General features: G+C 37.9%; 4 protein-coding genes and 1 long non-coding RNA gene across 6 annotated transcripts; 1 reads left to right on the top strand and 4 right to left on the bottom strand.

Annotated features, from left to right (window-relative positions):
• Positions 1 to 11481: 11481 nt before the first annotated feature.
• LOC139118658 (uncharacterized) lies at positions 11482 to 18959 on the bottom strand. The gene is made up of 3 exons (XR_011548773.1): positions 18831 to 18959; positions 17910 to 18079; positions 11482 to 14033 (listed from the first exon to the last, which is right to left on the bottom strand). It is a non-coding gene; the product is annotated as an uncharacterized lncRNA (long non-coding RNA).
• A 1612-nt stretch (positions 18960 to 20571) lies between these two features.
• On the bottom strand, positions 20572 to 22812 carry LOC139118243 (uncharacterized). The gene is made up of 3 exons (XM_070681521.1): positions 22634 to 22812; positions 21723 to 21896; positions 20572 to 20846 (listed from the first exon to the last, which is right to left on the bottom strand). Exons 1-3 carry the CDS (start codon positions 22785 to 22787, stop codon positions 20671 to 20673), a joined length of 504 nt encoding a protein of 167 aa, XP_070537622.1. The 5' UTR covers positions 22788 to 22812; the 3' UTR covers positions 20572 to 20670.
• A 4620-nt stretch (positions 22813 to 27432) lies between these two features.
• LOC139118244 (uncharacterized) lies at positions 27433 to 39908 on the top strand. Of its 2 annotated transcripts, XM_070681522.1 has the most exons (5): positions 27433 to 27627; positions 34784 to 34983; positions 36122 to 36251; positions 36881 to 37088; positions 38045 to 39908. In XM_070681522.1, exons 2-5 carry the CDS (start codon positions 34791 to 34793, stop codon positions 38321 to 38323), a joined length of 810 nt encoding a protein of 269 aa, XP_070537623.1. In that variant the 5' UTR covers positions 27433 to 27627; positions 34784 to 34790; the 3' UTR covers positions 38324 to 39908. The 2 variants fall into 2 exon arrangements, with proteins under 2 accessions (XP_070537623.1, XP_070537624.1); XM_070681523.1 differs by lacking the exon at positions 27433 to 27627 and having other exon boundaries at positions 34552 to 34983.
• Positions 39909 to 52074: 12166 nt separating this feature from the next.
• LOC139118040 (atrial natriuretic peptide receptor 1-like) lies at positions 52075 to 69474 on the bottom strand. The gene is made up of 19 exons (XM_070681336.1): positions 68925 to 69474; positions 67310 to 67497; positions 66615 to 66728; positions 64844 to 64963; positions 63907 to 64095; positions 63262 to 63287; positions 61980 to 62079; positions 61369 to 61437; positions 60086 to 60190; positions 59378 to 59449; positions 58433 to 58595; positions 57614 to 57769; positions 57135 to 57312; positions 56519 to 56662; positions 56229 to 56421; positions 55214 to 55388; positions 54954 to 55052; positions 53256 to 53347; positions 52075 to 52128 (listed from the first exon to the last, which is right to left on the bottom strand). Exons 1-19 carry the CDS (start codon positions 69472 to 69474, stop codon positions 52075 to 52077), a joined length of 2787 nt encoding a protein of 928 aa, XP_070537437.1.
• Positions 69475 to 108495: 39021 nt separating this feature from the next.
• Positions 108496 to 116662, bottom strand: LOC139118246 (uncharacterized). The gene is made up of 5 exons (XM_070681524.1): positions 116585 to 116662; positions 113625 to 113809; positions 110682 to 110800; positions 110123 to 110184; positions 108496 to 109664 (listed from the first exon to the last, which is right to left on the bottom strand). Exons 2-4 carry the CDS (start codon positions 113762 to 113764, stop codon positions 110123 to 110125), a joined length of 321 nt encoding a protein of 106 aa, XP_070537625.1. The 5' UTR covers positions 113765 to 113809; positions 116585 to 116662; the 3' UTR covers positions 108496 to 109664.
• Positions 116663 to 144179: the final 27517 nt, after the last annotated feature.

Consider the following 144179-nt stretch of genomic DNA (forward strand, 5'->3'; position numbering starts at 1 on the left):
ATTTAGGGGGCTATTCAGCTATCCAGCAATCCGGCACCCCACCCGGTCAGCAGGGCTGTGGTGGGAGGCCTTTAGCCGGCAAGGGGTGGACCATTGGGGAGTGGAAAATTTTCGAAAAAAAAAATTCCCCACAAATTTCAATAAAAATAATCAGCCAAAGACACTTGAGAAGAACAGATGACGCACTTAGGTAAAAGAAAAAAAAATCCGTGAAAAATTACTTTCTGAAACACATTTTTATTTTAGTCTGCATCAGATATACTATGATTCTTTGGCCAAGAGGGGGGGAGGGGAGATCTGAAGGGTATAATCGTGGCCAGTAAATGAAGTAACTTTTTTATTTTATAACTTTTTGTTCTGTTTATCAAATTTTTTCTTTCACTGAAGTTTGGCATCGTAAAGTAATTCAAGATATAAGATAATATAAAAATCATATCTGTGATATCGATTGTTAACAACTGTATTGTGGGTATTTACACTATGATTAATTAACAAGAATTCAACAATTTAGGCAGCTTGCATAGGTACATAAAATGGGAAATATTCACCAACCATATGACAAACAATCAGTTTCCCACCACAGCCCTGCTGACCGCCATAGGCAAAACCAACCACTGGTTGCAACGCGCAGTTTCTCCTCCGAAAACAATCGGTTTTTGTCACCCAAAATCATGATCGATCTCCTATTTTGAGCACGCTCAACTTGTCTAGATGCACATTGAGCTAAGCTGTGCTTTTGAACTTACACAAAGCCCACGTGCACTTTCATCTCTCTATGCGATGGGACCATATCCGTATCAGACGCCATATAGTAAATCTCGGTCTTTCACGATAAGCCTCCCACGCACGGTGCACCATAGACAAAACTGCTGATTGCAGCGCGCAGTTTCTTTTCCAAAAACAGCCAATTTTTAATTCAAAATCGTGATCAATCCTAGTTTTCGAGCACGCTCATCTTGTTTAGATACACAATGTGCTAAGCTGCGTTTTTAGACTTGTGCAAAGTTCGCATTTCTCTCTCTGTGCGAGGGGACCATTTCGCATCCGCCATTTTGAATCTTGTTCGATAGCCTGTAACACTGCCCTGCTCCGCAGAGCTAAGGTTTAGAATGGGATGTTGAGTTGTGAAATAGGATTTGGAATGGCATGATGTGTTGTCAAATGAAATTCGGAAGAGCATGTTGAGTTGTGAAATAGGATTTGGAATGGCATGATGTGTTGTCAAATGAAATTCGGAAGAGCATGTTGAGTTGTGAAATAGGATTTGGAATGGCATGTTGTGTTGTCAAATGAAATTCGGAAGAGCATGTTGTGTTGTCAAATGAAATTCAGAAGAGCATGTTGAATTGTAAAATAGAATTCGGAATGGCATGTTGTGTTGTGAAATGAAATTCAGAAGAGCATGTTGAATTGTAAAATAGAATTCGGAATGGCATGTTGTGTTGTGAAATAGCATGTTGAATTGTAAAATAGAATTCGGAATGGCATGTTGTGTTGTGAAATAGCATGTTGAATTGTAAAATAGAATTCGGAATGGCATGTTGTGTTGTGAAATAGCATGTTGAATTGTAAAATAGAATTCGGAATGGCATGTTGTGTTGTGAAATAGCATGTTGAATTGTAAAATAGAATTCGGAATGGCATGTTGTGTTGTAAAATCAAAGTAGTAATTTTGGCATGGATTTGACACCATATACATACAACACGATGACGCCATGCCGGCAGTCGGCAAAGCGTCAACCAGCGAAACACAAACAAACAATGAACAAACAAATATCCATACGCCACCAATAGAATACCTGTTAGCTATGCTAACAATTATTCTGTAAAACAACACATTCAAATTTAACTACGAATTCTACAAACAAACGTGAGTGTGCAATGGGTTTGCCATCGTCACCTGAGATTGCCGACATCACGTTTCACGAATTAGAACTGAAAATCATACATGAACACACAACGAAAATATCACTGTGGTATAGATTCAGCGGCGATATTTCCTAATCTTTATTGGAACAGAACACGAAATCCACAAATTGATAACTGTAATTAACAAAATGCATCCTACTCTCACATTTTCATATAAAAGTTCTTCACACGAAATAACACATCTTGACCTAGTCATTTACAAAGGTCAACGATACAACAACGAAAACATACTAGACACTACAACGCACACAAAACCGACAGATACATTCCAGTTCTTACACAGAGAATCATGTCATCCAAAATCAACCTTCAAGGGCCTTATCAAAGGCGAAACATTAAGGTACATAAGGACATGCAACAACGAAGAGGACTTTAAAGGCGCCCTTCTCAATCCCTGGTTCTCGCATTAGCAAATATGTCAACAGCCCACTAACAGTTCGTCATTCTTTTGTTTTCCATAGAATATTTTATCAAGAAAATAATATTTATGTGAGATAAATCTGATAATTGAGTGGAGGCTTTAACAACAAAGTCAAAACATTTAATGAAAAATTTACTACAACGAGGATAAAATATCGAAGATTAATGCGGAAACAAATTACGCAACACTAAGAACACATTTAAATCACAAATAAACACACAATAATAATAATAGGCTGAGCCTGCCTCGCTACTCGCTACACAGAAGGTTGGGACCTCAATGCAAATCAACAGCATGAACACCAACACTGAACGTTGTGACTGCCATTAAAATGCACTTGTCTACAACACGGAACGTCGGGACCGCAATGCAAATCGACAGTAACTTAAAACGTAAATGGGACCGTGATTAAAATGCACTACAACCACAACACGGAAGGTTGGGACCACGATGCAAATCAGCTGCATGAACAGCAACACTGAATGTTGAGACTACCATTAAAACGAACAACAACACGGAACGTAGAGATCGCGATACAAATCATGGAGGTAGAGTCCTCCTTGATACAAATCGACAGCAACACGGAACGCGTCGTTGGGACGGCAATTAAATTGAAGAACAACGGGGAATACCGGACCACGAGGACCGCGATGCAAATCGACCGCAACATGGAATGTTGAAGACCGTGATTAAAATGCACAACACAGAACATCTAGACCGCAATGTAAATCAACTGCAACACCGAACCTTGTTGCCTCGATTAAAATGCGTATGTCTGCTATGTATAGCAAAAGTTTCAATTCTCGCGAGCGAGCGTTCCTATGCCCGCTGTACACTAGACAAAATGATGTCAAATTTATCGCGAGGGCTCGATTGCGTGTGTCTAAGTTTCAATTCTCGCGAGAGCCATTTATGCATGCTGTACACTAGACTAAATGACGTCAAATCTCTCGCGAGACTTGGCTCGATTGCAAATACGTACGACGGAAAGAACGCAATAATACGGAAGTAGACAGTTTTTGCGAATCGCCGAGAGAGAAGCGCAGATTAAACAAAAGACTAAAAAACCCACGTTTTTTCTTTATTTTACCATATTTTTAAACAAAAATCAGTTTCGCCGCTGTGGCAAATTAGGATCGATTTTTTTTCGCCACTTCGGATTTCGATTCGCATTGGCGAACGTGGCAAATGGGCAGCGCGAACAGTGTTTTGTTAGCGGATACCGGGCAGAGATAAGGCGGCGTTGGACCGCTATTCGATGTAAATGAACACACCTGTGACGTCACAGACGGCCAACCATTATCCCCGCTATGGGCGTGACCTGAGTGTCGCAAAATGACCCCATGAAAGCCGCGCATAGAAATATCAAAAAAATTAACACTTGCGCGTACTTTTAGGTTGCAATTCTGTTGCGAGTGTAATAGTATTGACCCCCTGGAAGATATTCAGTCACACGAACGGGACCATTTCACCAGACCTTTAAATACCGGTATAATAGTCGCGCCAGCGGCTTACTGACTACGCATGCGCTTATTCATAATATACTATGCGAGTAACCGGAAGTGTACCCTTCTTTCTCATGATGGGCGCCGCCATGTTTTTTTTTTTTGAGTACTCGTAAATAAACAAATACGAAACAAATTACTATGATATAACATGCCTTTTATAAAATATACCTCTTTTATTAGCCAGTAAATGTTATTATACACCTTGTCGCTGATACAAAGTATCGTTGATATAGATAAACGGAGAAAACTGTCGTGCATATGAACGGGGCATACGCAAAGAATGCTGGGATTGAATTATAGAAGAGCGCCCCCTGTGTCAATAATTAGATTCAAAAATTGCAAGTTTTTAGACGGAACGCTATAGTTTTCAGCTTTCAAGTGGAAGGTGGGCAGTGCGGTTACCATTGCAATGATAATTATTGCATAATACGTCCCTTGTTTAACGCCATAGGCTGTTATCATTGTAAAAATTGCCAATTTTTGTCCAAAATTTTTACACGCTACAGAAAATCTATACCTGCCCTGCTGCAGGGTTTGACGTCGTGTAAGTACGTGAACTGCTTTCATCAGAGGGAAACTGGGCATAGTTTTCATATAAACGTTTATGAAGTAACAATTACAGTTTATCATGAATCAATACAAATAACATTGCCAATCTTAACCCCTGGCGCGACACCAAGGGCTGAGCCCTATATAATATTATATGTACATGGACTACGGGTTAGCCTTCCAGTTCTGGCTATCCCTGATACGCCAACATGAGTATCGAATTTCATATGCAAGCAGGGACAGCGTTAGTACGAAATGTCAAAAAGACCTATGGATCACGTACTGACCTGACGAAGTCAGGTCCCGCGAGGAGTACGGTGCCCAGAGTACAGTGATTCGAGGTCAACGACTTGACGGTTACCTATATGTACCGTACACCTACCATCCTATGCCGTACGCGTACGGAAGAGTTTTCTATCCTCGCTGTCACCGAGAACTGTGCAGACGAATTTTACATTTGGCTATGAGACCCAGGGGGCGAGGTTTCACACACAGTATCATGAGGTTCAAGATTCCCGTCAACTTTAGCTGATCACTGCGTCTCCCAGATCCCGTGACCAGACAAGCAGCACGTAGACGAAGACACCCTGTACACCGGCAAACCGCCATTTTGAAGGTGGTCTCCCGGAAGTTGTTAATTGCGCATGTCCGCACACAGTGAATCCTTTTTTCTCGCGTGCTTTTTAGTCTAGTCTGGTAACTGCGAATATTTCAAACTTGTAAGTATGGTTATTAAATACTTGGTTAAATTCTAGCCACGTTCGCATCATGCAACTCTCTGATATTTTTAGCTTTACTTCCAAGTAAAATTGAACATCCAATGAAAGCGCCCTATGGTTCAACCAATCAGATTTCGTATGCTTTTTTCCATATTTACCCGCCTCATTGGGCTTGTCACTGAGGCGGGGACCAGCCAACAGGCAACTTGAACAAGGAATACGCGGCACAGCGCTGACAGTGAACGTGTCTGTACTTTCTTTAAAATGAAAACATGACATCCACAAATCCTGAAAAATATGATGAACGGAGAACATCGTAGAGGTCACTACGGTCATTATCTCTTCTTCTTCGAATTCGGAGACGTGTCTCGCAGTATTAGGGACGGACCATTAGATCTTGGGAGGGGGGGTGGTCAAAAACAGAAAAAAAAATTTCAGAGCAGAAAGTTAGGGAAAAAAAAATCTTCAAACTAGTTTGCAAAATAAAAAATAAATAAATAAGAAGACAAAGGCGTAAAAAAAAATCTGCAAAAGTCTTTAAAATTTTGAATTTTTTTAGATTTTACCGACAGAAAGCAACTTTCTGTATTTTTTAGTACATCCTCCCGGCACATTTTAAATTTTAATTTATACATTTAGAGTGACTGTATCCCTTATACTGGAAGTTGTGATTATCTTATCTTTTCAGGACTTTTGTATTCTGATCACTTGAAAATTACGAAATTATAGAACCTGTTTTCTACTTGTTTCCTGCGTACAAACCAAGCAGGTACACTAGGTAAAACATTGAAACTATGGTATGGTTGTCAAGACAGAAAGTTGTATTTGCCTTTTAAGATCAAGGTAAACAGATGCAGGCCACATCAGTTTCATTTTTTCACAGCATTTTATTGCAATGATGAATGCAAGAATGGGTGAACAAGTAGAAACACGTCAATAATGATAAAACAACATATCAAGTCATTATGTATTATTTTGCTTTTAAAAAGGCATTTTCGATTCTTTTTCTCAAAAAACAGCCTCAAAAAACAACAGCAACACATGTTTTAACATTCAACAATACACTACGTAGAATGCCATCTATCCAACAAATCCCAACACAAAAACACACAAAGAGTTGAACTTTGAAAGTTTCTCGATAGCAAATACTGAATAAATCTGCATGAATAATCGTTTTTGTGTAGCAAATTTCAAAGAAATTGGACAAGCCCTTTCAGAGAATACAGATTTTTGACCATGAATGGCATAAATTGCCCTAAAAAGACAAATATTGAAATTTTACCACATCTATACACATCCAATCAATTTGGACATGCTGCTATAGAGAAATAGATGTTTGATCAAAAAAGGGCAACAATTGCTCTAAAAACACAAATATGCTAATTTAACTATATTATTTAGCTTATTTTAGCTTCTCAGCTTGTCAAAATCAATTGTAAATCATGAGATATGCATGATGCTTGGTGGGGTAAATGTAGGCATTTCACCACGCAGTAGAAAGGGAAGCCAGGAAACCAAAATAGTCAATTTTCAAAACTATAGGAAGCTACTGAGGAGCAAGAAGACCATGTTTCAGAGGAAGATGTGTAATCCGAAAAAAATGTTCCCAAAGTGCCACCAAATAACACCATTTTTATCTCTATTTTTCAAAAGCTCCAACAGCAGGAGGGGGGACACCCTCCTCCTGACCTCCCCCCGCAAAAATACTCCCCAAGTGCCACCAAATAACACCATTTTAATCTCTATTTTTCAAAAGCTCCAACGGCAGGAGGGGGACACCCCTCCTGACCACCCCCCACAAAAATACTCCCCAAGTGCCACCAAATAACACCATTTTAATCTCTATTTTTCAAAAGCTCCAACGGCAGGAGGGGGACACCCCCTCCTGACCACCCCCCACAAAAATACTCCCCAAGTGCCACCAAAAAACACCATTTTAATCTCTATTTTTCAAAAGCTCCAACGGCAGGAGGGGGACACCCCCTCCTGACCTCCCCCCGCAAAAATACTCCCCAAGTGCCACCAAATAACACCATTGTAATCTCTATTTTTCAAAAGCTCCAACAGCAGCAGGGGGACACCCCTCTCCTGACCCCCCCCCCCCCCCCCCGTGACCGCTTGTGTGGCCGCTTGTGGTGCTTGGCACCACATCTTTGCCCTCTTTATCTTCAGACAGCGACGAACTAAAAAAAAATTATAAATCTGAAAATTTACTCTGAAAAAAAAATTTGCACAGCTAATCTCAATTGGAAAAAAAAATTTCAGAAATTTACAATAGTAAAAAAAAAAATTTCACAATTTCATTGTGACCACCCCCCCTCCCAAGGTCTAATGGTCCATCCCTTAGGCCTACATGTAATTTACTGGCCATCAGAGCAAAATATCCTTGGACAGCCCACAGTCACTCGTGATCTATTCAGCTCTGGGACTATTCGCCCCATAGACGTGAGACACAGTTTTGCAGCCAGTTGACACCTAGACAATTGCCTCCTCCCACTCTGACTTAAACTTTGTTATACGTCAGTTTACCCAATTTCTTTACTTTCACTACAATCTTCATGAAAACTCTTCGCCCATCAATTTTCTTGATCAAACAAAAAAGTCATAGAAATAGCTTTCATGTGATATAGGCCTATAATACTTGGGTAGAAATACACAACTTGCTGGCAAAATTCACGTTTGAAAAGAGGTCATCGCAAAGGTGGAAAACTACCGCGCCCCTGCTCAAGTTCAACGGTAGGAGCGCCGCCACTGTTTGGAGTGTGGCGTTTGGTGTTCATTCGATTCCACTTATGGAGTTCGCGCGCACCAGGAGACTGTCATATGGGAAAATTTTGACAGGTCACGTATATGCACTTCCGCATTGCGACGCAGGCCCTCTGTATGCTCTCTGTACTTACGTATCGTTTATAATCAAACCGGCGTGAAGCAATAAATAGGAAATCATGGAAATCAGGCTATGTGAAATGTAAATTTTGTTTAGAAACGAGCATTTAAACGTAGGGTTTGTGCGAGGTCGTCGGCGATTGAAATACGCAGTGAAAGAGTGTCGAGGAGTTCAATTTTTCGAGAGAGAGGGCCGCGGTAATGCCGGTTACCGGGTTAGCCAGATCATGGTCGACAAAACAGTGATGCAAAAATATTTTATACAGCGTTGTCTGAGCCCCCTTTTACTGCAAAATGTTACCATAGAAATGCATGTGTTTCATATATATAAATATATATATATATATATATATATATATATATATATATATATATATATATATATATATAATAATAGATTATATATATATATATATATATATATATATATATATATATATATATATATATATATATATATATATATATATATATATATATAACACGAATTACTTCAAATACAAAGTAATTATATCTGTTACAATATTATATCTGTTACTTAAGTTTCTTGCATACTTATTGCCATAAGGTTTATCTGATATTATTTTGTACTTGAAGTAATTTATAAAGCTCTGCTTCAACATTGAGCACTGTAATTTCTAAAGAGTGTATGTATGTATGTATGTATGTGTATGTGTATCTGTTTCTGTGTACATATGTGTGTGTTTAAAGTTGTGACCAAAGTTTTCTATGGTAGTCGTTCTAAAAGGCCGCTGCATAATGACGAAAATCATGTATTGTAGGCCTGATTGTTGATGACCCAACCCATCGCTTGTATATGAAGAACCTTTTTAATGTGGCCGATATCTGTCTTTTACAGAGAGCTGGCTAGGCTCTTTCGTCATCATATTACAGTGGAATTTGATCGAGTGTCCGTTTTGCCTTGCAGAGCTCGACAAGTCTACATGTTGCTTATCATTAGAAAAGTAAACATTTGCAACAAATTGAGTATTTGGTGTTAGATTACAGCGCACGCGGCGAACGTTTCCCAGACACTGTCTCGTCTACAATAATGACAGTCGTTTCAGCATAGGGGATTCAATCTCCGATGATGACGATGATGATGATTAAATATTTAAAAATGAAGATAAATAAACATATATTTGGACTCAGTAAATTTGTTGTTATTGTTGTTGTTATTGTTGTTGTCGTTGTTGATACTATTTGCAGAAAAGAACAAAGTATGCGCTGCAAATTTCAACACAGCCTAACTATACATGTGCGTCGCAAATTCAATACAGCCTAACTATACATGTGCGTTGCAAATTCAATACAGCCTAACTATACATGTGCGTTGCAAATTCAATACAGCCTGAATTTGCAACGCACATGTATAGTTAGGCTGCAACGCACATGTATAGTTAGGCTGTATTGAATTTGCAACGCACATGTATAGTTAGGCTGTATTGAATTTGCGACGCACATGTATAGTTAGGCTTGTTGAAATTTGCAGCGCATACTTTGTTCTTTTCTGCAAATAGTATCAACAACGACAACAACAATAACAACAACAATAACAACAAATTTACTGAGTCCAAATATATGTTTATTTATCTTCATTTTTAAAATTTAATCATCATCATCGTCATCATCGGAGATTGAATCCCCTATGGTTTCAGCATGCCACTCATGCACAACAAGCTTGACACCGCACTATAGCTATAGCACATCATCAAAGTTTTCTTTCAGCTACAGCTTTGTGTACTTTGATTTGGGAAATATAACTCAGACAAAACTCACTGGCATATTTTCGAGTGTCGGATCTATATCTCGAGGAAAGTCCTCAACATCAACCGGACTGACTCTCGGCGTTTTATTACAGTGAAACATTGTATTTTTTCAGCAAGGAAAAGAATATTTTGAAGGCAGAGAGATATCATCGTCCCCTCCATGCTAACCCGTTGCCGTGTATGATGCCGTCCGGGAAATTAAGTGCCAAAATACGGTGAATTATTTCAGAAACACTTGGTGTGTTATTCAATGGCGCCGGCACAAAATGTACCGTGTTGATTGAATTGCACTTGCCTGTGCAAAATCAACACTTTTCTTCAAGTCTATTTTGTAGCTCAGAGAAGTGTCAATTCAGAGAGAAGTGTCAATTGAGAAAGTTTCATTTAGCTGAGACAAAAGAGAAAGCGGGATTAAAGTTTCATTTAGGAGTGTTTAGCATTTTCTGGTTGACAATATTCAGTGTTGTATCGTGTCAAACTTGTTGATAGAGTAGACTGCACTCGCAATGCTACAGACTGCATGCTGAAGGAACTGTTGTCGTGATTGCTGACATCGAGAGGAGAAGAAAGGTTTTTTTTTAAAGAATTTACTTGTTTCTTCATAAAGTTCCCAATTTAAAGTAAACACCTAAAAGAAAACTGATGGTGTGCATGTAGTGCAGTGTTATGCTTGTTGTCAGTGACATGCTGAAACGACTGCAGTGATCGTGACGAGACAGTGTATGGAAACGTTTGCCGCGCGCTGTAATCTAACACCAACCAAAGACGAAGACTCAATTTGTTGCAAATGTTTACTTTTCTAATGATAAGCAACATGTAGACTCGTCGAGCTCTGCAAGGCAAACCGGACACTCAATCAAATTCCACTGTGTTCAACTTGTAACTCAATTTGTAATGCGTTGACCAAGGCAAGTGATGATGTATTCAATTAAAGAAAACCAAAAGCACTATCATTCAATACCGGGTTGGAGTGATGTTGTCAAAGAAGCATATACAGCAGCTTGTACAATGTTTCATCCAGGATGGCATAATCAGGGGGATTCCCCCTTTACCAGAACATTTACAGGGGTGATTTCACCAGTTCATGTGTTCTACTTGTATCTCTAAGGTGTAACTAGCACCATTTCATTGGGAGGGCCTCGCTCCCCTGACAAATGCCAACATGTCAACAGAGGGGGAATCCCTCTGTCTGGATGAAACACTGCAGGCCCTGCTTTACACTACATGGAGATCAGCTGGTAAATCAGGATTGGCCCGATTGTACAGCAAATGCGTAGTATATCTTTTACCCCTTCATCAGGAGTTAAAAGTCTGAGAAAGTTAGTATGTGGTCTTGTCCGTAAACTGTAATATACTGACAAAAGTTGTGCCTATTTTGTTACATCTATGTCTCATTGATGGACATCAGCCATATTTGTTTCACATTCTCATTGTATCTTTAACAAGGAATCATCCTCCATACTATTCGCTATTTATTTGATAATTTTACTTGTGTGTTACAGAAACCGACAGTTGGCAGTTCGATAGCTGATACACAAATATACTATTAATAGAATACTGATGGTAGTGATTTATCAATTGGTCAAATCACCCGAAAATGAATTACAGAATGTGAAAGAAGTCATAATCCTTTACGTATGATATCATGATTTATGTATGATTGACAAATAACACTGGAATTATGACAACACACAATATGATACCTTTCATAAATTTTATTATTTTGAATAATGTAACAATACTCAATGTATTTTTCACTCATAAAAAATTGTAAGTTAAAAAGTTAACGTGGAACAAGCAGTGGTAAAAAAGTTTTCACCTAATCAAAGCGAAATAAAATGTAAAGAGTTTCCATGCTTTCAATGGCAATTTAAAAGCACACTTTCAGAATGCAACATACCACTTCACAATATATCACTTTTGATGCTTATGTCAGTTGAAATTGTATGCGAATAATCAATTGTCAATGACTTTCAGGACAAAATTACTATTTTAATGAACTTTATGGGAAGCTTCAACATTATAATATTGTTTAGGACTTTCCATGAGTGTTATGGACCCTGCATAGTACCAATGTATTCTATTTGTCAGAATTGTGTGGCTGTATTTATATAAAGTCTTACAAATATCCTACATTAAAAAAGGCGGGTATTTGCTGGTACTGATTGACTACTGCATGGTAAATTTGCATAATTCACTTGTAACATGATGTGCTTAAACTTCAATCACATGAATTTTGTTCAGTTCATAACGAGTTTAGCTTCCTGTTGTGCTACTCATACACTCAATCTTACTAATATTGATGGTTACAATAATAGTTACAATAAATCAAATAGTTAATTCAGAGAAAATGATTTTTTGAGCAAAAATGCAAAAAAAACCCCCAAAAATACAAATATAAAAATTTTACCACAATTAGAACATATCTTACAAAGGCGAACCCCGGGATCATGCGTACCAAGTTTAAAAGCAATTTGATGAACACCTTACCGTATGATGAGAAGATTTTGACCCAAAAAAGGGAAAATTTATCGCAAAGACAATTTTCAAAACTTTAACCACAAGTTGAACAAATGTAACTAGAATCACCATAAAGAACCTGCATACAAATTTTCAACAAAATCTGGTACGTGGTTACAGAGTTTTAGCAATTTGCTTGAGTTTCCCTTTTTAATCATTTACAGCCTAGATGATAATTACACCTGACATTGTTGGCAACTCCTCAATTACACAGCTTGCCTGTTTCCTGTTCTGCTAACAGTTCAGTGCAACCAATGCTCTTTCCACAAGTTTCATGAAGATCAATCACTTGTTCTCTTTAGAACTGAACTTTGTGTTTCACATTTATGTCACTTCTTGTTTCTAATCGTGTTCCCATTTTGTAAATACATACTGTAGTGTTCTGGACGTAGCTATGTCAATCACGCATTTGAAGCAGAGCATGTGAAATACTTCATAGCTAAATATTTTGAGTCAGAGTGTACTACGTCTGAGCTATTTGAAAATACTGGACCACATAGGTAATACAACATGGTCATGGCTTACCATGCAAGAGTTTTCAGGTTGTATTCATTTTGTCTAAATACAGTGATGTACAAACAGACTAGAACTACCGTTACACAAGGAGAACAATGAAACATAGGGTCAAAGTCCCTGTAGCTACTTTAGGCATGGACAGTATAGAGGACGTACATAGCATAACACCAAATATATACTGAGTGCAGAGGTCCCTTGGCAATACAATGTAATGTTATGACAGAAGAATGTTTCATTACAGATCCATATTTACACAGACATTCATCAGTAGCAAGCATAGAAAACTGTCATTTATACCTACAGTGTCTTTGCCATCTGTCTCTGACACTAGGTGGACACTTATACAGGCAGTTTGACAAAAATGCTATCAGATGAGTAACTTTTGCAAAACAAAGTTATTGACAAAAAATGGTAAAACTTGTGTCAAAATACAAAATAGAAGATTTCATCACAATGTCAATATATCACACTAGGATGACCTATAGGAACCTGTATACCAAATATCAAAGCTATCAGACAAGCAGGTTTTAGAAACACACTTTTTGACCAAAAATGGCAAATATTGCTCCAATATTATAAAATTGTACATTTCATCATATTTTGAATATATTAAATGTTGATAACTTCTTTGAACCTGTATACTAAATATCAAAGCTATGACAATTATTTTTTTATGAAAAATATTTTTGACCAAAAATGACAAAAAATACCTTAAAAATACAAAATGCTTTTCAGCTAACTATTTCTTCATGTGGGGGAAGAGATGAAAGTCTGAGGGTGCTAGGTCAGGAGAGTATGGTGGGCACGTAGAATGAGTTTGAAGCCGCAGTCATGCACTGTTGCCATGTCAATGACTGACTTGTGAGGTGGAGCATTGTCCAGATGGAACAAGACACCTTTTCTCAACTTTCCCTCGTCGTATTTTTGTCAGCCTCCCGAAACTCCCTCAACTGGTTAGAATAGTACTCTCCATTGATAGTTTGTCCCTTTTCTAGGTTGTCATCTGAAGAGTTGAAATATATTCAAAGCAAGCTTCATTGATCTGGCATTGCTCCTTCATAGTTAGGCTCAAAACTTTTCACCCAACCCTCATATGTGCAAAATCTCTATTACTATACAAAGCTAATGTCTGCATCTTCAGGCTTATGCCTTTCCTTCTTGACACAAGACAACTGCTTCTTTGCAAAGTATCTCGTCTACATAGTCAACAGCCAATCTGAGTACAAAAAAGAAAAACATAGCAAGACAACTTAATATACCTGTGTAGTGTTTTGCAACAATGAAAATCTGATGTTTTGACGGGGGATGGTAAGAGGTGTTAAAGTGTATGATAAAATGCATTATTAACTTTCTCAAATCAATGTCTCTTCAAAATACTCTTACAACACATCAGCTGTACAGGAAATATGTTTTGTGAGTGCATAGTTACATCATCATTATTTCTCATTGCTCACAGAAATTGACTGAATGTTAAAATTCCCATTATCTTGATATCTACATGATTGCTGTGAGTATTGTTACAAGAGATTCATGCACTGTTTGTGAAAGTTTTGGTATAAGTGACAAGGATGATGGTCATTATGAGGTTTTATGTGGTATGAGAGAGACTCCATTCCCACGTGACAGGTGTATGACTCCGACTGGGCCAAATAGCAATACAGATATCCAATGTCATTGCTCAAACTGGTTCAGAATAGATCACACACTACAATCTTAGATTGATGAAGAACATGAATAAGTCACACCACTGTAGTGGATGGAGATGTGTTGAACGTCTCCATTCAAATGTGACAGGTGTGTGACTCCCAATGCTTCAAATGTAAGTTGATAGAATAAATTCCCATGTCATTGCTCAAACATGTACAGAATGTGTCATCAAGAAATAAAATGAAGGAGAACATTGGTAAGTCACACCATTATAGTGGCTGGAGATGCGTGGAGAGTCTCTCCATTCCCATGTGACAGGTGTGACTCCGAATGCTTCAAATGTAAGTAGATAGGATAAGATTCCCATATCATTCCTCAAACTTATTCAGAATAGCTCACTAAGAAATAAATTAAAAGAGAACATTTATAAGTCAAACGAATACAGTGACTGGAGATGTGTTGAGAGTCTCCATTCCCACATGACAGGTGTGTGACTCCGAATGCTTCAAATGTAAATTGATAGAATATAGTTCCCATGTCATTGCTCAAACTGGTTGAAAATAGCTAACTTAAAAATAAAATGAAGGAGAACATTTGTACGTCACACCAATATAGTAGTTTTAGATGTCTTGCGAGTCTCCATATCCACATGACAGGTGTGTGACTCCGACAGCTCCAAATGTCAATAGATAACTAAAATTCCAAAATGATTATTGAAACTGGTTCAGAATAGCTCACAAAAACATAAATGTAGGATATCAAGAATAAGTCACAGCATTATAGTAAGTGGCTGGAGATATGTTGAGACTCTCCATTCCCACGTGACAGGTGTGTGACTCTGAATGCTCCAAATGTCAATTGATACAACAAAATTCCAATGTCAATGCTCAAACGGTTTCAGAATAGGTCACCAAGAAAGAAAATGAGAAAAACATGATATGCATAAGTAATGCATAGTGGTTGGAGATATGATGTGAGTCTCTCCATTCCAATGTGACAGGTGTGTGACTCCAAAAGCTCTAAATTTCAATCGATACAACAAAATTCAAATGTAATTATAAAAAGTGGTTCAAAATACATCAGGAAACCATAAAATAATAGAAGATGTTATAAGACACACAAATATGGTGGTTAGAGCTGTGTTGAGAGACTCTCCATTCCCAAACGACAGGTGTGTGACTCCAAATGCTCCAAATGTCAATCAATACAACAAAATTCCCATGTCAATGCTCAAAATGATTCACACTATGTCACCAGGAAAGAACATGAAGTTCAACATTGACAGATAATGCCATACCAGTGATTAAAGAAGTTTTGCGAGACTCTTCATTCCCACGTGACAGGTGTGTGACTCCGAAAGGTCTAAACTACAATGGTTACAACAAAATTCAAATGTAGTAATTTGAAGGGGTTCAGAATAGGTTAGGAAAACTTAAAAGATAGGAGAAGATGTGTCAAACACAAAATATTGTGGTTGGAGCTGTGTTGAGAAACTCTCCATTCCCACGTGACAGGTGTGTGACTCCCAAAGGTCTAAATGAGAAAGATGCAACAAAATGAAAATGTGATAATTAGCAGGGTTCAGAATAGGTCAGGAAAACTTAAAAGATAGGAGAAGATGTGTAAGACACATGATATTGTGGTTGGAGCTGTGTTGAGAAACTCTCCATTCCCACGTGACAGGTGTGTGACTCCCAAAGGTCTAAATTACAAGTTAAACAACAAAATTTAAATGTGATAATTTAAAGGGATAGGTGACAAAAACTTAAAAGATAGGAAAGATGTGTCAGACACAAAATATTGTGGTTGGAACTGTGTTGAGAAACTCTCCATTCCCACGTGACAGGTGTGTGACTCCCAAAGGTCTAAATTACAAGTCATAAAACAAAATTCAAATGTGATAATTTAAAGGGGTTCAGAATAGGTGAGGAAAACTTAAAAGATAGGAAAGATGTGTCAAACACAAAATATTGTGGTTGGAGCTGTGTTGAGAAACTCTTCATTCCCACATGACAGGTGAGTGACTCCCAAAGGTCTAAATTACAATGGTTACAACAAAATTCACATGCAATAATTAAAAAGGGTTGAGAATAGGTCAGGAAACATAAAAGATATGAGAAGATGTGTCAGACACAAAATATTGTGGTTGGAGCTGTGTTGAGAAACTCTCCATTTCCACGTTACAGGTATGTGACTCCCAAAGGTCTAAATTACAAGTGATACAACAAAATTCAAGTGCAATAATTAAAAAGGGTTCAGAATAGGTCAGGAAAACTTAAAAGATAGGAAAGATGTGTCGGACACAAAATATTGTGGTTGGAGCTGTGTTGAGAAACTCTCCATTCCCACGTGACAGGTATGTGACTCCCAAAGGTCTAAATTACAAGTGATACAACAAAATTCAAGTGCAATTATTAAAAAGGGTTCAGAATAGGTCAGGAAAACTTAAAAGATCGGAGAAGATGTGTAAAACACAAAATACGGGGTTGGAGCTGTGTTGAGAAACTCTCCATTCCCACGTGACAGGTGTGTGACTCCCAAAGGACTAAATTACAAGTGATACAACAAAATGAAAATGTAATAGGTCAGCAAACATTAAAAGATAGGAGAAGATGTGTAAGACACAAAATATGGGGGTTGGAGCTGTGTTGAGAAACACTCTTTTCCCACATGACAGACAGCCACATGAAGATTGTGACTCCTATTGATCTCTATATCAATTGAGAGACAAAAGTCCCATGTCATTTATGAAATTGCCTGGTACGGTACAGCTTTGACTGCAGTATCATGACAAGTTAGACATTGAGGAATTCCAGCCTTATATTGGAAGTAGATGTGAGGAAAATCTTAGTATAAGTACTAGAGGTACTTTGGTGACTCCAAATGCTGTTAATTTGAATTGATGAATGAAATTATTAGAGGAAACTGGTTTGTAAAAACAATGATGGTTGAAAAATTTGGGCCGACTCGCAGCGATTTCGAAGCTGTTATCCAATTGGGTGGCTGAATCTTACCAATATAATGAAAACAATACAAATAGACTCCCTAAGTGGCTGTGAATAGTGACAATCGACCAATCAGATATAACGTACCTTGCAAACACGCTGCGAGTCAGCCGAAAAATTTAGACACCCCTTCCAATACTTAATTAGTATGTTTACGACTAAGATATAATGAGGGAAAATATAAGCATAATATGATATAAACTTTTCAAAACAGCAATTGATTTACATTGTTAAGGAGCATCCTTCACTGTGTAAGAAGAGTTTGGAACATGCAAGTTTGTGGACTGAAAATGACAAAAATTTGCTTGAATCGGCAATTTACCAATCCTTTTTGACTGCTAGTAAAAATAAGAAACATTTACACAACATTTTTGTAAAAGACTTTCCACAGCAAAGAACATTGACAATAAAGAGAAACACATGTACATTTAGCTGCCTACCTCCACATGGTATCGATGGATTTATATGGGCTGATATGTGTTTTTTTATTCTCCATGGGTTAGCAGTAGGTTGGAACATCCTTTGCGGGCAAATGGTGCAGAACATTTCGCCCTGTCCAGAGCTCATTATGCTATCAGCATTATTCCTCTTTGTTATTGAAGTATGCATCCTAAAGTGAGACAAAATATTTGAATATAAAATGATGCCTTTCTTTACCTTGATTAGCCAACATTCATGAATGAATTATGCAGCAGTCAATGTGATCCCCTGGGAAACCCACCTCGGGCTACAAGGGACAAATTCAGGAGATTAGACCGCATTTGCCATGAAACTGTGCCAGAGCAGGTGGGACAATTGCCTCATATTGATCCCCATAGTCACTTACATGGACTTGCACACAATTTAAAAATGCCCCTCCCATTGAGTGGAGAATTTACTTGTATTACGTGGGGATTTTCCATATTGTCTTGCCCCAGGGTTGGGATATTTGACAAATTTCATAAGACTATTTCCAAAGCCCCACTATGCCCCAAGATAGGGAGGGTGGAGGTTGACGTTGACTGCCACATTACCTTTTGTTTTGTTAACTTCAATTTAGATGTCTTTGAGACACAGCCCCCAAAATGTGAAAGGCATATATGCATGAACCTTTCTCGATCCATGGATTACGCCAAGCACAGCTCGTACCTGTAAATTGCACTCCGTCCATGGTTCACTGACGATGGTCGTACAGTGAGCACAATAACTCCTTTTTTCCCTATCTCCAGCCGGCGATCAAGTAGTAAATCAGTAAGTACATACGCATACACTGCCCTCGCACGATTTGCTATGAGTCGGTTTAGCGTGCTGCAACAGTTGTTGCGTGTTATTCCCTTCTGTTACAAGTCTATCACAAATGACTGATAAAAAATGATACTCACTTTGTGCTCATGCACTTTCTCTACCAACAAATACGGTGGTTTGAACCGGCTTCGAACTCACAACACAACAACAGTCGGATGCAGCATTCGAGATGTACGAACAGCGATTATTTGAGGGATACGCTTGCGCAAAAGCCTGGCCTATGACCTTTGATGTCATATTCAGTGACTAAACGTGAGCATTCCCACATGACACATTCCATTTCCCAGGTGACAGGCTCCCTGTCGCGCGCATTAACCCTATCACTGTGTCTGCTGTGTATACATGTGGTCAGCCGCCAGCTCGTAGCTGAGGACAACCACAATCGGACCGCAGCCGCAGTGCTGTAACTCGAGGTTTTGCCTGGGTATGTTTGTCGGACGGAATTTGGTTTTGCCGTCCCACTAACATACGTACCCAGTCGGACTCAGTCACTTGTGATCTATTCCGCTCTCGGACTATGCGCCCCATAGGCGTGTGTACATATATATGCCTGAGAAAAAGAAGGTCAGAAATCAAATGGCTATTTCGTATAGGGATTATGCCACCATGTCATCTTCGACGTTCGATTTTACTGTGAAAAGTAGCATCTATCATCTAACCGTCGATCGTTCCCAATCATTCTCAAAAATCATACCTGGTACTGAATTTGCTTCAAAAACGCTCGATTCGTTTGATTTTCGGCCGAATTTCTCAAGCATATGTACACACGTTTATGGGCGCATAGTCCGAGAGCGGACTATATCACAGGGGACTGTGACTCGGGCAAGAAACCTCGAGCTACAGCACTGCAGTCGACAACCAGGACTATTCTCGGAAAGTTCAGGGCCATAATAAATAACGGTACCCCCGGGGAAGATACAATTTTTTTTATCAGAATGCCATGCCTTGAACATGTCATTGCTCTGAGGACTCTGTTGGAGTACTGCCATAAGAAGTCCCTTCACGAGGGGTGTATAATAACACTGCATGCAAATAACTTGTGTTTTTCCAATGTTTTATTTCACGAGCGCGGCCTTTAAATTGTTTCTCGGTGGTGGAAAGTGATGATGATGATGATGATGGTGGTGGTGGTGGTGGTGGTATGTGTGAAGGGTGTTGTTGGTTCTAATTTGCGATATTTGCTGTAGTTTTGGGCAGTGAAAAGTCATAATTTCTTCTCATAATTCTCCTTATCCCCTTACGTACGCCATTTTCACGAAACATTAACTGGGCAGTGAATTTAATGAATGTACGGTAATAGATCTGAAACATTATCGCGATGACTTTCAATTGCCTTAGCGAAAACATTTGATAATGTTACATTTATAAGTCCTAACTTCAGAATAAAATGCCATGAATTTTACTTACAGTACTAAAATTTCACTGTGCTATCACTCAGGCTGCATTAATATTTTCATGTTACCACAATATTGTTCACTAACTACAGAACAAGACGATTCTATGATCTTAGGCCTATACATGATGGCGATCATATCCCTATTTACTCATAGGCCTACACGCATATGCTTGAGTGAAATTTGCTGTTATTGGGAAAAAAATAAACGTGATTATATATTTTATCATTCATTGGCCAACGGAAATCAATCGGAGCTGCATGATGGCATAGGCTGTCAATTGTGAAACTCGGCAGTACCCGAAACTCTGTGTAAACCAAGTTTCATGTAGTTTCTAAAATCACATTTGAAAAACAAAGCATGACATGAAATATACCCGGTTTCAATCAACTATTTCATTTATTTTATAAATTTTCACAGCCTTGAATTGCAAGATTTCGGACTTTTTTACACTGGTATCAAAGTTCTAAGACTAATGGGCTTATTACAATTCACAGTCTTTTCCAACTCGTCCCTGTTAGTTTTAGCCATGTTTACTGAAGCAGGGTTGAGTTTCCGTCAAGTCATCGATGATAATACGCGCACATTTTGAAATTTTCTTCAATCTGTAGATGCGTTCGTCCAGTGCTTCCAGATATTCTGGCGACGTATCAACCTTGAAGAACGACCGTTGTTCGGTTGATGGTAGCTCAGCGGCATCTGAAACAAGAAGTTTGGGAATCTTTTTCTGTATTTTGGGTAAACACAAGAATGACAACGCAACTCATTGCGGGCGAGAGTGGCTAGACGAAAGGTCTGTTTCGATTATCGTACGCTAATTCACACTAACAATATTTCACGGTCAAAGTCATTTGACGTGATTGAGACTAAATCACCGCCCAGATTTGTTTTGTACATGTGCAAAACGTGCTTTTAGCAAGAGAAACCTCAAGCAACCCGTTTCTGCAAGTAATCGCGTTTTGGGAAACTCAAGTCATAGTTCAAGTTCGTTGTCGTATTTTCACATTGCTTGCAATCTTTCGTTCAGGGGATGAGGTTAAGGACAGACGCACTTAGTTTCGTATGCCATGCATACTGGGCTGCAAAAGTTACATTTTTGAAAAGAATAAGAAAAAGAATAAGTAAAGAGAGAACAACGAACAATAAGAGTTGTGTTTCCGATATGGAAATAGGAAAAGCGGGGACGTCTACGTGCAGCGGTATTCCCGAGACGCAAAGAAAAGTACTATGATAATATTTTTCTTTTGAGAACTGCATACACGTAATTCTACATTATCTGTCGTGTGTTGCAAGCGAACGTAGAGAAAAAATGGGCTCACGTGGCTAGTCTATATCGACCTACTCGCGGATGAGAAACTGGATGTGTTTTTCTTTTTTTGCCTCATCAAATTCCTTTATAAATCGTTCTCAAGACCCATTGAATCAAGAGCCCAACAGATGTCTCTACTCTAATTAGATTGCCATCGAAGGATTTGTAAAGCTCGCCAACTGAGGGCGCACCGATTCTGTATTTGCATAGCCTAAGGTATCGTGAAAATTATGAATTATAACCTTTTTGTAAATAACGTACCACACCTTTTGATAGATCAATCAAAGGTTTTTGGGCTGTACGATTATTTGTTCCATTTATGATATTGGCTGCACATTGTCTGATAATCCGAAGAGACTCAACGCTAAGTTTTCCGGGGTTGAAGAAGGGTGCTGAAACATTTTCGTCTGGGGCCAGAGGCGGTTGCAGTATCGGTGAATCTGAAAGGGATTCAAAGTATGCATTCCGTCATCACACGCTCTATGACGTCAACGATGTCAATCAGGAGATGCGATGATCAAAGCGGGACATATCTCCCTAGATTACCATTATCACAGATTACCATGGTGATATAGTTGATCTACACAATGACACTTTTCACAGAGTCTTCAAGTCATTTCTAACTTCCAGATTTGCAGAGAGCACGAAAGCACTTTATTAAATGCCTTGTATATCGAACGTCGCGCAATAGGATTCGATGGTAACTTGCTGATGACGTCGGGGCGACATAGTAATCGTACCTCGTTTGACTGAAGGTCAACCGGCACAACTAGTATTTTCAAGTTGACAATTCGGGATTTAAAAATGATCAAATTATATGTTTTACATAGGAAATACTGTTTTTACAACATTATGCATAGAAATGCCATCACCACACATCAGTGATTCAATGAGCCATTCGATGATGAAAATAGTTGTATTTTTTCAACAGGTTTTCGTTTATCACGGAAGTTAAGCATACGGTTGTCATTTTTATGTAAACCAAAAAAAATGGAGTGAAAACTATGTAAGAGTGGCATGTAATAAAAACATCATATCCCAAATAAGGTACTGTATACCCTCGAGACAGGAGACCGTTTGCCCGATGTCAGGAGGGCAAATGGTCATTTACAATACAGAAAGGCAGTGGTACAGGGGATCTGTGTGATTGTCAGACAAAGTAACATCAGCGGCTTACCTTGTGCGTTGAGTTTCGTTATTCCCATCCTGATGTGACGTTGTCGTTTCATCGGTGGGCTGACGACAAATCTGTTCAAGTTATCCCCCAAGTCTCGTGAAGCGTACGCAATTGATGTCGAGTAATCTGGTAGCTTTGGCCTCACTTTTACCATAGTTGGGAGATTTGGATTTCGCAGTTGGTTTTCTAGAAGAATTAAAAGAAGAAAAATACAAGATGCCACAGCATATACGTTTGAAGAAACAATCAAACACATAATCAAACAAAAACAAAACGAGCAAAGATTGTCAAACAAATAAATAGGAAAATAAAACAAATAGAGACAACACTAAATATTGCGTGAATTTCATTCTTTCAGTTCTTACTTTCTGACAAACATACCTGAATTGCCTCTATTAATTTATAAGGTTTAGGCCCTAAAGGGTTAATATTCTTAATTTCAAGCAACTCTTTGTGCACATGCGCCATTCAAGTCCCCAAAATACCGTCTTATCTGGTAGGAAGTTTGGCAGCAAGGCATTGCAAACCTGTCTGTCTTCAAGACAGAGGGGAAGGTAGAAGTTGTCTGCTTCCAGAAATGAAACCGAAAAAAAAATACCAGCAAATCTGTAAGCGACATTAATTTGTGTTGTTGGAAAGTGAGAGTAACATTAAGACAGGCAACTCATCACTCGACTAAAGAATCTTAAATCATCATGATACAAACCAGCATTAGTTCTTCGTTTGTTGCGTTTTAGAAGTTCCGGTTTAAGGTACATGTTAGAGCCATCGGGACGTCCACTTGTCTGTGACTTCATAGATTTAGGTCCTCCAACCAACACAAAGTGGCCGAGATAGATGATACCGTGACGACGGGGTTGTAGTTTTGCTGACGCTTGTGAGATAAATAAAAATCAAATATTAATTGTTGTATATGCACCGTGATAGACACTTGTCTATTTTGCTTATTGAAATCATACCAAGCTAAGTGTATTGACTTCAAACAGGCTACACGATTGCCTACAATCCATGTTAGATAATTTCCACAAGTCTGGATAACTTTTAAAGGCCGGAAGCTGTAACTTTTGACGATTTCTTTTTGCTCTAATTCTGTTTTTAAGATCAACCACAGTTTCTTTTTCTTAAGTCACACCACATTAGCTTGTCTGGCTCTAAGTAAATGTCCAAGTTTGTTATCCATTTGATTAATTTGCATTGCCATTGTTGACCACTAGTGAATTCTGGTCCGGACCAGGATTCAAATGCATTGACGCTGTGTTTGCAAGCTAAATTTTAGGACAAAAGCCATCAATGGACACTGGAACCAAAAATAATGAAACAAAATCAACTTTTCTATCAAATGATGTCATATCCGGTCATGTACATATTAAAGTTTCCAGCTGACGGGTAGTGTGTGCGTACCGCGTGCACTGCAGACGACGACGTTGTTTTGCCCGTGACTTGGTAACGAAATGTCGTGGGGCACATGCGTAGATCACGTGATTGATATTGAAGAAATCTGAGAAAGCAGCAACTGGCCCTTTAATCACTGGACGTCTTATCAGGGCAAAACGAAACAACATACTCGGGAATAGTATTCTTGGCTAAATGACAAAATACACGCTGCTTTCATATGGAAATATGATTAAAAAATGTACACACACACACCACACACACACACACACACACACTAATATATATATATATATATATATATATAGAGAGAGAGAGAGAGAGAGAGAGAGAGAGATAGATAGATAGATAGATAGATAGATAGATAGATATGTGTGTGTGTATAATGTGTTAATAATACAAAAACATAAAGAATGAATAAACAAAAATAATAATACACACCAACAAACACAGAGCTGTATTTTATTTGCTGTACGATACAACGGCTATGAAGATAAGTATTTCCAATTGACCGGAACATATGTCACATTTTGTTCTAACACTTTTAATTTCTAGTACAGCGCAGAGAAGGTTTTTGGATACTGTGCATAGAATAAACTGGCGAGATTTAATTTGTAGTTTAGTTTGCTTTATACACAGCCATTGCCAGTTATGAATAAACTAGTGCTATTTTCCTGCAAGTTGATATTGCCCCATATACCTGTTTCCCTTCGAGGAGATCTCGTTCTACTTTTTACAGAAGTCCAGGTATTTATTAAAGTTTTTCTGGTGTCCTGTGGGATGTCGTGTAAATGGAAATTTTGGTTGGGCCGTGCAGCTTCGCCGTCGTCGCTTTTCCTTGGTTCTGTTCTTTCGTCGCTTCCATCATGCTGATCCCAGATCCACTCGAAGAACAATAATGAAATGTCTGCCAATAGCAAACCGGGTAGCAGAGAGGGATGACTTAACGAACAGATGCTCACAACAGCTAACACACAGCGAAACACCGATAGTCTATCCATCCAGTGTGTAAACTATGGCGACAAATAAGTCTTTGGACATGGTGCCTTGGCTGCGATGAAATTGAATCATGTAGTGACATCCGGTTTTCAGCCTTTTATCTTTCTTCTTTCATTTTTTCATCATTTTTCCAGCCCTACAAATCGCGCGTCAGGTTATTTTTCTCGGGCCTCGAACGTCACGAGCAGAAAGCTTCTCGAACGCGTTAGTTACCACAGCGCTAGGCCTGGCGCGTTGTAACCAAGTAGGCTTAAATTTTCTGAAAAAACTTATGACATTGGATGCCTATTCTTTGAAAGAGAGTATAATAGTCTAGAAAATGCAAAATAATGTTTCAAACAAATGGGTCAAACTCGAAATTCGAATGGACAACAGTACAAATAAAAACGTAGATCATATAGTGTAGCCAAAGCAAGGGACGATGTACCTATGGGGCAGGAGACCATTTGCCCTCCTGACCTTTGGCAAATGATCACCTACCTTCAGGTATAGTCCCTTGTGTTTGCTATAATTTTTTTATTACATACCTTTCTTACATAATTTCCACTCTAAATTATTGGTATAAATGCAAAGGGTAATCATATTTCTTTCCCCGATAGATGAAAGTCCGTATATTTATAGAAATATTTTCATCATCAAATGGCGCATGAATATATTCGAATCACTGTTATGGGGTTTACAGATATTCATCCACAATATTGCTAAGCCCGGGTTTTTCCTAAAACATATAGTTCACTCATGTGTAACACATGGAGTTTGCTCATTTTAAAGCCGGAATTTGTCAAACTGAAAACAGTTCCTGTCGCTTTCAGTCACAAAGAATTACTTGAAATACTTTATCTTCTAGTGCTATTACTAAATACTTCTTGTAATGAACAATGTAGAACAGGATTTATGGACAATTTGTTCAATTGTACTTATTTTTATTTTGATAATTAAACATGATAAAGGTTTTCCTAATTCATTTTTTAAAATTTTAATTTAAAAATTGGTGTAAGTTTGCAGACTTAGCATTAGCGCCAGTATGTTTCATACAACTATTCTCATTTATAGTTATTTGCGTAAATTTCGGCTCCATACATTAAGATCGAAGAAATTAGTTGACCAAGAAGTTTAACTTAGTGATACGGATATTTTTTGTTAATCAGAATAGTGAAAAAAGATGAGAATAAAGCTTTGAGTGCTTTATATATGGTGGTATGGTTCATTTTGAATTTTGGTTAAAAATGTTACGATTTCAGACGCGAAGTTGAGACGATTGTTCAGTAGTCTCGGCAGCATAAACGTTACAAGAACGTGTCAGTAAAAACTTGAAAAAATTATTTGAAAAACGCTCAACAAGAAATTGAAAAATAGTTGTTGTTGTTCGATCGCCGTCGCTGCCTGTAGAAGCTCTTCATCGGTGAGTTCATCGAGCTGAATCTGACTAAAATTTAAGAATCGAAATCAAAGTAGACCAGTCAAACCTGATTGGGAGTTCAGCTCTCAAGCTGGTATTTCGAAATTAGCCTAGCTTCCAAATGTTGCGCAGGTCTTCTTGTTGATAATATAAACCCTGGCTCCAGCCAATCAGATGGCAAGATTAGATGCCATGGAAATCTGTGCAATATGAAAGATAAGTGTCTTTGATTGACACATGAGAGGGGGTGCTATCCTGGGAAGTGCTGCATGGGGCTTTTGGTCACTTTTGCTCGGGTATGGAAAACTGGTGGGACGGGGTCATTTTCAGAAACTTGGTAAAATGAGAAAAGTCCGACAACCCATACGTACAGTTTTTTAAAATGACTGATTCAGTGAAGTGCTGAACCCCTGGACCACACAAGAAGCAAATTTGATCCGACTCGCACCGATTCCAGCAGTCCAGACATTCTTTCAGCACTTCAATCAGATCATGTATATTTCAATGGTTAAAGGCTCAACAGACGACGATTAGCTCGCATTTATGTACCATGTCCAGAATAATATGCGAAACATAGTGTTCTATCATTAATTACATCATACATGGCGCAAGTTCTGTGATCTGATTGGTTGAGACCCGAAAACTAACCATCCTATAGCACGCTTGGACCAGGCAAGGCCTCAGGCTCTCAGGTTGAGAAAAATTCCCTTTTTGACGTTTCACAGCTGAATTTCAATTTACTAGTAATATTGTGATAGCAATAAACCACACCAGCAACGGGTATACACTCGATTTTGACTCGCTATCGCTCGTGCACATGTCGTTAACTGGTCAAAATCTCGTTGTGTACTGTCGCTGAGTGTGGTTTATTGCGTAAATATATGTTTTGAAGACGATGTAGCAGGTCCTGGACGATATTACGTATCCTATGTCGAACAAAGGTGAAAGTGAAAGTGACTATCACATTATCTGAATCCGAAACTGAAGAGAAAGACAAATCAGACAAAACAGGCACTGTGAACATTCTGAACAAATGTTCTGCATCTGTGCATTACCCTTTGTGCCTCACATCATCGAGCTGTGCGCTAGAAGAAGTCTGGCGAACAGGCGCAGGCGGACAAGGCCGTTTGATACGTCTGTGCAGCGTTTATTGTCTCAGCGAGAGAAGATAGCAGACTGTTTGTATAGAATCGTCCAATCATAAGTATGTTTTCATTTTTGTTTTACATTTGTCGCGAATTATTTGCCACTGAGACAGATATGTTTTGCATGAAAGAGAAAGCGTTTAACCTTATCGGTCGAGAATCGTGAGGGGAGTAATGGTCTACTGATTCATGATGTCAGGTAAATAAACTTGTCGGTAAAATGGCGCGAAAACAATATAAGACGGGAAACACATCATCTACAGATCGACGATTCGCCATGCAAAGCATTTTTTTGACGCAATTCTATAAAAACCGTATGTATACAATGGTATAGCGAAACAGTTGTTTTTGGTCGATCGTTATGTACCTGAAGTATCACTTGCCTCGAACTCAACGTTGCCCACCCCTATAGCGAATAGTTCTTTTACCGGTTCCATGATGCAGTGCGCGCCAGGGTATACTGAGCGTACGTTAGTCATAGAACTGTGTTAAGCCGTGGGGTATACGAAGGGTATGTTACTCCATGGAGCGAAAAACGGATGGTTACTCATAGAACACTATGGCAAGTTACACCCTGACCTATATTTTCATTGCCGATGAATATAAAATACACGTGGCATTTTTTAGCATTGCATATTTGTGGCATTGTTTTAAAACAATTCATTGTACAACACAAAATCAGTATATTTTTGTTGGTTTGAATGCCATATGGTATGATAGCCACAGCAATGCATTTTGGGATAACCGGGAAAAGGTCTATTGAGAAACAGTGACACAAATTTAAAAAATTGCCTTACGCCACAATGTTGCATAATTTGATATAAACCATGTAAACCCTATTCCTGCAACTCTGCTGACTCAAATATTCACAGTAGGAAAGACAAAAATTACGTCTCCATGTCTAGAAAGGTCGCTTTCAACACACCGCTTGTAAGGAAAGGGCCAGGCAGTAAACAAGCGGCGTATAACGCGTGAGCTTATCACCAGGTATCAGCATTACACAGACGGGCGCGAGCTGTATGGGGAAAGCGTTTCACAGTTTCAGAGGTTGACACGGGTCAAAGCATCCCGGGTTGTTTTCTGAAGGAGAATCATATTTCAATGGAAGCAGGGCCGTAGCCTGACCGAATCGCCAAGGGGCAAAACCTACTTTAGCGAGGATTTGGATAATGTACATAAACACGAATATATTGACACTACGAAAAAATCCAGGAGGAGCTTCCAAGCTAGCCCTCGAATTCAACGTCCCTTGGAAGACATGTCAGGTTCCCCCTATGAATCGTCTGCTATTTATTTCATCAGACTAAGTGCCTAAGATTAAAGCTAACGCTAAAACAAAGGTCGAAACCTATACATATCCATGCAAAATTTATTCTGATATGATTCCTTAGATTTTTGTCCCAAATTAAATTTCTTCTAGGTGTTGGGCTGAAAGACGTCTTGCCTGTTGAAGTGAGTTGGAATATCCTTTACACATTTATGACATATCCGTTCTACCTTTAACACCGATTCAAGTGCCCATAAAAACTCATGAATTTCTGCAGACTTCGAAAAAAAAATCCTAAAGGGCAGACTAAGTAATGGGAGTAAGTCGAAGATCATAATCGGAGATGTAACATACAAAATATACTTGGAGCCCTTGGTCAGTAGCAAATTTTTAGAAAGGACGCCGATGTGAATCAAAGTAAAACTTGAGTTGCCCACTCGGCAATAGCTGAAAAATGCAAGATTAATTGAATAATAGAATTTGTCACCATAGAAATTTACAAAAAATAGGATTTGCGTTCCTATGATATAAAAACAAGCATGGGGTCTCTGAAGTTACACGGGCTTATATAAATAATGGAAGACCAAAATATTTCCATTGACAATGATTACATGACACATGAGTATTAATAACTGTTTTACTAGAGTAAATGAAGCAAGACAATTAGTTTTAAAATGACAAACAATATGCATTTTTCAAGTTACACTATACAATGACAAAGAACAAACTCAGGAATATAAACAACTACAATAAAGTTAGATAAATTTAAAGTTTTGAAGTGCAACTTTGGAGTTGTGACATGAATTATTCTAGATGGGTTGTTTTGTTGGACTGTAATGCATTGCAAATTGTGTGGGAGCAATGACATGATATATATGCAAATGAACTGATTATGATATGGGAAACTCATTAAGCTTTCAAAAATGTATTCAAAAATATTGCAAAATATAAGTATGACGACTCATAGCATGCTCATTAAGCAAAAACATATGTGTTATACGAAACTTGGATCAAATCCACTCCACTAAGTTTTGCTCATGGCCTAATTACGAAAAGGCATTAAATGTGTAAATGAGCTAATTATAACATGAGATACTCATAAACTTCAAGCATGACTTAAAGTAAGTATTATTGCAATATTGCATCACATTGTTGCACCAAAATCGATCCGATGCTAGAATCTGCATGCCGAATTTGTATAATGTAAATATAGCAAGCAACTTACTATTTTGCGACATTGTCAATTCCCCCTGTTGGGCGTACCGTAGCGGTCAAATTCCCAGCTGCCCGAATACGATGTTGGATCAATTTCTCCGCTCTTCCGCCCGTGGAAAACACTGATAAGTGGATAACAAGGAATAAAAAAAAATCGCGGTAAAACCTCGCTTTCATTTCATATACCAGCGGGAATAGAAGCACAGAACTATTGGTTCAAACATCATGAAGATTGGCTCATGATACAAAGTCTTTAACAGTCATGCGTTAAAACAAATTCTGTTTCCGATGATGTTTGCATGGTTACGTTGTACAACTTTAGAGTCATCAGGCTTCATGAAAAATACGAAACAATAAAAAATATTACGAACAGCTATCAACAATTTCACAATCTTGCACGAAAATTAAGACATACGTCTGGTCACTGGGGCAATATATGACACCGTTCGGGCCTTCGGCCCATGCATTTTGTCGAAAAGTATCGATCCGCTACAGAGTTGTTGTTCATTCGTAAATGTTCATGTCCCCGGACCGTTATCCGTGTTTTGATGCATTCAGTAATGATTGACAGATAACTGTATCAAAGTTAACAAATTTTACAAATTTCACGTAGCTGACAAATCCTGTGATTGATAGCTTTTAGATAATAGTTTGGCCGGGTTCTCGGAGTTCAGTCTGCTTTACTCACAAAACAAACCGCTAGTCTCCATAGTTACGATGTAAATTTTGGCCTTGAAGTGATCTTCCAATTCCATTTGATGTCTTCCAGCGAGAATAGCTAGCGAGCCGCAAAGATGTTCAAAATGTTCATGTTCAAAATGACAGAGACGATGAACTTTTCTTGTTTAAAACATCAGGAAAGCGTGTGATTGAAAATTGGAAGGCAAGTCAAATATTAAATGCCAGGGAGCGAATAAACTTTCTCTCTCTACCCGAGCAATTTTAAAATTACGGAGAGAGTGTTGATTTTGCGCAATCGTGGTTTTGCTGTCGTGTGAAACATTGCAACTACTCAATAGTGGAATTTCACTTGCAGAATGGACGTCTTTCATACGTTTATGATTACGGCTTCTTGGATGGTTTAGTATTGCTGTTTATTTTATTTTACATTGTTGTTTATTTTATTTTACGCACGAGGTTATTAGTTTGGCTGTAAGTTTCATCGGGAAAAAACGAAAGTGGTTACAGAGTTCCTCTCGGCCTCTGCATTTCACAAAAATGTTAGTATCGACGTTTTCATATTTTTTACTGTTGTCGCTCTTTTGATTTCGACTACACAAGTATTAAACTTGTCACTAGGAATTTGTTTTGGCGTACGCGGTTGCTGTTATGATGTAGCTGGTTTGCCAATGTGAGTTTCGCGTTCATCACACGTCCTGTAGACGATATACTGCCAAAGTATATTGCTTGAATTTCACTATCACTTCACCATCAATGCTTTCATCTAACGTTTATCCTTCGATTCACGCTATTATAAGACCGCAGACATTTAGCAACATACGTTCTGCGTGTATGATATGAAACACAGCAGGAATAAGAAATCAAATTACGAAGGTCGAGCGTAAAGAGGTGAACACGAAATGGTACATGTCACAGCCCCTCGTGAAGGGACTATGTTTATGTCGACAAAATAAAATAAAATAACACCACTGAAAGTGGTATGCTGGACGAGAGAGAGAGAGAGAGAGAGAGAGAGAGAGAGAGAGAGAGAGAGAGAGAGAGAGATGAACTGGTAACTGCTCTACCGTATCTTTCTTACATTCTACAAAGATGCGACAAAAAAGCCGATTGACTTTTTCCCTCTAAACACTGGAACGTAAACATTCAAATGAAATAACACAAATTCACTTTTATTTTTGGAGCCTTTGGCAATCTATAAAGCACTATAAGACTAGATCTGTATTGAGAAAGGGGTGCTGTATAGAGATACTTTAGGTCGAGCGAAACGTCAATTCGGAAAGGGCAACGCGTGTAGCGAGCGGGTGGCAAAAGTTATCGGAGCTATCTATGCTTACTTTATTTGCAGTCCTGTGATCAGACACGACATCTCACACTCTGAAAAAGCCATAAAATAACCTACCTGCTGTATGTCCACAACATATCACTGAATGGCTCCCAAAGAAAGCTACGTTAAATACTTTACACTGTAACAGCCCTACCGATCACTATTATTTTAGCAGGTAACCATGTCGGCCTTGGATCAATGATGTTGACTGTATGCGCTTGCGCACTTGATGTTGCACATGATCTAGGGCTGGACCGTTTTGTACTAAAAGGTGGGGTTTTTAATACTCTATAACTTTTGTCTCCATAGGACCTTGCCACCAATTTTTTTGTTTTTCAAAAAACGATTCATCAGCCTGTTACACAGTGCTTGAGATTTCCCATAATTCATCATGATTGGTACACACTGAAACTCCTCAGTGGTCTACTGCGTCCCCATGTGTATATAAATTCACAGACTAGTTTTTAAAAGTCTGAAAACGTACATTTATGGACACCATTCTTCTCAATTCCTATTTCAAATGATTAGAAAAATATGCTTCATTAAGAAAGGATATTGATTCATTCCAAAAAGAAAAAGAAATTTACATGCTGACTTTTCACAGAGAATGACCCCTTCAGTTTGTCATAACTTGCTACCCAAAAGTCTGGCATTTGTAGTACCTGCAGAATATGACTTGTATGATTATTTAATGGTTTCTTTCAAATTTATACTGAAATATCTAAACATACTTTTAATAGATATAATTAATCAATTATCTAGAGGTTTTATATTACTTCTTTCAGGTAGAACTGAAAAAAGTTATAAACATTTTAACGTCGTGTGTACAAATCAAACTGAATTGTGGATAATTTATTGTACCGTTAGTTAATGCTACCTTAAGGTAGTATAGGTAGACTACCTAGAGGCTATGCAAAATTACCTATGTCATAGGTTTGCATGCAGAAATGTTCGAAAACATACTAGGAATATTGTCAATTTTCTGAAATTTCCACAAATGATTCATTGAAAGATGCTTTTATTGAAAAATATAAAACCATGTCACCATGCTTTATTTTAGAGAACATCATAATTTTAGGTTTTCCTTTGAGAAGCCACGGATGCAAAAGTGCTGACTTGGCACTTTTTCATAACTTTTAATAAATTAAATAGGTGGCATCTTTGTTATTGGATCAGTAACTTCATACCTGTTGTTTATATTGAAAATACTACATGTAGAAGACATGTATTTCACTACTTAGGACTAACTGTAGTAATGCAACATACATGGCATTTTGTCATTTTTGGTCAAGTCTATACTGATATATATTCCTTAGTAGGAAAGTCTCTTAAATACGTTAATTAGTTATTAGTTATGCAAAAATGCTCAACCACTTAGACTAATGTTATTTTTGTAACAAGTTTTGTCAACTTTGGTCAGGTCAATCCAGATATATATCTGTGATGATACATACACAAACAAACAGTGTCATTTTTTGTCATAATTCTTAGACAAACAAACAAACAAACAAACAGACAGACAAACACAAAGAGATACATACACAGATAATTTAAAACATCAGTACCACAATAGCTCATTCGAATGAACACACAAGCTAAAAACCCTAGTCACAGTAATACTATTTCCAAGTCCTCTGTGCCCACTCCTCATAATTTAGTGCATCCTCCCTTGCTATGTAAATGCACAAAAATGAGCAGAAATAAGTAAAAATTAATTTCTGCTTAACTATGCAACCGACATCCCCCAACACCTAAGCAAATCTAGTTTTCATCCGAAAGATTCTGTGTACCTAATTACGTGACATTTGATTAAGTTTTAGAGATATCGACGACACAAATTCATAACACACACACACGCACACACAGAGACTGACTGACAGACATATTACAGACGCACATACAGACTAACACACGCCAAACTATGACATAGACCCACTTAGGTGGGCTACGCCCACCGCGTGGGCCAAAAATGACACCCTCTGGCACAAAATCCGTCATTAATTTCATATAGGAAACCAGAGTAGCCTTGAGCTAATTTTACCTATTTGAAAACATTCATTGGCACAAATCTTCTGAAAAGAAGAAGGACACCAGACACCAGACACCTGGCTGGGTCCATTTTTCTGAAATTTTCACAATATGTTCTTTAAATGCTATATAACAAAATAGCTAATACGAGGCATTTTAATTTTGTTTATCATGTTTTTAATCACTTTTTGAGTGCCAGTCTTTCAATGCACAATCCATGCCATTTTAGAATGAAGATATATAATGCAAAATAAAAAGGTGATTTTTTTTTCTAGCTATATTCTTGTTTCAAGTGAAATGTTAATTTCAGAAAATAGTATCAAGTTTTTGACTTAAATTAATTTATATCGTTAATACCAAAATCGAGTATTTTTTACCCTAAATATACACGCCCTTCATCCTTCGAGTAAACTGTTGCTACCATACTAAACTTTAGAGTCTCTGCTTTTTGAAAATACTGTATGAGTGGGTTTCCTTATCATTTTAGATGAAAAATATCGATTTAAAAAAAACTGTGTAATATATAACACAAAAACTTAACTTAAAAACTTAAGTAATATCTAAAACATCAAAGTTGGTCAGATGAAGACAGGAAACCGTTAAGAAGTGAGTATACTGATAGACTGCAGACGCATAGCACGACGCATAAGCTTTACGCACCCTTCACAACAATACTACTTTCTTGGTTTTGTTTCTTCAGGCTAATAATGATCACTGGACGTTTCGCGAGTTTGGTGTTTACCAACAGAAATTTCATCGCGAACTTCACTGGTGTCCTTCTTCTTGTTGCCGCAGAAGAAATCTTTGAAACAATGGTTTTTGACTGTCCAAAATGCTCCTATCGCTTGGTATACGGTATTTTGTATTATATGTGCCCAGCATTTATCCTGTTTGTTTTAGGTGAGTATCACGTGAATACTTTGAGGGCAATTGCTACTATGGTGGTCAATATCTTAACGACTGACTTGAATATATGGTATGTACCGCATACATGGAGATATTTTACAGCATTTTCTTATAAAAAAGAACTTGGTTAAAATAGCGGTTTAACTACCTTCAAAGCTCCACTGACTGTCAGTATCAATGTATTTCACAGAATCCTACCTATGCCTTTAAAATACAGTTTCGTTTTTTTCCTCCTGAAAACACGTCAAGACGTTTTATGTAAAATGTGTCAATGATACCTATATACGTGTCATATCGAATGTTGCTTTTGTTTCAGAGCAAAGTTTTCGTCCGAACGAGAAATCATTTGACAACGATTACAATTGCATATTACACAATAATTTATTGTGCTGATAAGGTTTATATCTGTTAATTCAACGTTATGGTAAACGGAGACGTATAAAGATCCATTTATATGACAGAACATAATGGCGAAAATCTTGTTATTTAATGCTAATCCTCCTTAAATTGTTGCATATAATCAACAGTTTCTAATTCCAATAGTCTGAAAAACAGAATATTATTCTCGGAAAAATATTATTCTTGGGAACGCTGATCAAATATGTATCAAAAAGTACGATTGCTGATAACTATATGCTTTATTAATTGAATGTGAAAATTCTCGACTTTGTGTGCTGCAATGTGCCATTGAATGCTGCTCTCAACTTTATGAGGGTGAGAGTTTATTCAAGATGACAAGATGATCATGTAACTGAAGCGAAATATAACATTATTTATTTAAGGTTGTATGTGCCTCTTTTGCTCAAGTTTCCTAAATAAAACTTTCAATAATTTTCTTGACAAATCACCAATAAAAATCGGGGATCACCGTGCAAAGTTTAGAATCAGCGAAACAAGTTACGCAACTTTTGTGATATTTGAAATTCAAAATGGCCGCCATCAGTTTGTTAACTCTATGGTGAAACATTAAATTTTGGATTTTCGAAAAACTAAGACGGTGAAATAAGTTTTTCTTTCTCCAAGAGCTTGAAAATGAGTCCCCACATGTGGTTGATCTGAAAAGGATTGTAGAAATTTGAGAGTCCGAATATCTGTCCCCGAGGCACGTTCTACCTTAATTTTCTCGGTTTAGGTGTCTATCTCATTGGAATGATGGATGACGCAATTTATACTGAACTGTGCTCAGAGAAGGCCATGAAGACGCTGGGAAAGTGTTGCATTTTTCCTATTGTGTGGGGGATACTAGTTACTTTAGATGGAAGGTAATAAGCAGTCTCATCATCTATGCTGATAAACGAGAATTGTTTTTACACCCATGCCATAACTTGATCATTGCACAAATGGAAGAAGCCTGTCAAATGATGCGACCGTTTAATTTGCATTAGCTGTGCATTTTGGATGATTTGCCGAAATTCGTGTCATTTCACGTACAGAGACTTGACAACAACCCTTACATCAAATTTGAATGAAAGGTATACTGTCACCTGTTCCAATTTTGCCACAGTTACCATGAAAAGAGAAAATCTAAGCAATCACAGATTTTAAGCGGGTGGCCTCTTTTTAAAAACAGCGCCCTCACATGGGCATTTTGAATACAAAGGAACGCCCCTTTGACCACATATGGGCATATTTAGATTACAGGTGACTGTATACCTTTAAATTGCATTATCTTCTTGGTACAGTCATTACGTTTAAAGCAGTGTTTGTCGAAACGTACGCTAAAATATGGAGTGAGATTACAACATGGCGTCTATGTCGGGACAGCATAGCCAAGTACTCTGGTGATTGTGCTTACTGTACTTGATATTGAGATGGAAAGAATGCTGACTTCAATGACTAATAGTTCGACAGATTTTTAGAAATATCTAAAGCAAACCTGATTTTTTTACAGTTGTATAGACTGCATGACTGAGAAATGTTCTGACGATAAAACCCATCCGAGTGAAGAAAAGACGATAGCTCAGATTGTTGGTATGGTGCTCACCATTGTAGCTATGATCCTTGTATTAGTTTACAACTGTCATGCGAACCACGGTAGAGATTTTGAAGACTTAATCCAAGAAGAAGTAAGATCGGCTATCAGACTAGAAAAAACCAAAGTAAGCAAATATTCGGCAAGTTTGAGTCACATGGTCCACGTATTATATGTTTACATGTTTATATGTTTTCTTTTGAAAATTTTTACAATGACGGTTTCCGGTACCAATTTCCCAGTATTGTGATTCCTGTGAAGTGAACAGCGCCTTCAAGGCAACTCGGTCTCCAATATATTGGTTTGTGCAGGGATTTAGTCCGTTTGCCAAGGAGGTCCACCGTGCACTCCCTATTCCCAACTTTATGGTAGTTTTTGTTCCCTGTAGTCTGCTAAACAAGAAAAACGATGTTAACATTGAATCTTTTGGGAATGCACAATCTGTCTGAGTCAATTTTGACTTGCGCGTATTGCTCCACATATCGGTGATCAATTTTTCAGACTGCAACCCCTCCACACGCTGTAGAGTCTGTCCGTGAAGCACTCGCACATATATACTCCTTATCACACGTTATCGCACAAAAATGTTATCAAAGCAAAGGATACATCGCTTAACAGGGCGAAAGACAGAACTAAAATGTTCAAATGACACTTTCTCTTTTAAACTAAGCGAAATCAATGACCCCATGCACAGAACAAAATCTTGTGATGATATATTGCGTGTGGACAAGATATGACCACTACTTTCGGACACATTCATCATAACACTTTTTTATCAGACTAAAATCCATATATCTCCCTTACTACTTTGACAATAAATCATTATGTGTATTTTGTTTATGGTGCATGTAATTCTTAAACAAGTAAATACATTGGTGTTATCTGAACATGGGCACATTGACAGTCTGGTTCCCTGCCCCTTTCTACCGCTGGCTGCGCTGTGCTAATGAATTTCGTCAGTGTAGCGCCAGCAGCGTTAGAAAGGGGGTAGGGAACTAGACAAGGCACAATGAATACATTTGTTGGCATACTGTCACGAGTAATCATTCCACTGATTCGTATACATGCCTTCTCTCGCCGTAGGAAGAAAAAGCTGTTAGAGCGATACGAGAGATATTTTTTGGTGAAAATGCAATTAACGAGTTGGACGTCGCAGCGCTGGTCCGGGAAGATTTTGAGAATAATCGAGAGTATGGGCGTTACTACAACCTAGCGAACCAACTTAATGCAGTAGAGCAAGTGGGAGGGGATGCACAGATACACCCACAGCGGGACACTGACGCACCCCAAGCTTCTGGTGTAGAAAGAGTACCCCTGGGAGAGATAACCGGGACAGAATCAAGCAACTCACAGAATGTATAGAGGTCTGCTAAGAACTTGATTTTCATGAGATCAAACAGTCATTAATGTCGTTTTCTATCGAACTCAATTTCTGGTCGAATATTTACTATTTGCGTCTTGTTAAATGATATTGGAAGACGAAATTCTTATAGACGCAACCAGAAGTTTACGTCAAAGCCAACAGAACAGTTAAGAGACAATTTTCAAGAAACATATGGTTCACTGAACACAGTCAAGTTAGTGAAATAAACAAAAAAATCAAACTGTTAATGCTAATACGGTATTAATATTGATATTTCATACAAACATTACTTGGTAGGACACACAGCAACAAACATATAAACGCACACACACATATGTGTGTGTTTGTGTGTGGTATTATAGATTATAGGTTTCGCCATAGTTTACTCAGATATATGATCACATATCTATCATGATATTTCTCAATGAAATGATAAGTTCCCGATTAAATATTAATTAAAGTGGGATTTATAAAATGATAAAATCATGACATACACTAGTCGAAATCCAAATAATTGACTTGTGAAAAGAGTGTGGGAGAAATTACACTTCGAGAAAATCCTGATATTTCCATAAGTTTATTTAAATATACTTCTACCTTACCAAGCAAAAACTCAGACAAAATAATAGCAATAACGTAGCCCAACCATCATTATTGACTCAAGTAAACTCTGTATACTGCATAATGTCCTCGGCTTCGCCTCGCAGATTATGTCGTGCAAAGTTTGTATCCGAATTTCCAGTATTGTGGCCCCAGATGGATGCATCAACATCTACGTATAAATTCACTGGTATTGACAAAGCTTTAAATCTAATTATGATTAATGTACGATTCGATTATTAATTATGATTTATAATGATAACATTTGTAATATTTTTTAATATTTATTTATTTATAATATGTATAATATTTAGTTATAATATTTACGATTAATGATTCATTATAATTTAATGAATTCTTCTTGTAAAGTTACACCTTGACAGAACTCACTTTCACCTATGTATAAGATGGCACTCTAAAACAGACGATTTACTTTCAAAGGTAGCTGTTGTTATTTTATCCGACTTAGACACTGCATATTTGACGCCTTCGTTTTCTGTAAACTGTAAATTGCATGATTGGTAATAAGCGAAAAAAATCAGGACCAGGTAGTATCGGGGAATACTATAGGGTTTCCACAATGCCTGTCAAGTATACGTAGCTGATGAAAAGGTTAAATTCATTGAAATAAATGCCAAAGCAGAGCGTTAAACATTGACCTGAATTACTTTAAGTACAAATCAATAATACCTGTTACTTAATTTTCATGCATCTGGCGATCGTCAGTTAGCAACTGCTGCAACATTTTTTCCAGGATTGTCTATAAAAATCTAAGTCAGTCCTTGGTACTTTAAAAATTATACAAATATTATTTGTTTTGGTATCTTGACGCCTATGGAGTAATTAAATGAGTTTGTTTCAGAACATGAACAAGAGACAAACCACACAAAAATATTGTAAACGTGTGATTTGATGTCACGTCCAAAGAAAATCACTTTCACAATTTATTTGTATTGTAATACTTAATGTAACCCCTTTGTATATGGGCCGGTGGCCTTGGAACGCAATAAAACTATTCTATTCAGTATCTATTGTACTCATCGATTTTGTCTTTCCTACGTTATTCATTGCAAGACAAAGCAACAATATACTAGCTTAGATTTAAATATGTTCATGGAATAATACACGCACGCAAAATGGAAGATCAACAATACAAAATTCACTATGACGCCCGTTGTCTCACGTACAATACTGTACATGTTATATAGTTTACTAAGTTGTTGCTTTTAAAAGACAACGTAACTTTTGCACCTTCGTTTCAATCGAGCACTTACTTGATTATTAAATTTAATGTTTTCGATGAAACTTCGGCAATTTGTTGTATCCCGAGTCAATATTTATGTCACATTGACAATGTCAATGCGCAATCAGTAACACAAGATGACTGTACAGCGTTGATGATTTCCAGTGTCATCTATCCTTAGATAACTTGCAGTGCATAGCAGATTACTTTGACATGGAAAGGGATTCGAGAGATGAAGTGGTCCATGCAGCTGGGATTGCTCTATTGAAGTTTGTAAGTGCTTTGAGATACACATTGTTAAGGTTACGTCACCAAACGCGCCTCGAAGACAGATATTTGGGCTTTCTTATTTTATCAATGTTATTCTGATTTACCTCTTGTGAGGGTTCATTTTAAAGCTCTTGGTGTAAGAAAACTTTTCACCGTCTTAGTTTTTCAAAAATCAAAATTTTTGTTTTTGTCCATAGAGTTAACACAAGATGGCTGCCATTTTGAATTTCAAATATCGTTAAATCTTGTGTAATTTGTTTCCCTAGTACAACAATTAGCACGGTGACCCCAGATTTTTATTTTTCATTTTGAAAGACAATGGGTGAGCGTTTCACTTAGGAAAGTTCGAGCAAAAGTTTAAGTCTTTCATTTTCGAGGCGCATATCACCTTAACGGTAGAGTGTTTGATGACACCGCGACAGCTGGCAATATAAAATGTGTGACAGCTGGTGGTTGCAGTGTGATCGATTACATTATTGTGTCATCTGAGTTGTTTAATCCATGATTGTACACCGCAGCCGTAAAACCAACTTCCATGTTTTCTCTGAATACGATCACACTTGTCGGGAGCAATTTAAAATTCTTCTTTCATTTTAGCAAGCGTTGACGCACAATTGTCACTGGCGATAAACCTATCAACCATAGCTGATTGTGTGATGTGGTTGGAAAGACAATCTACAAAAGAAGCGATGTAGCTCCGCTGTAATCTGCCCCGCTCCTCTCCATTGTGTATTGAATAAGCGCAACATTATTGACCGTGGAGACTACACGTGATTTCTCACACTGTAACTGAAGAAAAATCTAGTGATCCTTTAGCACCTATAAATCAAAATGAGGCCAATGAAAGCAGCCATTTTGATGATTTTGTGAGAAATGATTTCAGACTGACTTTTTAAATAAAATCAAAATGAAGTCATCTGTTGGATCATGCATGCCCAAGTTGAATTAGTTATAATTCGGCAATATGGTTTCACAGAAATTTCGACATGAGATTATTGTTTGGAAGGTTTGCATGTCAGTGTTAAGCCTTGACTTCAGTGCGCCATCTTTTTGCCTAGCAGTCGATCAAGATCTGACCGAATACCACCAGGATTCGAACGAATTTCAGTTTGCATGTTCGAGTCGACCAGGTGTGCCGTCCGTCACCCTCTAAACGGAAGGAACTATTGGTAATTTTGTGACTAGATTCAGAAGTACGACGGTATGAATCCGATGCTGTAAAGTTTGGCTTAATATTAGGGATTGAGGACTTGGGTATAAGTCTATGGCGATAAAGGAAAATCACTACTTTCATTTTCAACAGATGGAATGTACTCATCCTTAGGTATTCTTTACAGGAAGGTTGACAGGCCGCACATCAAGTTTGACAATATTTGGAGAAACTATCCACACGCTAATTTCTCAAAAGTTTAGATGCATCATGGATAAAACTCTCCTCTTATGTTCTCCCCTTAGGGTGTTCTAACAGTTTTACGTAGTATAAAAACAAATTGAAAACTTATCTGAGGTTGCACCATACTAAACTATTGCACACATCAATACAGGGAACATTCCCTCTGACACTTCCCCCTTAGTCCATTGCGTGTTCTCACTCAATACTTTCAAATTCAGCACTGTCTGATATCCTAGTGGAACCCCTGTCATGATACCTATCATCCGAATTAATACCATATGGCTGGATAGTGGTTATAACATAAGCTTTTACGTGTATATTTTGTTGTGACTTTGAATTTCGTTTCGTTGGTTTCACCTTTTTCAACCGTCATGAAATAATCCTTGATAATCTAACAGGGTACACCAGGATTTGAAAGGCATTTACTATTGCTGTAGTTTTCTAAATTTACAAATACATGTATTGATATTAAACGTTTGTAATTGTCTAGGGGCGGAGGGGTCAATCAAAATTCCTGTGTTACGGGGGTGGGGGATGGGGTAACTCAAATTCATAATAGTTGGCAGGTGGCTACTCGAAATTTCAAAGTTTCCGATGAAATTCATTTCAGACCCCGACCCGGGCCGTAAACAATGACGGCTCCCTTACAGCGTGCGTATGTATGTATGTATGTATGTATGTATGTATGTATGTATGTATGTATGTATGTATGTATGTATGTATGTATGTATGTATGTATGTACGTACGTACGTACGTACGTACGTATAAGCTTACGTACGTAGGTACGTAAGCTTACGTACGTACATACGTACTTACGTACCCAAGAGCGAGTCAGGGTGCGATGATAAATGCATCTGAGTAGCAAACGGTAATAATTTCCCCGGTCTTTAATCAACCAAAATGATAATAAAATCATTTTATTGTGCAAATCGGTATTCGAAATTTTTTGTGGCTCACTAGCCTCCAAAAACCTCGAAACAACATAGGAATGATCACATGTCAGTCTCAGTGTAGTTACGTTCTGTCTGTAACTCCTCAAGCCGACAGCTGCCTACCAACAAAAATGATTACTTTTGAAAAATGAGATGGGGAGAGTGAGAAACATACTCCTCATTGCTTGAGTTCTTCATTTGACCCTAATCCTTGAGTACCATGGTTGTAGAGCTGAACGTGCCGATTTCCAATCAACGTGGGCTTATGCAACTGAAACCGCTAGTTTTTTTCCCTACATAGCGACTGACAAAGTGCAGCTCAAAAAATGCCCTCCCTGAGGTACTGAGGGTTAGTCTACACCGTTACTAGTTAGGAATCATTCAGTTATTATGGCCAAAGGTGGGCGGGCAACATCCATCCGTGGGAGTAATCGTAAACAAGGCGCCCTTCTTAATCCCTGGTTCTCGCATCAGTTGAGTTTGTTATTTTTAATTGTAATTTGTATTAACAAAATAAATTCCCTGTGAGATAAAAACGATAATTAAACTGGGCCTTTAAATGGAAAAACCGTTACTGCGAAAGGGAAGGTGTAATTTTATTTCACTTGGCAGAGGGGTATGGGGTTCATTGATTTTCAAACCTGTACACTCAGTCAAACACCGATAACCACTGTGTATTTGCCATGATTTTGTCGAGGTACAGTAACTGCAGACTCGTCTATCTCGGTCCAACTGTCCCTTTTTCACATCTACTGTACATTCTAAGGGCTGCACTCGCTACTCGATACACGCAAACCGAAGTTGAACGGCAACATTGCTTGCTTACACTGCAGTATGCATTTTGCATCGCACACCGTGAATATATCAATTTTGACAATATTCCGTAGTTATAGAAATCAGAGAAAAGGAGACACCTATTGCAAATAATTTGTCAGATTTAGAGACTCATCTGCCAGCTCTGTCATCATAAACATGATTATCTTGTATAGATTCTCATTATTATGAACTCTTCTCATCAATCTATAATAAACCTTTGGCATAAAGGCTGAGTAGCAGGTGTGAGTGTTTCCGGTGTTTGCGTGTTTTGTAACTTAGCCGCCGAGATTCGTGAGCGTCTATGTTTACTCACACCTATTGCTTATCTTCTGCCCGCACTGCATTTTGTATTGGGTGTTGGCTACTGCTATCATGTGCACTCTGACATATCCAGTTCACTCAGAACCGGAACGACTTACAAAACTCAATAACAACCATCATGAAAATTACCATAATTACTAGCAATGAACTCCCAGTAAAGTGATGGATATACTTTAGCTGAATAAAACACATTAACACTGATTTGAGAAAGTTAAATAACGCTCACTTGCATAATACGATGAGAATAGCTTTAAATTTTTATTTAATATGAAGTCCAAGCTATAAAATTATAACAAATATTTGTTCTGACAGCTAAATGGCTCGACGAATTCAGTTACCGATATTCAAATGTTCCCCTAATTTAGCTTCACTAGCTGTCGACATCAAGGCTCAATACGATCACACGTGTGTGGCCATCCTTTGGGGACCGGACACTCAGGGTTCAGAAAACGCCAGCCTTTGTAATAAAGCCTTCGCATAATGGGAATATTTTCAAGCCAGTCAGACTTTTAATAAAGTCCCAATTAAATCGCCAACGAGCTGTGGTTATTTTTGCTCAGAAGTTGGTCACCTCGATAAGCCAATTTCCAATGGAAGCGGTCAAAGGTCAATACATGTGGAGGCAACTAACATTACGATATCATGTTGATGTCACGGAGCTATCTGCATGTTTACATATAACAGGAAATGGGTCAAAATGGCCAAACGGTAAAATTCTGAGGTGAGTAACGACAGTGTGCTTCGACGAGTCCATTGTCATTATTTCTCATTGATTCGTCTTGAATTAATTGCCAACATACTATGGGCCTATCAGTTTGAGACCTCTTCACAAATAATAGTACAGTCCAGGAGACATTTGACAAGATCGCCTACAGCATGGAAAGCCGTAGCTGTTTTAAGTGAAGTAAAATGATGATTTGATGCGCATTCGTTATATGGTAGTGAGCATTCGTTATGTTGTGATTTGCGTTTTCTATATTGTGATGGCCAAGACCAACCCTGTCTCCAAGGACGACATTGCGGATGCTGTGCTGGACGCCACGGTTCTTCCTTCATCCGGGGACCGTAAATGAAAATCCAACCACAGCTCCTTTACACATTCCGTTGGAAAACGTTTTCGTTTAATGGAGGTGTATCTTGCCCATGTTGTGCTATAGTCCTGATTTTTAGAAGTAGACTCATAGGAAAAACAAAATCGCTGCAAAAGTTTGTTATTGCTTGGATGTTTCGCCGTTTAATATCTTGCTTCCAGTAATTTCTAATGTGATTACCATATGAAGACTAAGGCCAACCCAACATCAAAAGTATAATCGTTAGCTTTCGCGTTCGCAAACGCCAGTTTATGTCGTCCAGTGTTTCTATATTTCCGTCCGCCTATCTGTCACATCGTGGACATAATTTCAAAAGACCCTGTTTATCAGGTTCAACTGAAATTTTGTTCTTAGATCTAGCTACTGAAAGGGGCAGTCTTCAATCCCTGGTTCTCACACGTGGTTCTCCTTTGAAATTTGTGCACGGTTAGTAAATTTGCTCAGAGATAACGGTGATAAAAAACCTGCCCCTTTTAGAACTGAAACTTAGGACTTGAGTCGAAGACGCTCGCATACTAGAATTAGCATTAATTGGCATTTTACTAATGACATGCGTGACTATCTTGACAATGGCTGTCCCCGCTAGTGCCACTATAACACATTTGGCAGTTTACTATTTGTTGACGAGAAACTTGCCTATTCAATGAAGAATTGCATAAAGGTTTGTTAAACTACTGGCCCAATAGTGCTGATATTTGATAAATATACATCTAGGAACAAATGAGGGTGTATTTGTCAATGAAAGCATTGTTCCATAACACGTGTTACCGGTTCTCCCCGTCACATGGTCAGATTTGATCAAGTGGTGGCGCGCCGATTTATTACGCCGCCTAACATGGGTATTTAGCAGCATGTGCCAATTATTATGGTAAATATTTGCCCCTAAGATTACGATTTTCGAGAAAGCGTTGGTTTCGCTCAAATTCCAAATGTGATGAAGAATGTTTCGTATTTCTTATTGTAAGTTCGCCTTAAAGTGTTGATCTACGGCAATGAAAATGCCTTGGTGCAAGCTGAATTATCTAGAATTCACAATGTTTTGAAAGAGTAAGATTATAGACACGATTTGACCACTTGAATGCGTAAAATCAATGCCATAGTACCCGTAATCGCCACGCATGGTCCCGGATCTATGTTACGTTGTCGACGATATAGCCAGCGGCAAAATCCATCACTTGCTCACAAACTTAACTAAGTTCAGCATTCGACCAGCAGATATACAGTCATAGAATACATCAAATCGAACGCATTGTAAATTTATTCACAGTGAAATGACATTTATTTTGTATCATTTACTGAAAAGTGCAAAAATATCCACGGCAATTACATAAATATTTGAAACGGTGGCAATGAATCAGATTTCTAGAAATAAGTTCAATTCTAACAAATATAGGCAGTATTGCTGAAGGCAATGAGTACTTGGGCCGTGATAGAGTAATTTTGAGGACAATATATACTACTATTCAAATATGGTCTTGAATTTCCTCCTGTCAATTAGGCATTTGATTAACTGGTTATTAAACGAAGCAATGGCATGACAACGGCAAAATATGTCTAGCAACTTTTGTGGAGTTTGAGGCAGGGGTTCTTTATTTATAGTGAAAATTGCTTAAACTCCTTAAATATTCAAATTACAGCAAATTTCTTTTGTTCTCGATGGTAGATGTCTAATATTTAGATGGGCATATTTAGATTTCTACCCTATAGTTATTCCTATATACCAAAAATCGGACATCCAGCTCTATTGGCTTGCTCAGAATTAGATATGCGCATAATTAATGAGGTACAATATGTGGTGTCATAATGTGTCCCATCATACCAAATATGAAGGGTGTAGCACTTGTGGTTACTGAGTTGTGGACAAATATATCTATTTGAGGTCAAAGGTCATTGAGGTCACGTGACATTTTGTCAAAATAATTGTATTGCTAAGTTATTCCTATATACCAAAAATCAGACCTCTAGCTCTATTGGCTCGCTCGCTTGCAAACAATCTCATAAACCTGGCCATATGGGCAACTGTGTATGGGCAGCTGGATACTTGACTTCCCGGAGAAGGCGAGCTGTCACGTTCAAGCTCAGGATTATTTGTCGATCAAATTTCAGTAAATTTACCTTACCTAGATGAAATTTTGTCTATAGGCTGAAATTTCGCCGAATTTTGACGAAATTGCATCGATTTTTCAGGTTCATATCCGACATTTTTGAGTTTTGAGTGCAGACAGAAATAAGTTTTGAGGCAACATGGCTGCGACCCCCATGTTGACCCCGGTATCTGCTAAAGTGCGGGTTGCGGGCTGCGGGTTTTTAGAATTATGGCTAGATTTCTAATATATGTAATATGGCATTTAGTATATAAGAAATAAAACCTTTATAATGTGTCTATTATCAATAATGATGATCAGGTCTATCGTACAGTATCCCTTTTCCTGCGAAGTCCATATTTCACCATCAGGTCAAGATGGTTAAAATTAATGAAACACTACTATATGGTGTATTTTAACGTAATACTGTATATTTGAAGGCTGTTGAAACATAACAATGCTGTAAACTTGATTTTTTGGACTAAAGATGCTATAACAGACCAAACCAAATGGGTGAAAATACGTCATGTTTCTGAAAAAAATCAAAATCAAAATCTGCCAGGCAGCTCAGAATAAATATTATTCCGAGCTGCCTGGCCATTACAAATAATTAGGATCTGAATCACTTTTCTTTCTTGCCATGGATGTGAGTGAGAAATATACGTAATACCAGACTGACAAAAAAAATCGCGCCTCGGAATGTCGCCACTTATCGCGGAATGAAAATTGTTACATTTCTAGTATCAGGCCATAGGAAGTAAATTCTCTGCAATGCATCCATTCACAATTCGGTTCCAGGGCAACTCATACAGAAATTAAACAATGCCTAGTTAAATGCAATGAATAAGGAAAGATGTGACTTAAAAAAGCGTAGAAGTGATGTGTATTGTAAATGCCGTGTATTTTTCATGAAATCTTTAAAAAGAAAAAGACGTACAACAAAGGACTTAGTTTACTTTGCCGTTTCGGTTCAAGCGAGGTCGCGACCTCAGAGAACGACATTCTGCTAACATTTTACGCGAGAATTTCAGTGGGAAAAACACGCCGGTGCGTTGCCTTATTTTCAGGAATCGATCTAATAGGAATATTTTTGGATGAGTTTGTGTTCTGCAGCTCTCAATAATTTATCTCCTAATATCATGAACGTATGACTTGCACCTGCAGTATGATAGTCGCTCCATGCCGGTATGCCCCCTTCAAGCATTTGATCCAGCGTGACTTTGAAAAGTTTCCTAGGACTATAATCGTGTTCACCACAATAAAATTATTTGAAACGGCGTTGAAAACGATTTTGAAATTGTGCTTTTATCGGCGGTTGAACTAATCTGAAGTGTGAGAAGGGCGAAAATGATATCAAAAAACACACATTTTTTCATGCCCGCAACCCGCAGCCCGCAACCCGCAAAATAGCGCATCCGGTTGACCCTGCCTAGCCCTGCGTACGATGCTATGTGCAACAGCTAACACGCATCGTACGCAGGGCTAGCGAGAGAGTTGCCGACATCGACGGTTATTTACGAGAAGTGAATAAAAGACTCTCATTTTTGGAAGCGACCGAGTAGCTGAGGTAGGCTGGGATACGACTTGGGCCCAAGAACGCTGAATTTCGGCAGTAATTTGGCTTTTTACGTGAAGTCCCAAAATGGATTTGAAGTCACCGATCCTACGTACGGGTCTTTGCAGGGCTGTGCCAGTGAGCGGGCGATTAGCTGTAGCGGAACACACAGCATCGTACGCAGGGCTAGTTGACCCCAAGTGAAAATGTGTTCGCGATCAAATCTCCTATTTTTTTCAGATTTTCGACAAAATCATTGCTTCTTAAATCTTTTGTAAAATATAAAATACTAAAATAAAAATGCGATGTGCCATGTCTCCAGATTTCTAAAACACATCGTTCGTTGACCGTTCGACGGAATACTCATTTCGCAAACTTGTGACGCAGTTGAAATTCAATACTGACCGCCAAATAATCTTAATGAGACGAGATCATTCTAGACCCCGGTTCTAGACATCCTCCAAATTATCCAACCATTCGCGTTAGAGTTCAGCTCGCTTAGAGTATCATAACATTCTTCGGCCTTCGTTTAGATCGACCCTAATCTCTCCCATTTAGGAAATACTAGTAAATACACAAGCTACCTCGACAAAACTTCGTGCACCATCCAGGACCAAACGCACTACAAATCTGTCTTGACGTCATCATCTCCTTACATGGTAATCGGCATACCGTATTTTTTAGCAAAGGAGACACAGAATACGTCGGAGTATTCAGTTTCAAAACGTATTACATTGTGTGATGTTGTCAAAAAAAGGTAATGTTACTGCAGTGGTATAAATTACAAAACACAAAAGTTCAAATCAGTTTATTTTGGACTGGCTTTACCCAACATTTCATATTGTTTCTTATGCCAGATTTGACCACGTACTTACTGGCGACCCCTTTACATGCAAATTTTGTGTCAAATGGTGTGTTCTCCTGGAAAAACAAACGTACGATTTCTATATGAAGGAGGCGAAATTTGCCCTCAAAACTCGAAACCACCCCTTTATGGGTGTACCTAGCTATTTTCGAACGAGCTTCTCGAATCTGCAGCTCTATTTCGAAATGATGGTCTGGTTTTCTCAGCTCAAGGATAAGTGTTCTCCATCGCTGTGGGCATTACTATTCTCAACTGGGGGTACAGTTTCCAGTCGTAATGTTTTTCATTGTGTCCGGGATATAAAACCTTTCCTTTTCAAACTTTCACTTTGATTAACACTAGTCCACATCTTGTCAGTGATTAAACATGTTTCAAGTTTAAATGTTAAATTCTGGTCTCGAGCCCTCCTGTTCGACCAAACTGAAATTACCCCTCCCACTTTGGCTCGTCCAGTGGGTGTAGCAAGGGTCGTGCCATCGCTTAGGAAACGGAGGGTGCATATTGTTGCATTTCGATGCACATTTTGATTATATTCAGAAGATTTTGTGGCAAAAACTCAGATAGAGAAGCATTTATATTCACATCTCACTTATTCATGACTGGCTGAGAGCAGCACTTCCATTAAGTTAGCATCATTACGCCATTTATTATGCCAAGAAAGATGAAGCCAAGACATTTTGCCCTCCATGGTCTCAGCAAGAAATGGTTATACCTTACAGAGTTTTTCCACGGAATGAAAACAAATGTACTTGGGCTGAGGCCCAAGTACAACAAATATAGACAAACTGTCTCACGGAAAATAATAAGTCTCGCTGTGCATGCAGCTTTCAAACACTATGGTGCCCAGAAATTGGTTTCAGTATCCTACCTCGCCAAACTTAAAGACAACATGTTACTTTCCTCTTGAAGACAGTGTGCCCCTCAAAATTGAAAGATCTAAAATTTTGCTCAAATTTCCGTTAAGGAAAATCTCAACCATTCCCTATCGAAATTAAGAATGAAAATTACGGGCCACTTTGCAAAATGTAGTACTAGAGAAATGACAATTGAAATTCGAAATGCCCGCAATCTCTGAAATTTTCAATTTATATACAAAAATACTGGTATTGTGAAAATTTGAGAGTCCGAATACCTGTCTCCGAGGCGGATTCCACCTTAATAATGGTTCAGGTATGGCAAATTTCGGGTTGGTCATACCGCTTAGATCGGGAATCCTTCATGACCACGGTACGGTGTGAACGTTCAAAAGCACAGTGATTGCATATTTAATTAAGCAGTATTAACATGCTCAATGCCTCGTATGTCCAACGTATATGTGTTTTCACATTAAACCCACAAAAAATAACTTGTATCATAATACATACCGGACATGGGATCCGATGGAATAGCACTTGTGTCAGGCGGCACCTGTCCTGCCTTAAGCAAATAAAATCTCATATCTATCGCAAAGCTAGCAAGTCAATTTATCTAAATAGGTAAACGTACAAAAATAAGGGGATGAATTCACACACCCATGTAACTGCACAACCTCAAGTAGGATAAGCTAAATACAGTGCTATAGTGTCATAAAATATCTACAAAATGATTTTCAGCTGCGCACGAGCAGCTGATGACCTAAGCGCTCTAAAAGAACAAGCTAGCTTTTGTTTGTAACCGTGTAGAGACGTATTCTTTCAAAGACTGCACATTATCGGGGTACAGCTCGAGTAAAATAATGTACGCTTACGGTGCAAACGATAAAATGCTTGCGTTTTAGACAGGTCTATTTCAAGCAAACGCACATGAGGCCAAGAAAAATAAAACTTTGTTTCTCATCCTCTCGCGCGTCAATTCAGACCCGCCGCGTCAACATTCAACCTTTACGGTGCAAACGATAAAATGCTTGCGTTTTAAATTTAGACAGGTCTATTTCAAGCAAACGCACGTAAGGCCAAGAAAAATAAAACTTTGTTTCTCATCCTCTCGCGCGTCAATTCAGACCCGCCGCGTCAACATTCAACCTTTTTTCTGCTCATTAGGAAATAAAACGAAAAAAAAATCGCAAAAATACACGACGATAGTGCATAATACATATTAAACAGAACTGTAAACAAAATAACTGAAACTAACATTCCATTCAGTACTGTACACATATGTCACTGTTATATTAGGCTGTCAAAACTGTGCATTGCTGCACTAAAAGTCAAACCACAGAACTGTTGCTATACAAAAATACTAAAGCAACACTGTAGTGCATTTACATCTGTGCGTGCATTCCTATGTTGTTGTCATGTTTTTTGGGCGTTCTTATTGGTTGAAGAATAAAAAAATTGAGAAGCAAAAAAATCCGCGTCACCACATCATTTTTGCAATAAGTCTAGGATGAGAAACAAACTTTTTATTTTTCTTGGCCTAAGCAAACTCTGATAATGATCTATGAAATTCCCGTCTGATCCAGACACATCAAACTATCAAGCTATAAACGTTATGACAGTGTGATTATTCGCAACGGCACGTGTACTATAAACGACCGAAAAATGCAAGATTTCAGTGTGACAGACAAAGTACTGAAACTTGGCACCTATCCTCCATATTTTCATTTATTCCGAAGAAGTTTCCTCAAGCAACCAGTACGTTGTAACGGCACCCTTTCCCTGCAAACAAAAACACGAATGCTATTTAAAATTTCACGTACAAAAGACAGTCAACAAGAAATCGAGCATAATTATTTACTTCACTTGATAAGACAACACCATCATCTGCTTAGAAAAAAGTCACACAGTTTGTGACTTTGGATAATAAAACTACTGGCCGTACTGTACTGGCTTATCAAAGGTATACAGTCTCCTGTTCCAATTTTGCCACAGTTACCATGGAAAGAGAAAATCTAACCACTTACAGATTTTAAGCGGATGGCCGCCTTTAAACCTTTAAAAAAAACAGCGCCCTCACATGGGCATTTGAATACCAAGGAATGCCCCTTTGACCAATTATGGGCATATTTAGATTACAGGTGACTGTATACCTTTAAGGTTTTAAGACGTATCCTTTTTCCATGGCGTCAAAATTACAACTCAACAATGCGACATTGGAATCCACTCAGTGCACACTGAACTATATATATGGCAATAGACATGTCAAAATTAGAATTATAATTATTTCAGCACTTTGCTTCAGATTACTTGTAACTATACACACTTTTCATGGTCAAGGATATGAGGTCACCCTGAAAATGTTAAAATTGGACAATTTACAAAAAAAAAGAAAAAAAAAGAAACTTATTTGAAATTGTAACTGACTGATTTCTTTGGTCCCATTATGTGAATTAATAAAGTTTATATTTCAAAGTTTATTTTTTCTCATCGGGTCTAAACGAGTCAACGGAAGCTGTTAATAGGAAAGTGGTGTAAGGTGAATTTGGAGATTGGAACTTCATTTGCAAGGCCAATTCTAACTTTAAACATCACGTTTATTTACACGAGTTCATAATATGAAAATGTTTATCACGCCAATATGGCCAATTTGACTTTCTCGGTCATGAAAGTGTGACAGTCTGTCATAACCTTTCTGTAGGCAGATTTCGACGGCTCAAATTTGCTTGTTTTATGATGTGTCATAGTACTTATAAGTACCGTTGCGTTTCAAAATCATGCCATCTAAAGTAAACACAGCTTTTGGTGCACCCGCAATTTTTGGAAAATATTTCTACACTGTAGCAGGGCCCTATTTTTTCAATTGACACACAAGTAGATGACCATCCACTAATATTTATGGAGTTTACCTTGAGTTCTATTGTTCCACGAGCCTCGACTCGGAATCCTCGGATATGGCTGAGAATTTCCACAGTCTGGGCACTGACGTGTATCCTTGAAGCTGGCAAAGCAGGAACGTACATGTATTTTAGAAAATAATCAATAATCGCTCCCTATTTCTAGGCATGCGCGCCATTAGATTTTGATAAGGGCGGTCAGACTGAGGATTTATGCAACACTATGCCTTTCAAGTCTCGACACAACTTCATTGTTGCATGGATACTTTCCAGTTGTATGACTACTTTTTAAAAAAAACATAATGGCCGGCATTGCGGAGTCTCATTTCATATATTTTTATGGAAATGAATTATACTGGAAACAGCTACTGAAGGAGGAAAATTAGCACACTTTTAATCACAGTCCCTCCACACACGTAAACACACACACGTGTGTGGAGGGACTGTGTTTTAATCAATGGAATAGCCATATGTACACTTTGCTACATTGACATACATGACGTCACAGTGCTACAATTGTACGTGTGGTAGTCATAGACACGAAATAGCTAGCGCGCAGCTTTCTTTTGCCAAAATGCATGTACATGCCCACCGGTTTATAAGACGTCCTGGGTAACACAATGTCACTTGTCACTTGTCATATTGAACTTCAAATACAACCGTTGTCAATCTGATGCGATATGCATTTTGTTCGACAACAGTCACGTGTTTGACATGTTGCATTTCAGTTGGAACTTACATCAAGGTTACATTTATGGTTCCTTAAAGAGGCACTCCCACTTGGTAACATTTTTAAAACACATTTTTTTAATGCCAACGGTCGATATTTGACGTGGCGACTCCGCGCGGATCGCGAGATATCGATAAAAACATGTCATTTCCCGAGCGTATTTTTCAAATCCCGAAGTTTTACGATCGTTTCTGGTTATGACCCGAAATCCCCCGAAAGTGTGTTGTTGTGCTGATTGACGATATTCTAAGGAGTCCAAAAACGTTCGAATGACGCAATTAATTTACCTCCTACTGCTATGACTTTATATACATCATTATCAATGCCTTTACCTCTGGTAATTTCTATTTTAAAGCTTCTCCTTAGTTTTTGTTGTTTTCATTATTCTCAATCAGTTGTATTAAATTTTTAAACAATACCACATAGATATCAGTTTTTACGTGTAAAATATCAGTTGCCTCTGATGACTACATTTTGTCGTCTGCCACACAGTTACGCGTGGTTCGATACATAGCGGCCGCTGCGTGTGGTATGCGCGCATACCACGCGGCGGCCACTATGCATACTATGTATCAACCGCACCTATCTGTGCTAGTCACCTATGCGAATTCTGGTGGAATCAGCAAACTTTGTTTTTCGTTTTTTTGCCGAGTCAGTAGGACTCGGCTTTCTCCCGTGGGACATGACCGCTCACCGACGCGAGTGGTACTGCTGTGGCGTACAGCAGCGTCAGCGTAGACTCGTACTCCATAGCTTAGTTGACAATGGCCCCAGTGCCGAACGTTCTATGTTCGGAAGCTGAATTCAGGTGGGCCACCGGAATTCAAACTTTAACTCTTTTGAGGACATGTTTTTATCGATATCTCGCGATCCGCGCGCAGTCGCCATGTCAAATATCGACCGTTGGCATTAAAAAAATGTGTTTTAAAATGTTACCAAGTGGGAGTGCCTCTTTAATATATAAATTAAGTCATACTTGCCAGCTCCGTTTGATTCCATCCTTGAGGCTGTGTTGACTGTGTCACCGAACAGACAATAGCGTGGCATTTTCAGTCCCACCACGCCAGCTACCACCGGACCTATCATGTATATTAATAGCACAGACATTTCTGTGTTAACAGTAAATAGACATATTCAGAAACTATATTCCATTGTACATGGTAATTGACTTGATCTATACCGACGATATAAAATACAACATGCAGATGGTTACGGAATTGATTGACATGACTGAAGCTACCTGAATGAATCCCAATGCGAAGATTCAGTTTGTCGTTCGGCCTATGACGTATTTCAAACGTGTGCACAGCTTTAAGTAACGTCAATGCCATTCGCGCGATTTCTCTGGCGTGTCGATCGCCATTTCTGATTGGTAGACCAGACACAACCATGTACGCGTCTCCTATCGTCTCGACCTGAAACCAATTTGTGTGCAACAAAGTAAGAATAATCCAGGCAATGCATAATTAATCACAACTGATGTACATTTTGCATATGAATCGAAAATATATATGTGTCATAGAACGAATAGTATTCATTGGAAAGTATAAAATTATCCCTCTCTGGCAATAGTGACATTAGCATTTCATAACAAATGGCGCTTTAGATTAAACGGATCAAATAAGCGCTTTAGATCGCGGTTACAGTTTTTTTACCAAATATAGCTGCACACGAGATATATAACACTGCTGCTCGAAAAGCTGAGACATTTTGTCAGTGTTGCTTGAATGGCTGTTGTTGCCGTTTGTATTCTGAGCCGTAAAAATATCTCGTTGTAATAATAAAAGTCGCCTTCTAAATTGAGTTTTCCTCGCTACTGAATGCGAAATGTCCAAAGGTGTAATCAAAAAATGTGGACAAATATTTATTTTTGCACATTAATGAGAAACTAACGACGTCATCTGCGAACATCCTTATTGAATAAATTATAAAAATGGATTATTAGGAGAAAACGCGATATCAGACGAAATAATGAGTTGTAAATCAATTTTTACCGTAAACTTGTAATGAGCTGAAGGCACTCCGCATCGTCGTAAACCATATGTCCCTTCCCGACAACAGCTTGGCGTTACCTAAAGATTGATTTTGAGATGGTTCGCGGAGCAGAAATCATGCAGTGGCTCGCGAGAATGACGCTCTGATCCCAGTGCTCAGTGCAAACAGTACGTTTTATCTACAGCTTATCCGTGCCCGTCACATACATACTGATAAAAATGCAATACAAGAAGTAGTTGTTTTTTACTTAGCTTTCTCACCTTATACACATCAAAATTGTCGATGATAGCGTCGAAACAGGTGTACAAATCATTCAACAACGCCACGACTTGTAGAGGTGTGCTGGCCGCCGACAGGGCAGTGAAACCAACAATATCACTGAAGAAAATTGTCACACTGTCAAACGCCTCAGCGTCCACTGCCTTGCCAAGTTTCAACTGCTCTGCGACCGGTCTGAAACAATTCGAAATCAAACCCTCATAATTTATTCACCATCAGTTTCTGACGAATAATTCTTTACTTGCCGGGGCTTTAAAGATGAGACGGTTACCTTGGTAACAGCTGTTCCAGCAGATGTTCCGACTTCTTCTTCTCTTCCACAAGTTGTCGGGTTCTTTCAGCCACGATGCCTTCGAGATTCGAGGCATACTGTTCCATTCTTGCTAGCAAGTTGTCCAAAATATTAGCCGAGTTCCTGTAGGACAAAATGTTACATGGAACATATCATAATTTACACTGTCATGTATGTTTTTTGGGACATTCAAAATTACGTGTATCAAACGCCGATTGCATATATCAAATACTACCTTGTCTTTTAGAGGGGAATCGTACAAAATTATTGCTCAAATACTACAATGTGCACTTAAAGAGACCGATAAGTAAATAAACAAAACATCTTTAGACGACACACATAGAACGCTGCTGGCGCTGAGTGATTCGCTCATGGTTTACACAGCACTGGAAGCACATGAAGTTGATAATCATCCTTAGTTAATAATTACAGACAATTCATAGATTTTTCTCCTAGATCACGGGGCAAATGAAAGCGAAAGCCTCACCGGAATTTTAATTCAATTCACTTTCAAAGTGAGCAAAGCTACACGTTTTAATCAAATATGCACTGCAACACTTATGTAGAGATACATGAATGAATGCAACTGACTCACCCTCTGCGAGCATTCATGTCTCGTACAATATCCCTAATTTTGACAAAGTCCGGTCTGTCATCCGGGTTCTCTGACCAACACAGCGTTGTCAGGTTAACGACGTCATCGGGCCCATCTGACGCGGACACTTGCGGACGGAAAAGTGGCTCCGCACCTTCTTTAATACGATCAATGATATCTTGCGAAAAGGTAGAAAAGACAAGTTACATGATAATCTATTTAAAGAAAACATCCTTTCTCGTTTTACATACACTTGTGTGTTCAGAAAGAGAAATGCTACTTTTTTGGAGATTGCATGCATGAAATAAAAATAATGTTTTACTTTAAACCTTTTCAAGCCTACATTTAAAGTGAACATAATAATAATCCTCTTCATCATAAACCCTTCTCGCTTCTCTCTGATTTCATTTAACTAACTTTACGAACATATCTCCCAAATGGATTTCTCTTTTTACACAACGGCCAGGGCCGTATCATACCCTCAGGTGACATGTACTCCTGAAGTCGATTTTCGTATGGTCCTCTCCTCGTCATCATTTCTTGCAGTATTACACCAAAACTGTATACGTCACCTTTCTGTGTTCCATGTCCATCAATCTCGCCACGTAGCAGTTCAGGTGCTCTCCAAAACAAATCTAAACGATATCAATTTAAACATTGGATCATTCACTTGTCGCTACAGGGAAAATCGATCATTTCTTTCCCTTGTCTCTAGCTCTACCAGCCTTAAGAATTTTGTCAGACATACGTATGGTCACAGGTTAAAATCATCACTTCAGTCTTAAAAGTCTGGCACTGTATTCTGAATAAATGTTTGAATTATGACTGATAAATAAGTGATTGTCGGAAATAATGTGTATGCATTGCCAATTTGTTGTGAACGCCGTGATGTTTGGTGAAAAATAAATAAATAAATAAATAAATAAATAAATAAATAAATAAAAAAATAAATAGATAGATAAATAAATAAATAAATAAATAAATAAATAAATAAATAAATAAACAAACAATAATTTTAGTGTATTCCATTATTTGTTATTTCTGTCTTGGTGACGGGAAAGTCAGAAGTTAAATTATTTACATCGAACCTGAACTTTAATGATATATGTTTTGGTACGATAGGTTAAACTTCAAATATTTCGAAAGATTTTAAGAACACATCGGTGACCATAATTGGCGGTAGTTGTCTCACAGTAAGTTGTCTGGCTTATTGCTCGGGTCCAATCACTTAATTCATTACCTTTGGCTGTAAATTTTGTCAGACTACCCTACACATCTAGCTTTGAAAACCTACTAACCATAGTTTTCAGATTGTGTAGCGCCATCAACGTCCACATAGTCACGCCACTCTCTGAGGCCAAAATCGGTTACTTTCACTACGAAACGACTGTCCACGACGCAGTTTGATGATTTCAGGTTACCATGGAACTTGATGAATGAACCATGTAAGAAGTGCATTCCCTGCAAGATAAAATCAGCATATGCCTATAATTGATAGTTATATATGTTAGAAATTTCGGCATAGCTATTAGCCTTTCAAGACATTCGCAACACTAGTAATGTCTATATGTTGGAATTGGATCTCGAAATTTTTGAATGTTTGCCGTAACATAAGAACCTTAATTAATATGAATATGCTCATTTAATAACGAATTAGCGCTGCACATATACCGCCACACACCAGATTGCCAGCAATACTCAGTGTAGTTTCATAATAGACACTCGAAAAGACGCTCGGAATTGTTTTCCACTGTCCAACTGTTTTTAGTGGTTTCCTTTTTAATATAGAATTATAAAGTTCAGCTGGATGTATTGAGTCAAGGTTACTGCTGAAAATTTTTCTCAATCGTGATTTCCTGACACAATCTTGCCATAGAGGGCGCTGGCAAAGCATTTTGTACTTCATAATCTGTGTCAACTTCAGACGAGTACCGCGCGTCAGAATAATAACGGAGGGATGTACGGAAACGAAATTTAACGAAGGCGCCCCGAAATGAAGTGTCTTTACCGTAAAAATATGGTTTCAAAGACGTTATTGTATCTTGAAAGTTTCTGGCACAGAACGGGGCGCCATCTGTATCAATTTTATGAATTAAGTATGAGGCGTATTGTGACAAAGTATGCTGGTTTCCTTTCACAAGATTACGCTGACTAAACGGAAGAGGGATGGAATGAACACTGTGATTCGGAATATAAATATATTTATACACAATGAAGAAGCCTGAAATTGATCAAACCCTTACCTTAACAATATCAAATGTCATCGAATAGCGGAACATCCAGTCAAGTTTAATAGATTCGTTGCCAAGAATATCCTGAAATATGAGTACATATAATGGCCGATATAATGTAACACTTGAACACTGTGTCTATCTTCCACAAAGGATCTTGGTGACCAAAACATGGAAGGAACATTGTGTGATAAAAATATCAGTACATACAATAGCCGATGTAATGTAACACTTGAACACTGTGTGTGTCTATCTTCCACAAAGGATCTTGGTTACCCAAAACAGGGAAGGGACATTGTGTGATAAAAATATCAATGACAGATAGAGAGTGAGCTGCTTGAATCCAATGGAGGGAGCGACTTAGATGCATAGAGAGACGACGGTTGGTGGGATTGATAGATGGGCGGATGGATGGATAGATGTATGGACGGACGGGACGACGGATTGATTTGTGGCTGACAGGGTGGTAGGCGGGTTATTGTTTTCGGTAGTTCGTGGACAATAGATGGTCGAGGTGGTAGATGGTCAGGTAGTTGGAAGCCAACTGGGAGAATCATGTTGGATTGGTCAAGTTGGTTAGACGAGTAGAATGATAGAAAGATGGATGGACGGACAGGATGAATTATTGAGTGAACAGGAAAACCTGCAGTCATGGATGATTAGACGGGTCAATATTTGCGCAGACACAATAGTACTGACAAAGAAGCCATTCAAAATTACCTGTAAACTCCCCTTGGTGCAGTAGTCTGTCAAAAAGCACGCCTTTCGTTGATCGATGCAAGCGCCAACGAAACGGGTCAAGTTTGGATGGTTTAACTCACGCAGCTTGAACGAGATATAATGATGAAAGAGAGCAGGCAGTTTATTATCGCTGTGCGTTGTTAGTTTTTTAATAAACACAGTTTAACTTGCTGATGCGGTCAAGGGATGGTTACACAAGTTGAGTTCGATATCGGGATGTGACGCCTATACACTTTGAACTTGAATCGGAAATATGATAACACACATCTAGAAAACTCTGCATGCACCAGAGCTGACAGACAACATCATGGTGTAATGATAACCACTATGGTAGTTCACATGATATCTACGTATTTGGCATCTCGTAATTAAGATAAAGTCTCAGACGCGAGTAGGAGTTCTTGAGCGACTGATGTATAATTTCTGCACCCTTGTCAATATCTTGCCTTATTTTTGAGATCATGATTGTCAACACACAAAATAACATTTTCTTCTGATTTGAGTCCCAAACATAACCTTCACTTTCTGTGGTTTGAGCATGGCACGCCGCTAGATATATTCACTGTAAATGTCAATCAAGAACGTGTTTCACGTGTTTCAATTTTACATATAAACTAACTTATAAAAGTCTTTGTGCAGATTTCTTCCAAACTAATATCCTAAAACAACAAAGGTATCATGACTGGAAATTGAACACACTACTAGACATACTTTGTTCAGTTCGACTTGAATGCGTTGTGTTACAAGTATATATATTACATAGAACATACTAAAGACACACTTACTTTATTTAGTTCGACTTGAATGGGTTGTGTTAGAACTATTTTGCGGGCATCAATAGGTCGTGCAGCATATCTGTTTCCCTGAAATTATCAACATTATCAATGATATTTATTTCGGAATCTTAACTGCTGAATATCCATCGGTTAGGGGTCACGTGGTTTCTTTGCTGACTCTGAAACTGTCGCAAATGGAACATGGTTCCTAGATTGACTCAATAGTAAGATCTTGTGTGTACTGTATTTAGCAGTGACCAGTGGTGGAAAACGTTCATTCATTCACCCATTTTTGGTTTTATTTATTCATTCAATTAATTTTTAAAGAGCAAATTGGAAGTTATTTGATTGAAATAATAGCCATCTTGTCTTGATGATTTGGCAGTGATCACGATTTCTGAAGTTCCGCTTCACGAATTTATGCAAATTTTCTCCTGATGATACAATGACATAACGGCGGATTATCACGATGACTCGGCGGGTTACCTTGTAGAAAGCCACCTTTGTGAAAACTTTTTCTTCTGTAGGATCAGCCTTCAACGATGGATAAGAAATCTATGAAAGAGGGCAGAGAAATCTCGCGCTGAAGACTGACAACGGATATTATCACGTGACATATCAGTATTATATATATATATATATATATATATATATATATATATATATATATATATATCGTTACTGCGTTAAGAGAAAACAGAATTAAAAGTAAATGCTAAATTTTGTTTGATGAGAAAAGACCCTGGACAAATTCAAGATGGGCTTTACTTCCGTGACATCCAGCTTCGCGTGGTAAATTTCATAAATATAATCGTCAACGTAAGTTTTTGTATGGTCTAGGAAACTTATGCTACTGTAAATCATAAATGGCTCTTATTGCTATTATCCCAGTGGATCTTATTACTATTATCTCGATGAGCTCCGTCATATAAACGATTTCAAAGCCCCCAATTAGTAAACAGAAACCAGCCATTAAAAAGGGACATTGCTATAATATATCACACCTAAATGGTTTCAATTGCTGTCACTGTAATTAAAATGATTTCACCTGTATGGTTAAAAATAGTGTTATGGAAGCTCAAACGTTCTCTACTTACCATGGAGGTCGTGCTACTGAGACCCTTTGTTTCAAAGATGATGTCATTGGGATCGATTTTCCACAACATCAGGGTAATTTCCTTTTGTAACTTGAATCGACTGAAACAGAGAAATGTACTTCAAACGGGATATGCAGCCCACATTAAGAATATTACGGACCTTGAATCCTTACAAACCCTAAATCAAATATCGTATTAGAACGGAACCAAGCATTTGGTATAACATGTGATACAATACATAGCCTTTGATTTAATTTCCACTAAATTAGACAATACATGAACATGTCTTTGTGGGAAATATTTGCTGACTTATAGACAGCTGATTTTTACCATACTGCTTTCAAACCCATTGCAACACTAATTTACTGATTCGGCGATTATTTTGGGGGCAAGAAAGCTGTAACGGAGATTTTTAGAAGCAATGTGTACTATTGGCACTCGGAGGCACCGGACAGGATATAGTAGGGACTTCTTTAATTTGCTCGTTTCGTGTGATGTAACAAAAGGCAAATTTAATTGAGCATACACACACATATCTATATATCTATCTATCCATAATATATATATATATATATATATATATATATATATATATATATATATATATATATATATATATATATATTTATATTTATATAACTGTCGTGTAGTATACGCGGCGACACCGAGGGTAAAGTATGAGTGTACTTTACCTAAGGTCAATCAAAAAATAATAGGACCTACGACAGTTTGTGCATTGGTTTCTTATGACGTGTTTGCTTCTAACACATGTACCGATGCCCTTCACTATTTTTAATGGTTTCGTGCAAGATTGCAAAGTTATTTCAAGGTCGCCATCGATCAACGGGAGGACGTGACATTTTGGGTTCAAATCAATGGATGGGATAAACGTTGTCAATTGATTGCACGACCTGCCGTTTATATAGGCAAAGTGGGAAGACCTGTTGTTGATTAACTACAGGGATTTCCTTTGTGATCAATGAAACACGTTATTAAGATTTCGAATTGAAAGGTCAAAATATGCTCCGGTGCCGATGCTTATGCGCTTTTGTCGATAGATGATATTTGTTACAGTCGGTTGAAAAAACATGTCTTTTATTCATACTGGACGAGCGGACTCACCGGTACAAAAGTGTAGATACAACGATTAAGATGATCAAAATGGCGCAAATAAGTGACGATAGAACAAGCAATATGTCTGAGACACCTAAGAAAGAACGGAAAAGAAAGAGACAATATATCGTATGTCATTCTTCACCATCCAGAGATTGTATCGAGTTACAGAATGGAGATAAACGTGATGTCCAACTGTTAGGAAATGAATAGAGATTGGTTAAAAGAATGGATTCGACAGACAGTATTAATATAACCTACCGATTGGTGTCACAATATTTAGATTCTTTGCAAGAAGCATGATCATTCGTATTGAACAAATATTTCTTTAGGTAAACCCTGTTTGTGCCATAGGCAATAAGAATATACAACAGTATTCGTTCACCGTTGTGTGGTTGCTAGGCATTTACCATAACTACTGTGTATGGTCTTATTTTCTTAAATGTGAGGCCCACTATTCTCATGATCTATAATAAATTGCTGAATATTCCAGGAGACAGAATAGATTGTTTCTTGTCCGAGTGGGATTTTCATGGGGGAAGTAACGTTTAAATTCGATCATGTGAGGCACAGCTGACCTTTAAGAGAAAGTAATATTTGTGAGGAAAAGATAAAACACCATCGGCCGTCATGTGGAATTTGCCGCGATCCCTAGTTTTGTTGCCCGCTACTGCGATGGTCATGCCTGCATCTTTAAGCTTTGAGATGATTTGTACTGGTGTCTAAAACATCAGTCCGTTACAAAAACAGATTCTTACAAAAGCAAAACATACATTATTTGTGCACACATAAACACTGCAAACTTTTCCCTCACCTGAGCCCCAATAATGAAATCAGAATGCCTGAGTTTGTACATACCTTCTTCAATGCAAAGTTCCCCTTCGAAGCCGCAGGGAGGCGTGTCTAGCGGTGGGCCGTCAGTACTTCCCGGCCAATGAATTTCGACTCCCGGGATGAATTCCAACTCCTTGCTGTGGCCATAATATTCCCCTACAGTCACCATCTGGGCAAAATGAAACACATGAGCGAGCACCTCATCAGCAAAATCTAAATATGTACATCTTTAATAACAGCTGTATTGCTGTTGACCAAGTTGCTTAGTCTACGTCACATTTTCGACAACCAATCTATTGTCTTTAATCGTCTTATATACAATATCAGTAAATCTTTGTGATTATATTTGGCGGTAGAGAACGACTATTTAATTGGTTGCTTTGCACATCAACGATTTTCTTGTGAAGTTGAAGTTTGAGGGGGTTGCATTGGTCAAGACTTCAAAATGGTTGCGACGAAATAGCCCTCTGATGAGCACGCTCTTTCTATCACTAACCACGCCTGAAAGCGCAAATCATCTGTCTTTCATAGAATTAGTGAAATGTCAAAGCATCTATTTGCAGACATGTGGTGTTGTCGCTTTTTCAGTTTTTTCCCTCAAATCCTCAAAACCTGAAGACATGTGGCGTTGTCGCTTTTTCAGTTTTTTTTCCTCAAATCACCTGTATTTGAGAAAGTAAATTTAGATGAACCAGCACTGGATCTTATCTCAATGTATCATTATGGCACATTTCACGCTAAACTGCTGTAGTCAACGTCACGCAATCAACATTTGCTCTCTATGTGGTTGACACTCTTCCGTGGAGCAGTTAGGCATGCCGGTACAGAAAGTATAAACGGGTTTTCTCAAAGGCAGAAGGTTTGTATAAAAAATCCAGGCTCTCTCGTTTGTCCGGACCTAGATGAAATTTACCAACCTCGTAATCTGCGTCATCGGGAAATCGGACATCAACCAACATGAAGCTCGTTTCAGCGTCACCGTTGTCGTCTATTGTCATGTCCAGAATACCTAACAAGGAGACAACTCTCATTTCAATCTTTGCCAAATCATTACACAGGTGTCACAGGAAATGGAACAATTGCAATTCAGGAATTTCTTGTAAACTGACATACGGAGATTATATATTGCGATCTTCATTACAATAATTCAATTATCAAATTTCGGTAGCTTTGGTTCCCCTTTTTTCCTTTTTTGTATTCTACACCCGTTTAATCAATGCCTCCGACACTTATCAAATCTAACAGTTTCCATTCTCCTTTGTTTATGTGTTTGTGAAGGACAAATGATAGCCATCATGACAGTAGGGCTACTATATTGCCTGCTCTCTATAACATGTAAAAGACCTTCGATCGATATAAGGGTGGCTTTTGCTTTGCCATGTTAGTTTAAAGGTTCAGATTCGTAGAACATTGTGATCATGAAACATTTCTTCACTACATCATCTCGTTTTACAGATGGACAAGTGCATTCGCAAGCTTCAAACAGATGAAAGGAGAAAAAGTCGGTGCATATATTGCAATGTAGCGGTTGAGGGTTTGTGTGGATGATAGCTGCTATGCAACACATAACAAGAGTGATATGGTAAAGTTGAAATTAATTCTTTACAAGTACCTGACATTTTTGTAATAATAAACAGAAAAGTGGAACGATTGTAATTGCATCCATGTGTATATGCCAAACGTTTTGTAAAGCAAACGACGTACATAACAGACGTATTGTATATTGTTGACAATGTCAGCGTTTTAAAGTTCTTTCGCAATTGTTTAACATTACCCAGAATTCGCAATGATATACACATATACACTTGACACCCCCAAAAAAACTATTGCATCTTTCTTACCTGGTAGATGTTTCCGGCCGTACAGTCTCTTGGCTATTCTCTGACCATCATAGGCACTGCCATTCTCACTCAGTGTTTCGTTCAGTGAAAATGCATACAGATAGATCGCCTCATAATTTAAGGCTGACGGTAGAGGAATCTATCAAATTCAAATATATATATATATATATATATATATATATATATATATATATATATATATATATATATATATATATATATATATATAGACACACACACACGCACACACATACAGCAAGCCTGAAGAACAGTGGATCCAGTAAACAATAGTATAAACATAACTTCTAACTTAGGGGGTTAACTGACACTCATGCGACAGCATACATACATACATACATACATACATACATACATACATACATACATACATACATACATACATACATACATACATACATACATACATACATACATACATACATACATACATACATACATACATACATACATACATACATACATACATACATACATACATACATACATACATACATACATACATACATACATACATTTCTTAAAAAGTTTGGGTATCGGCTTAAATCATTTTTCGTACATATCTCAAATTTACCATAACCATGCAGAACAGTATAAGTCAACGACACTAACAGAATGTGCGACAAGTCATGTGCGTGACTGCAAACTTTCTCGGGGTCTATGTATGTCACATTATTTCGCAAACGGTTGATTGCTTGCATACATAGCGTGCTACATTCAATGCATATTCGTTGCCACGAAACGTGTTTAACTTAGCAACACCGCATTCCGAGTTACACGCAGTCCACAATAGACATGAATCGTGCAAACTTAACATTTCCATAGTTACCAGGATATCTTTGGCACTGACACCTAGTTCAGCAGCCGTCCGTTTTTGCACTTCGGCGGTGAAATTGCGAAAGTCGTCCGTTTCAGGCACAAGTCTGGTTAAAAAGAAAAGAGCCTGCCCAAGATAGAAAAGGAAAAAAAGATAAAAACAGATGAGTAGCAAGTATCATTTTCGAACTTAGCTTCCAACTGTTACATACTGTTGCCACGTTTTAATGACCTACTTTACCGCGGTTGAAATAGTTGGAGATGTTTATTACTAAAGGGCTAATGGATTGGCGGTATACTCTACATGAGTATGAAGCATACATTTATAACGTGTACACATTCCTCAAGCTTTGATGAGGTTTGGACATTGTGCACCGACAATGGAACCATTTTGAGTGTGTTTAACAGCGCGGTATATTTGCTCTCATGGTGAGCCCGTCGGGTTTCCTAATTCTAATAAAAGCAAACCGCCTGTATGTTGTTCATTGTTAAGGAAGAAAATGAAAACCCAAACGATGATACATATGAAGTGTATCGAAAGTTTGTTTATTGAAACCAGAAAATTTGATGACATGTTTCGAACGACGTTCTTGCAAAATCAAGATACTTCACATCACTTTGGAAGCCTTAGGAAGATGCACTGGGTGAAGTATTACCGAATCTTGCGATAAGGTCGCGAAAGGTCACTCAAGACGGCGAACGACCCACCTCATATGCCTGCTTGGCTAATGCATCCTCCGCTTCGTTTTCCCCCAGCCTCCAATTCAAGGCCGGCCAGCCCCCTTGTCCTTCGGCTACGGCAGAGAAGAAAGCATACTCCCCGTTCACCAGGCCCATTTGGTGTGCCATAACCATCAACGAGCGCACCCACGGGGCAGTTGTGGTGAATACGATAACTGAAGAACATACAGGAACGCGCCATTATTGAACTCAAAGGAAGTTGTAGCGGCTGCAACGTGTATGTATATTATTCAAAATGCATAATCAACCGTCAATTTATGACGTGACGTCCTCTTTCTCAGACACAAATGAACTCATTTCATCTTCGTAGTTCGATTTAAAAACCTCAAAAGGAAACCTTGAAGACAATTATAAAATGCTCTAAGCGCAGAATACTAAAGCAAATCTTAAACATACATACATATATTACGTGTATTGTATTTTATCACACACCATCAGAGTACATTTTATTGCCGGTTATATTTTGTGTATGTTCCTTCACAGAACATCCAATCATCGATGGGTATATGAACGGGTAAGAGATTAGTTTAAAATCGATAAATATAGAATTTACTGTGAAGTAATAAACATCATAGCATATTCCATTTACACCGTCACATTTAAATTGTAACAAGCAAACTTGCAATTTTCTCATGTGCGTAGAGAGTACATGATTATGCTGTCCTATATTCTCATAGACACATTTCCTTCATTTTTGCAAATATTATAGTATATTTTTTATATTCTGTTATGTCTTAGGCTTAGGGTTCAACTAGAGAGATATGACCAGACTACAAAATCGAAAACCTGAACAACTGTTGGTCGATACCACTGAAACTAGATTTTAGCGTGGGTTGTTAAAGTCTGAAATGCATAGATGGTAATGTTTTATACAGTCTTTATATGTAACTTACAGGGAACATTATCCAAGTTGGATAGTTGTATATGTAACGTTTACTCTTTTTGTGCAGCACGCAAAAATTTTGTTGGTAACTCTGTAGATAAAAAGAACCGGCTCCTCTGAGTGTTTGGATAGAGCTCACAACGGAGGTGCCGAACTACTTATGAAGTTGATGAAATCTAATCAAAGACTAAACTTAATTAGCACGACACTCTGCAGACGGAAGCCATTCTGTTGTTGTTATTGGTTTTTTTTTATAATGACACAAGGATAAACAATGTGAGAAATGAATGGATTCAGTCACTCATACGTTACATACAAAGTCTTTTTTGTGCAAATGTTATAAACCATAACTGTAACAGAATAAAAACTTGTATTTTTATAGACACTTTGATCTGACACAACATACATTGTATTCTGTTTTGTGAACCAGAGAATATTGTCATAACTAAGTTCAATATCTGTTTAGAGCTCATCAACTTGATAAGTAATTCGTCAACTTGTGAGCCAAACACTCGGATGAGTAAGATCTCTTTAGTTACTATGTTATCTACACAACTTGCGTGTGCTGCACGAAAAAATAATTTTAAAGTAATATGTTGGCAATTATCTAACTTTGATGATCTTCCCTGTAAGTTACACATAGTCCCTCATTTCTTAGTCTCACTAACAGGCTAAATTTATCGAAATGCCCTCACTTACTTCTCGAGGTTCGGGCAACTTCTTTAAGAGCAGCTTCGAAGGTCGTATAAGAATCACCAACGGTCAGGTAGGCCACAACAGTGATGTTAGCCTGCTCGGCCGCCAGCTTGATGCCGTCTGCGAAGACGGTCAGATACGAATCGGAAGAGATGATGCTTATTCTGCGCCAGTTGAAAGCCTCGCACACCGACTTGAAGAAGCCTCCGAGTTTGTACTGAGAACCGTAGGTTCGAATCAAAGTGGTGAAGTCTCCCTTGTCCAGCATCTCGTTGCCAGTACATGCACCTGTGAAAGTCGGTAGATTGTAGTAAACGGCGAGTCTGGCAGTGTGACGGCAGACGCTTGAACACCCTGGCCCAATGAACGCCGCGTAGTCCCGCTGCTTCATCATGTCGACCACCTTCCCGAGAGCGTGAGTCGCGTCGCACAACGTGTTCAGGTGATCAAAAGTGACATTGTGTCCGCTCAGCAGATTCGGGTCTCTGTTCACCCTTTCAACGGCTAAGTGCAACGAAGGAACTAAAGTCGCACTCATGAATGTTGGTGTCATTGCGAGCAAGTGAATAGTTTCCCCATGAACATAAAAATTGAGAGAGGGAAACACGATTACCAGTATAATAAATCTAATCGATATCTTCATGTTTTCATCAACGTGGCTTATCTTCAGTATCTCTAGAGGATTTATAAGAAGTTAGGGAAGATGTTCTGCACAGAGAAGTATCATTCGACATCTGCCTGATCACATGTTACTTGTCCGCCTTATAATTACCTGCGCGGAGGGATTGGGACTGCGCATACCGCGCTACAATTTCTGAGTAAACGACAGGAAAACCAGAGAAGTCGTTCATTGTCTTTGACTAAAATGTCGGTCAGGAAACATCAGTCTGTTATTATAAAAAAACTGTTAAGGACGCACCCTGAAATTTGTATAGACGAGAACATTATCAGCACTCCCAGGGTGATATCTGGTGATTATATCAACGTGGGGTTCTTATTATCCAACGTGATTTTCATCGTAAAATTATTATCTGCATAGCGGAGATTTCTCGGTAGAACTTCTTAGAACACTGTTAAACGCAAAAGACAGTCTTCAATGATTGAATTACGTCATCTTTGGCGAAATAATGATCGATTCACTTTCAAAACTACTCTTGACACTAAACAGTGTGGTAATGTACCGACTCTTGACTTGTTAGACAGGTTTACGCCATTTCATCTCGTCGTACTGTTAAGGTAGAACGCGCTTCGAAAATTTCAACTATTCTTTCACCAGATCAAAAATACAAATCGGGTCTCCGTGCAAAGCTTGGTACTAGAGAAACAAATTATCTGGTATTTACTGATGTTTAAAATTCAAATTGCCTCCATCCCTGTGTTTACTCCAAGGGGAACAGAGATTTTTCGAGTTTTTGAAAAACTAAGAAGGTGAAAATTATTCTTACTACAAGAGTTTTAAAATGAGACCCCTCAAGATTGTGGAATTTTGAAAGCCCGAATATCTGTCCCAAAGGCATATTCTACCTTCAACAAAGAGCATATTACAGTGTGCATAAGATTTTTAAAGCTTTTACAACATTCTTCTTGCGATCATCACGTGTGTCAAATCGCCCAGTCATTTCCTACTTTTCTATAACATGTTCATCATTCTTTCGATGTAGTCTTGTGCGCACATCTCCGTGCGCACCTCTCCCTCTTTTCCTTTGCGTGACAACCAAATATTGCAATTCACATTTCGACAAACTGTCTGCGCTAGTCTCATGATGTAAAAAGAAACAAAGGATTGGACCGGCACGATTATCACATTTCGAAGTTATGATTAAACATTATTATACCCGTGGTTCGCGTTTCTTGGTCTTCAAAACCCACTTTTGAATATTTCATCTTGCGTTCGACGCCAATTCCACTTCCCGGATTTCGAATGGAGCAAAAACAAAACCCTCTGTGTAAACTAGTACAAACTTGTGCCTGTTCATAACCTTGTTTGTGCACGTTCTTTTCTTTTTACATCCATCAAGGGATGTCTTTTTGCACGGTCTCCAAGGCGATCAATTCAATAACCAGTGTTCATCATTTTCTATTCCGAAGCAGGCTTGTTTACAACTTTCTGATATCCTAGCAGAGAGCTGAAATAGAAGGACATCAACACTACTGTACGTTATTATATATGCCTTATAGCGTAGAACTATTAGCTCATTACCCTAATCTATGTACCACTGGGCATGGGTAGCATAGCATCGGTATTGCAGATTGCGCATGTGCAGTGCGTCTCAATGATATCTGTTTAATAACATAGACTATGAAGGACAGGTTAAACAATTTACAGACACTCTATGAACTCTATCTGGCTGTTGGATCTACAAAATGATTTGAATGTGTCAGAACATTTTAAATATATTCTTTTTAAAAAATATCAATTTGAATTGTTTTCCGTATTAAAACCAACTTACATATTTTTGGTTTGAAATTGTGACTCATCTCACTGTACGAATTTTATTTATTTTGTAGTAAATGAAATGAAAAGTGACCCGTGCGGGACTCGAACCCTCATCCCCCGAAAACATTTCGGATGGTCTACCAACTGAGCTAATGGATCAGTCGGAATACATGATAACTGTGGTCGGTCCTGTCACTTAGATTGGGCTCTTCATTTCATGGGCGTGTATAGTGAGTTTTTGGCTAAACTCATTACCTAATCTTTCTGCCTAAGGATCCTATGGATTCAACAGGGACTCGCACAGAAGTCACCAACTTGAGAATTGATTTTTAGCAATGAGGATCAGTCATACGAACGATGCAAAGCCAGAGAAGTGTAAAATTTTGGGTTTGAAATTGTGACTCGTCTTTCTGCCTTAGGCACGCACGGGTCACTTTTCATTTCATTTACTACAGAACATATATGTAGGCTACCGTCATGAGCAAGATGGTGCATATTAGTGTATTATCAAAAATTTGGTGATCGTCCTTGTTTGAATCGTGGGTAAATATTACAATAAGAATGGGAATTATCTGTCGACAACCATGAACAGTAACGGTATAATCTATTTCACCACTGTCATAGGACATACAAAAAATACTTGACATAATCCTCTGTGTTCTAGGATGTCTTATATCACTAGGCTTGACATACCATATAATTAAATAGTCAATTTTAATATAGCTTGGAATGAATCAAATGTGCTTCGGTCTTTGAAGTTGCAAACTGCACATGATGCAAACTTTTAGTCTAAAAGACTAACACATAGCATAATTTACAATTTTTACTGTAACCAAGTATATCCATAACTAACTAACTGACTGACTGACTGACTGACTGACTGATATACTAACTAACTAACTAATAAACAAGCTAACTAACTAATAAACAAACTTGCTAGCTAGCTAGCTAACCTACTAACTAACTGACTGACTGACTGACTGACTGACCCACCCATCCACCCACTCACTCACTAAACAAGTAAACACAATTAACTAACTAAACAGCCTACCCAACCAAATAAATGAATAACTGTAAATGCATAACCGTTAGTTGCTCTAAAGTGTTGCACGACGGATCGATGAAATATACGAATTATTTCGGTATTTTGGCTTCATCAGGGTTCCTGTAATACTGAAAATGGGCATATTTCCTGAAGTAGACATTGAACACACTTGTATACCATCGATCACACTCAATTTTACAATTAACGAAATTTTATTGATGTGCCCAGAAAATTTGAAGTCTGTCCTTGTACACTCACTTTTATAAATAGAAACACGTCCCATCAATGTGCAGTGTACTTGGACAGCATTTCCACATATAAAAGGAGTTTAACAGTTATGGTTAAGAGCTGTGAATACGTCCTCTACCCTATTGATTGGCGACATCATTGGTTTCTTCTGTCTGAGATAGCTAGTTGAAAATATCAAAGTACCGATTAGTATGAAAAGGCGGTTGAATAGTGCATTTGAACGGTGGCTCCTAACACGGGCCATTACAGCAAAGGAATCTAGGTTTATCTTCAGGCACCGCCATTCCTGACTTATTAATGGAAATTCAATTTATAGAGAGTGACTGCCATCAAAAAGAATTCATTCAAATTTGTCAAATACCAAAGAGAGTGCGTAAAATATATTTTCAGTGTAACAAGTATCGTCGCGGTTTAGTTCGAAAATAATCGTTCTTCACGTGCTAGGAAATGAATAGATAATAATCAACGGCAAAGAACCATGACTTTGGCCCGAGGCACTATGAAAGCAAATTCTAAGAGTTTTGATGATATTGAATTATTTTCACCCTTTACTTACTCCTTGAAACATGATTCACATCCCTTTACAGGAGGAACCACAGGAGATGGCGCACGATTTGATGGTTTGACATTTTGATTGAAAGGCGTCTACACGGATACTTTAAGATTTCATACAACATTCGAAAGGTGCAGATTTACCAATCATAGGATGCTTCACTGGGACAACATCGTACCTGAAGTAGAAAGGAAATTCAAAACAAACACCAGTGAAAGTATTTTCGGATAGCTGTCTAAATGAAATGTCAAGGTGTAATGTGCCTCTGAACTCTCAAACTTACACAGCATTTTTGGTCCATCACCGTGAAAGAGACGTTTTGAATTTCAAAGGACGGTAAATATTGGGGATTTTTAATTTTTTCTTGAGCCAAATTTTGCACTATGATAATTGTCTTTTTTGCGTAATGCGAAAGGGAATGGATTAAAATTTCCTTGGGGAAAGTTTAAGTGATTTTAAATAAGTCTCTTTAACACTTTAGAGACGCATATAGAGCAAAGAGAAGGTTACTATTGACATCTAAATGCCACTTTCCAACTAACGCAGAAGACTTCTTCTGAGTTCCTTCACTTATTTTTTACCTTGCAATCATTCAAATTAGTTCCAATAGCTTTAAGTGGTTTGAACTTTAGCTGAACCAATAGTCAAAGAAGAACGGCGTTGTTTCAATGTAAGCCAGTTGAATATGGATTGTGAAATAACGGTCGTAAGTAAAAACATCATTCTCAACACTGTCTTCGTTGTCTACTGGAAGCAAGATAAAACGTAGCATTTTTGAGAACAAGTAAGAATAGTGCCTAAATGTACAATTATGCTTTTAACCCGGATGTTTGCTAAACATTTTCAATTAAAATTAAATACCATTTACTAAGCTCTAAGATGTATCACACTTATCATTTTAACAGATTCGGATGTAATATCACGATGCAAATTGAGCACGACGACTTCGGCATGGACGAAATCGATGAAGGTATTACAACTATAAAATTCTCACTTCCTGTCCCAGGGTGGATTCTTCGCCCACGTGCACAAGTTGCGCCGCTATATAAATGTATATCGCTCGAGTGTCAATGTCTTAAAAAAGTAAAAGCGTTGACGTAAACAACGTTTTAACTGACAGTTCTTTTAAGCTTCTTTCAGAACGCCGAAATATAGCCTCTTTGGTTCAAACGACTCAATAAATGTAGATAAAAAAAATAATCCATAAAAAGGGAAGCAAAACTAGGGTTTTTAAAATTATTTGAAAATAAAAACCTATTTGACATTTAACAAATCGCGTCCTGTAAATCGAGAATGCTGGCGTAAAGTAGTTGATTTTATATCGTATACTTACTCCTACAACAACTTGAAATGCTGCCGAAAAAGTTCAAGGACGAAGATTACTCAATTTCAGTCTTCCTAAGAATCATCAATGTAAGAATGTCTAACAAAGGCATTATACATGGCTCGGTGCTCATTTGCATCACCAATTATAATAAGGATCAGCTCATAGAAAGACGATAGAATGGTATGAAATCTGTATGTCTGAAGTGAAGATATCGATGGTACAATGTAAGATTTAATGATTTAATATAAGTATCCTTTTGTCCCGTGTAAATAGGGGTTAATTATTCTACCTTGTCTGCCTACATAAGGACAACGTCACACGAGAAGGCTGATGTCATTGGTGTTTTTGTGTGTCCTTTTTGCTTGCTATAAAATGATTGTATCACCAACAATTTAAGTAGTGTTAGCTTCCATTCAAATTTCACTTAATGCGGTGTATGTTTAGGAAAGGTCTACGTCATAATTATTTTTTTTTATAGGTGATACGACCATATTTGGATAACAAGCTTGGAAATTGGACATAGTTTCTCTAATATAGGCATCAAATCGTTATAAATTCTAATAATGGAAAGAAAATGGTATCAGGTAGATGGCAAGAAAGGCATATTAAACAAATTTCGAATTTGCATATCCCAAGAGGTTTTTAAAATAAGGATCGGCATCTTAAGAAGTACTAAGTCAAGTATTGGATAATTTACAATGTAAAACGATAACGCTGATACCGACATGTAACAGACATTTGAAGGACGAGGCTTGAGTAGTTGACTTTTCATACTTATTTATTGTAATAGTGATATAACATTAAGCCAAAATTGTCAGGAATATTGATCTTATACTCGGGGTTCTATAACAATAATGAATACTGATCATACATGCGTACTTTGGTGGCGACTGTTTTCGTAGGGACGTTCCGAAATCAGCGGCGAAATCGATAGAAGTCAACCTTGCTTGCTCCGCGATGTAATCGTAGTAAGTTGGTCGCCGAGAAGTAGTGGCAACCGTAGCACATGTTGATATTATTCCGCGGTGGGACTATTCCACTCAGGATGGGTAAGCCTAGTGACACACTTTCACAGCGAGCAATTTAAATATTAAGCTATCAAAAATCGGCTCGAACTCAAACGATGTACTAATTCTGAGCATCCATAATTGTCTCGAGCTCGTTTTCTGTTTCTACCACTCGGGCACGTTTGTTAATAGCTATCATTTGACTAAGGCAGCACCATCTTTGCTTTTACTCCAAATGCCGATGAGAGGACTGTCTGAAAAGCGAAATGCAAGCAGGTTTGGCCGTGCTAGATGCTAGAAAAAGAATATTACGTATTATAGGCATGACGATTTTTGTGACCACCAGGAAAACAATTCAACGAATAGACAAAATGTAAGAAAGGGGGACATGATGGGTTCACTCGTCAAGTGATTCAATCAATCTGACTACGAAACTGGCAAATTTGGAATGATCTGCTTGATTACTGCACGAAAGGGCACTGTTTGTGGGCGCTTTACAAGGGAAATGTAGCTTAGCCAATGAGCGGTGGCTATGTCGGGCAACGTCGACGGATATGAGCTCAAGGTAAAAATATTTTATAGATACAACTCGTGTATGTAATTCCTAATGTAAGCTTGTGAAAGATATTCCAAAGAGCTCTTTCAACAATCGTCTAAGACAAGAATGTTCGAACGTATGCACAACAACACCCCTGGTTCACTATGTAATCGCTTCTTGTCGGTAAGCGATAGGTTTAGTCGTGACAGCGACAAGATTAAACGCCTAAAACTCAATGCTTTCTGTCTTCATATTTGTCGAATCCCCTTCTAATAGCCTGTAGATGGATAGCAAGGATGTCGTTTTATGAAGATTCCAAAGAGTATACTCATTGTTCTTTCGCGAGGGTGCTTCAAAAGTTGATCATCGCGCGATCAATACTGAAAATATCAACAGTCCGTTCTAAATTTTATTCTTTATCAAGTGAGAGTCGATAGCTATAGAGTGTAATCTACTTCAAAAATCAATGCAGGATGCAGACTACCATATTCAGTTACAACAATCTACGAAACTGTACATGTACACTTTGTAAATTGCCGCGTTCCCTGAGATGATAGTGCTATGAGTTTGATTACATGAACTTCCCAAACAAGCTCGGCAGCTATGATATCATCTTAAGGTAGAACGCGCCTCGGGGACAGATATTCGGATTCTAAAACTTTTATAATTATTTTCTGATCTACCACTTGTCGGTTGGGAGGGGGTCATAAAACTCTTGGTGTAAGAACAATTTTCACTCTCTTATTCGAAAATCGAAACTTGTCTTTTCCTCAGTAGAGTTAACACCGCGATGGCGGCCATTTTGAATTTCGAGCATCGGTAAATGTTAGGTAATTTGTTTCTCTAGTACCAAACTTTGCATGGTGACCTCTAATTTTTATTCTCCATTTGGGCAGAGAATGGTTTAACGTTTCAATGAGGAAATCTTGATCAAAAGTTTAATTCTTTCACTTATTACTTCCAATTAGGAATTTTAATAACATTTGACTGATCTGCGCATCCGTCCTGATGTCAACAATTATTAGGCAATTTACGTAATTTTTGGACAAAGCTTCATTTTTATTAACATTTTAACAGCGCAATCAATTTTAATCCGATGTCGTCATCTTTATTTCAGGCGAGTCATTTTAGCGACAACTTCAAATGTCAACCGATTTCAAAATGACGTGTTTGTACAGCAAGAGCCTCGCAACGGTAACTAAACTACGACTACGTGCACACTGGTCCATAGCATACTCATCGGACGAGTTGTTGTAGATTTACAATCCATTGATTCACATTGTTCACAAGTCCTAGTTTTAAGTCATGAGAAAAACGCACGATTCATGACATTTTTCGCAAATAATATGTAATCTATTTGGACCCCAGGTGATAATTTTTCCCCTTCATCTCCTATACAGAACATGAAATTTATGTTCCTTTATTTTTGAGTACCTTTTTGGAATTCAAAACGTCATTGTCACTTCGTAAACTGGCGAGTTTCAATACAATTTAAAGAGAGGGAACACCATTTTCCAGTTCAATTCCACTCTCCGATACTGCCTGGAGATCAGTATTCTAGAAAACTCATATCTATAAACAGAGTATTAGGAACCTAGCAAACAATTCATTCCGAGAAACTTGAAAAATTCAATGGTATACCGATCAACAGAGAGGAATTGGAATTCCCTTGCTTTCATATTTCTGTATTGTATTATATTGTACGTGGAAATATGGTATCACAGCTTCTCTGCCAACTCGGCTCATATCAACAAACGCGGACTGACACAAACTCGACAAAAAACAAAGTCAACTCGTCCAATATTTTGCTGGCTCAAGTGGCCCATTTTTGCTGTTAAGCTGCAATTCTCGAGAAAGACTTATACGGCAAATTTAGCTAAATCACTGCCGCTCACAAGTACTGACAACTAGCCCAATTCCTACATAGCTTCAGTGTTATTTGAGTCCCAGTTTGCCTCAGATGATGTGCAGCGAGTACGGAGGGTCACTTTACGCTCTTTCTGTCGACAGAATGCATCATTTGATCTAACCCTTGTATCCGCTAGCATAGGTAAGGGTAGTTACGGCTTTTCTGTTCTATTTAACACTGTACGTGTTGATGTGGATTTGGCCAAGCTAGCTTTAGACCGAGCCGGTTTAATTAAGTCCGAGTCGGGTTGCCGTGATGGATTCCGGCTGTTGAAGTGTCACGCCCCCGCAGAGAAGACAAGTCAGCCACGATTACTTATCCCTCCACTGTGGAGGGACCGTAGCTATATGCTGGACTAGGAGTCAAACCTTCTTTCGTGATTACGGAAACATTGTGGTACAGCAGGTCTAGAGTCAGATAAAAAAATATATTATTAATATTAATGACAACTTATCTATTTTGATTTCTCTTATTGTCGTCTAAGAATCTAAAGTGGCTGATTACTTTTGACGCTATCCTCCGCCGACCGTACATCAGTGTTCGTCAGTTATAAGCTTACTGACAGGCATCTAGAAACCTCTCGAAGCAGTACTCGAGGAGAGTTACGCTAATTAATCTTCGAGATCAAAACGAACAGATAATAATAAAATAACATTTACAAAAACTCAAAAATAGGCAATTTTATTAAACGTGGCATGATGCCATTCACCTGTGCAAGTTTACGCAGAGAGAACTGTGCCAATGATAAGTTGTCGACAGCCGCCTGCACAATTTATAATATTTAAAAATTACAACATACTGAGATCTTCCTCCCTGGCACTCGACTGCCATGGTATAATCCCCTCTCGGTACAGGCCAGTCACAGCGAGATCGTTGTGACTCGTATTAATATAAATTAAAGACTGTATGGCATTTTCAGATATCTGATATAAGGTCACTACTATTGTTAGTGTTCAGGGGCGTTGAAATTCCATTGGATATTTCCATTTTAACTTTCAATTATAGGCATTATGCATGAATATTTACACACTACACTGTTATGTCTGATCCAAAACCAATTTCTTTGTGACTTCGCGCATATTAGGTATCCCCTCTCGTCTGAGATTCCTACTACAATAAAATTATCAAAACATAAATTCAAATTCAAATTGATATGTTTACTGCTAATGGAGCTTCAATAAATACTTCAGTCTGATCTTTGTAGATAGTTAAATCGAGCTCTTGGCTTTTTAGTAATGAGATAACGCATGGTGCGCTTTGCCCAACATTAATTTTCTTCGATCGTGTGAGGGCAGTAAAAAAGTCGAAGTGTGATCACCTATAAAAGGAGCGAACATAAATGTTATTAAAAGCTTCTTAACGCTCTGTATCTTTTACTAGATTAGCAAAGAATCACCCTTGTTTTACACGAGATAGGAAAGTTGATTTTTTTGTTTCAAGTAATTCACTTGTTCTGAAAAGAATATCGAACTCACATTGAACCTACACGATGACCCGTCGTCAGTAGCACTCGGCTTTAGTCATTTCGGTCAACCGTAAAACAAAATTTCAATAACCTTGAATTCTGGTCTAATCCAAAACCACTTCTCACTTTCTGCATAAGTTCCTATTCAAAGACTCGATTCGTAACCTCAGTGGCTATTGAACGCGCGCATAAATGTAAAATGTTGGTCTCTTTATTGGCGTTCCACGACATCACGATTGGAAAACGATCTCGCTTTCACACACAGTCAAGTAGTGTGAGCGGAATCGATAGAAAACACAGTCTAAAAATAATTTAATCGTGCATCGACGTCACTATACCTGTGATTTTACATCTTTACAACCTGACGAGCATCTTAGGGCATTACTTTTGATTTCGAAATGCTCTTCATTCCTTTTTTGCTATATAACAGTCAATATCACAAAAATATTGTCCGCATGTGGATGGATCGAATATGGAGAGGTCTGTAAATATTAGATGTATGTTGCAATATCGATGTAAATCAAATTATGTTTAATTACGCAGTCTGTTGTTTCAATCCATACAATGTTGCATTTTCCTGCTAAGATGGTACTGTGAGAAAATAATATTACTACCCTTTTCAGAATTAGAGCGCGAAGCCACTGCAGTGAACTGCAATAAAACTGCTCACACTAATTAGTTTCAGCTGTAGCCAGCTGGCAAAGTCGACAACATTGTATGTCCCATGCAGACAGTTTGTCTGGGGAAGTTGAAATAAAAAAGATTTGTACATGGACCAGTGCATGGTAATGTTACATTGTATCTTAATCTTCAACACAAGGTGCCAATCGTAAACTCTGATTTACAACTCGAGCCTCAGACAGAGCAAGTTTTGCCTTTGTACAAGCAGACTTTTTGGTCTTTATCAAGTAGCCTTGTTCAACACCAAAGTGGCCACGGCTACAGCTGAAACTAATTAGTGTAAGCAGTTTTATTGCAGTTCACTGCAGTGGCTTCGCGCTCTATTACTGCAAATGGTAGTATTTTGTGACCAATATGGAAATCCGGTCACGACATGCGACATGCGACCTGCGACTTCAAAACTGCGACCTGCGTCCTGCGTATTTGTCAAACTGCAACCTGCTACTTCCGGGTGCTCTGGCCTAGCTGCCACCTGCGAGTTTGAAACTGCGACCTGCGAGATCACGACCTGATCTATGAATTTAGGTATTTGGTGTTAATCGAGGGTACTAAAAGCAGTCACAAGTAATATCAGTGATAGGCGGTGTCATTTAGGAAAGAGATGAGCTTCGATGACACAGCTATCAAATTGTAAAGAAAGTGTTCTTGCTGTTCTGAATCAGGATTAAGGGGAACTTCAGACCACAGTACGCGTAGATGGAGTAAATATATAGATCAGGCGACACAGGAATTAACGTTGCGCTCGAAACTTTATTTCCCCAGGTCAGCCTGATGGCTGCCTGGGGCAACTGTTAGCTCCGAGTCGGAGAGCCAAGGCTTCCAAAGTCTGACTCCCAAACTTAATACTTTGTCAATGATTAATACGTAGTATGCATGAGACATGTCATTACACGTTGTTTTAAATCCAAGCTGTGAAAATATGAAAAGCGATACTTAACAGCTACAGTTTTGATAAAAGGTCGACTACATTGTGTTTCTATTGTCCAACCTTGCGTGAGACATATCATGCAATAATCATAGGAATTTACGAGACAAGCGGGTGCCTGGAATGGCGCTGCCATTGAATTTAAACAAAAGAGACTTGAAAATGTAATTTGCCGCGAATTTTGAAGAATTACACCTCCGGTAAATCGTGGGAATTCAAGCCCAAGTGGCGAAATGTTGAAATTTGGTGAATTACTAGAATGAATATGGTGTCCAATCCATGCCAAAATTACTACTTTGATTTTACAACACAACATGCTATTTCACAACTCAACATGCTATTTGACAACACATCATGGACTTCCAAATCCTATTTTACAACTCAACATGCTCTTCCCAATTTCATTTGACAACACATCATGGACTTCCAAATCCTATTTTACAACTCAACATGCTCTTCCCAATTTCATTTGACAATTCAACATGCTATTTCACAACTCAACATGCTATTTGACAACACATCATGGACTTCCAAATCCTATTTTACAACTCAACATGCTCTTCCCAATTTCATTTGACAATTCAACATGCTATTTCACAACTCAACATGCTATTTGACAACACATCATGGACTTCCAAATCCTATTTTACAACTCAACATGCTCTTCCCAATTTCATTTGACAACACATCATGGACTTCCAAATCCTATTTTACAACTCAACATCCCAGTCTAAAGCTAGCTCTGCGGAGCAGGGCAGTGTTACTGGCTATCGAACAAGATTCAAAATGGCGGACGCGAAATGGTCCCCTCGCACAGAGAGAGAAATGCGAACTTTGCACAAGTCTAAAAACGCAGCTTAGTACATTGTGTATCTAAACAAAATGAGCGTGCTCGAAAACTAGGATCGATCACGATTATAAATTAAAAATTGGCTGTTTTTGGAAAAGAAACTGCGCGCTGCAATCAGCAGTTTTGTCTATTGTGCACCGTGCGTGGGAGGCTTATCGTGAAAGACCGAGATTTACTATATGGCGCATCTGATACGGATATGGTCCCATCGCATAGAGAGATGAAAATAGGCTTTGTCTAAGTTCAAAAGCACAGCTTAGCTCATCGTGCATCTAGACAAGTTGAGCGTGCTCAAAATAGGAGATCGATCACGATTTTGGGTGAAAAAACCGATTGTTTTCGGTGGAGAAACTGCGCGTTGCAACCAGTGGTTGGTTTTGCCTATGGCGGTCAGCAAGGCTGTGGTGGGAGGCCTTTAGCCGGCAAGGGGTGGACCATTGGGGAGTGGAAATTTTCGAAAAAAAAATTCCCCACAAATTTCAATAAAAATAATCAGCCAAGAACTTGAGAAAAACAGATGACGCACTTAGGTAAAAGGAAAAAAAATCCGTCAAAAGTTACTTTCTGAAACATTTTTATTTTAGTCTGCATCAGATATACTATGATTCTTTGGCCAAGAAGGGGGGGGGGGAGGGGAGATCTGAAGGGTATGATCGTGGCCAGTAAATGAAGTAACTTTTTTATTTTATAACTTTTTGTTCTGTTCTCATATGTTTTTCTTTCACTGAAGTTTGGCATCGTAAAGTAATTCGAGATATAAGATAATATAAAAATCATATCTGTGATATCGATTGTTAACAACTGTATTGTGGGTCTTTACACTATGATTAATTAACAAGAATTCAACAATTCAGGCAGCTTGCATCGGTACATAAAATGGGAAATATTCACCAACCATATGACAAACAATCACTTTCTTTGTATTTCACTATTCAACGAAACTGATTTCCATTGTAATGTTATAAACTTTATTTTACAATTAAACATTACAAATCCGTATTTTTCTTTTCAAAATTTCATTTGTACACTTGTCTTGACGGTTGAATACCGTGCGTGTGAAATGCAATAGTGCAGAAGAATACGGATAGCGACATTACAGCCATGACAACTGACAACTAAGCCTCAGCAAGCGGAGATGTAAAATACGAATATGTTGGGTAGAGTTGACTCTTCAGATCCTCAGATTCAGATCCTCAGATCCTCAATTCAGATCCTCAGATCTCAGACTTCAGATCCTATTACTTCAGATGCAGATTCGAATTTACAAGCCTTTTACAATACCCGTATTAACAGTATGATTACAATATTTAAAATAATAATTTGAATATGACATGTACAAGGCAGTTATGAAAACAAAAAAGTCTACATAAACGTTTTCACTCAATAAGTTTCAACGAACACGGGTCTAAAATTACAGATTAGCTAACTTGCTTCTTCCGACCCCTGAATTCTGATTTAGCCCGGGGTCACTGGCCTCCAACATGGATTAGTGATATTCCCTCGCCATAAATATTATGAACGATGGTAAAATACAGACTGTCGATAGCCAGCATTTACATGATCGTCGCGGTCTTAATCGTTCGATCGCGCGCGGATGTGTTTATCTCTATGAGGGAACGTTCACGTGATGACATAACAAGTGAAATCATTGTGCACCCTGTCTTCGACTGATGACGTTCTGATTCTGAGATCGAAGTTTTTAAGTTCAAGATTCAAGATAGAAATAAAATAATGTCTAAAGCCTTTTCAAATCTAAATTATATTTTATTTATCAGTATATTACATCAAACTTTGAAAATTGTGAAATTTTAATTATGAATCTGCGTTTGAAGTTATAGGATCTGAGGTCTGAGATCTGAGGATCTGAATCTGAGGATCTGAGGATCTGAATCTGAGGATCTGAAAAGTCAACTCTACCGAATATGGGGCCAGACAAGGGTCAAAGCTCTGTTGGAACGGACTTCGCGAGAAAGACTGTGTGGATAACAACCGATAGAGGTCGCTGTAATGTCGCTATCCGTATTCTTCTGCACTATTGCATTTCACACGCACGGTATTCAACCGTCAAGACAAGTGTACAAATGAAATTTTGAAAAGAAAAATACGGATTTGTAATGTTTAATTGTAAAATAAAGTTTAAACATTACAATGGAAATCAGTTTCGTTGAATAGTGAAATACAAAGAAAGTGATTGTTTGTCATATGGTGGTGAATATTTCCCATTTTATGTACCGATGCAAGCTGCCTGAATTGTTGAATTCTTGTTAATTAATCATAGTGTAAAGACCCACAATACAGTTGTTAACAATCGATATCACAGATATGATTTTTATATTATCTTATATCTCGAATTACTTTACGATGCCAAACTTCAGTGAAAGAAAAACATATGATGAACAGAACAAAAAGTTATAAAATAAAAAAGTTACTTCATTTACTGGCCACGATCATACCCTTCAGATCTCCCCTCCCCCCCCCCTTCTTGGCCAAAGAATCATAGTATATCTGATGCAGACTAAAATAAAAATGTTTCAGAAAGTAACTTTTGACGGATTTTTTTTCCTTTTACCTAAGTGCGTCATCTGTTTTTCTCAAGTTTCTTTGGCTGATTATTTTTATTGAAATTTGTGGGGAATTTTTTTTTCCAAAATTTTCCACTCCCCAATGGTCCACCCTTGCCGGCTAAAGGCCTCCCACCACAGCCTTGCTGACCGCCATAGGCAAAACCAACCACTGGTTGCAACGCGCAGTTTCTCCACCGAAAACAATCGGTTTTTTCACCCAAAATCGTGATCGATCTCCTATTTTGAGCACGCTCAACTTGTCTAGATGCACGATGAGCTAAGCTGTGCTTTTGAACTTAGACAAAGCCTATTTTCATCTCTCTATGCGATGGGACCATATCCGTATCAGATGCGCCATATAGTAAATCTCGGTCTTTCACGATAAGCCTCCCACGCACGGTGCACAATAGACAAAACTGCTGATTGCAGCGCGCAGTTTCTTTTCCAAAAACAGCCAATTTTTAATTTATAATCGTGATCGATCCTAGTTTTCGAGCACGCTCATTTTGTTTAGATACACAATGTACTAAGCTGCGTTTTTAGACTTGTGCAAAGTTCGCATTTCTCTCTCTGTGCGAGGGGACCATTTCGCGTCCGCCATTTTGAATCTTGTTCGATAGCCAGTAACACTGCCCTGCTCCGCAGAGCTAGCTTTAGACTGGGATGTTGAGTTGTAAAATAGGATTTGGAAGTCCATGATGTGTTGTCAAATGAAATTGGGAAGAGCATGTTGAGTTGTAAAATAGGATTTGGAAGTCCATGATGTGTTGTCAAATAGCATGTTGAGTTGTGAAATAGCATGTTGAATTGTCAAATGAAATTGGGAAGAGCATGTTGAGTTGTAAAATAGGATTTGGAAGTCCATGATGTGTTGTCAAATGAAATTGGGAAGAGCATGTTGAGTTGTAAAATAGGATTTGGAAGTCCATGATGTGTTGTCAAATGAAATTGGGAAGAGCATGTTGAGTTGTAAAATAGGATTTGGAAGTGCATGATGTGTTGTCAAATAGCATGTTGAGTTGTGAAATAGCATGTTGTGTTGTAAAATCAAAGTAGTAATTTTGGCATGGATTGGACACCATAGAATGAAGATTTTACAGTAATCGGTACAAAATATAGAAACATGACATCGTTCATTTCTCCCACAAAGGCTTGCCCTCAAGCCTTATAAAAGGTGTCTCAAATATAGATAGAATAAAAAATATTACATTTACCCAAAATACACAAAGGAAAGTACAGAATTTTAGAAGAACATCAAGTGGAAAGTACAATTTTTTTGTAATTAGAAATATGACACACAGCTGTGTTGGCCTACGTGTTGTTCGGTTGCTTTCAAAGTCCGGTTTCAAAGGGACAATGCTTATAGATATAAAGGAAAATGAGGGCAACTCCACACATCGGCTCTACCAATATTGTTTAATGTTACGATGTGGTGAATAAAAGGATTATTGCATTTATTTTGTGTGGAATACATGGCGAGACACCGGTGAATCGATAGTGCTTTGTACCCTAGTCATGTGATCTGGGTCCCCGGTAAACCGGTTTGTTGATTGAGTGATTCGTCTTAACGGAGTTTCGGAACCAAAAATAGGGTTCCTTCATCAGTCGCTCTCTTGTTTTGTATCCCCTCCCCTTGGTTGTGTGATGAAGTCATCTTCGTCCTCGAAGAGGAGAAGCCAAACTCGTTATTGAGAGACTTAGCCACTATTGACTGACCCTATAGTGCACAGTAAGTGAGGCTACCCACAATCCTCCATGATCTGTACACACGGAGATCACTCACTGAACTGAAGCAAATTTCTTCTGTTCACAGAACAAATCGGGCCATATTTCAAAATTCTGGCAACATAGTTCTGATAATCATAATTTTCTGATTTCTCACCGTGAATAATGAGAAGATCAATCCCTTTTCCGCGGAGGAGATAGCAATTTTGTAATTTTGTCGACATAGATTTTTGACAGCCATACACAATATTCTCAAGAAAACTAAGGGAATAAGTTTCATCTGTGTTGGCAAAAGAAAGGGTATTGTTTTTTTTTAATGTTAATAACAAAGGAAATTTGCCTGTCTGACAGGTGGTATGATGAGACCATCTTAGTTGCTGATAACTTTATCTTGACAAGTGTGCAATTTTTATCACCACCAAACATCGACTTCTCATTCAATTTGCTCTTGAATTTTAAACATAATCAATAATTTTGGAACACAGTTTTAACAAAGAATCCTAAACTTAAATTATAAGTTAAACTGATGAAATTGAAAAAGCCTTTTGCAAAAAATATCTTAGTCAACAAATCAAGGGGAATGGGTAGCCTCACTTACTGTGTAGTGAGCGATCCGGTGTGTGGTGTCATATTATAATTAACATGACACAGCATCGACCGGAGTTTCCGGACGCTTATAAGGGTTTTTTGTTTTAGGGCATATTTTGAGCGTTGCTAGTGCTCGTTATGTTAACAGTAACAGGTCGCATGTCGCAGTTGTGAAATTGCAGTTTGACAAACACGCAGGACGCAGGTCGCTGTTGTGAAGTCGCAGGTTACACCTAGGTCTAGGCCTAAATGCCGAAGTCGCAGGTCGCATGTTTCAAACTCGCAGGACGCAGGTCGCAGTTTTGAAGTCGCAGGTCGCATGTCCCATATCGTGACCGGATTTCCATAAGTATTGCCAAAGTGTTTCAAATTGATAACCTGGGTTGTAATGCATATAGGCCATTTAAAGAAATTTCTTTGTTTGCTGTCCTTGGATTTTGAAAAACCTACCAGCCAGCCAGAAAAAAAGCACCAAACAAAGGCAAAAACAAAAGTGTATTGACATGTGCTCATTTTTCATTTGGTTTCCTTTGGAAAAATAATATTTTTATTTGCAATAGTGTTAACATTGTGTTCGTTTTCTTAATTTTCTCTGATAACCTACTAGCACGCGGACGACAAATCGCGGCAAAGGGACCACCATCTTACTCAGTGACTATTTCCGCTGATTTTAGAATAATTTTGTCTCGTAATAAAAGCTAGACTATTTATTAAAAGCCGTTGAGTGGTCAGTGGCAACACAGTTGCTATAATTTGACGTTAAAGTGCAGCAGAAGCACCATATTTACTTTGCAAAGATATCAAATGTTATTGCCAGAGTGGCAGACAAAATATTACTGCCTTGAACAATGCATTTTTCGGGGACTTTGGCAATGTTCAGAACTTCCGTTAAAGTGATGTGTAGATTTTCAAACTAAACGGCAGGGCTAATTACATAAAGAGTTTCTGTCAGTTAGCTGTGAATTCTTAGCTGATAGTCCTCATGCTCAGCAACAGTGAATGCATAAATCGACCGAGCTTAACCGGTTTGTCAATTCTGTAAACCTTGTTAACAGAAGGAAAATTTGTTCATGAAATGAAAACAAATTTGACGAGAGCAGCCCAAACCCTTTGCGTAAGTTAGCAAGTCTCGTGTCCTTAACAGATCAAAGCCTCCAATTTCTAATCTTGTTCATGGACTGGGAATTTGAGGGAAAATGTCAATCGTCTGGTATTCTGTGAAGTGTCTGTATGTCTTTCTACTGTGCTGCGGCTCTGCCGTTCCTAAATGCACGTAAATGCTCTTGTACTGCCTTCAAGAATAACCATATTTGTAATCGTTTTATTGAGCATGGTAAAATGATTACCTTTTCGCCACATCATTTACAATTCATATATCGATAAGCGACCGGGTATTGATAATCTTAGAGCCTGAAGAATTATCTACCGACCTTAGAGGGCGCAGTTGTTCAAGAACCAGAGCTAACTTGTGGAAGAGAAGAATAATCCGAGCATGTTACGTTGAAACAGTTGTTGCCAAGGTAACTATTCCATTATTTGTTTACGTAACCTCTCAAAATTGTTAATTGAACAAGCTTATGTGCTATTACAGACCGCGGGTTGTTGATAATATTTCAAACCAATTAACACTTAAATTTTTGGCACTTGTAGCCGAGGCTTCTGATAATATGACAGGTTTTTTTTCAGTGATTCCTTTGTTGTCTCGGCGGCTAGGATACATTTACTGGTCGTGGATTTCATGAATGACTTGAACGCATAATTTCTTCACTTTCGACGTCAATCGACACGAAACATGTCTAATCAGGACAGTTGATCTGTGGAGAGTTCACACCTTTAAAGTAAAACTGAAAAAAAAACCCAGTTCTGTAGAAGGTCATGGAGATTGCACTGGTGTTGGAACAAATCGAATGGCTGAATTTATGAAGATTATTAAAACTGGCTTATTTTAGCTGACTTATTATACTTTCCATACCAGAGTTGTCACCTTTTTCGTCTCCTTCACGTCAGCTTTCATGTACGCGTGCTATGTATCTCTATTGCTGGGCCCATTTTTTTCTGTCAGCGACGCTTGTTCAATTTCTAGTACTCTTCCAGTATTCAAACTATAGAGAAAACCACTTAAAAATGCTACAATCACAATGTGATGGAAAAAATAATAGTAGCCTCGACGTGGGCGTTCGCACGATATTTTGGTACCATTCCATCCATAGAGCACTCGCCAGCAAGTGCTACTATATCCACATCTCGCCCACAGCCGTCACCGGAAAGGGTCACGTTATCGTTTCGTCACAGCGTGCGATGGCTGTTAAGGTAGTATGCGACTCGAAAGTGAAAGACTTATAAACTTTTGCTCAAACTTTCCTGAACGAAACTTTCAACCATTCTCTTACCAAATTAACAATAAAAATTGGGGGTCACCGTGCAATTTCGGAAATAGCGAAACAAATTACCCAACATTTTGCGATATTTGAAATTCAAAATGGCCGCCATTCCTGTGTTAACTCTATGGATGAAAAATAAAATTTTGAATATTTGAAAAACTAAGACGGTAAAAGTTTTTCTTTCCCCAAGAGCTTTAAAATAAGCCCCCACAAGTGGTAGATCAGAAAAAGAATTGTAGAAAAAAATCTGAGAGTCCCAATATATATCCCCGAAGCGCGTTGTACCTTAAAATGTTTGCCCCTTTAGTGTTGTTTTATCTTGTTTTCACGTTAAACTTTGTATTATTGTAACAAGCTGGGCCGATGAATCTCTTACGGCGTTTGTACATACATCATCGTAATTTCTTTCCATACTTATTCATTCCAAACCGATTCTTTTCTCTTTCATTTAATATTCAAAATAATGGGATCTACACAAGACAGTGTGAATAATGATATAAAGCAAAATTTATTAGTTTGTCGCCGTGTTAGGAGATGCACAGGAAACAATTGTCAGTCTGACCAATCTCAAAATAACTTACTAATAATAAACTCCAGGGAATTTTAACTGTCTAGGTACTATTATATAATATAAAAACGCCCCTACGAAAGTATAATTTACTTTTAAAACTTGTAAGTAAAACGGTCACGAACCTTTTACAATATATGATGGGAATAGTGTATCCTCTATTATGCTTGCATTCGGGTTCTTAGGGAAGTGTATACGCTTGTTCTAATGACTCGCCGTGTTTGACGTAGCGCATTGGCAACTGAAGTACGTGCTACCCACTTACATAGCTATTACCTCACATCACGCAATGGTTATTTTTCTGTTCCTGTTGTGAGATGTGTCTGTTCCTTTCAGCTGGTAATTGTATCTCGGCATTGAAGATGAATATTTAGTTGCAAACTGACAGTACTTTCATGAATTGTGCGTCGTTACGAGTAGGAGTTCGTAGCCATGTTGAAATAAGGGCAATTGTGAAGAACAGCAGTCTGAAAGAAAACCTTTGTTTATTGGCAAAATCAGGCATAGACCAATCCTTCAAAATCGCCCCTCTGACAGAAATATCATCATTCTGTGACGTCTTTCTCACTCTACATACAGTCTGTTGCTCTACGGTGACGCTTATTTCGAAGTAAAAGTTTTCAACGTTTTGATGAAAATTTACTCAAGAAACTGAAGTCAATACTGTTTCATGATCAAAAATAACAATCAAGGGTTTTCATATAATGATTTTAGCAAGTAACCCCGATTTGTACGATACTGGAATTTCAGAATGGCTGTGGTTTCACTTTGCGATTTCTAAGAAAGATAATACTAACGTTTTCAACTTTCACCGACACAACTTAATTTCTCTGCATCTTTAAAACATCAATTCACATAATCTGGTGACAAGGGCAGGATAATATGATTTTTAAAGTAAATCAATCTCCATGTGGCGTAGCTTGCTCTGAAAAATATATTCTCGACAGTGCTGGGGTGTTCTAACTATCGGTAAAAAGACTAGTATATTGCGATGGGCGCTGCTCGGATTGAACGATCTGATCACTGCAATGAGTGCATATATATGGTAGCCACCATTTACTACTAAAAACTCACCTATCCTGAATCTTTTCTAGTCATACTGAATAGAAAGCAAACAATTGTGCTTGATTTCGATTACATATTGCAAACTTCAGGGGCTATTTCCAGGCCTATTTCCGAGTTCCATGCTTTCGACTGAGTATGTGTACTTGTCAAAACTGTTTTAGTTAACATTTCTACACACCCCAGGCGTATAGTGCATCACATATATGCCTATTTTCTCTGCTTATATTTATCTAAATTAAAGACGTGGGCACACATCTTGAGTAGCTTGCAGGGACGATTAAATTAATGTATGGCACTGGATTTCATCATTTTTCGCATTCAAAATTATGTTCGGGATCGGCCAGGGGGGCTACTTTGGCGGAAGAACGGAAGCTAAAGCTGGGATATGTCTTTGATAATTGGTTCTTTGAATCTGGAGTGGGTCGTCATGGAATGGGGTGCGAATCCGAAGATTGTTCATGCAATGCTCCCGTAAAAGCGAACCATTCCAATGCAAAAGTGTAATTCATCTTCCTTGCTCACATACACATTGGGCAGAAACGTAATAACCATGGAAACTCCAATGTCGCTAGACGGATTCCATTTATTCTTAGAGCATCACATAGAAATCAGCATTCGTAAACCTCTTTTGTGCAGACATACGAAAAGAAAATATCATTCAAAATCCAAACACTATGCTACGTTTGAATCTTTCAAATTTCTCAGTAGTTCAACAAACATACACATCAAATGAGGTTGTCTTTTATTCTTTATTTTAAAGTATCTACAGAATTACAGCGTCAAATGTTTGTAACAATCAAATCATTGACAGTTGATCAAAATCGTCGAATCTGAGAAAAACGTCATTGAAATACATTTATTTTAGGATGATCTTCACCACAAGAGTAATTTACAAAGAATTTACAGGCTTCAAAAGAGAGCGGCCAGGGTATTTTAGGTGTTGACATTACAGTTTCTACACGTACACTTTCTCTCGCCTTCATTGGCTACCCATTGACTTTCGAATTGATTATTTCATTGCTGTAATGACCTTTAAAATCTTGAATGGGCTTGCACCTGATTACTTAAACCAGTTCCGTTATATCTCTGACGTGAGTAATATTACTACCCGTAGTTCTAGTAACAGGAATTTATACGCTCCAATTTTCAAAACAGCTACTGGACAGAGATCGTTCATTTATCGAGCCACAACGATTTGGAATAATATTCCTATTTCAATCCGAAGTGTTGAAAGACTATCGCAGTTCAAATCTCAATTGCGCAATTTTCTTTTTCAAAATTCATTAATGAGGGTTCATCACTGGATTAGATGCTTTCGTTGTATCTTTTCTTTTTTTCTGTTGATGTATAATTAATTACTCTGTATTGATTTGTTGCTTTCTTGACGAGGGCTCTGATGTAAATTACAATTCATTTGTAACTCAGATTACCCTCTATAAATAAAGAGTAATAATAATAATAATGTATCAAACGACGAATTTCTTTTCTGCAACTAACATTTGTAAAAGTACGCCTGACCGTCCCGTTTTGTTGATGTTTTTACTCTACAAAATACACTTGCGTGTTATTTCTGAGCGTTAGTAGAAAAGTCATAAATTAAAGTTTTTACTTAGCTCCAGATTGGTCTATATTTGTATTCCAATCAGACACAAATTTGTGTTTTAATCCCAGCGTTTTAGATCAAAAAATAGATTTGCAAAACTTACTTTTGAATATTTTATAATTCAAAGTGGCCACAGTTCTGTGTTTTATTCTATAGTGGAAAATCATCGTTTTTATTTGCCGGAAAACGAACTGAGACAATTTCATTTGCTCCGTAGACTTTCATTCTCGTCTACACAAGCAGTATAACGTCCTATTTTTGCAAAAAAAGGTGATTGTGTGAGGCGTGGTGTACCTTGGGTGAATGGCATTGGAAATTCAGTAGCAAGGAATCATGGGAATGCGATCAGCGGATACGGTAGTTTAAACCAAACAAGCGGAATTACACTCAGACAAATGGGCCGGAAATTAGAGTCTAAATCGGGGTCATGACATTGGCACATTGAAAGTGTATATTGAAATATAAAAATCCTCGAGTCATCGGCCGTAAACGATTGTTGGATAATGGTTAACATATCCTCTAATTAGGCTTTGATATGTTCTATGATGGATAAATGTCTATAGTACTTGCATGTTTTACTGCTACCTCTTTTTAATCGCAAAGCCACATCGAGTAATTCACCCAGGCAATTACGGACTATCAATTCAACACTTCATTTGACATGGAAATAAAAATGGCATTATGACATATTTTATAGTTCAATTGATCCTCAAAACAATCACAGATGGACAAACTCCTGCTTCTGTAGTCAATGCAGACTTACATAGATATGTTTTTTCACAGTTTTCATTTTGTATTTTTACTGTATTTGTTGTGTATTTTTACGTCAGTTTTTTTTTCCATTTGCTCATTGTGCCATGCGACGTTGGTACTAACTTTGTAAAAGTGATTTGTACCTGTTTCGGTCATCCAATCCTATGTAGACCTTTTTGCGGTGTACTGTGGATAAATCTTATAAATTAAAATAAAACAATAAAACTAAAATTTTGCATATTCGATTAACGTTTTCACGAATTTCGCTCATATATAGGGACAGTTGCTGTGATTCAGATATTTCACCCTCTCTTAAGTCACTCACCAAGCTTACTAGCGTTCATTTCGCAAACCACGTCCATTAAGAATTAAACGGCTTCGTACATCCATGTACATATACATTTCAATTCGATTTCTTATTTCTCTGAGAAATAATTTACACAGACAGGCAGCAGTATAACATTAGCCACATCGTAACGACACGGGATCTGAAGTGAGCAAAGCAAAACAAAAATGGAAAAGCAAATAAATCGATAAAATACGTGTCTTTTTTATACAATTTTGCAATCTTTCCCTATGATTGTCAGAGGATAATCATACTGGGTGTTCTCGTGGTATAGATGTGATGTCCAATGGACAAGCTTAAAACCTGAGTCCGCGCAGACGCTGAAAATGTCCACGTAATTTATACAAATACATGCATTTGTTGTCTTACTGCTTCGCCATTTCATGATATACCACTCTCACGTATACCTTCAACTTCTGCGGAATCACGGGTTGTCAGACGCAGGCATGGAAGTGCTCGCCAGGACGTTTTTACTGCTCGTAATGCTGCAGGCCATTCATCCCATTGTCCAAGGGGAAACGTTTCACCTCCTAGTCTTATTTCCTGTCCAGAGGAGGGTGACTCTGTTACCCGCAGTTGAAATAGCGATTGAAAGGGTGAATGCGGACACAGCTCTCTTGGAGGGGCACAATTTCACCTACGACGTTTTAGACACGTCGTGCAAGCCAACCTATTCACTCGGGAGAGTGGTCGAAATGTTGAAGCTTCGGAATTACTCGGCGTTCATAGGACCAGGGTGTTCCAGTGTCTGTCGCCACGTGGCTAGACTTGCTGCTTTCTACAACATACCCACGTTTACAGGCATCTGCACCGGCAACGAGATGTTGGACAAGGGACAGTTCACCACTTTGATTCGAACCTACGGTTCGCAGTACAAACTCGGCGACGTCTTCAAGTCAGTGTGCGAGGCTTTCAAGTGGCGGAGAATAAGCATCATCTCTTCCAATTCGTATCTGACCGTCTTCGCAGACGGCATCAAGCTGGCAGCCGAGCAGGCAAACATAACTGTTGCATCCTACGCCTCCGTAGGCGAATCTTACCAGAACTTTGAAGACGCACTCAAAGAAGCAGCGAAAGTCTCAAGAAGTAATGCACTCTATAGTCACTTTTACTGCCTTATACGGTTAAGTCACAGGCTGAAATGAAAGCTACTATCGACAGTCCATATGTATGTATGTATGTATGTATGTATGTATGTATGTATGTATGTATGTATGTATGTATGTGTATGTATGTATGTATGTATGTATGTATGTATGTATGTATGTATGTACGTACGTACGTACGTACGTACGTACGTACGTACGTACGTACGTACGTACGTACGTATGTATGTATGTATGTATGTATGTATGTATGTAGTATGTATGTATGTATGTATGTATGAGTGTCTGTCTGTCTGTCTGGATAGATGGATGGATGAATAAATAAGTGGATGGATGGATGGATGGACGGAGGACGAACGGACGGACGGACGGACGAATGTATGTATGTATCTGTTCACGAGAAGTGCTCACGAGAAAGCTTCTAATGCTCACGGGCTTTCATACAAGTAAGTGTTTTCTATCAGGACAATACTCTGTAATTTTTTTTACTATCGCTTAATACCCCAAAATAAATTGGTGCAAGAATTAGCAAACTTAAACTTCACGCTTGATGTCTCAATTACAAACAACTTATTAACAAGAATTGTATGATACTCCTTTTCCATCTTCTACAGTAATCGTCTTTTCTACGAATGGTCCTTGGGCACGTTCGTTGATGGTCATGGCTTATAAGTTGGGCATCGTGAACGGAGAGTACGCTTTCTTCGCTGCGGCTTCAGACGGTCACGGGGGACTGTCAACGTACTCTTGGAAGAGCGGACAAAACAAAACAGAAGACGAAATGGCCAAGAAATCATATCAGGTAGGCTGTCTCGTGTTTTCCTACGGTGCATGAAAGTTGAAAAGCTTTCAAAACAGTCAAGTGTCGCGTGGACAATTTACAAATTATTCCGTTCATGTATTTCTACCAGGCTCTTTTTATTCTGTACAAACGCGAACCGAACACAGAGGAGTTTAGAAATCTTACCGACGAAATAAGAAAACGAGTTGCCGACAAATCAGCGGGTTTGGAAGCTGCCGATGTAGTGGTAAGTGTTCAAATCTTGGCCTTCCTGTTGATATCCCTCCTGTAAAGAGATTGGTATCGTCATTCACATTTCTGTAGACTTCTATAAAGGAAAGTTTTGAATGTCTTACTTCAGACAGTCAAAAGTGAAGTAATATGGTAACACTCATGTACCAGTGATAAAAAAACCCGGAGGCCATAATGGTACAGTCTGCCATCCTTCGTAACACAAGTTCAGTAATTAGAAAAAAATGTAATGCAAAGGGGCTAATCATATAGATTTCTACCCACCAAAACGGGAACAACATGAATCCATCAGGGATGACGCTGTCATTGAAGGAAGACGTAACTTTTTCATGAGAGATATACATTCGAAGAAGCAAATTAAATTTAGAAAACTTGTATTTCAAGACATGTAGAGTTGGTATTCGCTGATGGCAATTAAGCAATAAATGGGGTGTTTTTTCTGCCACCTGCTGACAGTGAATAAAGGTTCTACATAGACTTTTTACAACAGTATTCAAAGCACACGAATAATTGCCTATCATTTGACAAACTGAGCAATAAAGCAACTTTCATCTTTGAATTTACTTTAACGTTGTGCTTTGCATCGAGAACCAACTCACATTCAAATAAAAGTTTACATGTTAAAATATTAACATAGAATCCGATATGCTTTTGTATTTGTGTCGGTCTGTAAAATCCACCTTTTTCATCTATCTATCTGTCTCTGTCTCTGTCTCTGTCCCTCTCTATCTGTCTCTCTATCTCTCTATCTATCTCTCTATCTATCTATCTATCTATCTATCTATCTATCTATCTATCTATCTATCTATCTATCTATCTATCTATCTATCTATCTATCTATCTATCTATCTATCTTTCTAATCATCTGTCATTTTGAAGGCTATTTCAAAGAAAGTCTAGGAGATCATATTTATTATATCAAGGAGGATAGATACATAGATAGATAGATAGATAGATAGATAGATAGATAGATAGATTGGTTGACATCTATTCATAAACAAGCACCGTAGCAATTTAATTGTATTTGTATACTCGTTTAATATAGTAATAACATTTAAAAATGCGTAACATCCAGCCAACGATGCAACGTGTATTTGATAACATAATATTTGGTAACATAACCTATCCTGTGAAATACCTTCGCACTAAATATGCATAGAAGCCCATATTAAATAATCATTATAAAACTCTACCTATAAGTCAAAAGTGGTGTTATTTGCAGGCATATTTTCAACTCGCTCTAAAAATAGCGAAAATTTGAGTAAAATCTCTCTGTAAACGTGGACATCGACGAGTTCTTTTGAGCTCAAATACCGTTTCCCAGTTTTTCTTTCATTCTGATAATCTCGCACAGCTTAGACTTATCACCACCCACATCTTCTGTGACTTGTCTAACTTTAGGTCCACCTTGTCGCACCATTGTTTTATGATGCTGTTTACCTGTACGCGTTTTCATTGGACGAGACTCTGAGAGAGAACGGCAGTGCCTACGATGGATACACCATAACCAAGAGACTATACGGTCGTGACCATTTGCCAGGTAAGAATTTGCGGACGACAGCTTAGTTTCCTTTTCTTGCTCAACTGGGAATTCACGAATGTTTCGCATGTCAAAGCTTTGTAAAAACAATTTTTCATCAACGAAAAGCGCCGGTGGTCTTCTTTGGTATGTAGGATCAAGCGGTTCCAAACATTTCATCAACTTGTATGGCATTAGAACTTTTGTCAACGGAGAAGTATTGTCGGAAAACTTATTTTTATTGCCGGCTCCAAGCATGCTACCCACTGGAAAGGATTAGCCAGCTCAGATATCATGTATCTACACACACATAAATACTAAATTTCACATTTAACGTTTCATGAAAAAAACAGAAAAACCTTGAACTCGCCTTTATCTATGACTCAGGGCTCCCGCTACCTATTCGCCAATTCGCCAAATTCGAAAGAAAGTTAAAAATGGCTACAAAAATTCCTGTTTGGCTAATGTAGTGGCTATTGAATTCTTAGACCTCCTCAACAGAAAACTACACCTAACAATAAAATGTTGTAAGATGTTGAAACAGTTTACCCTCCTTCTTACAAAGTTGCAATATATTGAAACAGTTTAATCTCCTTTCTACAAAGTTACAAATTCCCTGGTACGTAAAACAAACACTGTTGCTGTTGGATACTACAATACATCATGAACGTCCATGAATACACTGAGGCCTGCTTTGCCTCTGTGAGTCCTGGGTCGTCCTTGAGTCTATCAAAAGTTTTACCTACTTTGCTGTACCAAAATTTGGCCTGCAACTACTCAGTTTGATAGTAAAAACCATTATTTCAAAGGAAACTTTCACAAACGGAGTCATAATACAAAGGAAAAGGAGAAAAACTGAGGTTATCTGAAAGGTCAAGTCTAGGTCATCTCATCATGTGATGTCATGCATGAAGACCCCCTAATTACACAATTATGGTTCACAAGAAACCACCTAGGGTGGTCCAATAGGTGAAAGGCAATTTTGCTGCCTTCCAATTTAAATGGCATTCAGCTTGACTGACTCCCATTCGGCCTACTTTCAAACTGCTATAACTTATACAAGAAATTGTGTGATTCTGAATGATTTTAATATTTTTGTAGATTCCACCAGTTTAATGATCTAGAAGTGAACATCACCAGACATTTCTTGATGATATCAAAATATCAAATGAAAATATATCTGGGCTAATTATCATAATCATTAAAACAATGAATACCCTCAAACAGTGAGTAATTTAAATGGACATATATCGTTGTGTCTTGTACAGTTGGCCCAGTCCTTTTTATCTCAAGAAAAGTACTTATGCTCAAGATGCTATTTCAGCCAGCTTGATCACAACTATGACATACAAGTAAAACCAGGGCCTTAAATACCACAATAATTGTATCTACACTGCCATTGTACTATACCATAAACATGATAAATGCTGTCTTCTGCATGGAAAATTGTTTTACTTGTGTGGCTCAAACATTTAGGTTATGGAAGACTGCATAAATTTGCCACATGAGAAGCCTTTAACTTATGACAAGCTATCATACTGTGAATACTAACTGAATGTGGCAGAAGTATTCAATCTGTACCTCTTGTAATATACACCTAACATTGCTACCAGATCTTTAGAATTCAATTGCTACCTAATTTTATTTTATTATTAAAAAAAAAAAAAAAAAATGTGACGATGATCCCATAATTGCCGAATTTCATGCTTCCATCAGTGGGTATAACATCCAACAACATCATCGCACGAAACGTAGGGGCGGCGGCGTGGCTGTCATAACACGTTCCAACCTTCAGGTCATCGAAAAACGATGTTGCACATTCCAGTCATTCGAATCGTTGGGTATTACTGTGCGTTCGTCCAGTCAGCTACTGAACATTCATGTCTTATATCGTCCACCACACTCATCGAAGAACACTTCTACAACAAATCAGTTTATTGCGGAATTTACATCTCTTCTTGAAAGCGAAGTACCATCGCCCGGACACCTCTTAATCGCAGGTGACTTTAACTTCCATGTTGATGACACCAGTTCGCCAGACGCAGTCAAACTGCATGATTTGCTGGACTGTATGGGCTTACAACAGCATGTTCACACTTCTACCCACGTTAAAGGACACACTCTTGATCTTCTCGTGACTCGAACAACTGACCAGCATCTACATTCTGTCAGAACTGATAACTCGCTCATCTCTGACCATAGTCTCGTCCACTTCAAGCTGAAAGTACAGCGCCCAGCAAATACGATGCTAAAGATCTCTCGTCGCAGCTATGATAAGATGGACGGTGCCGATCTACATAACAAACTTTCATTAAAACTGTCGAATCGTCCACAGGATGCTGATATTGAAAATCTTTCTTATTTTTTCCGTGAGGCTGTCACAGAAGTTCTCAATGACGTTGCTCCAATAACTGACAGACGTATAACCAACAAGGTAAGAGCACCATGGTACAGTGAGGAACTCATAGAATCAAGAAAGAAATTGCGACGGCTCGAGATGAAGTGGCGTAATTCACAGCTGGAGATTGATCGGCAGATTTTCATTCAAGAACGATCTAAGTACGCCCGACTTTGTGATCAGATCAAGTCTCGTTACCACCGATCGCGAATACAGGAAGCGGACAGTAGGAAACTCTTTACTATCATTGCTGAACTGTCATCTGTGAAATCGCGTTCTGCCAATTCCGAACCGGATAACATTAGTAAGGATGACCTGCCATCGAAATTTCTTGAATATTTCGAATCGAAGATATCAAACCTCCGGAACGGGCTGTCTGTGCAAATTGACCAGTGTGACCATACCAGACTACCATCCCACATACTAATTAAATTCACTCCTGTTTCAGTCGACAACGTTAAGGGCCTCATCAAGAATGCTCCATCAAAGTCGTGCGAACTCGATGTCTTGCCGACAAAGTTACTCAAGAACTGTATTGACGTTGTAACACCTTTCCTTACACATCTTTACAACAGCTCCCTATCGTCAGGTATAGTTCCTAGCCATTTCAAGACAGCTATTATCCGACCACTGTTGAAAAAACCCAATCTCGATAATAACATACTGAAAAATTATAGACCTGTGTCTAACCTTCCCTTCATATCAAAAATTCTGGAAAGAATTGTAGCCCTGCAATTACGCGATCACCTCACCAAGTTTCATCTCTTCCCACGTCATCAGAGTGCGTATCGTCCTTATCACAGCACGGAGACAGCCCTGCTTCGTGTACATAACGACATCATGTGTGCGCTAAACAAGAAAATGGACGTTGTTCTCATCATGTTGGATCTGTCGGCTGCGTTTGACACCATAGACCACGAAATCCTACTTCAAAGGCTTGAATCTCGTTTTGGCATTACGGAACAGCTCTATCTTGGTTCCGCTCTTACCTTGAAAATCGGACACAATCTGTAACAGCTGGGACTGCGTCATCCCCTAGCTCTCATGTGAAATATGGTGTTCCTCAGGGATCGGTGTTGGGGCCACTTCTTTTTACGCTCTACATAGCACCTTTAGAGGACATCATCGCCGAACACGGCCTTGAATGCATGATGTACGCGGATGACAGTCAAGTTTATGTCATTTGCAACACGCCGGCTGATGTGCGCTCTTGTCTCGAACATTGCATTGGCAACATTCGGATCTGGATGAAATCAAACATGCTGATATTAAATGACGACAAGACAGAGGTTATTCATTTTCTCATCAAGGTTCAAGTCGGACGTGTCGGTGATGGCCAATCTCAGGATTGGCGACTTTGACATCACACCCTCCACCTCTGTGCGGAATCTTGGTGTTAGACTGAACAGTGACGGTTTTATGTCTGACCAAATCAACCAAATATGCAGGAACGGATATTATTCTCTATACCGTATCAGCAAGATTCGCAAATTACTTGATAGAAGTACCACCGAGACATTGATCCATGCCTTCGTCACATCCCAACTGGACTACTGCAATAGTCTCTTGTACGGAGTATCAAAAGAACAGCTTTCACGAATGCAGTCAGTTCAAAATGCTGCTGCACGTCTCGTCACTCAATCACGCAAATTTGACCATATTACACCCGTGCTGATCGACCTGCATTGGCTTCCAATCGAAGCTCGAATAAGATTCAAGGTTCTGTTAATTACTTATAAAATTATTAATGGTATTGCACCCATGTACTTGAGCGACTTAATTGAGTTGTATGTTCCGGCAAGAAATCTCCGGTCCATGGAAAAGCTACGTTTAGTCCCGCCTAAAGGGAAGTATAATAAGTCCTATGGCCATAGGGCCTTTTCTGTTCATGCCCCTTTCCTTTGGAATTCATTGCCATCAGAGATTCGCTCTGCAAAAAATGTTGAATGTTTTAAACGTGCTTTGAAGACTTACCTTTTTACTGAGTTTTATCAACTGTGATTTTCAGCCATTTTGCTCATTTTACGCTGTTTTTACTTCCTTTCCAAATTTCTTTGCGATATTTGTGACTTTTTATTTTAAAAACTACCTTTGCTCTCATTTTAGTCATGTATTTTGTTTTCTTAATCATGTACAGCGCGCTGAGACGTATGTGTAGTGCACTTTAAACAAGTTTTTAATAATAATTTTTAATAATAATAATAATAAAATAATAATAATAATAATATATTTTATTTCTGGTGTTTAAAGTTTACCACCAAAAATGAAAAAGGATTTCTATCCCTGAAATGTCATAAAAACACAGATTATAAATGCAAAAACTAAACACATATTTCTTTAATGTAATTACCATCATGAACATCATACAAAACAACATAATTTGTAAAATTAGGGACTACTGAATGATGAGAAAGCTGTTGCAACACTTGAGATCATAAACTGGCTAAAAGTTACTCAAAATGGCTACAAGATTTTTGATTTGGCTAATGAGTTGGCTAATCATTTTGGTGACTTAAGGGGAGCCCTGTGACTAATAAGCTTTGAAACATTTGCAGCTTGATTTCGCTTATTCAATAGTTGTAAACATACAAAATTAATGTTTTCATTGTCCTAATACACGATTATTTTCAGATTTCCAACGCAAGAAGAAAATTTTAATCTCAATAACAAGGTCATGCACTTCGTATTTATATTTGACCACCTTTTCCTTGAGTTTTCTACAGTCGATGATTTCATTTTCCTCTGCTCAATACAATCCAGTTTTTTCCACTTTTTTATTACCTTAATATAATAAGCTCCTAACAATACTTTACTTCTTACGTGTATGTCTATCATGTTGCTTGCTATAAATTCTGTGATTTTTGAAACTAGTGAAAATGAAATTTTTTTACAAGGGAAACTCATTTTTTGCGTAGGTGTTCTGGATATGACAATGGATAACAATGGTGATATTGATTCGGACTTCGTTATGATGGATGTTCGGTTCCCGGATGATGCCGATGAAGAGGTGGGTGGTAAGAATTTTCAAAGCTGCCGACGCGGGTTTAACCTTTTGTGACGTCATCCATAGGATAGCAAGACGGATTTCAGTGATGCGCCACTAGCTCTCAGGAGGCCGACGTGAATTATTTTTCGCGGCCCAAGCTTCACATTTGACTTTTTTCAAATTGCATGGCATTCACAATTTTTTTTGCAATTATTTCATGTTTATATTTTAGACCGACACTCATATCAATCAATAATCAATAATTTATTTTTATAAAAGCAACGATGTCACACTTTTTGGCAACAGTTGCTTTACAGGTTACTTCTCCTATTTTCACTGCCCCCACCTTCTGATTGCCAGTCCCTGAGTAAAGTCAAGAAACGTATCAAGTAACCTAATAAAGCCTATTAGAACTCAAATTGTAAGGTTGAAATCAATCAAAGGGTATGTAGGGGGATACACATTATATATTATTGCCTGAATACATGGGTTTATGTGCCCGAGAGCAGGTGACAATTTGCCCGACGCCAGGAGGGCAAATTGTCTCCTTCTGCGAGGGCACATAAACCCATGTATTCAGGCAATAATATTTTTATTTCATGCCTCTTCACAGTTAATGCTATATGACATTTAGTTACATGCAGGGCCTTTTCAAACAATTTTACCATTATCGACCAGCATCAAACAGATTTTATCGAAAGTCAAAATAGTAGCGCGCATGGATATTTTACATCTAGCGTTAAGCGTCTACTTTGACGTCGAAAATGTCGAAGGGCTTCATTGGACCGGGTAACCATGGAAACCGGTCAGTACATCGTTCACCGGCCCGCTAACATCCCAGATGCTCCTATTCAAATCAATGCACTGATTTGCACTCACATCGAGGCATGTAATAAAAACTGACCAATACAGTTATGAGTCCTGATGTTACCAGCTGATTATATCGTCAACTTGCTGTTAGATATTAGTATTCTGTGGCTTTATCTATTGTATTTTTATCGGAAAGGACAATGGTCCTTATCCATTGTACGTCACCAAATGATTCTGTAATTTTAGTCATGGAGGGTTTTGGGATGGCCACTCACCCTGTGTGCGTTATTAACACTGAAAAGCATTACTTTAATTAATCGTGAAAACGCTCTCAGCTTGTTACGGTCGGAGAGTATTATGGTCGGCGGAAGATTCTCGACTTCGTTCCGGATGTGGAAATACATTGGCCGGAAGGTGCAGACGGACCGCCGTTAGACACCCCTCCGTGTGGATTCGAAGGGGAGCTCTGTCTTGATGAAGGTAAGAGAAAGAGTGTGTCTCCTTCGATGACATGATCTCCTAAAAATTCCCGTGAAACTACTTACAATCTAATTGCCCGCTTAAATTATTGTAATCAAACCCACTTTCAGACAAACTCGAAGTTAACTTTGTGCTCATTTGGAAATTATCTCTAATTCATCACTTTGTCTCTTGCTTGCTTTAAAAGTCACATAACAAGGATGTTGATTACTTTATATGAATAAGGATGATGTTAACACAAACGAATAATTTTGCAACGGTGTTAACAATTAAAGATTAATCAACAGACATGTCAATACTCTAAATTTTACCAATTACACGTTCTTACCTCAACAAGTGATACGGATGATAGTGACGAGGTGACATTCGCCACCCACTGATGTGATCGGCACCCATTTTATACTAAATCGAAGACAGTTGCCTCATGTGTTCGTTGGTCCCTCTGTTAAATGAGTGCTTCTTCCGATTTTACTCTCTGTAGCTAAAAATTAAAATAACACTAGTTGACATGATTAACAATGTCACATATAAGTTTACGTTATCGTCAATGCTTACAAGTGTACTTGTTTTGTTTTGTTTACATGGCTTTAATTTTTTTTTGTTTTTTTTAAGGTGTTTCAAAAGTACTGATAATACTAGTTTTGTTCATATGTGTTATTCTGACCATTCTGGTAGTTGTTTCTTCAGTACTCTATCGGTAAGTCTACGTCAATGTTAAGTTTTAATTTCTGTGATGTCCATAAACAAACATTGATATTATGCCTCCTGAGAGATACATTAATCTGATGCTTAGAGTCAAATATGGTTGTATTCGTGTTATTGCACATTTTATAAATGAGTTGTTTGAATATCCATATACCTTGGATATCGCGCTGTCGACCGAAACCAGTCGAAATGGAAATTCTCTGGTGCCTGTTGACAGCTAGCGAACTAAAAGCCGTCTTACTAGTAAATCCCTGTCTGATATTACCTTGATAAACGATTGCCGTGTGCACGTTACGTTGCCAAGGGTGACTTTGAAATCGGAATCACATTCTCTCTAAAAATGAGAATTCCGGATTGAAGACACAGGGGATTCCGCCAATCTATGAGGATTTGGAGTTAGAAATACAGCGATGTCGTGAAATACTACTTCCGAGTAGCGCCACTTTCTTCTGATGAAGTGCGACCTTTCAGTCGGGAACGTTGAACCCTGCATGTCTTTCAGATCCCGTGTAGTTGAACGGTTGCGTATTAACCATAAGTTTAATTGATTAATGGTGCAATCTGACATAAATGTAAAATGTATCCCTGGAAAATTGTTCACTAAATTAAATGCTCTAAATAATGTCTTCAAAATGTGATCTTCTTGTTTTATTCGACATACAGTGTATAACATGAAGGGATGGTAAGATTTTTGTCAAACTTAAAGTATTTTGCGTTGTGAGCCAGAGGCCGGTAGGTGTCGAGATCTCGATATGCGCCCTCTGGCGATTGGTTAGTTAATCCACCAGGCTATATTACCAAAACTACTTCACAGCCAAAGTATGTATTGCTGTGTTTCGAACTCGATATAGAAGGTAGCTGACCGTAGACTCATTGCAGATTTCTCCCGGCAAATAAACCGTCGCCTATCAAGGTTTCTTCAAAATTTAATGAGAAACGTGATTCTCAAAAGTATATAGTACACAACAAATATTACCCCGGGGCTTCAGAGATACTATCCCGTGGCAAGTTGGAGGAAAGATTTCCCAAATATGTTTGATTTCAGTCGCTTTAAGCTACAGAAAGAGATAACACAGATGCTATGGAAGATTGATCCCAGCGAAATCATCTTTGAAGTCAAACAACAACTCAGCGCATCTTCAATGGTAAGAGTAAACAATAAATATCAGACCTGCTGCACGTCATCCTCACTCTGTTTCTCAACAGCGTCGCCTTCTCAGCGAACATACAGAATTATTACTCAAGTTTTATAGATAGATTACCTTTTCAATAATACTCTCCACTATCCCGGCTGGGTGAAAACCTTTCCTCACCAAACGATCTTCAATATAAAAGTAAGTACGGAAATATCATCGTTCGTTCGGGCTGGAACTTTGCCGGACTTCCTACTACAGGATTCATCCTACACATAATATTGTATGAGACGAGCTGCTGCTAAATTTTGTTCTACCTATGCTTGAAGTAAAAAAAAATAGTAATATGACAATTCCAGAAATTTAATGATTTCTCTGAAGCAAAACGCCTGCTCAGAGAAGACTCAAATCACGATGTGAAATATTAGCATAATGGCACACCAGTCAATCGTTCTAAACGTAGATTTTGCGTGTCAAGCTGGACAAGATCTAACGGCCCATCTTGGCATTATTGCCTAAGACATTTCATTGAAAAACTATTCATGTAGTAAAGATGATAACGATAAAGATGGCTATAATCAGCCATCATCATCATCATCATCATTATAGTCATGGAAGTGTGAAATGTACACGATTCATCCTCCAACCGCAAAGAATATTCAACCATTACGTTCATCCCTTTGAAATGGTCACCCATTTTTCTCAGGTCTCCTATCCATCGTTGCGAGGTGAATTCTGCGCCGAAGACCAAGTATCTGCTCAAGTGGCAATCTGCAAGGTAATTTGTCACGTGATCAGAGCTTATTCATTTTGCTGAACTCAATTGTGATTGAATAATGGCCGTTTTATATTATTTGCCTTTTGTTTACGCCTTTATTCTTTTATTACCCTTTTACTTGCGACAAATGTCCAGTACTTGATGAATATATGGTGATCGTGTCGCAGCTAGGGTACTGGGATGCATACCGAGTGAATAATCTATACCGTTTCATTGACAAACTTCACAGTAGGAAGACTTATCGTTTAATATTAACTTTCGATATAATGAAGTTACGGCTGTGAAATCTCTATTTCCTGAAGTCTCCCTTACCTTAAAATATCTCTGATAAGCCAGAATATTACTTACCGTGGTTTAATTTACGACAGTGGATGCTCGAAGCCAACTGAATCGGGACGACGAGGCATGATATATTTATTTTTTTCCATTCATATGATGAAACTAGCAAAACATTTTATTTCGTTTTAATTCTAAATAAACACGGACTAGCCCATCCATCCAAATACCTTACAAAATCGACCTGGATCTCTTAGAGCTTGTACTTTACTTCATGAATGTGCTGAATGCAAATTAAATAAGCACAGTCTCATTCTGAAGCAAGTTCTCGCTTCAAAACTTGAAGACTTTAGAGTTGTACACAGACTTTCCGTACAGAAACTTTAGACCTGTTCTGGGTAAATTCCCTATCATGGCAAACAATAAAAACCAGGGGTCACCGTGTAAATTTTGGTACAAGAGAAACAAATTACCCGATATTTACCGATATTTGAAATTCAAATGACCACCATTAGTGTGTTAATGAACATTCACGTGCCTGTGTAAAGCTATGGGAGAAAGCGCCCTCAGATCCGTGCACTTTTTACGTATCACGCCCCGGCCCGGTGCCCAAATATGGGCAATCACGTGCATTTCTGAACTATCTCGATCCGAAAACGTTCCATTCGTACACAAAGCCAGCGCGAAATTTAGAAAACGTCTGCTCGCTCAGATCGTAGTTGCGCGTGGCGACAGTGGAGGCGCGCCGGTGACATCGGCTTTTATTTCTAAATTCTAGTGAAATCATGATATTGCACTCAAGTTAGTTTGGGTTCAGGTCTAATGTATAGTAGTCATTTTGCCCTGTGCTTCTCTCGCAATACGAAAACTACCCCCAGTTCAGTCCCGTCACCTTCAAAGGTAAAGAAACATATTAGGGCATGCTAAGCTGCTTTCCTGGATAGAAAACTCCGTTGCGTCATCGAATAATGTACAGATAAGAAGAAAGACCAGCAGCTGCGACAAGACTATCGTCTACCATTGGGGGGGGGGATGACCTGAGCTATGAAACAGAGGGACGAAAGTAAATTAAGATTCATAAATGGTACGAAATATCTGAATATGTATGTAATCAGAACAAGTAAATCAGATCACATATTAAATAACTTCCTGTAACTATTAGTTCAGTCAGTACATGCACAACTTCAAGTTTAAAATACTATACATGTAACGGACAAACCACCGTATATGCGCACAACTTCAAATGTACATGGTACGCTCCACTTTCAGTTTATGTAATGTGTCTGCACAATTTCGCAAACATGAGTGATCAGTTGCTTCTCTTCTCGTGTGTCAGGGATCGAACATTACACCTTGAAAGGAGTGGGTTTGTCAAGAATGGTACATTGTAAACAATTATCACATGGCTTGAAGCTAACTAAGTGTGGAATTGTGGAAACGGTTTAGCATGCCCAATTTTTCTTGAACATATCAAATATAAGGAATACAATTTGCATGTACCACTATTGACTAGAGTCTTATAGCCGCTTCCCTTACTCTGATTCCATTTCATCTACCACTCTACTGAATGGATTAACAAAATCTGTACTTAGAGTGTCTTTCTTCTTCATTTTTATGGACGCCGGGCATAATTACACTACTAAGCATAGCAAAGACAAGTAAAAGAGATATATATTCCAAGAATTATTCCAATTGTATACTAATATATAACCCCTACTGAAACAAAATTCAGAGTGTCTCATTCAGAACAAACGGCAATATACAAAGAGTTGCATTCTACGCATAGCTTTATTACGAGGTATCACTAACATGAAACAGGTTTACCATAAACAGTAGCTCTTTTCTTGAATTTGGTCATGGTGACAGAGAAGAAGTAAAAACGACTGTTGTCACAAGTTGTAGCAGACAAGAAATACACAGGACTGATTCAGAAACGTGAAAAGACATTTTCAAAAAAATGGCGACCACTCTTGAAAATCGCTGAAAGGAATTAAAATATCTTTCACAAGGCAATTTACAGTGAACGACTAGATCACAGCAGCAGTGTGTTTTGGTCTTTACTAAATACACCATGAGATGGAATTCAAACATAGTATACTCGATATGAACAAGCCTTAAGAACATTGAAGCCGAAACTTTCAAAACACAAGCTCTGTCAAGCTAATAGTAATTACATGTATCTTATTGATCACCAGTGGATACACGAGAATGCAAATCGAATATAGTTAATCGGAATTTGTCTGAACTGAACTGAACTGAACTGAATTGCTTTGAGTGTTTAACGAGGTTTCCTTTAAACACAATTGAACTTGCAATATTTGCACTATAGTATTAGCCCTTTCCTACAAACAGATGGTAGCATTAGTGGTCGCGTGTAGGTTCAGGGGATAGTCATCCTAACGTGACAAACATGAATGTCTGTCTTGCTGAAATTAGTACTGTGTGAACAGCCGTTCTTGCGTTTTCCCGACTGAATAATTGGTTTGAACGACGTTTCGCACATTCATAGGTATAGTTGTAGTTGTTGATGTATACTGATCGTCACAACAATTCTAAATGAATAAACTCCAATCGCACATTTCATCATTGAGTTGCCATAATTTACAAGTCACGAGCACCAACGGATTTAAAAAATCAAAAATGATAATGGAAGATAAGACGATACTTAACAGCTAATCGATCAAAGTAATCGGCGAAAAATATTTCAAAGAGTAAGAATCCTCATTATTGTAATTTGTTGAAAATCGAACAGCTTTCCTTTCCCTCAAGTTATAGTTGATGCGACAGTTAGTTTCCTATATTTATACCAGCTAGTATTGAAATTTGATGCTTCAACTATATCGTACTTATCTAACATGTCTACATCGCTACGGCTTCCGTATTTTCATGCCGATGTCTCTCTCCGTGTGACGGCCTTGACCGAACTGTCAAGAGCGACGCCTGAAAAATATAGAGGTGAACGATGTCAAGTCAGGTATTGTCTATTTACAGTATAGATCTATGAATATCTTTTTACTAACAACGTGAATCTATCAAGGATCAAGCTGAACCAGCCGAAAGGTAGAATGCGCTTCTCAGAGAGATATTCAGACACAAAATTTTACAATTCTTTTCTGATCTGCCACTTGTGGGGGTTCATTTTAAAGCTCTTAGTGCGAGTAAACTTTTCGTTGTCTCAATTTTTCGAAAACTGAAAAAATATCAGGTTGAAGGCCATTTTAAAGCTTAAGTACGTAGGTAATTTGTTTTCCCGTTTTTTTCTTGATTTTGAAAGAAGATGGTTGAAATATTCCTTCAGGAAATTTTGAGCAAAAGTTTAAGTCTTTGACTTTCAAAACGCATACTACATGTAGCTTAATTTCATGACGATGACAATTTAATGACGATGATGTTAGTACCTAATAGTGCTCATACTGCCATTGGATACTGCTGCCGTCGGCTGGGTTGTAGGCATCAACGCCTGGGGAATGAAAAAGAAAAGTCTGAATATAATGCTGCACTTTTGATGAAAAGCATGCTTAGTCAGTAAAAGTTTGGACTTAAAAACCGAGATTTTATTCCACCCCCTTTTCATTTAGGTTGGATTGAAGTCTACTTGTGCTTTAATTTAAGTATCGAGATGGCAGGGACGTCTGCCTTGAACGGAACCAACAGGAGAAATGTTGGGACCAATTACCAATTTTCCGTGGTACTTTTACTCCAGATTGCACATAAATAAAATCGGCTAATTTGAATATTATGAATTCGTCCGTACATTTCAAACAACGTCACAGATTTGTTTTATAAGTCAAAAGTCAACGCCCTTAAGCATGACACAACATGCAACATGCATCAGAATCCTTAAAGCTCACTGCGCCTGCGCAGTGTAGGCCGTGAACTGGTTAGGTGTACGTACAACATGCGTTACTGCCACGCAATACAGTGCCTCTGAAAACGGAATAGCATCTGAATACCTACTTTTATTCCCAATGCTGTTATTGATATAGTAATTCCATTTGAGTTTTTTGATCGTATCTTCTTGCAGGCCGTTGATTACTGTGATAGTGTGATTGGGTTGTGCTCCGGTGGCCTGGAAACTAATTTACAAAAGTCAGACGCTATATTAAAAATTTCGTAACATTCGTACTCCGTTTATGAAGTGAATTACAAAGATTTTGAAGGGCATATGAATATATAGGTTGCTTTAATTATCAAAACACTAGGCCTACGGGATTTTGGGCCTCTTTTTGTTTCACGCGAAGTAGTACTAATTAATTATTCATGAGCCACTACGGCAGCGGCACGCTGTCTCTCAGGTATTGACACCCGACAGAAATATATATCACTATTGCCACCGTTCCACGCTACCATTGTCCTAAAGATTCTCCAAATATATAGTACACATATACATGAAAACGTATGTGTAAGTATTGTACTTATACATGAAAGAAATTATGAAAATTCTACCCAAATTATGCTGACACAGGCAAGCGGTTATGTCCTAATCACGTACAGCACCACTGCTAATTAAGCCCTGAAACCAGTTCGTACAAGAAAAATAGGGCGTAATTTTAAAATCGAAAACGATACGTTTTTGGTTACGATGAACATCCAAACGACTGTATCTTTTCTTCCATTTCGTGCGAAAAATGAAAAAATTGAACCGGCGAGTTTTAGGTATTACAAATGTAGATGGATGATACGAAAAATCCCCATAGTAAACAATGGTTTTTCGTGGGTTGTCAGTACCTTGCGGATCGCACGCTTCATCTTTTTAAGTGTTTCATTCATAGATACACAAATTCACACCTGAGATCTTGAGATGCCGTACTACAATCCTATCGTTTTTGATTTTTAAATATATGCTTAAATTTTTGTGATTTTACACTTGTACCGCCGTCTGTAGTTCGACAAAAAACACGTTGCTCGCGCCCCATAGGAAAACAATGGCATCTACCGGCTGCAAATTCATCGCCGCTATCGTGCCGATAAATTGCTTCAACGTATTTATTTCATCAGCTACGAATGTAAAAATCTGAATCCGTAATCATTAGATGCCATTCTACAATCGTATTGTTTTTGATTTTTGAATATTTGCTTAAATTATTGTATTTTTACATTTTTACCGCCGTGTGTTGTTCGGCAACGCACATACCAGCGCCCCATAAAAAACAATGGCATCTACCAGCGGTAGTCTATAAATTCCTTGCCGCTATCATGCCGATCGCTTGTTTAAGATATTTATTTCATCACTTTAAATGTAAAACTCTAAATCTATAATCTTGAGATACTGTACTACAAGGGTGTTATTTTTATATTTTATATTTGGATTTTGCGTTAGTTTTATTGAAATTTACATTTTACTGTCGTGATTCAGCGATGTACGCGTACGTTACTCTCCCGCACCCCATACAAAACAATAGCGCTGATCGCAAATGACGTCACTGTTCTCTCTCATTAATATGCATAAATAAACATTTGTCCGCATTTTCCGCACGAACGACGAAAATAAAACCTGCGAGTGTTAGAAAGGCCATTTAGCGTCAAACTTATTCGTATGAATTGATGACTGAGACTACAAGCTGCAACAACAGCCGCGCATACAACAACAAAGTTTGTCCGAATTTCAGCATATTTGTCCGAAAGTCGCGAGCGTGTAGCTATATTTAGTATACAAACCCGAAATCGCGATCAACGCTATGGCGTATTTACCGGATGTAAATTCTTCGCCGCTATCTTGCCGATCGCTTGCCTCAAGATAGATATTTCTGCAGCTTTGAATGTAAAAATCTAAATCTATAATCTTGAGATACTGTATTATAAGGATGTTATTTTCGATGGTTAGATGTTGCGTTGGTTTTATCTAAATTTACATTTTACTTTTGTGATTCGGCGACATAATTTATTACGCCCAAGCCCTGCATACAAATACATTGGCATATTACCGTCTGTGATTATTCACCGGTCCCGAGTAAATCGCTCGCTTGGAGATTATTATTCCTTCAGCTATTAATTTAAAAAATTACACCAATAATCTAGATGTAGTGCACTTCAATTATGTGGTTTTAGATTTTTGAAGTTTAGCTTTAATATTTTAAATTTTACATTGTAACAGACGCAAGTAATTCAGCAGCTTACATGCCGAGTACCCTTACTAACAACGGCCTTTCCACCGGCTGCAATGCTATACCGACCCCATTCAAATCGCTCGCCTCTTTATGCTTATTGCTACCACTATGTATATAAAAAATTACAGATATTATCTGGAGGTAATATTCTTCCATTATATGATTTTCGATTTTTGAAGGCTTACATAATTTGTTCATTTTTTTGCATTTCTATTGCTGGTGTTCGGCGATATCAACAAGCCCAGCGCGATATTGTAAACATTGGCTGTATAATCAGTCTGCAGGTGTGTTTCAATAATCCGCCATATCTTGGGAAGTATATCTGGCAAAAACAAAGACAACAGTATCATTTTCTACATTTTGCTTCCTATATTTACAGCTGTTTTTAGATATATAAGTACTATAACTCAATATCACAGCTTCTCTTTCTGGGCGCCGCCATCTTGAAAAATCTGTTGCTATTGACAATAGCAATAGCAGACCTTAAACGATGGCGGCGCTGCACTGAACAATTAGAAGGCCATTTGCCCCGTAGTGAAATGTGACATTTGAATACAACAGCAGAGACACATGAGAACAAATTTGAAACAGGGGAAATGAAATAAAATAAAAGCACCAGTTCAGTTATTATTTTCCCACCTTAATGTAGAAAATGTGTTTATCTCAACTTGTGTTATCATGCAATCTGTGACTAATAGATTTGGCATCGAAAAATGGTCACGCCTTTACAATAACAGAATTAGATTATAATACTTTGAAAAGCATTTTAAAAGAGTCCGCCGATTTGTCCTACCTGAAATTTGTCGAGCCATCTGATTGGAGTTGCACCATGATGTCATAGATGGAAGTGCCAGGTTTGACACTCACGTTATCATATACGCCCAAGAATTTCCCGTTAGTCATATTCTGTACACTTACGTTGACGGAAGTCATTGTAGCACAGTTTTCACCGTAAAGAAATGAATTGAAAGTCACCACCTGTGTCATTGGAGATTGGTAAAAATATGGTCAAGAACTTCGCAAGTGGCAGTAAGGGATCGTATACGGCCACAGGGTCCGCTTGCAAGGACGTGTTGGAGTATCTCGATACGTCACAACACTCAAAAGAAGCTGTCAGTGTTTTTTAACAATTATTATGATATTCATGGACTGATCTATATTTTGACAGCTATGAGATTCCTCAGTAAGAGTCATACACAATATGGTAAAGCGGTACAATGCTGTGATCTTTGAAAACGTGGACAAACTGCAAATTTTTCGTAAATGGAGAAGGGCCCCTTTCCCGTACCCACTCTCTTATAAACATCAGAAAAATGTTGCATATGGTATTGTCTCTCAGATTGATTACCTTGAAAAAACATCTAATTTATAATCAATTCAAAACATTCAAAACAAATCTAAACATTAATGTCTTCACAAGCGAGGTGTATAGTTGAATTTTTGCTCAACATCGTATCGTGTTTCAAACGCGAGGGAGTGCTCGCCATGCTGTTCAGGGTCACGGATTCCATGTCTGTAGAAAGATGTCGGTGTCATCAGGGCTTGCTAAAAATAAGTCTATTCCATCAATATTTTAGGAATTTCAAAGCAAAACTGTCTCGGAGAATGTTGAGAAGAATTTGAACTAAAGAAATGGTTTAGGTTAAAAATTTTATGCCTTGAAGTTAAAGTGCGCAGGGATACATAGACCAACGTTTTGTAACAAATTTGATTTCAAATATTGTTTGCTGTTTACTTCTTATCTTCAAAGACTATATATTCATACCTCCGACCCACATAAGGGAGCGTTCAGTTACTATGGCAGGGGAAGGGCCGGCAAAATCCAAGGGGTCATCTTAAATTTGAAAACTGCAAGGGGTAGGGGAGGTCATGTATTTTTCAAACAGCTCAGAGGGGTCACCTAATTTTCATAAGTATCCGCCCGTCAAAAATCAGTTTCAGTGTTCAGAAATATTCTGGGAGATAAAAATGATTCGCTGCATGATTTCAATCTCTGAAGTCATTTAACTGTAAATCTGAACAAAAGTATAATTATCTGTCACATAAACATCTTGACTTGGCAACTCTGAGGCTTGTCTTATTGTAAATCGAGCTCACTGAGGGCAATGAACAATTCCTATTACTTACATATTAGAGATATAGCAAGTTTTGTCAGGGAAATTATTTAACATTACCTTGGACTACTAGAATCACGAAAAATTAAATAATACTTTTAGGTTAATTCCAATATCACAATTGTTGTCAACATCTGAACTTTCAAATACGCTATTTGAATCAAGCACATTTGTATCAATTATCAAACACATCAGCACAAATTAATTTAGTTTAGCATTGTAAAAAAATTATTCATAGTTTTTTCATAGACTCCAATGTATAGTGAATCAACATTTTGGTGAAATTCCAAAATCCAATTTCTTGCACACATATCAACCTTTAACCATCCTAGTCTAACTTAGTACTTTAAAATGAATTATCAAATGTCTATGAATACACAGATTTAGCTAGTTTTGTATTGGAAAAAATTATTCATAGTTTCCTCATAGACTATACCATGTATAGTGAATCAACAATTTTCTAAAATCCAATTTCTTGCACACATATCCCTTTGTTACCACCCTAGACTAATCAAGTACATCAATATTAATAATGGAGTGTACATAAATACACAGATTTACCTATTTTTGCATAGGAAAAAATATTCATAGTTTCCTCATAGACTCCCTTGTAGTGGATGAACATTTTTGGTGAAAACCCAAAATCAGATTTCTTGTACACATAATATGCACCTTTAAGTATCATATTCTAATAAAGTTTAATTATGTTTATTATTCAACGTCTGTATATGCACAAGTATAGCAAGTTTTCATTGGAAAAAAATATTCATAATTTCATCATAGACTCCCATGTATAGAGGATGAACATTTTGGTGAAATTTTAAGTCACATTTTTGTCCACATACCTATTGTAACAACCCTATTCCAATTAAGTACATTTATGTCAATTATCAAATATCGATGAATGCATATATGTAGTGTTGTATTGAAAAAGTGTTACATAGTTTTCTCATGAACTACCATGTATAGTGAATCAATATTATCAATCCTTGGCATTTCACGCTAACCAAATTTAATGTCGAAATCGAAGAAAGAATTCTGAAATATATTCATATTTCTTTCCGTGATTGTCGTTTTAGAGTTGGCATATCCAACATTTGATATTACATGTAACGCCGTGCATCCTGATTAGAGGCGGGAATACAGCCCGCTTGCACTGCTGACATGCAGCGTGCTCGGAATGTTATATCTGATTGGTCGATTGTCACTATTCATAGCAACTTAGGGAATCTCTTTGTATTATTCAATTGTAACAGTAAGATTTAGTCAACCAATTGGATAACAGCGTGTTTCTTTGGAGTTTAGTAACTCAAGAGGCTGATAGCACACGGACTGAAACCGTCTTACGGTCAAAGATTCAAATATACTAGGCAGGCATCAATCAAAAATTAGCCATTGGACTGTTTGCAGACAGTACACTTTACTAACGGTTGGAAAAAATTTGGTCAGCCCTCTGACTCAACATGAAATATCAGAAAATGGTTACTCTTACACATTTGGCTACTTTTCAGTCTGGTGGATCATTACATTAAAACAACTGGATAGAGAAGATTGCGAACGGCCAGAGTCCATCCAACTCCGGGTATTGAGGAGCTTCTTATAATTAGTTCTAAAGAGGGAATAATAATGGTCAACTTACCGACTAAATGTGTTCAGAGCACAAATGCAGCAGAACAGGGATTTCAGATTTGATGACTGTGGTGTGAGCTAATAGGACGAAGCCTTATACACATTTAGCGAAATTTCAGCAACATTTATAGCCATACATGATGATGTCATAATTACAGATAATTCTGGGTAATATTGTGCCCATATAAGGACAGTGTTGCCTATGTTGCCCTAATATGGTCATCACAATATTTGGACCCCTTGGTGAAAGAGGGACATAAGTCAAAAGCGAAAAAACATGTCCAGTTTAAGAACCGTAAACAAACGATAAGTGTACTCGAACTGGACATTTCGACTCGACATCGCATTTATGCCCATATATGGACATCACCTGATGCGGTCGAAGGGAAGATGTCGATGACCAAGTGCCAACGTGACAATGCGAAAATGTTCACATTTTGATGACGAGAAGAAACGAGGCTGAAAAACTATATAAATTTTGATTGCAATGTTGTATAACTTTACATTGCAGTGATACTGCATCATGAGCTATGCTTATAAGATGTTTATCTTTTTTTTCGAATGATGCATGTCAAGACAGTGACCAAAATACGTAAATCCTCAGTTGATAAAAAATGAGTTACGCCTGCTTAGCACCGGGCAATCGATAATCTTAATGCACGGCTAAATTTACGAGGAAAGAATAATTGATCAAGACATTTCTGTTCTTTGACACACTTTATTTATCTCTAATCGGGTAATTTATTTGCAGAGTGTAATCGATTGAGTGATGACGTCATGTTTCCTTCTGCTTGTTTGCGCGATATCTTACCGAATCGGTGTGTCCATGTCAAATTGAACATTTCGATTGGTCATCAACATGTCTGGCCATGTATGAGCGTCAGCCGAAGGGGTCAGTGGAATGTCGATGGTACAGTGCCAAAGTGTCATAACTCAAGTTTTGAAATTTTGAGGACGAGAGGAAAAATGTTAAAACACAATGTAACTTTTTCTGTAGACTAGGTGAAATTTCGAACTGATGTTTCATTATCAGCTTCAATATTAGGTGAGTTTAATTACCTACCATGACCGATATTAAGACAGTTACTTGAAATATGATTTTCGTCTCCTATGCACTAAGTTATCGATATGGAAGTGGGGATAAATTTATGGAGAAAGAATGTGTGAACCAGACATGTCTTGTTGTTTCGTTCTGTCCTGTTCCGAAAGTCTTTGCAAAGAACGATTGATACAACGTAATAAGGTTTTTCTCGCCTTGAAAACGAAAGATTAAAATTTTTGTGACAGGGAAACGAATTGCCCGATATTTACCGATAGTCGAAATTTAACATGGCCGCCCTGAGTTATCTCTATTGAGGAAAATAAGATTCCCGATTTTTACAAAACCAAGCCTGTGAAAACTTCACATACTCCAAGAGCTTCAAAATTAGCCCCATAAGTGTTTAACCAAAACAGAATTGAAAAGTTTGAGAGTCCGAATATCTGTCCTCGAGGCCATTCTACCATTATAATATGTTTAGCTCGTACGTGAAATATCTCATTGATGAGTTGAGTCCATATCATGATCAAGAACCGTACACAATTGATCAAACATTCGCAGCACTGAAACACAAGCAAAGGAAAATGTAAAAGAGAATCTACATTATTCTTATTTGAGGAATTCAGAATAATAGAATGTTAATCATTGGTTTTCTGAATCGGCATTATTTGGTAGTATTACAGGAAAAGCGGCTAGTACTTGTTCGGCTTGCAATTATCTGCCACATCTTTTTTTTAGCTCACGTGCTCCACACACCTGAGCAAATCCCGTAGCGATCTCTGCCTGTCTGTGTGTCCGTGTATGAGTTAGTGTTAGGTGTGTGTGTGTTGTGTGTGTGTGTGTCTGTCTGTCTGTCTGTCTGTCTGTCTGTGTGTCTATTTACAAGATAACTCAAAAACGGATGAACAGATTCAAGTCACATTTGGTAGACATGTACTGTATGCTAATTGCAAGAACTAATAAGATTTTGGTTAGTGTGGCTTGCATATTAATGAAGTTATGAACTATCAATTTATTTTCATAGGATGGTTTCCTGTGGAGACAGTAATAACAGTGTCGACATATATTAAGAAATACTGAAAAAAATTTCATGAAACTTTTAAGAGATAGCAATCTCAGAACACAGAACATTATGGTGATTTTGTGAGTGTCATGTCAATTATGTTCTCGTTTGCATATTTAATATACTTTTTAATTAGTGATATAACTCCGAAATTCCTACGCCAAATTTGATGATACCTGCTACAAATATTGATCTGATAGATATCTAATTGTACTGAGAAGCATTGGGCAGTGTCAAGTTAATAAATAGCTCATTTGCATATTTAATGAAGTTTTGTAATTAGTCATATAACTCCGAAATAACTGCACCAAATTTGATGAAATCTGCTGCAGATACTGATCCGACAGATATCTGACTGTATTGTGAAGCATTTAGTAGTGTGAAGTTAATTAAGGGTTCATTTGCATATTTAATGAACTTTGTAATTAGTGATTTAACTCTAAATTGTGGCATCAAGTGTAGTGAAACCTGCTACGAATATTGACTTGATAATATCTAATTGTCGCGTGAGGCACTCATCAGTGTCAAACTAATGGAGGGTTAATTTGCATATTTAATGTACTTTGTAATTAGTGATATTACTCCGAAATTATAACATTAAATTTGATAAAACGTGTTACAGATGTTGAATTCGAATAGTTATTTATTGCGTTTCAAGGCCTCTGCTACAGATGTTGATCTGCTAGATATCTAATTGCCCCATGAAGAATGTAGCAGTGTTAAGTTAATAAACGGCTAATTTGCATATTAAATGAAGTTTTTGTGATTAGTAATTTAACTCCGAGAGTACTGTGCGAAAGTAATGAAACATGCCGCATATAATGATCTGACAGATATCTGACTGCTCTGTGAAGCATACTAATATGTAATGAACCTGTCGTTCACCATATTAGCACATTCATTTCACATCTGGTTTTCAAATTTTGTATCAAAGTGGAGGTGGTATTTGTTCAAACTGCTGAATAACAATTTGAGACGCATGAAGAACAGATTCACGACTCAAGTATGCGCCTCGAAAGTGAAAGACTCCTCAGTGAAATTTTTATTCTCTCGGCAAATCAAGAAGAAAACTAGGGGTGACCATGTAAAGTTTGGTACCAGAGGAAAAAGCTACCTAACATTTCCCGATAGTTGAAATTCGAAATTGTCGCTATCCCTGTGTCAGCTCTATGTTGAAAATAATATTTTTGATTTTGGAAAAAAAAACTGAGATGGTAAAAATGTTTCTTACTCCAAAAGCTTTAAAATGAGCCCCTGCAAGCGGTGAACCAGAAAAGTATTGAAATAATCTGAGATTCCAAGTATTTGTCCCCGAGACACATTCTACCGTAAAGTAACAATTGGCATGGCGTGCATCACAGTGTAATTTACAGGTGCATATACATGTATGTTACACTCAAAGAAGCTTAAAAATTAAGGATACACCCTTGTTACAACGTGATCGGAATGAGTGACGAGCGGTTCGAATGACCGCCAAAGTGAAGGCAGTCCGACCAGCTTCGAGTTTGTTGTTTCCGCAAATTATTCACGTAATTACTTAAAAATATACAGGTGGTACACTTGCGCTTTTGTCTCACACGAGCCGCAGGCGAGTGTGAGACAAAATATCCCCCAAAATAAATTGTAGTGGGACTAATAGAATCTCACACCCCCAAGGACCTGGGATCAGATTTTTCACGCGAGTTGGGGATATTTTGTCTCACACGAGCCGCAGGCGAGTGTGAGACAAAATATCCCCAACGAGTGTGAGAAATCTGATCCCAGGTCCTTGGTGTGTGAGATTCTTTTTCTCGCATGACCACAAAATGCGTTAAATTCACATTGGACACGTACAACATTATCCAAAATCGTGACAAGTCTGTCGTCTGCCACTGTATTTTGACCTACTTACTTTGTAGTTCTGGTCCGTGTGATACTCGTCGTGCCATTGGATAACATTTTGCGTGTGGAACAAAACAGACTGTTTATCATCCAATCAGAGTTCGCAGAGTGTGGGACGGTTTTTGAGAGTGTGGGACCGATTTCTCCCACACTGTCGATCCCGCACTCCCAGCGGCCAGGAATGTGAGAAACAGTGTCCCCTGATCTAAAATTCCTGGTCACAACAATGCTGAAGTGGCCTTATAATGCGTGATTTCACGGGAAATATCAACAGGGTGCGTGCTGCGAAGGTTGTTTATGTACTAATATATCATTTTTTCACTTGGCGTCTCTCGCATTACAGAATTTGGCGGATTTCAACGAGACGAGTTCTTTGAAGTTAGGATTTTGTCGAGGAGGATTGATGACCTACCGTGTTTGCTGATGTGTAATGCGTTATGCGGGCGGCATAACCTTTATTGACCCACCAAGCCCAATTTCCTCCTTGACAAAAAAAAAACCAGAATGCGGTCTCACGAAAAGCATCATACCGCGGCGACCGATATTTCTCTTGGTGATCGGGTCATGTAAATCTGCGCAGACACTAAAATCCACATATTGAAATTAGCTTATGTCTGACAGGAAGGAGTATTCACAGATGTCAAAACTACAGATTTAGAAAGGTGTCTAAAACATGCTGAATGTTGCTGCCTTGACCAGCAGAACGTAAATTCAACAATTGTTTACACTCAAAACCAGGCTATGTGAGCTTGGCGAATAACATGTACACATATTATTGTATTTTCCAGTAATTTAGTATTGTTACTCGACACTAAGATAGCATAAGTTGCGTTTGAGTAATGATATTGCACACAAACATATCTTAAACCGTAATTCACTTTACGTCAACATAGACGACTTAGGCCTTAAAAAGCTATAGTACATTGATTCAAATTTGTTCTACAGATTGTAATCTTAAATATCGATTTCTTTTCCGTAGGCAAATGTCAACTAAAAGTAAATTATAAAGCATTGTAAGGCCGAGATGTGTTGCTCACATACGTATTTCAATTAAATCTGCTCCAAATGAATAGGGGACCCTATACCGATGGAAAGGTTCCAGGTCGAACACAAGAGATCACCTGTATCATACTTTTGAATTTTAAGAAGCGAAACATCTCTCTTAATTACAATGCAGCAGGGTAGAAGGAACGATTAACGTAGATGTTTTTTCACGTTTCACCTGTTTGGATTACAGCCGTTTAACAAGCGAACAGACTCCCTGTCCTCAGATATAGACTACAATCGAACTAATACAAATTGGCATTCACCCTGCAAACTATTCTGGCTGCATTACTCTTTTAACATGCATAACATGATGCTTTTTATATTCGACTGGTTCAACGCATATCCTGCACATTTGTGTAGTTTAGATTAACCAAAATTATCACGTGCACAAGCCAAGTTTGTCGTCTGTGAACAAAAAATAGGGGGTTTATACTCTGGTCGTTCTACGTTACGACGACCCTCTCTTCTAGGTCATGAATTAGGATGCATTGGACCTTTATGGGGTCGATCTTCGATGTGCCGTCAATGTAAACACACAACATGGCGGCCGGTATTTCTCCCGCTATGTAAATGTGTCTGACATGAATATATCGTAAAAATTACTCGTGATTATTCGAGTCTGACAAAATACATCCACTTGGCAATTTTGAGTCCTTGTGTTTAGTTTTGTCGCCATATCGGAGTTCGTATTCGTATAGACCCGGCCTGTAGACATGCGGTTTCCTCTGCAACAAGGGGTCAAGTGCTCATCGAGGCCTCCAAATATCGTGTAATGAAATCGATATTTGGTAGACTACGACTATGATAATCTAAGCAATGACAACACAAGAGTGTACCACCTGTATAGTTTTAAGTAATTACGTGAATAATTTGCGGAAACAACAAACTCGAAGCTGATCGCACTGCCTTGGGTTCCGTAAGTATTGTATCCAGGGTCATGCGCGACATGACACAGTGTTCGCGCCGTTGAGTTCAGTCGATTTTTGTTCTCGAATAATAGCATATAACTTTGTCTGAGGTAAATTTCTAGGACTATGCTATCTTTGAAATAGAGTATAACTTTGCGGAAGGTACGTGTAGTCTGAGAGTTCATCCGGTATTTGCTCCGTACACGAACATGGACGCCGTGTTCCTCACTCATGCGCCGGACTACTAGAATGATAGACATCTCGCCCAGGGCGTATTGATATTATTACTAAAGCAGTTAAAAAATTTAAATTGTTGTGGAAAACGTCGTTTCATTTTGCAAAAAATAATGAATTCTTGGCTTGTGCCTGTAATAAGTATAATATTCCCTAACATTTGCTTCGTTCGAGAATATTCGTTACGTAATGACCGTGTCACAACTCGTCTTCGACTCGTGATGACATACGTCATTCGTATTTTCCTTCTCCGAACGAAAAAAATATTAAATAATTAAAAAACGGAATACGGAATACTGTAATCTCCATAAATGTAATAATCTCCACAAATGTAATATCAACCACAAATGTAATAAAACGGTCAACCATTAATGTAACAACCTGCAACCACAAATGTAATAAACAAATTAACCATAAATGTAATAAAACTCAACCATAAATGTAATAAACTTGAACTTGTATATGTGATCATTGGTTTATCAATGCCCTGAGTAAATAATACTTTAATGAGACTAGTGTAATGTTATTGAACTTTCCTGAAACTAGGTTTCCTTTACGAAACACAGAATAGAATACTTTGAGGACACTATCAGAAGACGGCTTGGTACCGATCAAACCGTTCGATAAAGGAAGTGGAACGCAATTCAAGACACTGATAATTACATAGTAAGGAAGCGTCAAAATAACTCGTCAACCAGTGATACCACACACAGTTTATGACAGACGACTCAGAACAAATAACAGACAAATATACAACCTTATAACAGAAACTTACAACACAAAACATGTTGACGAAAACAGATATTACATTTCAATCTAATAAAACAATACGAACACTACCTTGAACACAGTATAACAAATTAGACATCATAACATCTCCAGTGAAGGAACAAACTTCAAGTGGGACAACAGAGGAATACAGACAATCTATCGATTATTCCACACAATTTATCCCCTGAAGACGAATTCGAGGCGACTAATAAAGAAATTACCGCAAATTTTCGAAAAAAACGGCGTTAAAGGATCGGAGTGTTATACAGTCTCCCCCACTCTGGAGTAGAGACTGCACTGACGTTCAGATTAGAGCTGTGTCTTGCTATGGCCAATCTGTTCTGTACACAAAACATCGAAACGTAAAATACACGTTCAAATATACAAACACACTAAAACACAAACAATCAGGATATGAATAATGTGTGTAGTTGCTTTCCTTATAACATAGATAAATAATTAAGGGCTAACGACAAAATAGATTTATTACATTTATGGTTGACAAGTATTACATTTATGGGTGATTTTTTTATTACATTTATGGTTACCATTTATTACAATTGTGGTTGGTGTTTTTATTACATTTATGGTTGATGTTTGTTACATTTATGGGCGCATTTTATTACAATTATGGTTGATATTACATTTATGGAGATTATTACATTTGTGGAGGTTACAATACTCCCGGTTGATTATCAGCCTAAAAACAGCAGTAGCGCGAACGACGCTGAGCTAAAAAACAAATAGCGGTTTTGTGTGTGCCTTTCCTTTTGTCGTGCGTGACTTGTCATGCTGGTGTAAGATGCACGATGTTCGCTCTTAAGATGTTCAAAAATGAAATATCCTTTTTAATCCCATTGGAGGGGCAATCGCCACCATGCCCCACCCCATAAAGACTATCAAGATAAATGTTGAATGACTAATTAGCGTATGGCACACGAACTTCAAGATTACACATCAAGCAAAAAATTGCTGAAATTGTTATGCGGTTTAATAGACCGTAATGCTCAGGTTAGACGCTTACATTCATAGCTCCACTTTTGTCGAGGTAGGAGAGACAAGACAAAATATGTCAAATTTAAGAAGAAGACTCTACGAGTAAAGATAAGTGTTCAACATCACTACTGCCTACTTATTTTAAGAAGAGATCTCAAATGTTCGTAAAAATTTTAACATATATAAAAAGTGAATCTTGTTATATGTAGCCTTTCACGTTTCATATTCTGTCCTTACATCGCTACGTCATCATGTCATTCATTTTCAAGCTGATTTTACATTGTGAAGTGTTTTGTAAAGCACACCAGCAAACCGTTCAAAATACTTAAACCTTTCATTTTAAGAAAAGGGTGGAGAGAGGGGGAAGTAGCACAGTTATCATGATACCTCTAGCACAACATATTGCATGAAAACGTACAGAGCGTCATCAAACTGCTGAAAAGCAATACATCTACATTTGCTATGCTGTCAATACGAATGAAGGTTTGCTTGTATAGCAAGTATGCAGAGCTATGGACAACAGTACATGTATACGCTTGTATGGTTATTCCATGTTCGTTCAAAACGGGTAAACGGTTTTAATGCAAACTTTAAGATAGCAATTTTCCCAAGTAGATGTTCATGATAAATATCTAAATGCATTATGTAGAACAGGTTTTATACTCTTAACACAGAAATATTTCACGCCAATGCTACAGGCGGCTTGATTTTAGGAAGAGATACGGATGAAGGTGTTTGTTTGAAATATCGTAACTCAAACACAGTGCAAGCTCAGCGTTCTATAGGAATACTTCAACCTATATTCTGCCTATGATATAGGTAACCAGAATTTTTGCTTCAAAGTCCCGAAATGAAAGAAAACGAATTTGTCACATCCGGAAGCTCTCGTGTTCATTAGTGGGGTGGGGAAGTTGTCGAGCGGTTTTGATCGGTGATGTTTTCCTCATGGTGAATGCATATTAGGTATCGAAGAAGGCTAGTTCGAATTGGGAATTCACTGATTTTTTACGATATCATTCTGCTAGAACATAAATCAAGTATATCATTCACGTTTGTTGCCAGTATGTCCCGAGTATGACGTAATAGGCGATGCTTTCCATCCAGATGCAAGATGTGGCGTCTGTAACCTCCATAAATGTAATAATCTCCATAAATGTAACATCAAACATAATCGTAATACTAAAATGCACCTGTAATTGTTATATCGCCCATAAATGTAACATAAATCAACCACAAATGCAATAAAACACCAACCATAATTGTCAACCATAATTGTAATAAAAAAATCACCCACAAATGTAATATTTGTCAACCATAAGTGTAATAAATCTACTTTGTCGCCGCAATTGCCACAAATATTTATCTATGTAATAACGAGAAACACCTTTCCACATTGTTCATACCTTAATTGTTTGCGTGTAGTGTGTTTTAAGTGTTTTGAAAGAGTATTTTACTTTTCGCTGTTTTGTGTATAGAACTGATTGGCCATGCCTCGGCGAGACACAGCTATCTGCGGTGGAGAGACTGTACAACACTGCGATCCTTTAACGTTGTTTTTCGAACATTTTCCATGTTTTCTTCATCAATAGCCTCAATTGTGTTGAATAATCGATATATTGTCTGCATACCTATGTTGGTGCCACTTGAAGTTTGTTCCTTCACGGGGGATGCTAATTTTGCTCTACGATGTGCAAGGTATTATTCATATTGTGTTTACTAGATTCAAAATTATTAGGTATATGTTCTAGCCACATGTTTTGTGTCGTAAATTTCTGTTATAAGGTCGTATATTTCTCTGTTGTTTGTTCTGAGTCGTCTGCTTTAAACTTTGTGTGGTATCGATCACTGGTTGTCTAGCTTTTTTGACACTATCTTATTATGTAATCATTAGTGTCTTGCACTGCTGTTCCACTTCCTTTATCTAACGGTTTGATCGGTACCTCGCCGTTTTAAATAATGTTCCCAATGTATTCTATTCTGTGTTTCGGAATGGTAACCTAATTTCAGGAAAGTATGCAATAACATTACACTAGTCTTATAAAAGTTTATTATTTACTCAGGGCATTGCAAAACAAATGATCACATACGACTCCAAGTTTGTCACATTTATGGTTGAGTTTTATTAGTTTTATTATTGGTGGTTCCGGGTTGTTACATTAATGGTTGACTGTTTTATAACCTTTGTGGTTGATTTATTACAATTATGGTTAATATTACATTTATGGAGATTATTGCAGTTGTTGAGGTTACAGCATCTGCTGACAGACTTCTTCCTGCACACCTTACTTTCCATGCTAAAATCCGGCAGTAATTCTTGAGTTTAACAGAAACTTGAGTTCAATAGAAACATGCGGTATTTTTAAAAGGTAATAAAACTTGGTATTTTTGGAACGCTTCGCTTGAAAAGAAACCGGAAAAAAACTCATTCATATTTATTTGATTGTGGAATTATCAAGTGCACCGTTTGGCGAAAAGCAGCACACCACAAAATTACATCAGTGTGCACGATTATCGTCCTATAGTACATCATATTTGATAGGCCTTGTAGCCATTACTGGAGGATCTATGCACGGAGGTAGCATGCTACAACCTCCATGGTCGTCGACGACTTTTGAATTGAGATACTTGACATTGCTTAGGCATGTCTATAGAACAGACATGAATTAAGGTTATAAACACAACTTAAAAGCTGTTCAATAGCTGCCAGTTAGCCTGTACGCGTATATTTATGTAATACCCTTCCACAGAGTCATATGGAGTTTAATATTCAACAGATTCTGATTTGCTGTACCATTTGTTGTCATACATTTCAATATGCAATGCAATTCTTTTATGTTATTTACAGCATCTGAATGTACCTGATTCCTTTTCCTATCACATGAACCATGTAAAGATAGTCGGCGTCGTTTAACTCCTTCTCTAACCAACTCTTAGTCAGTGCCGAACTTGTTGGTAAATTTTTCGATTGTACAGGGCATGCCCACGGGATAATGTCCTTTTTAAATTTATCTGAATGTCAAGAGTTCCGAGTCAAACACCAGGGCCAATATTATGTTTGATTCCGGGTACAACAATGGAAATAGCAATTGGCACCGCTCTGCAATGTTTGCGTCTCGCAGTGTCGCTCGCTCTGTCAAACCGCGTCCCGCCGATATCCGCTGCAGAATATTCATCAGATTGCATACTAGCAGTTTGCGGCGGCGGGCGTGCAACGCAGCGACAAATATCTGGCACTCTGCTGACCTAACGCACCTCTAGCGAGTGTAATACTGGCCATTACGAAATTACAGAATCTTTTCATGGTACCTTGGACCTCAGACTGATGGATGTTGACAGGCTGAGAGCGAAACAAACTGATAGAAAATGGCTTACTGTCCACCTGTCAGTTGTGTCCGCTCAATATTTCAAAAGAATATGAGACAATGTGTTTGCTCAGGTAACATGTACAAATTGGAGCTCCGCAAGTTTTGTCGGAAACATCCACTTAAAAGGACCCAACAACACTCAAAGTTGTCAGGGTGGTTCAGTTTCTTGACAAACTTTATCTTGAGAAATATGGGTTTCAAAGTTGGAAACTTTGCTTGCGGAGATCAAACAAGCAATGCAAAGCGGACAAAGTTGGCCACCCCACTCATTTCTTCGGTGAGCACACAGATGTTGCTGGCCGTAAAACTACGTCTCTTCAGTCAACTGGTTCTCAGTGGCAATGTTGAGGAGAATCCAGGACCAATAAAATAAAAGGAATATCAAGTTGACACACAAGGGAGAAGAAAAAAAACAAAACTTATAACAATCTTAAAAACTGTCCCCATTTCATAAGATGAGAGTTCACACTTATTCTTTTTGTTAGCAATATGAAATTCCAAGGTTTGAATATTTTGCAGACACTTTTTGGAAGCACCCAAATGTGATTTTTTTTAATATTTTGATCTATAAATGTAACATTTAGCAGCTAGGATTACGAAGTTTAAGTATAAACAAAATCTTCCATCTCAAAGAATAATTTGTCTAACAGTGGGCGACTCTGAAATACAATTCTATTTCCCCATACCCTATAAATTCCCTCCCATAATTCCACCACAAATACACATTTATGAAACAAATGAAGCAGTGTTTCACTCTGTTCCTCACAGGAGGTACATTTGTCATATTCACCTCTCAGTGGTGCCATTTTTGATAACGTTACATTGGTTGGAAGTATATTATGCAGTACTTTAAACTGGAATGCTCTCATCTTCTTATCAATTGTCACTTTATAAGGTAACTGATACAACAAATCCCAACCTTCAATAAACTCATTAAACACTCTTGTAAAAAGAACTCTGATTTTTGGGCAATAAAATTACTATCATTTATCCACTCGGACACATTTCTTGTATTACAACTTTTCATCTCTTTAAACACTATGCCAATCTTAAATAAAATCTCTTCTCAGGAACTGTAAAACTATCAATCATCTGTTTTTTCTACTTTACGTTTTCAATCTTTTGGTATGGCATTAATAATGTCAAACCATCGCAGTACGGATGAATTTGGAACTCTAATTTGTCTAACTTTTTCGCATGAAATAATTTAACCATTTTTATCAAATAATTGTCCCAAATACACAATATTTGCCCGTACAAATTATTTAAAGAACATGGATTTCCCCTGAAATAAAACGTTTTGATTATTCCAGATTATTTGGTCAAGTACACTTCTTCTTCACATTTTGCATAACTATTTGCTTCCGACCAAACCTATAACATATATCTGGGAAAATTAGAAAAATTCACAGATAATTTCTTAACATTAAAATTACAATTCAACAAAATTTCTATACCCCAATTCTTTCCAATTCTCTCATAACAATTCCTTTCCCGGCGTGTCTTATACCAGAATCACAGAATCTCCTAATCCAATTAATACGTTGAACTTTATAAATTGTTCTAATATCTGGCATAGAGATTCCCCTTGTTCTACAGTACAAATCATTGTTTGTCTAGAAATCTTATCGGGACCCTTCCAAAGAAAACTTATAAATCAAAGAATTAACCTTTTCTAATTCAATATATGGAATTTGAATCATATTCATTACATACTGAATTTTGGAAGTGCCCATACTTTTAATTATTTGAATTTTCCCAGAATTCGAAATCAACATATAAATCAAAGAATTACCCTTTTCAGTGCAATATATGGAATTTCAATCATATTCATTACATACTGAATTCTGGAAATGCCCATACTTTTAATTATTTGAATTTTCCCAGAATAGTCAGGTCTTTTCCAAAAATTTATGCTACATCTGAGTTTTCTAAAGGTTCTGCTAAATTCATTTGGAGAGCCCTTTCTCTATCGTATGAAATGTAAATTCCAGCTACTGTGATTGGGTCATCTGTCCATTTTAACCTCCAACGGTTTCTCTTTAAATTTTTTTTTGTTTTCCAAGCCACATAGCTTCACTTTTATTTATATTAACAGATTTCTCGCAGACTTCACATCTTGTATAAAACAAATAAGATCATCTGCACATGAAGCATTTTTAATTTCTTCCCAATGCACATCAATACCTTTATATATTTTTCTTAGACCTGAGAGAAATCAAAAAAATTACCAAAGCCAGCACAAATAACATTTGTGATGTACGATCTCCTTGTCTGACTTCCCTGAATAGTTTAAAATAACCTGTACTGGTGCCCTTATTTATGTTACAAATTTCACTTTTTTATAACATTTTTTTAATCCAACTTGTAAAACTCTGTCCAAAATTAAAAGTTTTTAAAACTTTAAACAGGTATGACCATTTAAGTGAGTCAAATACTTTTTCGAAATCAACTGTTATCAAGATACCAGGAAGATTCATATCTTCTGTGTAATTCATCACCCCTTCGATAAGTTTGATTACATCACAAAATGAACAAATTTCTGTTCTGAATAATTTATAATATTCTTGCGCTTTCTTTCTTTTTACCATACTCTATTGATATTTCAGCCAGTCCCACTTGACTCGGGGATCCTCAATACACATACTTTCCATGACTTAAAATTATCCTCAATCAACTCAATATAATCATTATCCTTCAAAAAGCTATTATTCTGCTTCCAATAAGATGGGCCTCTTATTGTTTCCTCCCAACCCATTTCAAGGTCGATAGCAGAATGATCTGATAGAAAGCAAGGCATTATATCTGTATTATATATGTCTAACTGTAAATTATCACTGATTATAAAGTAGTCCAGTCTACTCTGTATTAAACTTTTCCGAGTAAAAGCATTGTTATCTTGATTTCTCACTCTCCAAATACCTACTATCTCAAATGACTCCATTATCACTTTAAATATCTTACATGAATGCTGCCAGGGTCTAGGTTACCCCGCATTCTATATTTAAATTGGATCAAGCACAATGTTATGGTCCACACCCCAAATAATGGTAACATTTGGGCCTTGAACAAAATCCTAAGTATTTACAAATAAATCTTTCAAAAATGACATATAAGTTTTTTTCATCATTTGGTGCATATGAATTAACTATAATAAATTTTTTTGCTGAAATGTCGATATCAGTAATAATAAAAAACCTCCCCCAGAATCACTATGACGTTGGTTACATAAAAATCAATACCATTGAATACAGTAAGAACTCCTTTACTATTACTAGAACCACGAGCAAAAAAATTATGACCTTTCACTTGGAAAAACCAGTACTTGGAGGTTTCATTTGTGCTGTGTGTTTCTTGTAGCAAAATTATATTTGGATTTCTATCAGGTATCCACTGAAATAACTCTTACTGTTTTTGTAATGTCTAATTATACCACTTATTATTTTCTGTTCTTACGTACAATAATGATTTAAAGGCGAGCTCTGATTTTGAAAAGGCCAATTTGTTTTGTAAATTTTTCAATTCAGTTTTCAATAACAATATTGCTGCTGATATTCCCGATGTTGCTACTATAATTGACGACCAATTTTCTATTGATATTGATGTCGATAGTGTCAGGAAAGAGTTGCTTTGCATTAGCACCAGCAAAGCTATAGGAAGTGATGGCATTCCCAATATGTTTTTGAGGGAATGTGCAAATGAACTTGCTATACCAATTACCATCTTATTCAATAGGTCTATTAAAGAGGGGATTTTTCCTGATATCTGGAAACGTGCAAACATTATCCCTATTTTCAAATTAGGAAGTCGTTCAAAAGTTGAACATTACCGGCCGATTTCCATTTTACCAAGTCTGTCTAAAATCTTTGAAAAGATAGTTCACAGACAACTCTCACATCATGTTTCCAGTTCCATATCTACTAATCAGCATGGCTTTGTTTCAGGTAGATCTTGTATCACTAATTTATCTATTCTTATGAAAGATCTCCTCTTAGCAGTCAACAGCAAATCACAATGTGATATCATTTATACCGATTTTGCTAAAGCATTCGATAGTATAAATCATAAACTATTACTTCATAAGTTGACTTCTTTTGGTGTCCAGGGCACTTATCTGAAATGGTTTAATTCATATCTTGATAACAGGCTACACAGAGTGATTATAAAAAATGCTTTTTCTGAGTGGACTCCTGTCCTTTCGGGCGTTCCTCAGGGCTCTCACCTTGGTCCACTCTTTTATTTATTCTTTTCATTAATGACATCTCTGATAATCTTGTGTCGGATTCGTTACTTTTTGCCGATGACATGAAGATTTATCGTATCATTGATTCGGATAATGACTCTTTATTGCTGCAATCTGATATCGATAGAATTGTCAGCTGGTCTGACACTTGGTTATTGAATCTTAATCCTACTAAATGTAAAGTTCTTACTGTTTCATTGAAAAGAAATGTTCATATTTTCCCTTACAAACTCGACACTCATGCATTGAGTAGAGTCAGTAGCATAAGAGATCTCGGTGTTATTATTGACCAAAGATTAAATTTTTGTGACCATGTAAATAACATGATTCAAGGTGCTAGAAAAGCTCTCGGTTTTATTATGAGGAATAGCCATTGTATTAACAGTGTGCACGTTTTAAAATTATTGTACTTTACCTTGGTAAGGTCTAAGCTTGAATATGCTTCTGTTATTTGGAACAGTATTAGTAAACACCAGTCTGATAGAATTGAAAGAGTACAGCATAAATTTTTAACATTTCTTCATAAAAGAATTACTGGTTTTTACAGTGATGACATTGACTCGTTGTGCAATATTTACAATTTACAGTCATTAAAATCAAGGAGGACTATATTTGATAATATATTTTTATACAAATGCATAAATGCAAAGTTTAATGTTAATGCTTTAGCTTCATTTTTTAGTCTTCATGTACCAAGGTTTTCAACTCGGCGTACTGCTTTGTCCGGCTATTGAACCACTCTTTTTTGGGAGTGGAGATTTAGCCGACTGGTTCTGTCTGTGGCCTCCCAGCTAGGCGACTGATGCCGTATGTTGTGGGTTCGAATCCGATTGAAAACTATCCGAATTTCATGTGCCATTTGGTAGAGTTAATTGTGTTCGTGACTCTCTTTTTAGTAGAATTCCGAGACAATTTAATTTGCTTTTAAACGAATACAATGACATTGATCCTTTTTCTGTAAATTTAAATGGTTTTAAAAATGTTTTAAAACATTGTTTTCTCAGTATTTGTTAAAGTTTGTTCGTCTTGTCTTCTTGCTTTAACTCTGTATCTGTATTTTTACTAACAGTCTTCCATAAATGGCCTCGGCTGTGGAAGTCATTATTAATAAAATATAATAAAAATAATAATTAATAAAGTATTATATAGAAATAATAACGCGAATAATAATAGGTTCAATTTCCGTGAAAATTTCACCATAAGGGTATTTTGGGTCGAAAAGACCAAATATGATATCGATTTCACTGCCCCATGTTTCCATGGTAACCATTTTAGGTGTTGAAAATTTCAGTTTTTCTAATATCCCATGAAAAGTTACTTTGATTGATATTAAAATTATCTAGTGGGGAAGTTCGGGTCAGAGAACACAAATGCCAGACTTATTTTAATGTTTGGAGTTGCCATAGCAACTATTTTGGGATTGAAAATGTTACTTTTTCCCTAATTCCTATTAAAGAACTATTAATTGATGTAAGGAAATTGATAATAAGGGGTTTTTCTGTTTGCACACCAAAAAATCACACTCATTTATGTGAGATGTTTCCATGGCAACCATTCAGGAGTAACAACACCTTTTTTTCAGAAGTCCCACAGCTTCAATGAACTGTTTTTAGATTTCTATATAATACTTATAGCCCCTAAACTTGTAATAATAATAATAATAATAATAATAATAATAATAATAATAATAATAATTACACCGGTGTTCATAGCCATCTACAGTTTCCCTTTTATCGACAAACTAAATTCCATGTCGTGCACAGATCGACGAACGGTGTTGCAAGCCGCGTTGACCCGGAAAACAGTCCTATTTGTCAGCGAGAGAAAACTTTCACCCATGCTGTACCTCTCACCGACAAAGATGGCAGAGACGTTTCATCATATCCTCTGTAAGATAAAGTTGCCAGTGTACATTCAATTCAGTTTAAATCATTCTACGCCTTTGCACATCCCAAATACTGTACTTCACTTGTTTCAGTTAACAATTTCTCCTCCCTGATGTCTCTCCATCTATAAATAGGGCCCCATTTCTGAACCTCACCTGATGACCTTTTTCAAATGCTACCTTCATTAGAGGTCTTACTTTCATTTTCATTCTGAAATCTGCCTCGCAGAGGTCTTTGTATACAAGACACCCTTTTTTTCAGTTCTTCCTTCTTCATGCATATTTGGCGACGCGTGGTACGTCTAACAAATCTGGTGATAATGTGTCGTGGACCTCCACGTGGTTGACCTGTACGGTGTGCATACTCTACAGTGTCGGTACCGGTCGATATTGAATGTCTCTTGCAGTAAATGTTGCAACTTTTCTACAGAGTTTTCACTTTAAGTTTCCTTGATTCCACCGAATCTCAAATTATCTCCATATCTCTGCATTCTTAGGTTTTCCTCCTTTAATTTCTCCGTCTCTGCTTTCATATCTTTCAGCTCTGCCTCCATACGTTCCAATTGTATGTGAGTTTCTTGGTAGTCGAGGTTATTTACCACGTCGGTAATTTCGTCTTATTTTTTCTTGCAACTGTGTCTGTTTGTCTTCTACTTCATTCAGCCTTCTCAGGACTGCTTCGATATCTTTGTGTTGTTTATCTATCTTTCTATCCAACTTTTGCAGAAGACTGAATACCATTTCAATCGTTACTTTTTCTTCCGTTTGGATTTCTTCTATACTTTCATCGCTCATTTCTTCTTGCGTATTTAGACTTGGCGGTGATGTGGCTCCACGCTCTCGAGGTAACCTTGGTTCAACTGACTTGCCTGTTTTCTCCTTTTTTCCCTTTTTCTTCTCGGCGGCATTACTGTTTCTGTAGGTTCTTATATATGTTCTTAGTTCTAAATTCGACCTCTGCTAAACTCTTTTCGGGCCGGATTCTGCACGTCTGGTCGATCACATGTCCAGCCTCGTTCCATTCACTGAACTTTTTACGATATTATTCTTCCAGGGAGAACTCTGTAATTAACACTGAAGTTGGCTATATCGTAAATCTAGTTTCTCAATCGCATTTTGTTGCTAGTGTGTCCGAAGTATGACCTAATAGGCGACACGTTCCGTGCCAGATGCAAGACACTTTTCTTCATCCTGTACAGCTTATCTTTCCGTGCTTTAAAACCTGGAAGCGGCAGCAATTGTTGAGTTTAATAGAAGCGCACAGTATTATTGAAAGGGTAAATTTAGAGTTTTTGCAACGCTTCCCTTGAAAAAAAAACCAAAAAAACCCCGAATTCATATTTATGTTATCGTGGAATTATCCACTGCATCGTTTGGTATCGAAAAGCAGAACGAACAACTGTGCGCGATTATCGTCCCATAGTACACCATATTTGATAGGCCATGTAGCCATTACTGGAAGATCTATGCACGGAGGTAGCATGCTACAACCTCCATGGTCGTCGACAACATTAGGGATGAAGGTACTTGACATTGCTCAGACATTTCTACAGAACAGACATGAATTCAGGATATCAGCCCAATTACAAAGCTGTTTAATTGCTGTTAGTTTCCTTAAACGTAAATTTAATACACTTCCCCACAGTCAAACGGAATTTAATATCAACAGATTCTGATTTACTTTACCGGTTGTTGTCATCCATTTCAATATGTAATGCGATTCTTTTCTATTATTTACGTCTGAATGTATCTGTTTCATTTTCTATCACATGAACCATGTAAAGATAGTCAGCGTCGTTTAACTCCTTCTTCTCTACCACCCTTTAATCAGTGCCGAACCTGCTGGTAATTTTTTCGATTGTACAGGGCACGCCCAAGGGATAATGTCCTTTTTAAATTTATCTGAATGTCGAGAGTTCCGAGTTAAACACCAGGGCCAATATTATGTTTGATTCCGGGCACAACAACGGAAACAGCAATTGGCACCGCTCTGCCATGCTGGCGTCTCGTAGCACGGTCGTGCGCTCTGTCAAACCGCGTCCGCCGATATCCGCTGCAGAATATTCACCAGATTGCATACTATAGCAGTTTGCAGCGGGTGGATGTGCAACGAAGCGACAAATATCTGGCACTCTGCTGATCTAACGCACCTCTAGCGAGTGTAATACTGGCCATTACGAAATTATAACAATATATATTGACAAATCCACACTATAGGCCTAATTGACAGATCTTTTTTCATGGCACCTCGGGACCACAGACTTAAGGGTGTTGACAGACTGAAAGCGAAACAAACAGATAGAGATGGGCTTACTGTCCACTAGTGAGTTGTGTCCGCTCAATTTTTTAAAGAAGAAAAGACAGGTGTTTGCGCAGGTAACATGTACAAATTGGAGCTCCGCAAGTTTGGTTGGAAACATCCACTTACACAGACCCAACAACACTCGAAGTTGTCAGGGTGGTTTAGTTTCTGGATAAACTTTATCTTGAGAAATATGGGTGTCAATGTTGGAAACTTTGCTGGCGGAGATCAAACAAGCAATGCAAAGTGGAAAAAGTTGGCCATCCCACTCATTTCTTTGGTGAACACACAGATGCCGCTGGCCGTAAAACTATGTTTCTTCAGTCAACTGGTTCTTAGTGGCAATGTTGAAAAAAATCCAGCACCAATATAGTTGCATTCAAACGTTACAAATACAGGCGCGGAACCAGCAACCAGACAAGACATAGAAGGCATTCTACTAAAATTAGACCATGTTCTCCGTGACTGACAAAAAAAAACCCACCAAACTTGACCGGATGCAGTCAAGGATGAGTGATATCCAGGATGAAATGAGCGAAATAAGAGAATAAGTGGACCAACATTCTAAGAAAGTGACTGACATTGAAATAAACCAGTCGCTTCTGAATGATATGAAACAATCCCTAAGACAGCTACAGTGAGAAAACGAACAATTTAGAAAAGAGAAAGATGGCTTTGAAAATAGGGCACGGAGAAATAATTTGATGTTCTATAAGTCAGGAAGACCCTGACGAGAGCTGGTCAGTTTCAGAAGAGAAATTAGCACATGTTTATCCGCAATAATCTGGGAATTGAAGATCATATTAAATTTGAACGATGCCACCGTAATACAAGCACATGACCAGTACGAGGTGCAAAGCCAATAATAGCCGTGTTGTCAAAATTTCAAGACAAAAAAAGATTCTCGCAAACGCAAATAAGCTTCGCAACTCGGACGTAAGTATCGGGGAAGATTTCTCAAAAAGACTGCGCTCGATCTGTTCAAAACTCATCCAGTTCCGGAAATCCATGTAATTGGCGAGGATGAAACTCTATAGGCACATGTGCATCACTATGGGTGTGTACCTCAGAAAACGGAGAGAAGACCATGTATAAGGTCGACGAGACTTCAGGTGAAGTTGTTGCAGCGCATCGTTCGCAATTGGGGTGTGGTCAAGGCCAACAGAAAGACATTTCCTGCCTAATTTGGAACATTAGGGTTTAAAAATTAAACGAATATTCCAGAGTTCGTTAACTTTTGCAAAGATTATGACTTTATTTGTTAATAGAAACATTTTGTACCGAAAACGATGATGTTAATTTTCTAGATAATTTTAAAACATTTAGAGTTGCGGAGACATGGTGTAGTCTTAGAGGTCGGCTTAATGGTGGTGTAGCCGTCTATGTCAGCGATCGAATTACAAACAAAGTTACGAGGGTTCAATGTATAATTGTGGGGACTACAATACTACGACGTAATTGAAAAAGTACAGAGAAAGTGGTACCGTTGTTTTCTCTCTGTCAGTCAAAATACAACAAACGAGGCAGTGCTCGGAAAATGCGGATGCCTACCAATTGTTGTCACAACTGCAAAACGTTTCGTTAGTTACTGGGTAAAACTACTCCGTATGTCACCGGACAGACTTCCTTGTCAGGCATATTGTACGTTGCTTAATTTAGATCAGTTAATTCATTTTCGTACGGACTAGGTTACCCTGGCTAGCACAGGATGTCTATAACGAAGTATAGTGTTTTTGGATCTATTGTACACCAGAATTTCATACATTTGAAAACAAACATGGTCCGCAAAACTAGCTGAAAAAACAAAGCTTCGCACATACAGGATGATCAAAATCCTACTTGGAACAGAAAAGTACCTGTCTTTAAATTGTAATTCTAAAATTACTCAAACTTCTGCACGCTGTCGGTACCCATCGTCCCACCTACAAAGTGAGGTAGGACGACGTGATAGGATCGATTTACATCTTAAAGTGTGTAAATTATGTAAGTCAGGAGCAGTTGAGGCCGGATTTCATTTTTTAAATCTGTCCTGTGTATAGCTCTCTTAGAAATGTATACTTACCAAATTCTGCGTATATAGAACCGAACCTCAACAAATTTCAAACATTAATGTCTGTGTCAGACACAGACCGATTAAGCAATCTTTAAAAATATGTCTTCAAGGCTATGGGGCTGAGATCTTCACTGATGACTTTTGAATAGGTGATGTGTTTTAATACCCGTACGTGCAATTTATTTATTTTGCCTTGTTATCTTTTTTGCATATTGACCAGAGGCCTTGAAAAGCAATAAATGGTTATTATTATATATTATTATCAAAAATATACATGAATTTTCTCTTTTTTCTATTTCAACTCGTACTTAATTCCAGTGAGGGACGGTGCATGGGCTTACGCCGTTAGTTTGCCCACAGTCCCACCACGGAGGGACTATGGTTTGCCGCACAGTGGAGAGTAACATTACTTTGTTGGCACTTTAGGTGCTCAGCACGGTTGGACAATTGTCGATTGCGTTTACTCCACACGCAAAAACTCAACTACATTTTATTACGTTTATTAATGTATATGTTCGCAGACGTCGAACCGATACTGACTGCGATTAAAATGCTAATTACGGAAATACTCCCATAGCGTGAGATTGTCAAAGTAATCAAAAATCGACGAGACCACGCTCTCTACATGAGTCCTAAAATTTGAAATGTTCAAAGCCAATACAATACATAATGTAAAAAAAATCAGTTCTTAAATACGGAGATGGTGAAATTCAGATAGAGCACTTGCATCCTAAATTATGTAAAGCTCACGAGTGTCCATACCCTCGCAAAATTATTCCCTTTTGTAAAACGCCATCGTGACGAGCAGCTTAATATCTCTCTTTTATCCACTGATGTCTAGAAAATTTAACAAGCAGTCACGTTCGAAGCTATGTCAGGCCAACAAACTAGACCCGATCGTGAACAACCCTAAAACAGTAGAAAGTTTCATAGCAATAGGAGTTTTTGAAAATGTGTCTATTTAAACTTTAAGGCCCCGAAAGTTAGACATGTATGTCCGAAAAAAACGAAAGGCTAAAATCAAACGCCTTTGTAAATTTGAATGCGACGCCCAGTTGATAAATATATGAAAATCGAGCTTGCAAATATGAACATATTAGGTTTATAACTCTGACATGCAAAGCGTCGGTATTGCTCTAAAACCAGAAGGTCACGAGAAATTGGCGAAATGTTTAATTTGCAAGACAGGTACTGTAACTAGTCAGGACGTAAAATGTCTGTTTGGATATCGTCTATCGCCAAATTGTACCATGATGTCCGGGGTTCAACTTTGATATTTTACGTTTGAAAAATCGCCTGTCTATATATAGGATGTGGGTAATTTAAAAGCACGGCGCGGCGTAGATTTCATATGACCCATTCCAACCCACTCTATACTAAATGCTATCACAATGATCGTCCGTATGTATCTTTATCGGAGATTTTATCATGTCTACAGGTCGTAGGCTGCTGGTCGGGGATGTTCATGAGTCAGTCTTTGAGTTGTTGCCGACGTGTAACGGATACGTATCGGAGACTCTATCACACGCCACATCGTGATTGACATAACAACCTGGCTTTCCGAGAACCACTCAAACTTGTCTTCTGTACAATTCGTTCACATCTCGTCAATATTTACACAGTAGCAGAATCCCTTCAGACAGGTCACTTGACCGATGCTACAATAACATATATCGATGCTACCAACAGGTGCCTAACCATGGTGAAATTTCATGATCATGAAATAGTAACCTTAGTTCCCCCTTCAAATGTCTCAAGACAATGAACAATTTCTAAACTTTTTTTTCTGTACTGTGTATATTTTCACGATTTTATCACAGTAAAAGAAGGAGTAATCTTTTTCCTCACTGGTATACCCGATGTCGACTTTATCAACCGAAGCCACCGATGGGGTCCACATCTTAGTCATTTAAGTTACTACCTAGGAAGCAACTCATATCTTATTCAGGTTTAATAACTCAAACCCTTCAAACTGTGAGGATGACCTAATTAATAATTGTGGAGGTAGTAGCTACATGACCCAAGCTCACGGAATATAGATAAACAATGCAGAAAGGTTTAAAATATTCTCTTTTAAAAAACACTAAAAAGGCCTAATGGCTCTAACCATGGATGTACAAAACATTGTTGTACAGCCATGGCCTGATAACTTACAGGATTACCCCAGGCTGTTGTTCTGGTGTTAAATGGGTTGGAAAGTGCTTACCGTAGATAGTATCTTTGAAAGTTATGAAGAGAAAGTACTTTGTGCTTCAGGAATGATACCAAACTCCTCATTGCTTGAGTTTTTCATTTGACCGTAATCCTTGAGTGCCATGGTTGTAGAGCTGAATGTGCCGATTTCCAATCAGCGTGGGCTTATGCAACTGAAACCGCAGCTCAAAAAATGTCCTCCCGAGGTACCGAGGGTTAGTCTACATCGTTAGGAACCATTCAGTTATTATTGCCAAAGGTGGGCGGGCAACATCCACCCGTGGGAGTCATATCGTAAAGGCGTCCTTCTTAATCCCTGGTTCTCGCATCAGTTGAGTTTCTTAATCTTACTAACAAAATACATTTCCTGTATTAACAAAATGCATTTCCTGTGAGACAAAAACGATAATAAACCGGGCCTTTAAACGGAAAAAACAGTTACTGCGAAAGGGAGGGTGTGGCCTTATTTCACTCGGCAGAGGGGTATGGGGTTCATTGATTTTCAAACCTTTATACTCAATCAAACACCGAAAACTATTTTGACAATATTCCGTAGTTATATAAATCAAAGAAAAGAAGACACCTATTGTGAATAATTTTGTCAGATTTAGAGACTCATCTGCCAGCACTGTCATCATAAAAATGATTATCTTGTATAGATTCTCATTATTCTGAACTCTTCGCATAATAAACCTTTGGCATTAGGACTGAGTAGCAGGTCTAAGGGTTTCCGGTGTTTGCGTGTTTTTGTAACGTAACCGCCGAGCTTCGTGAGGTTCTATGTTTACTCACACCTATTGCTCATCTTCTGCCCGCACTGCCTTTTGTATTGGGTGTTGGCTACCGCTATCGTGTGCACTCTGACATATCCAGTTCACTAAGAACCGGAATGACTTACAAAACCCAATAACAGCCACCATTAAAATTACTATAATTACTAGCGATGGGCTCCCAGTAAAGTGATGGACATACTTTGGCTGAATAAAACACACCAACACTTATTTGAGAAAGTTAAATAACGCTCACTTACATAATATGTTGGAAATAGCTCTAAATTTTTATTTATTATGAAGTTCAAGCTATAAACTTATAATAAATATTTGTTCTTACAGCCAAACCGCTCGACGAATTTAGTCACCGATATTCAAATGTTGCCCTTTTTAGCTTCACTTGCTGTTGACATCAAGGCCCAATACGATTACACGTGTGTGGCCATCCTTTAAAGAATTCTCAGGGTTCAGAAAACCCCGGCCTTTGTGATAAAGCCTTTTCCTAATGGGTATATTTTTAATCCAGTCAGACTATTAATAGAATTCCAGTTAAATCGTCAACGAGCTGTGGTTATTTTTGCTCAGAAGTTGGTCACCTCGATAAGCCAATTTCCAATGAAAGCGGTCAAAGGTCAGTATACATGTGGGCATCTGATATTACGATACCATTTGATGTCACGGAGCTATCTGCATGTTTACATGTAACAGGAAATGGGTCAAAATGGCCAAACGGTAAAATTCTGAGGTGAGTAACGACAGCGTGCTTCGACGAGTCCATTATCATTATTTCTCAATTGATTCGTCTTGAATTAATTGCCAACATACTATAGGCCTATCAGTCTGAGACCTCTTGCCCCTAATAATAGTACAGTCCGGGAGATAGCTCCGCGGCATAACAATGGACAAGATCGCCTACAGCATGGAAAGCCGTAGCTGTCTTAAGTGAAGTAAAATGATGATTTTATGCGCATTCGTTAGATGGTGATGACCATTCGTTATGTTGTGATTTGCGTTTTGCTATATTGTGATGGCCAAGACCAACCCTGTCTCCAAGGACGACATTGCGGATGCTGTGCTGGACGCCACGGTTCTTCCTTCATCCGGGGACCGTAAATGAAAATCCAACCACAGCTCCTTTACACATTCCGTTGGAAAACGTTTTCGTTTAATGGAGGTGTATTTTGCCCAAGTTGTGCTATAGACCTGAATGTAGAAGTAGACTCATAGGAAATGCAAAAGTTTGTTATTGCCTGGATGTTCCGCCGTTTAATATTTTGCTTCCAGTAATTTCTAATGTGATTAACATATGAAGACTAAGGCCAACCCAACATCAAAAGTATAATCGTTAGCTTCCGCGTTTGCAAACGCCAGTTTATGCCGTCCAGTGTTTTCTATATTTCCGTCCGCCTATCTGTCTCATCGTGGATACAACTTCAAAAGACCATGTTTATCAGATTCAGCTGAAATTTGTTTTAGATATAGCTATTGAGCTATTGGGGCAGTCTTCAAGCCCTTGTTCTTGCATAAGTGGTTGTTGACATGACTGTTTATGTGATTTTAGTGCTTGTACTCCTTTGAAATTTGTGCATGGTTAGTCAGTTTGCTCAGAGATAAAGCTAACAAACATCTGCCCTTTCAGATCTGAAATGACTGTTGTCGAAGACGCTTGCATACTAGAATTAGCATTAATCTTGACAATGGCTGTCCTGTTAGTGCCACTATAACACATTTGGCAGTTTACTACTTGCTGACGAGAAACTTTCCTATTCAATGAAGGATTGCATAAAGGTTATATCTGTTAAACTACTGGCCCAATTGCGTTGATATTTGTATAACTAGGAACAAAATGTGTAGGTTAGTCTTAACATAACGAGAGTGGTTTTGTCAATGAAAGCATTCAGTGTTGCCAGTTCTCCCCAGTCACCTGGTCAGATATGATCAAGTGATGGCGCGCGATTTATTACGGCGCCTAACATGGGTATATAGCAACATATGCCAATTATTTTGGTAATTATTTGCCCTAAGATTACGTTTCGGAGAAAGCGTTGGTTTTCCTCAAATTCCAAATAAGATGAAGAATGTTTCGTATTTCTCATTGTAAGTTCGCCCAAAAAGTGTGATCGACGGCAAAGAAAATGCCTTGGTGCAAGTTGAATTATCTAGAATTCACGATTTGACCACTTGAATGCGTAAAATCAATGCCATAGTACCCGTAATTATCACGCATGGTCCCGGATCTATGTTACTTTGTCGACGATATAGCCAGCGGCAAAATCCATCACTTGCTCACAAACTTAACTAAGTTCAGCATTCGACCAGCAGATATACAGAAATCGAACGCATTGTAAATTTATTCACAGTGAAATGACATTTATTTTGTATCATTTACAGAAAAGTGCAAAAATATCCATGACAATTACATAAATATTTGAAACAGTGGCAATGAATCAGATTTCTAGAAATAAGTTCAATTCTAACAAATATAGACAAACTGTCTCACGGAAAATAATAAGTCTCGCTGTGCATGCAGCTTTCAAACACTATGGTGCCCAGAAATTGGTTTCAGTATCCTACCTCGCCAAACTTAAAGACAACATGTTACTTTCCTCTTGAAGATAGTGTGCCCCTCAAAATTGAAAGATCTAAAATTTTGCTCAAATTTCCCTTAATACTTTCAAACATTCCCTTTCGAAATTAAGAATGAAAATTACGGGCCACTTTGCAAAATGTAGTACTAGAGAAATGACAATTGAAATTCGAAATGCCCGCAATCCCTGAAATTTGTATACAAAAATACTGGTATTATGAAATTGAGAGTCCGAATACCTGTCTCCGAGGCGGATTCCACCTTAATA

This window comes from Ptychodera flava, chromosome 19 (assembly GCF_041260155.1).
Source record: "Ptychodera flava strain L36383 chromosome 19, AS_Pfla_20210202, whole genome shotgun sequence".
Lineage (NCBI taxonomy): Eukaryota > Metazoa > Hemichordata > Enteropneusta > Ptychoderidae > Ptychodera > Ptychodera flava.

Bases quoted from the DNA above. Each gene is read 5' to 3' on its own strand.
- LOC139118243 (XM_070681521.1), bottom strand. From the start codon at position 22,787: ATGGTAAAAGTGAGGCCAAAGCTACCAGATTACTCGACATCAATTGCG. The intron at 21,897-22,633 runs GTAAGCCGCTGA...AATCCCTTTCAG, and splicing joins AACGAAACTCAACGCACAAG to ATTCACCGATACTGCAACCG. The intron at 20,847-21,722 runs GTGTGGTACGTT...TTCTTGTTTCAG, and splicing joins TTTGATTGATCTATCAAAAG to ATGCCGCTGAGCTACCATCA.
- LOC139118244 (XM_070681522.1), top strand. From the start codon at position 34,791: ATGATCACTGGACGTTTCGCGAGTTTGGTGTTTACCAACAGAAATTTC. The intron at 34,984-36,121 runs GTGAGTATCACG...TTCTCGGTTTAG, and splicing joins ATTTATCCTGTTTGTTTTAG to GTGTCTATCTCATTGGAATG. The intron at 36,252-36,880 runs GTAATAAGCAGT...ATTTTTTTACAG, and splicing joins CTAGTTACTTTAGATGGAAG to TTGTATAGACTGCATGACTG.
- LOC139118040 (XM_070681336.1), bottom strand. From the start codon at position 69,474: ATGACACCAACATTCATGAGTGCGACTTTAGTTCCTTCGTTGCACTTA. The intron at 66,729-67,309 runs GTGGGTCGTTCG...TATCTTGGGCAG, and splicing joins TAGCCAAGCAGGCATATGAG to GCTCTTTTCTTTTTAACCAG. The intron at 57,770-58,432 runs GTTAGTAGGTTT...GATATCGTTTAG, and splicing joins TACACAATCTGAAAACTATG to ATTTGTTTTGGAGAGCACCT.
- LOC139118246 (XM_070681524.1), bottom strand. From the start codon at position 113,764: ATGACTTCCGTCAACGTAAGTGTACAGAATATGACTAACGGGAAATTC. The intron at 110,801-113,624 runs GTAGGACAAATC...TTTGTAAATTAG, and splicing joins GATGGCTCGACAAATTTCAG to TTTCCAGGCCACCGGAGCAC. The intron at 110,185-110,681 runs GTAGGTATTCAG...TTCATTCCCCAG, and splicing joins TAACAGCATTGGGAATAAAA to GCGTTGATGCCTACAACCCA.